We start from the raw sequence: 144,179 nt of genomic DNA on the forward strand, positions 1-144,179 counted from the left end.
AAGAGTAGCCGTGCTGGCCATTGGTGGTGGCACCTCGTGCAAATTTCTGAAGCAAAGGCACAAGTTAAGGTTCAGGCTGAAATCAACGAGTGGAACAGAAGTTGCCTTTGGAGGTTATGGGAGCGCCATTAGGATAGAATAAGAATAGAATAAGAATAGAGTAAGAATATAGTAAGAATAGAGTAAGAATAGAGTAAGAATAGAATAGAATGAGTTGGAAGGGACCTTGGAGGTCTTCTAGTCCAACCCCCTGCTTAGGCAGGAAACCCTACACTACTTCAGACAGATGGTTATCCAATCTCTTCTTTAAAACTTGCAGTGTTGGAGCATTCACAACTTCTGGAGGCAAGCTGTTCCACAGATTATTTTTCTCACTGTCAGGAAATTTCTCCTTAGTTCTAAGTTGCTTCTCTCCTTGTTTAGTTTCCACCCGTTGTTTCTTGTTCTACCCTCAGGTGCTTTGGAGAATAAGTTGACTCGTTCTTCTTTGTGGCAACCCCTGAGATATTGGAAGACTGCTATCATGTCCCCCTTCGTCATTCTTTTCATTAAATTAGCCATGCCCAGTTCCTGCAACCATTTTTCATATGTTTTAACCTCCAGTCCCCTGATCATCTTTGTCGCTCTTCTCTGCACTCTTTCTAGAGTCTCAAAATCCTTTTTGCATTGTGGCGACCGCAGCTGGATGCAAGATTCCAAGTGTGGCCTTACCAAGGCATTAAAAAAATCTATTGTAAACTATTGAAAATTATTGTGTGTGCAGCAATTCAATTCAATTCAATTTATTAGATTTGTATGCCGCCCCTCTCCGAAGACTCGGGGCGGCTCTCAACAATAATAAAAACAATATTCCAGTGAAAACAAATCTAATATTAAAAAGCACATAAAACAGATGTTCCCTGAGGCTTAAAAATCTGCAGAATGATTTGAAAACCGGGAGAGGTGTGAAAGAATTTGATACCTGTCCCTGAGCAGCTCATTCCATAAGGGGACCTGGGGACAAGGCTGTTTGGCTGGCGTGGTTTATCTCCCCGGTGATTCATACCCAACGCCAAAGCCACACCTGTCGATTCAAGGCGAAGTTGGCCCTGGCTGATGTATTCTTTTCTCGCAAAAGCTTGAATCACGGGGTGGGCAAATGTTTGTAGGCCCTGGGGCGTTGCAAGCGGAGGCTCTGTTGACTAACTCTTGAATTGCAAGAACATCAGCTAAGACTTGGGGGACGTGGTGGCTCAGTGGGTTAAGACGCTGAGTTTGTTGATCGAAAGCTCTGCAGTTTGGCGGTTCGAATCCCTAGCACCACATAATGGAGTGAGCTCCCGTTACTTGCCTCAGCTTCTGCCAACCTAGCAATTCAAAGGCACATTAAAAAAAATGCAAGTAGAAAAATAGGGACCATCTTTGGTGGGAAGGTAACAGTGTTCTGTGAATCTTCAGCGGGCCACCTGACCACAGAATATAGTAGATGCTTGGAACAAACTTCCAGCAGACGTGGTTGGTCAATCCACAGGAATTGAATTGAAACATGCCTGGGATAAACATATATCCACCCTAAGACAAAATATAGGAAATAGTATAAGGGCAGACCAGATGGACCATGAGGTCTTCTTCTGTTGTCAATCTTCTAGGTTTCTAGGTTTCTTCTGTCAAGCCACTCATACATCATATGCCGGTCAGTTTGATCTCTGGAGGGTCTTGATAAACGCACTGAGCTGTCCTTTTTCCTTCCCTCCTCCCACCACAGGTGCATTTGCCAAAGTGAAGGAGAGCCAGCGAATGAGTGACGAAGGGAAAATGGACCAGGAGGAGGCCGACGGGATCCGGAAGCGTTGTCGAGTGGTTGGCTTCGCCCTGCAGGCCGAAATGAACCACTTCCATGAGAGGCGCATCTTGGACTTCAAAAAGATGATGCAGTCCTACATCCGGGAGCAGATCGTCTTCTACCAGAGGGTCAGCCAGAAGCTGGAAGAGACGCTGAAGAGATACGACAGCCTCTAGGGATCCCGCTGGAGATTGGCGCTCAGGATGGTCCTCAAAGGCTACCGTGCTCTCAGCTGGGATGAGCAGCGGCGACTGTGTTTTCTTCTACGCCGCCGGGAAACGGAGGTCTTCTTCTCCTCAGGGTGGATCTTGGGAGGTTCTCCCCGTTGACTCGCGCTCTCCGTCCTCTTCACGATGCTAAACTTGGAGCCAGGCGGAGGTTCCTACTCAATGCCGCTTCCAGTGTGATGCGCGCCATTTCCGCATGATCGGCGGGTGGGCGGGCGCGTCCCGGTGAGATTTCGCTTCTGTGCATGTGCAGGAATAAAAATCTTGCGAGTGGATGTGCGCGCGCGCGAGATTTTGGCAATTTTGGCTTCTGCACATACGCGGAAACAAAAAACCACTGAAATCTTTCGCGCGTGCTTCCTCTCGCGATATTAGGCTTCCTGCTCATGCGCAGAAGCAAAATCTCGCCGGGATGCGTTTGCCCACCTTCCGGTTACCTGGAGCTGAGCGCGGATCGCGGTTTTTGCTACCGGTGCGCAGAGTGGCCCGTACCGGTAAGGAACTCAATACATGGAGCCCCCCAGGGGAAGGTTGTAGCCCCGTCAACGACCAAAGCTTGGGATGTTGTGTTCCCCACACCCATCCCGATTATCCAAGCGCGAGGACGCAGCCACGAATCGTTGCACAAAAGACATTTCGACGAGCGGGATATCATTTTTTTTCCCCTCAAGAAAGAGCCGAGCTTCTCGCCTTGTTGTTTACAGAGGAAGTCAAAAGGATTTGCTTTCCAAAGGAAATGTAGCTTTTCGCGCCAGCCAGCTTCCTTATTATTTTTTTCCCCTCTCAGGCTTGACTTTTCTAGGGGAAAAAAACCACGCACCGCACTCTTATTTATCCAGATCCTTTCCAACACCAGCACTTCCTGTTCCCCTCCAGAAAAAAAAAAGAACAAAACCAGGTTCAACTCAGTTTAGGTTTGGTTTCCCCCCCCCCCCCCCTCTCTAGATAGGATGAGCAGAGAGCAAACAGAATGGAGGTGAAGTGGAAGGAATGAAAAAGTCGGCACACCAAAAATGACACTTTTTTGGGGGGAAGAAGTCGCACAACCACACAATCCCACTTCTCTGAGGGTCTATTGCAGGTAGTCCTAGATTTATGACCACAACTGAGCCCCCAGATTGACCGTTTCTAAGAGAGTCACGTTATCGAGTGAGTTTTCTCCCCCCCCCCCATGTTAACAACCTTGATGTAATTATTAAGCGAATCACCACAATCTAAGTTAGCCACGTGGTCATTAAGCGAATCTGGTTTCCCCCTGGACTTTGATCACGTGACCATTGGGGCACTACAACCTTCGTCGTAAATGCGAAGCGGTTGTGCCAAACGCCCAAATTTCGATCCTGTGGATGCTGTAATGGTGGTGAGAGTGAAAACCGGTCGTAAGTCATTTCTCCCCCCCTTAACACCATTGTAACTTTTGAACAGTCACTAAATAGATCATTGTAAGTCAAGGACTACCTGCACAGGAAATAGGCATGCATTTTTAAAGCCACTCACCTCTGCACTCCCCTGAGTAAATCCAGAGTTACTCTTTTTCCCCCAATTTGGAGCAGTGCTTGAAAACTACAGTTGTGTGTTTTGATTTGTTGTCTGCAAGACGGACGTTTGGATGTCCAAGTTTGTCGATAAACTGTTTTTTTTGTTTTTTTAAAAAAGGCTTTTGTCCGTGTTAAATGGGACTCGGAGATGGATGCCGTACATGGCCTTAAATCAAGAAATGGCTCCTTGGGACTCTTGTTGTTTCTCCTCTGACCTGTTATCCATTTCTTCTTTGCTTCTCTTGGTCTCCAAAGAACTGTGGGCAATGGGGGGTGGGGGGGTTGAAATCTTTGGCAAATAAAATCTGGGGTCTTGGAGATAAAATAGAGCTTTGTTTTCATTGTCTTTTTTTGGGGGGGGGGGGTTGTCCTTGGCTAAGACCCCCCCAACAGAGCCCCAAAATGTAGGTTTGTTAGGGGAGAAATTTGTTAAGTGAGTTTTGCTCCCCGTTTCACGACTTTTCTAGTTGTCCTAGTGAATCTCTGCGGTTCTCGAATTAGTAGCCCAGTTGTTATGTGAATCTTGCTTTGCTCATTGACATGGCTCATCCGAAGGTCGCCAAAAAGGGAATCAGATGACATGACGTTTGGCGGGCCCCAGGGGAAGAGCCTTCTCTGTGGAGGCCCCGGCCCTCTGGAATCAACTCCCCCCAGAGATTAGAACGGCCCCCACCCTCCTTGTCTTTCACAAATTACTGAAGACCCACCTTTGTCGCCAGGCATGGGGGAGTTAGGATATTCCTTCCCCCTAGGCCATTACAAGTTATGTATGGTATGTTTGTGTGTATGTTTGGTTTTTATAATAAGGGTTTTTAGTTGTTTTATTAAATTGGATTGTTACATGTTGTTTTTTATCATTGTTGTTAGCCGCCCTGAGTCTGTGGAGAGGGGCGGCATACAAATCCAATAAATAATAATAATAAAAATAATGACAACCATCATAAATATGAATCGATGGCCAAGCGGAGGAATTTTGACCGAATGACCGTAGGGGTACTGCAACAGCAGTAGCATTTAGACTTATATACCGCTTCATAGTGCTTTTACAGCCCTCTCTAAGCACTTTATAGAATCAGCCTCTTGCCCGCAACAATCTGGGTCCTCATTTGACCCACCTTGGAAGGATGAAGGCTGAGTCAACCTTGAGCCGATGGTGAGATTTGAACTGCTGAACTACAGCTAGCAGTTAGCTGAAGGAGCCTGCAGGGCTGCACTCTAACCACTGACGTAGATGCTTCCATTGCCTGCTTTAAGCATCAATGACCCTCAACTTTCTAACAGTGGCGATAATTTTCGGAGACGCCACCTTTGCAGGCCATCCAAATTTCATAGGACAGTTAGCAAAGTGGGAAGGCCAAAGTCAATCCCCAGAGGTAGGTTTGGGATGGATGGCCAAGCCCCGAAAAGCATCCTGGCACCTGTGAGGCTGAGCAACCTGGCTCAGGTCAGGATAGGGCAATTTCACAAGTCTGGAGGGTTTTTCCCCCCAATTCCTTGTGAGGCCAAGCCATCCCTCCTTGGTGCCAAAGAGAAAAGAAATTTCTGTAGCTGGCTGGTTGGCTCGGAGACATTGCACGACCCAATAGGAAGCCTCTCTTGATCACCTCAACTCAAAAGTCAACTTTAAGGAAAGAAGGAAGGAAGGAAGGAAGGAAGGAAGGAAGGAAGGAAGGAAGGAAGGAAGGAATAGCAATAGCACTTAGACTTATATACCGCTTCCTAGTGCTTTAACAGCCCTCTCTAAGCAGTTTACAGAATCTGCCTCTTGCCCCCAACAATCTGGGTTGTCATTTGAGGAAGGAAGGAAGGAGAAAAGGAAGGAAGGAGGAAAGAAGAAAAGAGAAGGAAGAGAAGGAAGGAGAGAAGGAAGAAAGAAGAAAGAAAGAAAAGGAAAGAAGGAATAGCAATAGCACTTAGACTTATATACCGCTTCCTAGTGCTTTTACAACCCTCTCTAAGCAGTTTACAGAATCTGCCTCTTGCCCCCAACAATCTGGGTTGTCATTTGAGGAAGGAAGGAAGGAAGGAAGGAGGAAAGAAGAAAAGAGAAGGAAGGGAAGGAAGAAAAGAAAGAGAAGGAAGAAAGAAGAAAGGAAAGAAGAAAGGAATAGCAATAGCACTTATACTTATATACCACTTCCTAGTGCTTTTACAGCCCTCTCTAAGCAGTTTACAGAGTCAGCCTCTCGCCCCCAACAATCTGGGTCCTCATTTGACCCCCCTCGGAAGGATGGAAAGCTGAGTCAACCTTGAGCCGATGGTGAGATTTGAACTGCTGAACTACAGCCAGCAGTTGGCTGAAGGAGCCTGCAGGGCTGCACTCTAACCACTGCACCACCCTGGCTCTTGTGAGGGTTGCAAGTGCGAAAAATGGTCCTCAACCCCTTTTCTCGGGGCCGTTGAAACTTTGAACGGTTCCTAAGTGGAGCGTTGTAAGTTGAGGATTTACTGTATCCGTGTTCCTTACAGGGGCAGAGAATTCTAGGGAGGGAAGTGGACACAAAGAACATTTGAAGGCACCTCTTTCCCAGGGCGTGGAGTTGAAGGACAGGGCATCTACAAACCGTCACTGGATCTGGATCCCCTAGGGTTGCTCCGTTGCAATTTTGAATGGGTGGCTGAGCACCCAGCGTTCACCCGAGGACGGCCCACCTTCCTCGCCGCGGCAGAGAATTCTAGCGAAAAAGCTGGATGGCGCATCTGTTGAGGGACGCGTCCTTGCCAGGGTTTGGAGGTTGCAGTAGGAGAACCTGCAAAACGTCACTAGGACTGGACGGCCCAAAGCCTGGATGCGCCGGGCTTTGTTTCTCCAGGGTGGATTTTGCAGATTAAATCAGAAATCCCGGAAAGGAAACCAGCCGACCCAAATGTCCCCCCAGGGAAAGAAGGAAACAATTAGTCTTGTTGGGGGGAAACACACACCAAACACGCCTGTGACCTCCGGACGAGCGACAGGCTGGCTTATTGTTGCGTAAGGACCCTGGGACTTCCCTGGTAGTCGGAGGCCGTAACCTGGCTTCCCTGGAAAAGAGGAGGAGCCCCCCCCCCCCAAAACAAGCAAGGAAACCAATTCATGCCTGATCCAGATCTTTCTTTATTTTGCATGGAATTTATTTATTTATTCGATTTTTATGCCGCCCTTCTCCTTAGACTCAGGGTGGCTTACAACATTAGCAATAGCACTTTTTAAAAACAGAGCCAGCCTATTGCCCCCACAATCCGGGTCCTCATTTTACCCACCTTGGAAAGAAGGAAGGAAGGAAGGAAGGAATATTTATTTATTCAATTTTTTTTAATGCTGCCCTTCTCCTTAGACTCAGGGCGGCTTACAACATGTTAGCAATAGCACTTTTTAAAAACAGAGCCAGCCTATGGCCCCCACAATCCGGGTCCTCATTGGACCCACCTCGGAAGGATGGAAGGTTGAGTCAACGGTGATGAGATTTGAACCGCTGACCTACAGATTTACAGTCAGCTTCAAAGGCCTGCAGTACAGCACTCTACCTGCTGCGCCACCCCGGTTCCTTGGATTTGTGCAAATTAGCAATAGCATTTATCGTTTAATAATAATAATAATAATAATAATAATAATAATAATAAGAAGAAGAAGAAGAAGAAGAATAATAATAATAAGAATAATAATAATAATAATAATAATAAGAATAATAATAAGAATAATAAGAATAATAAGAATAATAAGAATAATAAGAATAATAAGAATAATAATAATAAGAAGAATAAGAATAATAAGAATAATAATAAGAATAATAAGAATAAGAAGAATAAGAAGAATAAGAAGAATAAGAAGAATAAGAAGAATAAGAAGAATAAGAATAAGAAGAATAAGAAGCAGCGGTATATGCATCTAACTGTTCTTCCTATTGCTATCTACATGCTGCTGCTGTTCTGCCACCTGCATTTGACAAACTCCCAACAAAGATCTCTGCAAAGATCGCAGCAAAAGCTTTGGGAGAACCGGGAATTTTGCCCCAGTCTGAGACAAGTTGGAGAAAGGTTGTCATCACCCGTCAGGGACTCTTGTTTCTTGTCAACATGCAACACCCCCCCTCCTTCCCCACCCCCCACCCCCGCCCCAAGAGTCTTCATGCTCGGGATTTCAGAGCGTGCTGTTCTGCCCAAGAATTCCTTGGCAAGCCGCTTTGCAGATAGTTCATTGAACTTTGGACCGGAAGGAGCAGATTCCTGGCTCTGCTTATCTTTGCTCGTACCCTTCTCAAGAAGACTTGATGCGAATCCTTTGGGGCTTCAGGGCAGGACGTTGGCTCCACGCACCGAAAAGGAAGCACAGACATCCAGATTTCGAGATCTAATTATAAAACCCTGCACGAAGATATAAACTATACGTTATAGCTATGCAGGGTTTCTCAGCCTGGCTGACAATCTTACAGCTGGGTGGACTTCAACTCCCAGAATTCTCCAGCCAGCAATTCCAGGAGTTGGAAATTCACGTATCTTCCAAATAATAATGATAACTACTACTAGTAGTAGTAATAATAATAATAATAATAACAATAACAATAACAACAACGACAATAACAACAACAATCAGGTTAGAATGCAATATCGTAGGCTAACTCTGCCCACTGCCAACAGTTCAATCCTGACCTGCTCAAGGTTGACTCAGCCTTCTATCCTTCCAAGGTGGGTAACATGAGGACCCAGATTGTTGGGGGAAAATAAGCCGACTCTAAACTGCTAAAAGAGGGCCATAAAGCACTTTAAAATGGTATACAAATCTAAGGGAAATTGCTATTGCCCTTCCTTCCTTCCTTCCTTCCTTCCTTCCTTCCTTCCTTCCTTCCTTCCTCCCTTCCTTCCTACCTCCCTTTCTTCTTCCCTCCCTCCCTTCCATGGTCATGCAATGCTTAGAATGCAGCATTACAGGCTGACTCTGCCCATTGTCAGCAGTTAGATTCTAACCAGATCAAGGTTGATCCGTTCTTCCATCCTTCTATCCTGGGCAAAATGTGGACCCAGATTTTTGGTGAGGGTGGAGGACCAGATTCTAACCCTGTAAACCGCTTAAGGGGGGGGGGCGTAAAGAACTGTGATGTGGTGTATAAATTCACGTTTTTCCTGACTCTGAAATGGGATGCAAGTCTCCCTTCAGGGCTTTTCCGAGGAGCCAAAAATCCCAGGCCGCAGAACTTTTGCACAGAACTGGGCACCGTTTGGGCTTTGAGCATCAAACGCAAAATAATCTTGCCCAGCTTGCTGCAGAAAGGGTGAGCTCAGAGATAAGGTATGCGGGCCCGCGGGAAGCCAGCCACAGGCCAGTACATGTGTCCACATGGGGATTTTTTTCTGCCTCTGACAAAGACGTTCTCTGCAGAAACCTCAAACAAACAACCTCTTTCTTTGCACGCGGATGGAGGCTGCTGAGACCGATTGGCATGTACTCTGGAGTTTTAAGAGGCAGCTGTCAAACGGGGGTGAGGGTTCAACCGGAGGAGGAGGAGGAGGAAGAGGACGGGGAGGAGGAGAATGAACTCGGGCCAACAGAGCTGCCGGCTGCAAGCACACCACCAGAATTCATCCTTTGATTGACAGAACGTGGGCAGCAGAAGAAAGCAAATAGCCGGGTGCAGATATGAAAAATAGATGGCGAAAAGATATTTTAACCATATTCTTTGTGGATATGGTTAATATATCCATATGCTGTATTTTTCGGAGTATAAGATGCACCTAAGTTTTTGGGGGAGCAAAATAGGGAAAAGAATCTGCTTACCTGGTATTCATCTGTCTAGCGTCCTTAGCCAGCACATTATTTTATCCCCTGGTTAAGGGCTTTAAAAAAAACTTTATTTGGAGAGTAACAATGAAAAAGCTTGCAAACCAGTAAGAGCTGGGAACATCATTAGCACCTGGCAAGAAACATTTGGAGCAAGTAGAGCAATGGAAAGAAACCCTGCAAAGACTTAGGGATTGGAAAATATTCTTCACAGAGAGTAACAATGAAAGAGCTTGCAAGCCCGTAAGAGCTGGGAACATTGTTAGCACCTGGTTAGGGCTGGAAGGAAACTAATTCGGAGCAAGTTAGAGCAATGAAAAACCCCCTGCAAAGACTTAATGCTATTGGGCTTATTATTAAGGGAGGTCTTATTTTGGGGAAAACATGGCACCTATCTCTTCCTTCCTTCCTTCCTTCCTTCCTTCCTTCCTTCCTTCCTTCCTTCCTCCCTCCCTCCCTCCTTCCTTCCTTCCTTCCTTCCTCAAGACCTAAGATCGCAAGGACAATGATGAAAAAGGTTCAAGGTTCCAGGTTGCATCCAACCTAAATCGGAGTCCGAGTCAAAATACTCCTCAAAGTTTCAATTTATTGCCGGAGCGATTCCTACCCTGGGAAACCTGAATCTGAGTTTCCCACCCAGTTGAAAGTTCACAACCCTTGTACCCCACCCACAAACTTGTCAGGTTGCCCACTCAGATTGTGCCAGCGTGGCCAGTCCTCCTTCTGCTTCCGCCCAGGTGGGTGGGCATAGGATGGCCTTGAACCTCTCAGAAGAATGCTTTGTGGCTGCATCTGTTACCCTCCTGAAAATCATCCCTCCAAAGTTCCCATCAACATCAGGCCTTCTATAGATAACAACAACAACAACAACGGCAACAGCAACAACAGATTTGGAAGGGGCCTTGGAGGTCTTCTAGTCCAACCCCTACTCAAGCAGGAGACCCTACACCATTTCTGACAGCTGGCAGTCCAATCTCTTCTTGAAAGCTTCCAGTGATAAAGCCCTCACAACAAGATAAATGTCCTTGCCTGGATTTATATAATGATAATGATAATAATAATAATAATAATAATAACAACAACAACAACAAGAACAGGCCATTAGAACAAATGCTGTCAAAGCCAGAATTGAAAAATCAACAGACGATCCAAAGTGCAGACTCTGTAAAGAAACAGATGAAACCATCGATCACATACTCAGCTGCTGCAAAAAGATCGCACAGACTGACTACAAGCATAGACATGATGCTGTGGCACAGATGATCCACTGGAACTTGTGCCGGAACTACCATTTACCAATGGCAAAGAACTGGTGGGATCATAAGCCCGAAAATGTGGTCGAAAATGAGCAAGCAAAACTACTGTGGGACTTCCGACTTCCGACTGACTGAATTCTGAAGCATAACACACCAGACATTGTGATTGTGGAGAAAAAGAAAGTATGGATCATCGACATCGCAATCCCAGGAGACAGCAGAATTGAGGAGAAGCAGCTAGAGAAATTAGTGAAATACCAAGATCTAAAAATCGAGCTGCAACGACTCTGGCATAAGCCCGTGAAAGTGGTCCCAGTGGTCCTTGGCACGCTGGGCGCAGTGCCAAAGGATCTCAGTGGACATTTGAAAACCATCGGAATTGACAAAATCTCCATCTGTCAATTGCAAAAGGCCGCTTTACTGGGATCGGCAAACATAATTCGCCGCTACATCACGCAGTCCTAGGTGCTTGGGAAGCGCCCGACTGGTGATGAAATACGAAATCCAGCATAGTGATCTCGTTTGCTGTGTTGTGCTGACATAATAATAATAATAATAATAATAATAATAATAATAATAATAATAATTTATTTTTATTTTTTATTTGTTTTATTTTTTTATTTATTTTGTCCAATACTATATACACATAGTAAAATACATGATGAAGGTTATAGAGAAGATACTCATAGTACAATATATCTAGGAAAGAATAGAAAAGAAGATAAAGTCATAGAACATATCAATGAAAGAATAGAAGAAGAGATATAGGAGATATAGGAGAGCAATAGGACAGGGGACGGAAGTCACTCTAGTGCACTTGTACTTGCCCCTTACTGACCTCTTAGGAATCTACGAGTCTACGGAGAGGGGCGGCATACAAATTTAAATAATAATAATAATAATAATAATAATAATAATAATAATAATAATAATAATAATAGGTCAACCGTAGATAATCTAAGGGTATAGTGTTATAATAATAATAATAATAATAATAATAATAATAATAATAATAACAACAACAACAACAACAACAACAACAGCAGAGTTGGAAGGGACCTTGGAGGTCTTCTAGTCCAACCCCCCTGCTTAGGCAGGAAACCCTACACTACTTCAGACAGATGGTTCTCCAACATCTGCTTAAAACCTTCCAGTGTTGGGACATAGTGTGGCAAGCCATTGATTTATCACCAACTTCTGCACTGGCTTGGCAACTCTGCTGAGCCATAGAAAGGTGAAGGAAATCTACGCATGGAGATTCTCCAAAATTTCTCCATAGCAACCCATAAGGTGTTTATATGTGTGTGTGTGTGTGAGAGAGAGAGAGAGACAAAGAGTGTTGAGTTTATTAATTATTCTCTCAGCGTCTGTCTCCAACGAGACGCCTGCAGGGGAAGATGAAGCCGTGTAGAAATTCTCCAAGGAGAATAGAAGTGGGCCTGGACTTAACCTAGACAGATGGCCAAGCTTGCAGCTCTGGTTCTCTAAATGAGACCCATGCCGGAAACCATGCACAGGAGCTGCAGCTGGTGTTTAAGATGCCTCCGTGGTACTTTTAATGGGCACCAGGTGGTGAGGAGCACTTCAGCTCAACTGCGACGGGAGATGAAACGGAGGGGTGGTGGTTTCTTTCAACACCCCGACAACACCCGAGTACAAGTGCTGGAGACCTCACCTACAAAAAGAGATGGACAAAATTGAATGGGTCCAAAGACGGGCTACAAGAATGGTGGAAAGACTTCATGAACTCAATCTGTCTAGTCTGGAGGACAGAAGGAAAAGGGGGGACATAATCAAAACATTTCAATATGTTAAAGGGTTAAATAAGATCCAGGAGGGAAATGTTTTTAATAGGAAAGTGAACACAAGAACAAGGGGGCACAATCTGAAGTTAGGTGGGCGAAAGACCAGAAGCAATGTGAGAAAATATTATTTCACTGAAACAGTAGTAGATCCTTGGAACAAACTTCCAGCAGACGTGGTAGATAAATCCACAGTAACTGAATTTAAACATGCCTGGGATAAACATATATCCATCCTAAGATAAAAATACAGGAAATAGTATAAGGGCAGACTAGATGGACCATGAGGTCTTTTTCTGCCGTCAAACTTCTATGTTTCTAAGTGCCCTAGAGTGCCTTCCATCCGCTGTCCTATTGCTCTCCTATATCTCCTATACCTTTCTTCTATTCCTATATCTCTTCTTCTATTCTTTCATTGATATGTTCTATTCCTATATCTTCTTTTCTATTCTTTCATAGATATATTTTACTATGAGTATCTCCTCTATAACCATCATCATGTATTTTACTATGTGTATATAGATATATACCCACTAAAACCCTCATTGTGCATTGGACAAAATAAATAAATAAATAAATAAAATAAACACCCTAACGCGAGACCCTTGGAGGCAAGCAAAACGCTCTTGAGGATGGGCCCGTTTCCAGAATTATGTCATCCATGATTGCCTCGCATTTTTTCACGTCAATGATGATGAAATCGTGTCGACGCAAGTTCCGCTTCCATTACCCTCTCAGGGAGCCACAGGTCTTGAGAGGGAATTGAACAAGAAGCGTTTCAATGCACAAAACCAGCCCAAAGAGGGTTTATTCAACAAACCACGATTAAACAATTGTAACCCTATCTATGAAGATTCTAAAAGAGTGAGTTCCTGGAACAGTGATGACGAACCTTCTTGTTCCTCGGGTGCCCAAAGAGTGTGCGTACGAGTTATCGCGCATGCGTGAGTGCCCACACCCAGAAGGGACCGCCTTCTGCTGCACCAATCCCAGCGACCAGTTAGGTCCCACAGAGTGGGCCTTCTCCGGGTCGCGTCAACTAAACAATGTCGTTTGGCGGGGCCCAGGGGAAGAGCCTTCTCTGTGGCGGCCCCGGCCCTCTGGAACCAACTCCCCCCGGAGATGAGAATTGCCCCCACACTCCTCGCCTTTTGTAAGCTCCTTAAAACCCACCTCTGTCATCAGGCATGGGGGAACTGAGATATTCTTTCCTCCTAGGCCTTTACAATTTATGCATGGTATGTTTGGTTTTACAATAAGGGTTTTTTAGTTGTTTTAGTATTGGATTGTTACATGCTGTTTTTTATCACTGTTGTTAGCTGCCCCGAGTCTATGGAGAGGGGCGGCATACAAATCCAATAAATAAACAAACGAACGAACGAACGAACGAACGAACGAATGAATCAATCAATGCCTGGGGAGGGCAAAAACAGCTTCCCCCGCCCCCCGGAAGCCCTCTGGAGGCCGGAAACGGTCTCTTTCCCAACTTCTGGTGGGCCCGCTAGGCTCGTGTTTCGCCCTCCCCAGGCTCCAAAGCCTTCCCTGGAGTCGAGGGAGGGTAAAAACGCCCTCCCCATCCCCCTGGAGGCTCTCTGGAAGCCAAAAATGCTCTCCCAGAACCTCTGTGTATGCCAAAAATCAGCTGGCCGGCACACACATGCATCTTAGAGCTGAGCTAGGGCAGCGACTCGCGTGGCAGCAGATATGGCCATAGGGCAGCGACACCCGTTCCATAGGTTTGCCATCACTTCTCTAGGGCGGGGAAAAAAAATCTTAAGTTCCTAACGTCCACTGTTTTCTCCAGGTGAAAAAGAGGGGGATCTGGTTCTGCCTTTCTTCTCAATCACCATCTAGCTGCTCTTCCCCAGAAGTTTTTCCCCCTCCCCTTCTCCTTCCATTCTTCTAATGTCCACATTGCCATGCCAGGCTTTAACGGAAAAACATGGAGCTAATTTAATGCAGGAAGGTCATTTGTTTTTAAAAAAGAAAAGAAATATTTTAGTGGTTTCCAATGCTATTTTCGATCCAGCCTCTCTCTCTTTTTTCCCCCCTCTGCCTGCGGTTTGCAAAATAACATTGGGAGCCATAGAATTGTCCAGTGTGTTTCTGGTTTTCTTTGAATCAGGGCAGATGGGTCTGTGTTTCTCCCCCTTTTTGGCTCGTGGGCTAAAACTGCAAACGAGTTTGCCATGTGTTTTGAAGTCCTCCTTGTTCAAATACCTGGTAAAGGGCGGTGAATCAATGTCCACCGGTTTGCAAAATTCAGAACCTGAATTATTATTTTTTTGTTTGCTCTCTATTTTTGGAAAAATGGCAAACCATCTTGTTTTCCCCAGGGCTTTGCTTCTGATAATTCATCCTCCCTGTGTTTTTCTTTAAGAAGGCTGAATGTTGAGACAGAAATGCGACTGCGGTTATTACGAGCCCTACCCAGTAAGAGCTTGTGTAAGTTAGCCAATAAATGAAATTTTAAACTAAAATAACAAAAAGGGGAGGAAAAAACCTAATTGAAAAAGCCCAGAGAATAACCATTTGCTCAATATGGGATTAAATCTATCCTTAATGTTGTCAGTAAAACTAAAAACAGGTCTTCTCATTTTTTAAATTTTATTTCTTTTTTTAAAATTGATTTAAAATATATATACATATACACATTTACAAAATGTAACAAAGGGGGAAAACAAAACAAAACACATACAAAATAATAATAATAATAATAATAATAATAATAGTTGATTAATTATTTAAATACAATAGACAATGTTAACTATAACAATAAACAAACAACATAATATATATCATTTGTATTCTCTTGTGAGGAGGAAAAACATAAACCGTCTTTTCTAATATCAAATTATTTTCTGGTGAAAAATACAATCGGCATATACTGTTATTTCTTTTGGTTATACACTGTTAAATTTTTATTTCTATTCAATTTTTAAAATAAAGCATAAAAACAAAGGTATCACACATAAACATATTTACATTTTACAATTCTGTGTCTTTGGTTTATAATCTTTATGCATTCATTCCACTCTATTTGTTTTTTTAAAAAATATCTAATTGTTTTATATTTACCTTTATATTGGTATTTGCAATTTTATAAGATTATTTCTTTTTCTTTTTTTTTCCTTTCAAGCCAATTGTAAATTTTTACAGTAAAAAATTATTTTTCTTGGCGGTTCTGCAATTCTATGCTAAGTCTTCTCATTGCTGAACAATCTTCTCATATTTAAAAGATGAACTGGTACAGACCCCAATCTTGATCCATTCCAAAATAATTTTTTGATTGGGCTTTTTTCTTTTTGCAATTTATGTAAGAGGACACTTTAGGAAAACATCTGTTTTGCAGATTGAGAGCAGTCCAGTGCATATTACAGAGAAATGCGTTGTTTCCAGGATCGCACAAAACCGTATTTTGCACTGGTTTCAAAATGCCCTCCATTCCGTTGAAATGTAATGTCAGTTATTCCCTTTTGTGCAAAAAGGAAGCTTCAGGCTGTCCTGGGGAAGAGACGCAAGAAAATTCCGATTTTCAAAGCAACGTGGAATCTACAATGAGGCCACGCCAGGAACCACAAGTGGAAAATGCATAATCACTAAAACACTTGATGACAAGTCTTTTCGTTTTCTTTTCCTGGGTATCAAGGCCTCAAACGCCTGCCAAGTTTCAAAAGGGGTTCCAGAATTTTGCTAGTTTGCAGTCCAGACCTCAACCCTACCCTCACTGTGTCTCCAAGGCTGCAAGGCAAATTTTATTAGATGAGGGACATAAACAGATGGGCAGTGTTTTTTTCAGCGCAAAAGAAAGTAAGCCACAGAAAGACGAAAACAATATCTTGTTGGAAAGGTTTATACCAGGGGTGAGATCCAGCAGGTTCTGACAGGTTCGGGAGAACCGGTAGCAGAAATTTTGAGTAGTTCAGAGAACCAGAAAAATATCACCTCTGGCTGCCCCCAGAATGGGGAGGGAATGGAGATTTTGCAGTATCCTTCCCCCTAGAGTGGAGTGGGAATGGAGATGTTGAAATATCCTTCACCTGGAGTGGGGAGGGAATGGAGATTTTGCAGTATCCTTCCCCTGGAGTGGGGAGGGAATGGAGATTTTGCAGTATCTTTCCCTTGGGGAAGAAATTGAGATTTTGCAATATCCTTCCCCTGGAGTGGGGAAGGAATGGGGATTTTGCAGTATCCTTCCCCCTGGAGTGGGAAGGAATGGAGATTTTGCAGTATCCTTCCCCTGGAGTGGGGAGGAAATGGGGATTTTGCAGTATCCTTCCCCTGGAGTGGGGAAGGAATGAAGATTTTGCAGTATCCTTCCCCTGGAGTGGAGTGGGAATAAAGATTTTGCAGTATCCTTCCCCCTGGAGTGGGGAAGGAATGAAGATTTTGCAATATCCTTCCCCTGGAGTGGGAAAGGAATGGAGATTTTGTAGTATCCTTCCCCCTGCAGTGGGGAAGGAATGGGGATTTTGCAGTATCCTTCCCCCTGGAGTGGAGTGGGAATGGAGATTTTGCAGTATCCTTCCCCCTGGAGTGGGGAAGGAATGGAAATGTTGCAATATCCTTCTCCTGGAGTGGGGAGGGAATTGAAATTTTGCAATATCCTTCCCCCTGGAATGGGGAAGGAATGGAGATATTTCAATATCCTTCCCCCAGAAATAGGGAAGGAAGTGAGAGTGGGGAAGGAATGGAGATTTTGCAGTATCCTTCCCCTGGAGTGGGGAAGGAATTGAAATTTTGCAATATCCTTCCCCCAGAAATAGGGAAGGAATTGAGAGTGGGAAGGAATGGAGATTTTGCAGTATCCTTCCCCTGGAGTGGGGAAGTAATGGAGATTTTGCAATATCCTTCCCCCAGAAATAGGGAAGGAATTGAGAGTGGGAAGGAATGGAGATTTTGCAGTATCCTTCCCCTGGAGTGGGGAAGTAATGGAGATTTTGCAGTATCCTTCCCCTGCCATGCCCACCAAACCATGTCCACCAAGTCATGCTCAGAGAACCAGTAGTAAAAAAAAAAAATGGATTTCAGCTCTGGTTGATATGTTCATAGCTTAAATATTTTCACACGCACCATCCTGAAGGACAAGAAGCCAGGCGTGGAAACTAACCAAGGAGAGAACCAAACCCAGAACTAAGGAGGAATTCCCCGACAAGTGAGAACAGTTAATCAGTGAAACGGTTTGTCTTCAGAAATTGTGGGCCGTTCCATTCCTAAGAGTGACCAACCCCACCTTCATGTAAATGAGCAGAACATTTAATGGAGGAGCAATTAGAAGTCATTTGGCCCCACCCACCAAAATATCACATGGAAAGTGACGATGGAAGAGAGAAGACTCAGTCGGTCCAGATTGGTAATTGATGTTCTTCACCAATAATGGGATTGAGCAACTTTGGTTTGAAACCGAATTGGAGAAAGGCTGAACGCGGTCTGATGTTTTTTGTTCTTGGGTCGAAGTCAACAAATATGTGGAGGGTGTGAGAGTGGGTGTGTTTGTGTTCAGTTTGAGAAAGTGACTCAATACCCTCCAGCCAGTTGGATCTTCTACAGGTTGGCACCATCTCACTTTATTATTTCAGTCTTCCTTTTATACTCCTTTTATACTTTCCTCTCCTGTCTGCTTGCCTTCGATATTTCATACTAATCTCTTCCCCCTATCTCCTTCTCTTCCTTCTACCTTCTTTCTCCCTCTCTCCCTCTTTCTTACTTCCCTCCTTTCTCTCCCCCCTTCCTTTCTACTTCCTCTTTCTCCCTCTTTATTTATTTATTTTATGTTGTCAAGTATGTAAAGATATAGCACTGTTTATATACATGATATTGGTACAAATAAGAGGGAAACATTAGGACAGGGATGGCATGGCCCTTACTGACCTCTTAGGAATCGGGAGAGGTCAACAGTGGACAGTCTAAGGGTAAAGTTTTGGGGGTTAGGTGATGATACTACAGAGTCTGGCAGTGAGTTCCAGGTATTAACTACTCGGTTGCTATAGTCGTATTTTCTAGAACCAAGTTTGGAGTGGTTTACTTTGAGTTTGTATCTGTTATGTGCTCATGTACTATTGTGGTTGAAGCTGAAGTAGTTGTTGACAGGAAGGACATTGTAGCACATGATTTTACGAGCTATGTTTAGGTAGTGCTGAAGGCAGCGTAGTTCTAAGCTTTCTAAGCCCAGGATCTGAGGTCTGGTTGCGTAGAATATTTTGTTGCGAGTAGAGGAGTGAAGGGCTCTTCTCGTAAAATATCTCTGGATGCTTTTTAACGTATTTATGTCCAAAATGTGTTGTGGGTTCCAGACAGATGAGCTGTATTCAAGGATTGGTCTGGCGAATGTCTTGTATGTTCTGCTTAGTAGTGTGATATTACCGGAGAAGAAGCTACGTAAGATCCTTAACCTTCCCTGAGTACATCTAATCTTGATCCATTTTATGGTTAGCAGATGAGCAGTTCAGAAACCATGACTTCATTCCATTACTTCAGACACACACACGTTTGAAAATTTATCACAAAATTCAAAATAAACTAAGCACTCTTTTTGTATTGCAAAGAGCACTCATCCCAAAACAACCGGGTTGTATAATTTCCCTTAAGCAGTCATTAAGTATTTAGCTAGCAGCTGTGAAGAAACTTCACACCCCTTCTTCTTCCAAGGAAGTGAGACACACACACACACACACACACACACACACACACACAAGTTGCTCTGCTTTGGTTTCAAAGGCGTGAAAAATCAACAAAGTCCAGAAAACAGCAACACACAATTCCTGAAGAACTGCGATCAGATACTCTTTCACAACGGCCAAACCCACACGCTGCTATTTATAGCAGCAGCCCTAATTACTGGAGCCCCACCCAACCACAGGTGGCCTCATTTTCTCTTGTAATAATCCTTCAGTTGTTGTCTCCTATGCATCACTCTACGCATGCGTGGATGTGTTAATTAGTTCTTGTTCAGAATCCAAGGATGATACAGATGATTGATCTCCTCCTGGGCTGTCTGCCAATCTCCCCTCTTCCCTGTCACTCATGCTTCCTTGGCCAGAGGAGGCTTCATCGGCAGATTCTACTGGGAGCAAAACAGGCCTGCGGCATGTAGATGTCTCCCCCATATCCACCTACACATTCCTTGGGGCAGGAGCTGGGCCAGAGCTAACCACAACAGATGGGTAGACGTTTAAGAAAGGAACTTCATGCCCCATCCTGCTTGTCCGTTGCTCCTGAGATGACCAAAGCAGTAACATCTCAGAATAACTCCGGGACCGCCTTCTGCCGCACAAATCCCAGCGACCGGTTAGGTCCCACAGAGTTGGCCTTCTCCGGGTCCCGTCGACTAAACAATGTCATTTGGTGGGACCCAGGAGAAGAGCCTTCTCTGTGGTGGCCCCGACCCTCTGGAACCAGCTCCCCCCAGATATCAGAGTTGCCCCCATCCTCCTTGCCTTTCGCAAGCTCCTTAAAACCCACATCTGTCGTCAGGCACGGGGGAATTGAATTTTTTCCCTTCCCCCTAGGCTTATAGAATTTATACATGGTATGCTTGTATGTATGATTGGTTCTTTAAATTGGGGTTTTAAAGATTAATTTTAATATTAGATTTGTTCACATTATCTTTTTTATTGTTGTTAGCCGCCCCGAGTCTTCGGAGAGGGGCGGCATACAAATCTAATAAATAAATAAATAAAATAAATAAATAAATAAATAAACTCTTTTCTTCCTCCAGTTTATACACAGTTAAAACCCCCTTGAGCAATTTGGGACTCTGGCAGCGAGAGGCTTACACACAAAATGTCAGGTTTTCTTCTTCGCTGGAATCCCAGGAATGTGACTTCGCTCCCTCCCAGCCGAGTTTTTACAAAAATAAAATCCACATGCTTTAACAGGGGAAACGAAGAGGAAGCCAGACAGAAAAACAAGAAACCCTGCCCTTTAAAAAAATAAAATAAAATAAAATAAAAAACCTGGATTTACAGAACTATGCAGCTTGTCTCCTCTCCCCAAATTCCCATTTCGTCTTCAATATATTTTTTTGTACTTCCATTTCATATGAGAGTCAAAAATATCTTTTTTTTTAAACAGCTACTTGTCTGAACAGAGGTCATTTGTCTCCTGGACACAATACCCCTGATTTTTTGGTTCCATAGTAGAAAACTCAACTATGGTCTCACTTAGTTCTATATTTTTGTTTTGTTTTGTTTTGTTTTGTGTTTTGTTTTGTGTTTTGTTTTGTTTTGTTTGATTTGATTTGATTTTTATGCCACCCTCTCCCTAGGGACTCTGGGTGGCTCACAACAAAAAATGAACATCCAAAATACTAAAAAACCTATAAAAACAGTTTAAACGCAATTAAAATAAAACAATGAAACCCATGCATACCATATTTGGCTGGATCTAGTTTCTAGATAATAGAATGGAAACTCTTAAAATCACACACACACACACACACACACACACACACACACACACACACACACACACAAGCTACAAACCAGGATTTGTGTTTTATACATTGCTCAAAAAAATAAAGGGAACACCTAAACAGCAGAATATAACTCCAAGTAAATCGAACTTCTGTGAAATCAAACTGTCCACTTAGGAAGAAACACGGATTGACAATCAATTTCACAGGCTGTTGTGCGAATGGAATAGTTGTGCAAATGAAATATTCAATGAGAAGATTTCATTCCTTCAGATCTAAGATGTGTTATTTGAGTGTTCCCTTTATTTATTATCCCTAGTTCTGCTTTGTGCCTTCCTATGATCTTGAACTTTAAAAACTTATTATCTTCCAGACCTGTCGGTGGGGGACTATGGGGGCTCCATGGGAATCAAGTATTATTATTATTATTATTATTATTATTATTATTATTATTATTATTATTATTATTATTAATTGGATTTGTATGCCACCCCTCTCCGCAGACTCGGGGCGGCTAACAACAGTAGTAAAACAGTACAACAAAATCCAATACTAAAAAAGCAGTTAAAAACCCATTATATAAAGACCAATCATACATACAAACATACCATGCATAGAATTGTGAAGGCCTAGAGGGAAAGTGTATCTTAGTTCCCCCATGCCTGGCGGGAGAGGTGGGTTTTAAGCAGCTTACGAAAGGCAAGGAGGGTGGGGGCAATTCTAATCTCTGGGGGGAGTTGGTTCCAGAGGGTCGGGGCCGCCACAGAGAAGGCCAAGCGACATTGTTTGGTTGACAGGACCCGGAGAAGACCCACTCTGTGGGACCTAACTGGTTGCTGGGATTCGTGCGGCAGAAGGCGGTCCTGGAGATAATCTGGCCCAGTGCCATGAAGGGCTTTATAGGTCATAACCAACACTTTGAATTGTGACCGGAAACTGATCGGCAACCAATGCAGACTGCGGAGTGTTGGAGAAACATGGGCATATTTGGGAAAGCCCGTGATTGCTCTCGCAGCTGCATTCTGCACGATCTGCACGTAGTAGTAGGTTTCAAATATTTTTTTTTACTACCAGTTCTGTGGGCGTGGCTTGGTGGGCGTGGCTTGGTGGGCGTGGCAGGGGAAGGATACTGCAAAATCCCCATTTTCTCCCGATCAGCTGTGACTCGGGAGGCAGCGAATAGATGGAGGTGGGGCCAGTCAGAGGCGGTATTTTCCGGTTCTCTGAACTACTCAAAATTTCCGCTAACGGTTCTCCAGAACTGCTCAGAACCTGCTGAAACACACCTCTGGAGTCGAGCATCTCTGGAGGGCACCAGGTTGGAGAAGAAGCAGTTGCTCTGGCTAACCGATGCAAAATAAAACAGGTGCAGCCTCTATTCTCTTTGCAAATTAGTGTGAGGGATGACACACACATGTTCTGGAGAACCTCAACTAGGGTACTGTAGGAGTGATAGATGTTTTGCATGCCCTAATGTTAATAATTGACCAAGACTTTGCATATCGGACCGTCAATGACAAATAGACATAGAAACATAGAAACATAGAAGTCTGACGGCAGAAAAAGACCTCATGGTCCATCTAGTCTGCCCTTATACTATTTTCTGTATTTTATCTTAGGATGGATATATGTTTATCCCAGGCATGTTTAAATTCAGTTACTGTGGATTTATCTACCATGTCTGCAGGAAGTTTGTTCCAAGCATCTACGACTCTTTCAGTCAAATAATATTTTCTCACGTTGCTTTTGATCTTTCCCCCAACTAACTTCAGATTGTGTCCCCTTGTTCTTGTGTTCACTTTCCTATTAAAAACACTTCCCTCCTGGACCTTGTTTAACCCTTTAACATATTTAAATGTTTCCATAATGTCCCCCCTTTTCCTTCTGTCCTCCAGACTCTACAGATTGAGTCCATGAAGTCTTTCCTGATACGTTTTATGCTTAAGACCTTCCACCATTCTTGTAGCCCGTCTTTGGACCCGTTCAATTTTGTCAATATCTTTTTGTAGGTGAGGTCTCCAGAACTGAACACAGCACTCTATATAGCAGGATCATAAACTCCCTCTTCCTGCTTGTTAGACCTCTAGCTATGCAGCCAAGCATCCTACTTGCTTTCCCTACTGCCTGACTGCACTGTTCACCCATTTTGAAACAGTCAGAAATCACTACCCCTAACAGTGTTCCCTCTATTTTTTTGGGGGGGGGGCGGAAAAGTATAGTGTCTGAGCGGCAGTCCCTTCTGGACTGGGCGGCACAGAAATAATAAATAAATAAACAAACAAACAAAACAACAAACAAACAAACAAAAAACCCACCCTGTTTTGCCTCAGAGAATTTCAAAATAAAATACTGTACTGTGTGTCTATAAAAGTGAGCTCATAATAGGGCAACTCTATCAATATCAAAATGCCACTTAAATAGTTGAGCTAGTTTCAAACTAGATTTTGATTTTCTTTCTCTCTTCCTTACTCCCATTCTTTTTCTTTCTCTTTCCCTTCCTTTCTTTTTTCTATCTGTTTCTCTCTCTCCCTCTCTTCCTCTCTCTCTCCTTCCCTCTTTTCCCTCTCGGCTTCTGGGCAGGTTTGGAAAACTCTGAGTTGATGATGATTTTTAAGTGAGCGATTGCTCACTGCTCAGCTTAGAGGGAACTATGACCCCTAAATCCTTTTCTTCTGAAGTTTTTGCTAACACAAAACTGCCAATACATCTTCTCCATCAAAACTTTGTTGGAGCAAAGGATGATGAGGGTTAATAGCTTTTTCAAATTTCAGATGTACCCAGTTAAGAGCTGCAAACATTTTTACTACCATACTGTGGGCGTGGCTTATTTTGTGGGCGTGGCTTGCTGGCCATGTGACCAGGTGGGGGTGGCTTTACGATCATGTGATCGGGGATGGCTTAAAGGTCATGTGACTGGCTTAAAGATGGCCAACGTGACGTCACTTGCGTCAGGGGTTTGGGTTTGGGTGCCTGGCCTCTCCTCGTCTCCAAGAGATACAATTTCCCTCTCTGTTTACCATTACTGAACATCCAAAATATACTATTTAATTTTATGTGTATATGCCATCTGTGTACATACATATTTCACGCAGGCACACAAAAATATACATTATCTACTATATAAACTGTACGTGTATGTACACACACACACACACAGCTCTTCTAAATTTATACACATTCAGCCTCATTTACTGCGATAGGAAAAACATACCCAGAGCCAGAAGGGAAAAAAAGAAAAAAAATTCAAAAATTTTCTAGCGGTCCTGCATACCTGACCAAAATTTTTCTACCAGTTCTGCATATCTGACCGTACCCGTAGAAGGCCAACACTACTTGTGCCTTAAAACTTTTCCAGGGTCTCCTATTTATTTATTTTATTTATTTTATTTATTTTATTTATTTTATTTATTTTATTTATTTTATTTATTTTATTTATTTTATTTATTTTATTTATTTTATTTATTTTATTTATTTTATTTATTTTATTTATTTTATTTATTTTATTTATTTTATTTATTTTATTTATTTTATTTATTTTATTTATTTTATTTATTTTATTTATTTTATTTATTTTATTTATTTTATTTATTTTATTTATTTTATTTATTTTATTTATTTTATTTATTTTATTTATTTTATTTATTTTATTTATTTTATTTATTTTATTGTTTGTTTGTTTATTTATTTATTTTGTCCAATACATAATACACATTGAAGAAAAAGATATGTAATAATATAAGTAAAGAAAAGAATAGAAGAAAAGATATAAAGGTATAGGTGAACATATTTGAAAGGAAGAAAAGATAAATGAGATAAGGAGAGACAATTGGACAGGGGACGGAAGGCACACTGGTGCACTTATGCACGCCCCTGACTGACCTCTAAGGAACCTGGAGAGGTCAATCGTGGATAGTCTAAGGGAAAAATGTTTGGGATTAGGGGTTGACACTACTGAGTCAGGTAATGAGTTCCACGCTTCGACAACTCGGTTGCTGAAGTCATATTTTTTGCAGTCTAGTTTGGAGCGGTTAATATTAAGCTTGAATCTGTTGCGTGCTCTCGTGTTGTTGCGATTGAAGCTGAAATAGTCATTGACAGGTAGAATGTTGCAGCATATGATCTTGTGGGCAATACTTAGATCGTGTTTTAGGCGATGTAGTTCTAAGCTTTCTAGACCTAGGATTGATAGTCTGCTTTTGTAGGGTCTTCTGTTACACTGTTGAACTATTGCTTATCTCTATCGACCTGACTTCTATCAAGGTCACTCTTTGCCCATTGCTAATGGTGGATCCTTTAAATCCAAGAGTCCAAAAGTGATGCATCTCAGCAGGTTAATGGGGTGGCAGATAAACAGCTAAACGTAGCCCAGGCTTATGATATCATCATTTTGCAAAAGCAGGAAGTGAACTGTGGCACCTTCAAAATGTTAAACCGAATGGTAAAAACCGGCAATTGCTCGTTCCATTCTTGAGAACGGCCTGTGCCTTAAAACTTGATACCGCCTGCAGGTATTATTTCTTTCCCAGGAGCAACCGAGAAAATGAAATTCCCAGTTATTTAAGATGCCGTTCCAACTCAAGTTTACACAACCCCCTATTGTGGAACACAAAAGCCACCACCTGCGGCCTTCGGTTCTTCCTGCTTCTTCTCCTACCTGTCATTGTGTGGGGGATCAGGTGAGGTTTGTAGAGCTTTAAGGACAAAGAGGGCGTTATTCTTCTGGGGATAGCTTGTTCCAGTAATGTGCAATGTCCTCTTTTGCACTTTCTAAGACAGGGATGGCGAACCTTTTATTCTACAGGTGCCGAAAGAGCATGGGCGTGCGCTATTGTGCATGCGCGAGTGCCCACATCCATAATTCAATACCCAAAGAGGGCAAAAACAGCTTCCCCTGCCTTCTGGAGGCCTCTGGAGGCTGGAAACGGCCTGTTTCCAGCTTCTGGTGGGCCCAGTAGGTTCCTGTTTTGCCCTCCCCGGGCTCCAAAGGCTTTCCAGGAGCCGGGAGAGGGTAAAAACGCCCTCCCTTATCCCCTTGGAGGCTCTCTGGAAGCCAAAAACGCCCTCCCAGAGCCTCTGTGAAAGCCAAATTCAGCTGGCTGGCACATACATGCACATTGGAGCTGAGTTAGGGCAATGGCATGCGTGCCAGCAGTGCCATAGGTTCACCATAACTTTTTTGAACAACTTGCTAAAACTGGGACTGCACAAAAATCACAAGACCACACCGCCAGTGATGGGCTCCTACAGGTACGACCAGGTATGCAGAACCAGTAGGGAAAAAAATGATTTTTTTGTTCTTTTTCCCCCCTTCTGGGCTCTGGGTATGTTTTTCCTATCGCAGTAAATGAGGCTGAATGTGTATAATTTTAGAGGAGCTGTGCGTGTGTGTTTGTGTGTACATACACATACAGTTTGTATAGTAGATAATATAGGAAAGTGAACACAGGAACAAGGGGGCACCATCTGAGGTGAGTTGGGGGAAAGATCAGAAGCAACGAGAGAAAATATGATTTGACTGAAAGAGTCGTAGATGCTTGGAACAAACTTCCAGCAGACGTGGTTGGTCATTCCGCAGGAACTGAATTTAAACATGCCTGGGATAAACATAGATCCATCCTAAGATAAAATACAAGAAATAGTATAAGGGCAGATGAGATGGACCATGAGATCTTTTTCTGCCATGTTTCTATAATGTATATTTTTGTGTGCCTGTGTGTAATATGTATGTACACATATGGCATATATACATAGAATTAAATAGTATATTTTGGATGTTCAATAATAGTAAATAGAGAGGGAAATTGTATCTCTTTGAGGCGAGGAGAAGCCAGGCACCCTAAGCCTAACCTTTGGCGTGAGTGACATCAAGTTGGCCATTTTTAAGCCAGTCACATGACCTTTAAGCCACCCCCTAGACACATGATCATCAAGCCACTCCCACCTGGTCACATGGCCAACAAGCCACCCCCACAAAATAAGCCACCCCCACAGTATGGTAGTAAAATTTTTGCAGCCCTTCACTGCACACAGCCCTTGGGCCCATCAGGTTCCACCAAAATGTAAATTGTTCAGCTCAACCAATAGAGGAGATGATTAAAGACCTGGAGAATCATTGTACCTGCAGTTGTGTTTCTCCTATCCAGCATCAAATATTGTTTGATTTCCTGCTTGACCCTCCAAATCTTTGTGTGGTTCTCACCCAGTCGATGGACCATGCTTTTTACAGTCCATTTGTTAAAGCCTCAAGATATTTCTCCTCTCGTGCCAAAATTATGTAGCTCTCAAATTGTTGGGAGGAGAAAACTGAGAACCCCTTGGTAAAAATTTTGAAGCCCACCCCTGATTCTATGTTATGAGAGATGGAAAGAAACATGGCAAGAGTTTCAAAAATCTGCTAATATATCCTACAACCATAAAGATTTCTGGACTCAGTGCAATCTATTTTTGGGCCTGATTATCTCAAATTGTTGACAAAAGGAAGGGCTGTGTAATTTCTGGGACAACAAGAGATAACCAGAAGATATCTGCTGTCCAGCAAGTACCATTGTATATAACCTTTGCTTAGCGGAAATGGTCTTGTTTGGACAATGTGCTGCCCCAGAGCTATGGTTCTCACTGAAATATGTCTGGACTTCAACTCCCATAATCCCAAAGCCAGCCATGGACTTCAGCTCCCAGAATCCCCCAGCCAGCTATGGACTTCAGCTCCCAGAATCCCCCAGCCATCCATGGACTTCAATTCCCAGAATCCCCCAGCCATCCATGGACTTCAATTCCCAGAATCCCCCAGCCATCCATGGACTTCAATTCCCAGAATCCCCCAGCCATCCATGGACTTCAATTCCCAGAATCCCCCAGCCAGCCATGGACTTCAATTCCCAGAATCCCCCAGCCAGCCATGGACTTCAGCCCCCAGAATCCAAAATCAAACTGAACGACAGTCACTCCTTGCAAAATTACATGTAGCTTAAGTAGGCTTGTCAAAAGCTGAGCCTTTGGATCGTGCCAGCTGTACATTTGGTATCCTGTTGAATTTGCCGCCACTGCATTTGTAAAATGGGTCCAACCTTATTTTTATTTCCCCGGCTGCAGAGGCAGCGAGTGGTGGAAAATAATGGAAAAGCTGGTTGCTGCTGGTTTCACAACTTTGTACGCTTGGCGTCAGATTCTACAAACTGAAAGATTTTGAAAGTATTGATAATCTGGCTGGACTCGTCTGTCTCCTTTCGTTACATATATTTACATTCCCTTTACCCCAGTCAGAGAAAAGAGGCTGAATTTAATTTGAAACAGAGTTCACCCGAGTACATTCCGAACTGGAACAGAAAACGTTATTTTCGTTGTCTAAAATCACAGAACTAGAAGACAGGATTTCGGGGAAATAAATAGAACAGGATATGTTGTGGTGAGCTCTAGCCCAGCTCCTGCCCCAAGGACTGTGGATGTGGGGGAGACATCCACATGCTGCAGGCCTGTTTTGCCCCCGGTGGAATCTGCTGATGAAGGCTCCTCTGACCCAGAAGACATGAGTGACAGGGAGGAGGAGAGTGGGGCAGACAGCTCAGAAGGAGATCAATGATCTAGCTCCTCCTTGGATTCAGAACAAGAGTTAATGATACAGCCACGCATGCGGAGAGCGATGCATAGGCAGCAACAACTGAGAGATTATTATCAAAGAAAATGAGGCCATATATGTCACATGTTTTTTTTTTGCTGAATTTGAAAATTAAGGGAGACTAGGAAAGATCTATTTCGGCCTTATTTTGGCCTCATCAGCTAGCCATACCCTCACTGGGACTTGAACCTGCAACCTTTGCCTTGTAAGGCAGAGAATTATCCTCTAGGCTACAGTATCCAATCCCTTCAGCTCTGCACCAGGGAAGGGTTACATATTTTTGTGTCGAATCACCCTGGTGTATTGAAGGAACATCACAGCTCCTCATTTGCCTCTCGGTCCAACCCAGGGCCATTTCCAAGGCAGTTAATTTTATTGATAGCTGACAATTCTATCTGTATGTGTCACATGTTTTTTTTGCTGAATTTGAAAATTAAATATTCACTCTCCTGGGGAATTTCGACACTTGGCTGTAAAAAATGGATGATGTGTGTTTGTGTGTGTGAGTGTGTGGTGGAAACTGGTCTCGCAAAGCCCAGATCTTGGCTCATAACCGCACCAGGAATGTGGTTTTACTGTAGAAATCTCATAAAGGGCCAGTGGGGTGGTGGACTGCAGCTGTTTGTTGATGACCATTTGACATTTACCTAGGCGAGCAGTTCTGACATTATTTAATGTGGTCCTTTCACTCTCCACCTCCCTGTGTGAAGCAGGGTGGAAAAAACAGGATTTCTCCATATCGGAAGAAAACAAAAAGGAAAGAGAAAAATGATTCTTCCTGGAACTTGTTCCAGAAAATTTGAGATGCAAAACAGGATGTTCTACATCCGGTGAAAGTTCACCAGGAAATGGAAATTCTCCCATTGGGCCACATGGAAACCAATGCCAAAAACCCTTCCCCCTCCACTTCATTTCTATACACTCTCCTCCAGTTGGGTGGCTTTGCAAAAGCATCAAGTTGCAGTTTCTGTAATGTTGGTTAGTGTAGCCCAACCACATTGGGTGGAGGGTTTGAAGAAGGATTCGACCACCTAGGACCAAAGCGATCAATCATTTGCCATTCTACCGGTGGTAGATGAAATTATATAGCTATCCAGTCTGTCACTGGCCCCCTCAGAGAAGGTTCGCAACTTGGGCGTCCTCCTCGATCCACAGCTCACATTAGAGAAACATCTTTCAGCTGTGGCGAGGGGGGCGTTTGCCCAGGTTCTCCTGGTGCACCAGTTGCGACCCTATTTGGACCGGGAGTCACTGCTCACAGTCACTCATGCCCTCATCACCTCGAGGCTCGACTACTGTAACGCTCTCTACATGGGGCCACCTTTGAAGAATGTTCGGAAACTTCAGATCGTGCAGAATGCAGCTGCGAGAGCAATCATGGGCTTCCCTAAATATGCCCATGTCACACCAACACTCCGCAGTCTGCATTGGTTGCCGATCAGTTTCCGGTCACAATTCAAAGTGTTGGTTATGACCTATAAAGCCCTTCATGGCACCGGGCCAGATTACCTCAGGGACCGCCTTCTGCCACACGAATCCCAGCGACCAGTTAGGTCCCACAGAGTGGATCTTCTCCGGGTCCCGTCAACTAAGCAATGTCGCCTGGCGGGACCCAGGGGAAGAGCCTTCTCTGTGGCGGCCCCGGCCCTCTGGAACCAACTCCCCCCAGAGATTAGAACTGCCCCCACCCTCCTTGCCTTTCGTAAGCTTCTTAAAACCCACCTCTGCTGTCAGGCATGGGGGAATTGAGATACCCTTTCCCCCTAGGCCTTTACAATTCTATGCATGGTATGTATGTATGTATGTTTGGTTTTTATATTAATGGATTTTTAATCATTTCTAATATCAGATTACTATTGTACACTGTTTTATTGTCGCTGTTAGCCACCCCGAGTCTCCGGAGAGGGGCGCCATACAAATCCAATAAATAAATAAATAAATATTTCAGATTCACTTCTGTGTCAGAAGTCACCTTTTGGATCGAGGCCAAGAAAAATAGCATGTACTGATCCAAGAGTTATTATCTAAGATATTTCCTGGAGTTATTCAGGAGTTACTCAAAGACATTATAAATCCGCCGCCGTATTCCTTTGTCTGATGGAAATAACCCTTTCTCAACCTTGCCAACTTAAAGCTGGCTGGACTTCAATTCCCAGAATTCCCCAACCAGCATGGGAATTCTTGAAGTTGAAGTCCACCCAGCTCCAAGTTGAGAAACATAGGGATGGAAATAAACACTGTGGGTTCAAAGCTGTATTCAGGCATTCGAAGACTGATTCCAGATGTTTCCAGTTGTAAAAATGCAAAGGTCAGACAAATATTTTTGCTTGGCTTTAAAAGGCATCTTCTCTCTCTCCTCCCCCCAAGAATTTTCCACATACCCACAATTTTTAAAAATAACCGGCTTTATTTATCTTTTACAAAGTTGGTCAAATTGCTCAATTTAGCATGAAGGAACATGGGAATGGGTCCACTTTGGTTATAGCACAATCCGTTCACTCACCAATTCAGCCCCCTCCTTCGTACAGGTGTCAGCTATAATTAGTGGGCAATGGTTATCCAGATGTTGCTTAAATCCTTACTGTCAAATAAACTCTACCATCTCAAGGTGGAGGAGTCCACTGTAGGAGAATTCACTCTTGTTGCTGCTCATTATCTTTCGTTGCATGTTTCCTCCAGTTAAGGGAGATACCCCATGTTCTGGATTGACACAAACTTGGGTACCCATCAACCTGTTGGGTTTGCCTGAAATATACTTGTTGTGGTTAGCTCTGGACCAGCTCCTGCCCCAAGGACTGTGGATGTGGGGGAGACATCCACATGCTGCAGGCCTGTTTTGCCCCTGGTGGAATCTGCTGATGAAGGCTCCTCTGACCAAGAAGATATGAGTGACAGGGAGGAGGAGAGTGTGGCAGACAGCTCAGAAGCAGATCAATTATCTAGCTCCTCCTTGGAGTCAGAACAAGAATTAATGATACAGCCACGCATGCGGAGAGCGATGCATAGGCAGCAACAACTGAGAGATTATTATCAAAGAAAATGAGGCTACCTGTGGTTGGGTGGGGCTGTGGTCATTAGTGAGGCTGCTATAATGAGCAGCCTGTGGGTTTGGCCATTGTGGAGGATTATCTGATCTTTGTGTTTCGTGACTGCTTTGCTGACTTTGACCTTTTGTGTGCTGATTTTCCCCCGCTTTGAAACTAAACCAGAGCAAAGTGTTTTTCACTTTGTGAAAAAAGAAGGACTGTGAATTGCCTCACACCTGCAAGCTAAGTATCACAGAACTGATAAGGGACTTGTACAAATTACCAGTTTGGTTGGAGACGAGTGCTCTTTGCTATCCCAAAAGAGGGCTTGGTTTAAGTGAATTTTCATTATAAAGAACATTGTTTTGAATTTTCAAACGTGAGTGTGTCTGAAATTTGTACCTGCGAATTTTTGGAAGGATTCTACCAGAGAGCCCGACAGAACAATGCTCAACCAACCAAATCATACATAAGCAAACATATGTTTGAAGACATTTGGTCTTTAAGGGTCCACATTAACTATGTTGTGGATGCAATCTCTGATTTTATTTCATCTACTGATTCAACTTGCATGCTTTATAGAGAAGTCATCTACTTCAGGTGTTCAGGTGACCTTCATGGATGTTGGTTCCCGTACCTGGGTCTTCTACATGTGTAATGTACTTTTTTTCACTTAGACTATTTAAAACCAAAAGCATCTCCCAAGTTGGATATTGTAATCCAGTGTTTCCCAACCTTGGCAACTTGAAGATACTTGGACTTCAACTCCCAGAATTCCCCAGCCAGCAAATGCTGGCTGGGGAATTCTGGGAGTTGAAGTCCAGGTACCTTCAAGTGGCCAAGTTTGGGAAACACTGTTGTAATCTACTGTTCCTGTTAAAAGTCTTGGTCTGAAAGTTGATAACTCAGGAAAGATCAGGGGGGAAAATAATAACTCTGGATTTCTTTCTTTTTAGGCTCGGGGGAAGTCACAACAGAGCTGTGAATCATCATAGGACAACCAATTTATAAATAAACACAGACATAATATTTGCAAAATTATGAACTTGCATTAAATAGACATCTCCTTCAAAATAAAGACTCGGCATTCAGTTAGGCCACAGCTGTTGATTCACGGAAAAACAGAAGCAGGCTTCTTGCAGAGATGGCTGGAATATTGATAGGACCCTTTCATTGTTGCTTGAAAATTATAAAAACAATGTCTTTTTTCCTTCCTTCCTTCCTTCCTTCCTTCCTTCCTTCCTTCCTTCCTTCCTTCCTTCCTTCCTTCCTTCCTTCCTTCCGTATGACTGCAACTTGTTGCCTGTATCCTAAGATTTTTATTAATATTGATTGTTCTTCATTGCTTATTTGACCCCTATGACAATTATTAAGTACCACACGATTCTTGACAAATCTATATTTTCTTTTATGTACACTGAGAGCATCTGCACTAAGACAAATTCCTTGTGTGTCCAATCACACTTGGCCAATAAAGAATTCTATTTTATTCTATTCCTTCCTTCCTTCCTTCCTTCCTTCCTTCCTTCCTTCCTTCCTTCCTTCCTTCCTTCCTTCCTTCCTTCCTTCCTTCCTTCCTTCCTTCCTTCCTTCTGACTGCAACTTGTTGCCTGTATCCTAAGATTTTTATTAATATTGATTGTTCTTCATTGCTTATTTGACCCCTATGACAATCATTAATTGTTGTACCACATGATACTTGACAAATCTATATTTTCTTTTATGTACACTGAGAGCATCTGCACTAAGACAAATTCCTTGTGTGTCCAATCATACTTGGCCAATAAAGAATTCTATTTTATTCTATTCCTTCCTTCCTTCCTTCCTTCCTTCCTTCCTTCCTTCCTTCCTTCCTTCCTTCCTTCCTTCCTTATGACTGCAACTTGTTGCCTGTATCCTAAGATTTTTATTAATATTGACTGTTCTTCATTGCTTATTTGACCCCTATGACAATCATTAAGTACCACATGATTCTTGACAAATCTATATTTTCTTTTATGTACACTGAGAGCATCTGCACTAAGACAAATTCCTTGTGTGTCCAATCATAATTGGCCAATAAAGAATTCTATTCTATTCCTTCCTTCCTTCCTTCCTTCCTTCCTTCCTTCCTTCCTTCCTTCCTTCCTTCCTTCCTTCCTTCCTTCTTTTCTGATTTGAGGATTCTTATTTCCAATTCCAGATCTGAACCATGCTTTTTCTTTAGATTTTCTAGATCTGCTAGAGAAATCTATTTCTCTCTCTTAAACCAGCCTTAGAAGCACTTTAGGCTTCATACTGGGGGAAAAAACATCTTTTGTCCTTCTGACTAACTTCTACAAACAACTTTTCAAAAACTTTCCATGTAGGAAATTCCTGCCAGGAACCAGAGCAAGTGATTCAGGATGACACAAACGTAATCTAGAACTCTGCCGTGTTTGGCTTGTTGGAACAAGACACTCAAGTGCATTTATTCTCTTGTGGGATCAACTGACATTTAATCGCCTAAACACCAAAAACATTAGTTTCTCAAAAAGATTTTTAAAAAAAATCCTGACAGTCTTTTGGGAACTTTTAAGCCATCCGCATGTTTTAACTCTCTTCTAAGAATCACCCTGTTAATTCCTAAGAATCAGGATGTGGATAAAGAACACTGAAAATCTTGCATAAAACCCATTCCATGATCTTCCAAAGGCTGGAATTTTGGACTTTTATCGCTGCTTGTCCAAGGGCATGGGGTGAGGTATCATCAATACGCCGATGATACCCAGTTATACATCTCCACCCCATGTCCAGTCAGCGAAGCAGTGGAAGTGATGTGCCGGTGCCTGGAGGCTGTTGGGGCCTGGATGGGTGTCAACAAACTCAAACTCAACCCAGACAAGAGGGAGTGGCTGTGGGTATTGCCTCCCAAGGACAATTCCATCTGTCCATCCATTACCGTGGGGGGGGGGAACTACTGACCCCCTCAGAGAGGGTTCGCAACTTGGGCGTCCTCCTCGATCCACAGCTGACATTGGAACATCATATTTCGGCTGTGGCGAGGAGGGCGTTTGCCCAGGTTCTCCTGGTGCACCAGTTGCGGCCCTATTTGGACAGGGAGTCATTGCTCACAGTCACTCATGCCCTCATCACCTCGAGGTTCGATTACTGCAACACTCTCTACATGGGGCTACCTTTGAAAAATGTTCGGAAACTTCAGATCGTGCAGAATGCAGCCGCGAGAGCCATCGTGGGGCTTCCAAGATTCGCCCACGTTTCTTCAACCCTCTGTGGCTTGCATTGGCTGCTGATCAGTTTCTGGTCACAATTCAAAGTGTTGGTCATGACCTTTATAGCCCTACATGGCAATGGACCAGATTACCTCCGGAACCACCTGCTACCGCACGAATCCCAGCGACCGATAAGGTCCCACAGAGTTGGCCTTCTCCGGGTCCCGTCGACTAAACAATGTCGTTTGGCAGACCCCAGGGGAAGAGCCTTCTCTGTGGTGGCCCCGGCCCTCTGGAACCAACTCCCCCCAGACTTTAGAACTGCCCCCACCCTCCCTGTCTTTCATAAACTACTCAAGACTCATTTATACCGCCAGACATGGGGGAGTTGAGATAGCTCTTCCCCCTAGGCCATTAGAAGTTATGCATGGTATGTTTGTGTGTATGTTTGGTTTTATAATAGGGCTTTTTAGTTGTTTTTTATTATTGGATTGTACATTTGTGTTTATTATTGTTGTTAGCCGCCCCGAGTCTACGGAGAGGGGCAGCATACAAATCCAATAAATTATTATTATTATTATTATTGTTCCCTTTTCTATTTTGCATCTTTTACTTTGCAATAGTCCCACTTTCCCATGCGTTCACGATGGCCTTTGCTACTCAACAAATCTTGTGCTAAATCTTCTCTTACCACCTTCTGGATATCATGGCTGGTTTCCTTTTGGGTCCTCAAATTTCATCTGCAGACCCCTGAGGACTGGTTGCATCCATAAGGATATAAGAATAGATCTTTTTTTTAAAAAAGCTTTAGTTCTCCTAAAGAGTTCCAGTAGTTTATGATGCCCTTCAAAGCGGCAATAGGCAACTATGGACCAGGGGTGAAATTCAATTTCCGACAGGTTCTGTGGGCGTGGCTTGGTGGGCGTGGCTTGGTGGGCGTGGCATGTGAAGGATACTCCCAATTTCCTCCCCACTCCAGAGGAAGGATACTGCAAAATCCCCATTCCCTCCCCACCCTGGGTCCAGCCAGAGGTGGTGTTTGCCAGTTCTCTGAACTACTCAAAATTTCTGCTACTGGTTCTCCAGAACCTGTTGGACGCTGTTGGATTTCTCCCTCTCTATGGGTCCTTTACAGCCTGGGACTTCAACTCCCAGATTTCCTGAGCCAATCATGGCCGATTCAGGATTTCGATTCCCAGAATTTCTGACCCAGGAATTGCTGGCTCAGGAATTCTCAGAATTGTAGTCCAGGGTGTTGTAAAGGGGCCATAGCTGTCCACCCCTGCTCCAAAGGCATCATTCCCACTGAATAAATATGTTTGAAGGCACCAAAGCTTCATAAGATATTTTGATCTCTTCTACAGATCTGCAGACAGGAGAGAAAGGATGGCGGGACGAGGTGAAGAAGACTTCAAGAAATGGAGGCAGTCTGAAGAGAGACTGATGGGCTGCTTAGTCTTTGGTTCCAGTACTTAAACCCAATATTGGCTGTTTTTCAAAGCTGGGTTAGATGTCCTACAGTACTGGAGCAATTCTGGATCCTGTTCTCTCCCAGGTCCAGGTCCTTTTGAGTTGGATCCTGGTTCTTTAGCCTCCAAGGTATTAATGGTGGTCAGAGGTATGTTTTGACTAGGATCCGTCTTACGGAAGGTTTCTTGGTCCACCACCGTTCCATTCTTGTATTTGGGCGGTGTGCCCTGGACGTTGTGTTTGCCGGTCTTGTTCCGTTTGTGGAGATAGAAGAGCAGAGGTAGGATCAAAGCCAAAAGCAGAAGAATGAGACAAATGGGGAGGATGATACTGAACATGTTGGCTTCAATGAAACCCAGCAGAGCACTTTTTTCTGTCTGAGATGTTGGTCTTTCGCTTGAGCTGGTTGTTGGGAGGACGTGGGACTTGTTGGCAGTAGAATGGGGCATTTTGGATTCATAAGGCATGGTGGTAAAAGTCTGGCCAGGGGAGGTTATGCTCTGTGGGGTAGAGCTATGGCTGTTTTCCTCAAGACCAGGCTTCTTGACCCAAGTGGCCCTATAGGGGGTTGAGGAATTGAAGCTCTCAGTGGTGTACACCACCCAGCCCAAGGCAGGGGGCACACCTTTGGCAAATAATTCAAATTGAAAGCGTTCCTCTTGGAGATTTGGCCCTGAATTTTCTGCCTCCCATATTTCTAACCCAATCAACCCTTTCTCGAGGTCATCTTGGGTAAAAGTACCAGTGGAGAAAGGCCGATCCACGTGGTCTGTGGAATATCTCACAAAGTTGCTCCCTTGAGGCGGTTGGAGAATCCTAAACTCGGGGATGCTCTCTGTTTTGTTGGCCAGATCGCGTGCGTCAAGGACGTTGGTATTAAGCTGGACAGTGGCTCCTCTTGGCCAAAGAATGTCCTGCTGGGTTTTCACTAAGGCCTTGACGGTTACATTCACAATCCCAGAAATATTGATGCCTCCTGACGTGGCGAGGAATTGAAATTCATCTTTGGAGGAGGCCAAATCTGTGAAAGTAAAGCTCACCTCTCCGTTGTCCACCTGTTGTTGCGAAAAACGTCTCACGGCCTTTTGATGGACTTCCACCTGCCCATATTCTGGATCCCTGATGAGTTCGTAGGAGGTATTTTCCTCTCTTTGGTCTAAAGACCCTAGAAGATGTTGGTGAGACAGTAAAGCCATGTTCAAGTCTTGGGGTACTTCCAAGATGGTCTGATTGGCTGCCCACGTGGCTGCTGGGAGAACCATGATTTCCAGAGAAATGGAAATTGGCTTGTGGAATCCATCTGATGCAACAAGCTTCAAAGTTCCAGTAGAACCTCTTCTACTGGCCACGAATATCAGGTGTCCTGCAATGATATCTGCTTGTGTGAACTGGGTTATAGCTACGGATGTATTATGGGCCATAGCTATAAATCCAGTTGAAGATTCAGAACTAATGTTGAATTGGATCTCCTCAGGGAAACTGTCTGGATCTATGACATTCAAATGATCCTGGGTGATCACCATGGAGGAACCTTGGAGAACTTGTAAAACTTTTTCCTGGCTGACAAGTTTTGGTGGCATCTCGTTACTGTCTTTCACTGTGATATTGAACACCCCAGAAATAACGACTTCCTTTCCTTTTTGTGGGGGCCGGGTGGGTTTCTCATTGAAGAGATTGAGCCAAGCCTCAAATCTGAAATAATCATCCAGGAATCCAGGACCGTTGTGAGAATATTCCAATCCACCTGCGGCAAGGTCAGATTGCAGAAAATAGGGGTTTCTCTTATTAACGCGACCATCTGGAAGAGTAATCTCTCCATACATGGGCAATTTGGTCACCAGAAAGACCACGTCATAGACGATTCTCATCGATTCGTGGACCTTGGCAAGAAGATTGGAAGCATCAAGTACTGAGATGTTGATGGCTGCACTTTGGGCTTCTGGGACAGTGAGGCCTGAAAAAGAAAAGAAGAAACAAGGGATTGACAATCTTGGTCCAAAACAAGGAGGCAATGTAGAAGTTGCTATGGAAGAATATTAGTACAGTGATACCTCTACTTAAGAACTTAATTCGTTCCATGACCAGGTTCTTAAGTAGAAACATTCTTAAGTAGAAGCAATTTTTCCCATAGGAATCAATGAAAAAGCAAATAATGCGTGCAAACCCATGAGGAAAGAAATAAAAACTTGGAATTTGGGTGGGAGGAGGAGGAGGAAGAGGAGGAGGACAGTTGTTGCCCAGAGCGAAGGGAACATTTCTTTTCTCTGGGTGCTGGCAGAGATTTATTCTCTCTCCAAGCGCCCAGAGAAAGGAAAATGCTTTGTTCGCTCTGGGCTGCCAAAGCCTCCTTAAGCGCCACTGAAAGGCTCCTCTGGCAGCCCAGAAAAGCCCGAGATGGCCGGGATTAAAGGGGGAATGGAAGGAAACTGGACGGGCCTTCGTGCCACTCTCAAATTTCCTGGGAAATTTTTCCGGGCTCAGGTTCTTAAGTAGAAAATGGTTCTTAAGAAGAGGCAAAAAAATCTTGAACACCCGGTTCTTATCTAGAAAAGTTCTTAAGTAGAGGCGTTCTTAAGTAGAGGTACCACTGTACTATGTACATAACAGTTGGGTTTGGCAATATATAAACAAGCTAACAATGAATGCTTACATGTATTGAAACACTATGACTTTGAGAGTTTGTGTTGGGAATTGCCACACGAGGGAGCCAGAAGCGCGATTCTCTCTCTGGTGTGTTTTTATGTCTATTTTGTGCTGATTCATTGTGACTGCTCTAGTAAGAACTGTGTGTTCGATGATAGTTTATGTATTTGTAAGCTGTACAAGTAGTATTGTTAATATATTGAGAGTTATTGAGTGATTTGACTGTGTATGACTGGACTGTTTAACTTGACTATGATATTTGCTAAAGTAAGTACTATTGTATACACTTTATCTGGTTTGTATGATTGAACCATTATTCATATCTCCTAACTATCTGCTGGATATCTGCTAGACTTCTAAGTTTCCTTTGCGTATGTGTATTGTTGGATTGTCTCGGTTTAGCTATGAAACCTTCGACAACACCGAGCAGAGAATTTTAACAGAGCGTGGATTTGTGATAAAGCCAAGATGCAGACTTAGTTAAATAAGTATTATTTACATATAAACAAAATATAAACAATCCAGAATAAGCACGAAGCAAATACAGAATAATACGCACGGAGCAATTATAAGATTAGCACAAAGCAAAACACAATATAGATAATAACTACAAAGCTTATACAAGAAGATATGCACGAAGCGTAAACACAACTCCCCCATCTCTCAGGTGAAAGTAAAAGGAAATGACCGAGCAGAATGATGAGCTTTTATAGCTTCAATGAGGAAGTGATGAAACAGCCTTGAATATTAACTCTTCAAGTACAAGTTAACCCTTTGAGTGCACATTAACTCTTTAAGTACAAGTTTGGTACAAGTGTACAATATGCAGTTTACAATGGCAATCCCTAACAACCATGTACCCTGTACTAACATGTACAGTAGTACCTCTAGATACGAGCTGCTCCACATGCGAGTATTCCAAGATACGAGCCACGAGGGGAGAGAAATTTCTGTTCCAGACCCGAGCTCAAATTCGGGATACGAGCCGAGTGTCCACTAGGTGGCACAAGAATCCTTGCTTTTGGTTATATCGGAGGGGAAAAACAAAGTCTAAAGCCATTTGTTCCAGATACGAGTTGTTCGACATACAAACTCCCTTCTGGAACGCATTAAACTCTTATCTAGAGGTACTACTGTATCCTTGATAACTCAGGGGTCACTCTGCATACTCCTTATCAAAAAAGAGAGAATGGACAAGGGAAGGAGAAATAGAAAAAGGGAAGAGGATGAAGGAAGGAAGGGAGATTAAGTACAGTTCAAGCAAGTAGCATTAGAAGGTTCCAGAGGTCCACATTCTGAAACTACTTTCTTGGGCTTTACTTAATCTGCCTTTCTTCTTACCTGGCCATGAGAACATTCCACAGGTTCAACTTATCTGAAATAGTATAGATTCTCTCCTGTTTGAGTAGGGCGCTGGGCTAGAAGACCTTAAAGTTCGCTTCCAGCTCTGTTCTATCTGTTGTGGTCAGCTCTGGCCCAGCTCCTGCGCCAAGGACTGTGGATGTGGGGGAGACATCCACATGCTGCAGGCCTGTTTTTGCCCCCAGTGGAATCTGCTGATGAAGGCTCCTCTGACCCAGAAGACATGAGTGACAGAGAGGAGGAGAGTGGGGCAGACAGCTCAGAAGGAGATGAATTATCTAGCTCCTCCTTGGATTCAGAACAAGAGTTAATGATACAGCCACGCATGCGGAGAGCGATGCATAGGCAACAACAACTGAGAGATTATTCTCAAAGAAAATGAGGCCACCTGTGGTTGGGTGGGGCTGCGATCATTAGTGAGGCTGCTATAAAGAGCAGCTTATGGGTTTGGCCATTGTGGAGGATTATCTGATCGTTGTGTTTCGTGACTGCTTTACTGACTTTGACCTTTTGTGTGCTGATTTTTCCCTGCTTTGAAACTAAACCAGGGCAAAGTGTGTTTCACTTTGTGAAAGAAGAAGGACTGTGAATTGCCTCACAGCTGCAAGCTAAGTGTCACAGAACTGATAAGGGACTTGTATAAATTATCAGTTTGTTTGGAGAAGAGTGCTCTTTGCTATACCAAAAGAGGGCTTAGTTTAAGTGAATTTTCATGATAAAGAACATTGTTTTGAATTTTCAAACGTGTGTGTGTCTGAAATTTGTACCTGTGAATTTTTGGGAGGATTCTACCAGAGAGCCCGACAGAACATCTATCCTATCCTACTTTTTGAAGTTTTGATAGCTCTCCCAGGGGGGCACATGACTGGCCCTGTTCCAAAGTTCCGCCCCTCCTGAGGTCATGTGACTCGCCAGGCTCCATCACAGCAATAAGTTGAGGATTTCTTTAACCCGCATTTTTTTCCCCAAAGAACAAAAGAACATTCCTTTCCCTTTCTCCAATTCTTTTGTTCCTGTCTTCATTTCTCAGAAAACAGCATTGCTAGAAATGGATCCGCCTGGTTCTTTCTGGTCCAGGCCTGTTTCATAACCTCCTTTAAAAAGCTTCTACATTTTTAGAGGCACGAATATTTTTGTATCGTTCTCTCCCAATGCTTTGACTACACCCACGTTATCCTAAACTCTGAATTTTGTATGCATGCCTTTCCTACTTCATTTTTGTTACCCACCCAGAAATGGAGATCTCGGTTACAAAAACAACGAAGGGGAAAAAAAAAAATTAAGAAGCACAGAGTTGGTTGGATAACTGTGCTCTGATTCATGGATCAGCCCAGCCATTGCAAAATAACTCCACTCCCTTCAACATCGAAACAGAATATCCTACGAAAATAGACTAACAATCCTGGGCCTAGAAAGCCTAGAATTATGACGCCTAAAACACGATCTGAGTATTGCCCACAAGATAATATGCTGCAATGTCTTACCAGTCAATGACTACTTCAGCTTCAACCGCAACAACACAAGAGCACGCAACAGATTCAAACTTAATACGAACAGCTCCAAACTTGACTGTAAAAAATATGATTTCAACAATCGAGTTATCGAAGCGTGGAACTCATTACCGGACTCAATTGTGTGAACCCCTAACCCCCAACACTTCTCCCTTAGACTCTCCACGATTGACCTCTCCAGGTTCCTAAGAGGCCAGTAAGGCGCATGCATGTGCACTGATGTGCCTTTCGTCCCTTGTCCAATTGTCTGTCCTTTCTTTCACCTATCTTATATATTCTCTTCCTTTCATATATCCTCTCCTCTAAGTTCACTTTCACCCTCTTTTATATTATCACATGTCTATTTTCTTCCTATGTATTTATGTATTGGACAAATGAATAAATAAAAATAAATCTTTCCAGGATCCTCACAGCCATAGATCTGATTCTGATCATGTCTTCACGTCTCTGCTTCCTACCTTTATTTTTCCATAGCAGAGAGAAGCCCTCGGGACAGGCGGCCTCGAACGATATCTCCACGCCAAGAACAAACAGGTCTGTGGTCCCCGACGGAGAAGAAATTTGGAAGTGGAAATTATCCTCATAGATCCAGAAAGGTTCTCGTGGCATTTCGTGGTGGTATACGATCACGCCAGCATTCACCTGTTTGCAAAAGACAAGAAGGACATTCATTAAGGTGAACAATCCAACAACTAAGAACATTACTTTGATTGGACACCTCTCTTCTCTCACTCTTTGGGTTCTAGGCATGTCTACTTAGGTCCTCACAAAAACAACCTTCTCCTGTTGGGTTTCTCTGGATATGGTGGACAGCCAGTGAAGGGCCACAATTTTTTTTAATACCACACTGTGGGTGTGGTTTATTTTGTGGGTGGGGCTTGATGGTCATGTGACTGGGTGGGAGTGGCCTGTCAACCATGTGACTGGGTAGGAGGGGCTTGCCGGCTATGTGACCAGGTGGGAGTGGCTTGATGATCATGTGACTGAGGGGGTAGCTTAATGGTCATGTGACTGGCTTAAAGGTGGCCAAGTTGATGTCATCACATCAAGGGTTTGGATTAGGTTGTATTTGTATTATTTGTTGTGAGCCGCTCCGAGTCCTCGGAGAGGGGTGGCATACAAGTCTAATAAATTATTATTATTATTATTATTATTATTATTATTATTATTATTACTAATTATTACATTAATTAGGGTGCCTGGCCTCTCCTCGCCTCAATGAGATACAAGATACTTCCTATTACTGAACATCCAAAATATATACTATTTAATTCTATATGTATATATGACTTATGTGTACATACATATTACACACAGGCACTCAAAAATATACATTATCTACTATATGTAAAGTCCATTTTTGCTACCACCACTGGGTCCCGTTTCCCCCCTCCCTGCCCGGTGTGGGCAGCAGCCTATGACGTTGGACATCAACTCCTATAAAACCAAGCCAGGATTGAAAGGGGGTCTTTCTGGCTGGAGGCTGATGGGAGGTGAAGTTTATAGAACATCTCATTGGAGAAAGTTGATATGTAGGTTTTTTACTACACTCCATTCAAATTCTCTTCTCCTGCGTCCTTTCTCATTCTATTTTCCCCACAGCCACCAGTTAAGCTGTTTCATGTCCTGATGGTATTGTTTTTTCCAATGGGGGAGAGAGGACACCAGACCCCTATTATGATGTACAACTTAATTTTAGTGGCACTCAGGTTATAGCCAACTGACTTTGCTCCCCTGAAAAAAGTGCATACTGTATTGAATTTTGTGTTTCTTTTCTTCTCCTATTTTTTTTTTTTTGGTCCTTGCTCAAAATAACTTTTGGGGAAGAATATTGCAGGATCCAGTTTGCACAAAAGGAAACAGCTTCGTACCATATCTGGTCATCACTCAAACCAGGAAGAGATGGAAATGCTATTCTGCCACCCAAAAGATTACAACTTGTAACCCTCCCCCTAGAGTTGATGATCAGTGCACATTATTAAAATCTTTTATTGGTAAACTACAACACACACACACACACAAAAAGGTCCCAAATATTTAACCTCGGCTTGGGTGAAATTTCTCAGCTCTTCTCCGTTGCTTTTCTGGCTATTCAACAGCTTGCCAAACTCTGGAGGTCGTTGTATGATGTACAATAAAGACTTTTCGGCTTCTCCTCGATTGGTCACTGCTTTCAGGTTCTGACTTCTGATTGGCTCAGAAGAACCTAGAAAAGTAAAAGATGGGGAGAACCGCCCCTTTAGGATGCCACACAATGCAAAGTTTGCACATTTATGAGACCGCTGGAGACAGGTGCTCCAGGGAGGATTTTATAACAAAGCTGATGACATCATCAGTCAGAACTTGGGACGAGACCAGGAGCCTCCAACCTTGGCTGAAGAATTCTGGGAGTTGAAGTCCACAAGTCTTAAAGTTGCCAAGGTTGGAGACCTCTGGACTAGACTAGCCTTTAGCAAGGTATAATGTTGTCTCTGAAACAGAAGACGTCAGTAGATATCTTACCTGGGCACACCATCAGATTTTGTTTATTTTCCAGAGTGATGATAAATTTATTTTGGACTTTCACAGCAAAAAAGTGTCCTGGAGACATGTTCTCACCGTCCGATAGATCAAAGGAAAACCCTCCTTCCGGAGGTCCTGGACATGAAAAACCAAAAAAGAAGCTTAGAACACAAGGACACGTGGTGTGATCATTCATACCGTCACTTCTTGACCTCTGCTACGTTTGGATATTGGATATTGCGGGTGAGATCTTTAGAAAAGAATGTGCATTTTTACTTGTGGTAAGGCTAATTCTGCTCGTGCTGTTCTATTGGGATACTTTATTTATTTATTTATTAATTAGACTTCTTTGCTGCCCTTCCCAACCGACTCATACTCCAACATAGAAACATAGAAGACTGACGGCAGAAAAAGACCTCATGGTCCATCTAGTCTGCCCTTATACTATTTCCTGTATGTTATCTTACAATGGATACATGTTTATCCCAGGCATGTTTCAATTCAGTTACTGTGGATTTACCAACCATGTCTGCTGGAAGTTTGTTCCAAGGATCTACTACTCTTTCAGTGAAATAATATTTTCTCACGTTGCTTTTGATCTTTCCCCCAACTAACTTCAGATTGTGTCCCCTTGTTCTTGTGTTCACTTTCCTACTAAAAACACTTCCCCCCTGGACCTTATTTAACCCTTTCACATATTTAAAGGTTTCAATCATGTCCCCCCTTTCTCTTCTGTCCTCCAGACTATACAGATGGAGTTCATGAAGTCTTTCCTGATACGTTTTATGCTTAAGACCTTCCACCATTCTTGTAGCCCGTCTTTGGACCCGTTCAATTTTGTCAATATCTTTTTGTAGGTGAGATCTCCAGAACTGAACACAGTATTCCAAATGTGGTCTCACCAGCGCTCTATATAAGGGGATCACAATCTCCCTCTTCCTGCTTGTTATACCTCTAGCTATGTAGCCAAGCATCCTACTTGCTTTTCGTACCGCCCGACCACACTGCTCACCCATTTTGAGACTGTCAGAAATCACTACCGCTAAATCCTTCTCTTCTGAAGTTTTTGCTAACACAGAACTGCCAATGCAATACTCAGATTGAGGATTCCTTTTCCCCAAGTGCATTATTTTACATTTGGAAACATTAAACTGCAGTTTCCATTACTTTGACCATTTATCTAGTGAAGCTAAATCATTTACCATATTACAGACCCCTCCAGGAATATCAACCCTATTGCACACTTTAGAGTCATCAGCAAATAGGCAAACCTTCCCTACCAAACCTTCCTCTATGTCACTCACAAACATATTAAAAAGAATAGGACCCAGAACAGACCCTAGGACCCAGAACAGACCCTGTTCTCTTCCATTCTGGTACGGACCTTTATGGATGTACAGAACAAGATGGCTGTTTATTTGGGCCTGGGTGAACCGCTGGATTGGGTTGTTAGGGGATGATTTCAACACCACCTTCCCGTTGACAGGGGTCCTGATGGAATAGACGACTTCTTCTTGAGTGCTGTCTTCATCTTCGCTTTGGAGAATCTCTGGGGTGATCTCGGCAGTGCCTCCTTCTTCCATCTGGCGGGCAAGATGGAGAATAAAACATTACAGTCAGTCACCAGCGCAACTTTGAGCCTGAATATGGTACGGACGAGGTTAAAAATGCTTCGGTTGAAGAGAACTCAGGAACCCCCACCCCTGACCCTAAAAACTCATTTTAGCCTTTGTTTGTTTCAATTTGTTTTGGACGCTGGCCTTAAGCAAGAATCACAGCAGGAACAAATCCCAAGTGGCTACCAAGTCCTTGAAAGCAAAACAATATTATTAATAATCAAAAAAGAATCCCGGAAAAAAAAATCTGCCCCCTGAATGATCCTGTTGAGCATCTGTTCAACCAATGAGATCATTAGAGAATGAGGTTATCGCCTTTGGTCATTTTGGATTCCAGTCTGTCTTAATCACACATCTTCCCCCTCAATTTTGTTCTCTTTCTCAAAATAAAACTGAACAGCAGCAGCAGCAAAAAATAGAGCTATAAAAATGAACTAAAAACAACATAAAATAAGACTAAACAACTGCAGCAACAGACCAATCCTTGAATACAGCTCATCTGTCTGGAACCCACGCCGCATTTCGGACATAAACACCCTAGAAAACGTCCCGAGATACTTTACTAGAAGAGCCCTCCACTCCTCCACTCGCAACAGAATACCCTATGCAACTAGACTCACAATCCCAGGTTTGGAAAGCGTAGAACTACGTCACCATCAGCACGATCTAAACATAGCCCATAAAATCATCTGCTACAACGTCCTTCCTGTCAATGACGACTTCAGCTTCAACCACAACAACACACGAGCACACAACAGATACAAACTCAAAGTAAACCGCTCTAAACCCGACTGCAGGAAATACGACTTTAGTAACCGAGTAGTTGATGCAGGGAACTCACTACCACACTCTGTAGTATCATCACTTAACCCCCAAAACTTTACTCTTAGACTGTCCACTGTTGACCACTCCCAGTTCCTAAGAGGTCGGGATTGGGCATGCATAAGTGCACTAGAGCGCCTTCTGTCCCCTGTCCTAATGTTTCTCTCTTACAAGTATCATGTTTATAAATATTATTATTATTATTATTTATTTATTTATTTATTTATTTATTTATTTATTTATTAGATTTGTATGCCGCCCCTCTCCGTAGATTATATCTTTCTATACCACCAATATGTACTTGGCAAAACAAACAAATAAAATGGAATATATAAAATAAAATGAAACACCCTTCCATGTGGAAATTGTCCTCCTTCCTCTGGCATAAGGTCCATCTTTTGTGCTGACCTAATGGACATGTTCTACAGGAGATGGCTTTTGACCCCACGAGAAGCAGAACTCCATTTCTCCTGGCAATGGTCCTCTGGAATTTTGCAGGCCCTATTTGGCAATTGTAAAAATTCTTTGGGGGATTAATTTTGGAATCTGTTTAGAGCAGAACTGACTCAAAGGGACTTGGCAGCCATGAAGATCTGGGGACTCTTTGGCTTGCAATTGTTATTCTTTGCTTGGATTGACACAAAGCTCCTTGCTAAGTCATCACAACACTAGGCAGTCAGTTCTTTATTAATCCCAGAAGAAAGGATGAAAACTAGAGGATTAAAATAGGAAGAAATTCCTAAGGTAGGATTGAACGAGCTGCAACACGTGGATTCTGTTTCACGAGAGACCTTGGATGGTCTTCTGTCAGAGATAATCTAGAGCAGAGTTTTCCAATCTTTAGGGATGTAAATAATAATTCCCAGAACTCCTGCTTAGCAAGCAAAGCTACAGTGATCCAAAACTGCCTGCCTTTAAGTGGCCATAACTTCTCTTGGACATAACTTCAAGTTGGAAATTGTTGCGTAGACTTCTACTGCCATCTTGCGACCAACTTCTTACACTGCCAGGCAAAAAAAATGAAATGGTTTTTGGACACTCCCTTCCAGGGGATGTTAGTTCACTTAACAACTGCTTTGGTTACCGGTGGATATTCTGGTCCCAACTGTGGTTGTACTTTGAGGATTACCTGTAAGGAAGACCTTACATGACTGAAAGAGATGCAGACTTAGCGAAATAATAATAATAATAATAATAATAATAATAATAATAATAATAATATAATAATAATTTAATAATAATAATTTAATAATAATAAGAAATAATAATAATAATTTAATAATAATAATAATAATAATAATAATAATAACAACAAAAACAACAACAACAACAACAACAGGCCATTAGAACAAATGCTGTCAAAGCCAGAATTGAAAAATCAACAGACGATCCAAAGTGCAGACTCTGTAAAGAAACAGATGAAACAATCGATCACATACTCAGCTGCTGCAAAAAGATCGCACAGACTGACTACAAGCACAGACATGATGCTGTGGCACAGATGATCCACTGGAACTTGTGCCGGAACTACCATCTACCAGTGGCAAAGAACTGGTGGGATCATAAGCCCGAAAAAGTGGTCGAAAATGAGGAAGCAACACTACTGTGGGACTTCTGACTTCAGACTGACCGAATTCTGAAGCATAACAAACCAGACATTGTGATCGTGGAGAAAAAGAAAGTATGGATCATCGACATCGCAATCCCGGGAGACAGCAGAATTGAGGAGAAGCAGCTAGAGAAATTAGTGAAATACGAAGATCTAAAAATCGAGGTGCAACGACTCTGGCATAAGCCAGTGAAAGTGGTCCCAGTGGTCCTTGGCACGCTGGGCACAGGGCCAAAGGATCTCAGCGGGCATTTGAAAACCCTCGGAATTGACACAATCTCCACCTGTCAATTGCAAAAGGCCGCTTTACTGGGATCGGCAAACATGATTCGCCGCTACATCACGCAGTCCTAGGTGCTTGGGAAGCACCCGACTGGTGATGAAATACGAAATCCAGCTAGTGATCTCGTTTGCTGTGTTGTACTGACATAATAATAATAATAATAATAATAATAATAATAATAATAATAATAGTAATAATAGTAATAATAGTAATAATAGTAATAATAATAATAATAATAATAATGCATTCAAAAACAATAAACACTGTCAAAATAACAATCTGTCAGTTGCAAAATCCTACCGTACTTGGATTTGCGTGAATCATACAAAATGCATCACACAGTCCTAGACGCTTGGGAAGTGTTTGAGTTGTAATATTGTGATACGAAATCCAGCATATCAATCTCGTTTGCTGTGTATTACTGTTTTTTGTGATGATGATAACAACAACAACAACAACAATAATAATTAGATTCGTATGCCACCCACTCTCGAGATAATAATACCTCTTGGATCTCAAAGAGCTGGAGTGAAAGTGAAAAGTCACAATAAATATATATTTTAGGCTACTCCTGTTGGCTAGGTCAAGAGTTGTAGGTTTCTGCATCAGCATCCGAAGCTTCTACTTAATAGTTAATATATCTGTTGACAACCCATTGGGGTAACCTCAAAATTCTATCCACTGCTAAAGTAAATACCTGCAGTTCTTTGTTGACCATTAGCACTGGGGCCTCATCATTGACCGGAGAGATGCTAATGTAGATGGTCTTGGGTTGATTCTGTTGATTAACTTCAGAAACATTGGCAATGATTGTGAATCTATCAGTCAAGGATTCACTTCCATCATGTACATATTGGATGAGCTGATTCTCCACCTAAATGCAAAAAAGGACATTATGATAAGGGTTAGGGTTGTACCTGTTTCACATTTATTTCGAAAGCACTGTGGAGAAATTTAGATTTCAATTAAACTGGAATGGTTTAATTCTGAAAGTTGGGTCAACCAAGATGCTTGGGCAAACAATTGTCCAATTGTCTCTCCTTATCTCATATATCATATATCTTTTCTTCCTTTCATATATCTTCTCTATTTTTATATCTTTTCTTCTATCCTCTTCTTTATATATAATACAGTATTGTCCTTGAATACTTTGTTCCATACAAATTTGAATGTGCACAATAGCAGGTGAAATTGATTGTCAATCAGTGTTACTTCCTAAGTGGACAGTTTGATTTCACAGAAGTTTGATTTATTTAAAGTTATATGGCGTTGCTTAAGTGTTCCCTTTATTTATTTATTTTTGAGCAGTGGATTTCCAGAGGCCTGGAATGAATGAAACACATACATTTATTTATTTCAAATAAAAAAAACTTGAAGAAAAGGTGTTGCTTCCTACCTCCTCCCAGGAGAAAACACTTAAGTTGCCCTCCTCAGGTCCTTCTATATTCTGGAAGCTGCCATGCTCTGGCATCTCAACCACCACAAATTCTACATCGAACGACGAGGTGTAAGTGCTGGGGATGTTCAGAATGTCCATGGAAAGCACTTGGCTGTGGCCTTCGGTCACAGTGAAATTGTGGACCTCCAGAGGCAATGAAAGTGGAAGAATCTCCAGGTCCACCACTACCCCATTCAGAGCATCCACACCATCAGCGGTGACGTCAACTGTGAACTGATCCTTCTGATATTCGGGGCTGTGATGGAGAAAGAGGATTCTACCTTCGTTTACATCTTCCTGAGTGAACTCAAGGAGGTGATCCATGCCCAGAGCATGCTTTTGAGACAAGGCCCCCAGAAATCCTGAGATGGGAAAGGTGACAATGGTATAGATGATGTTTTGGGGTTCAATTTCATCATGCTCAACCTGCAGATTGGATGAAGAAAGGGGGGAAACATTGAGATTTCTTTGTTTCACACTGATCAAATTGGATGCCACCCCAAGTTTTCGGAGAAGAGTGGCATACAAATCTAATAAATAATAATAATAATAATAATAATAATAATAATAATAATAATAATAATAACAACAACAACAACAACCACAACAACAACAACACAGATGATCCACTGGAACTTGTGCCGGAACTACCATTTACCAGTGGCAAAGAACTGGTGGGATCATAAGCCCGAAAAAGTGGTCGAAAATGAGCAAGCAAAATTACTGTGGGACTTCCGACTTCAGACAGACCGAATTCTGAAGCGCAACACACCAGACATTCTGATTGTGGAGAAAAAGAAAGCATGGATCATCGACATCGCAATCCCAGGAGACAGCAGAATTGAGGAGAAGCAGCTAGAGAAATTAGTGAAATACGAAGATCTAAAAATCGAGCTGCAACGACTCTGGCATAAGCCAGTGAAAGTGGTCCCAGTGGTCCTTGGCACGCTGGGCGCAGGGCCAAAGGATCTCAGCGGACATTTGAAAACCATCAGAATTGACAAAATCTCCATCTGTCAATTGCAAAAGGCCGTTTTACTGGGATCGGCAAATATAATTCGCCGCTACATCACTCAGTCCTAGGTGCTTGGGAAGCGCCCGACTGGTGATGAAATACGAAATCCATCTTAGTGATCTCGTTTGCTGTGTTGTACTGACATAATAATAATAATAATAATAATAATAATAATAATAATAATAATAATAATAATGATGGGTGGCTTAATTTCTTTCTTTTTTTAAAAAAAAGTTTTCTTTATCAAGTTTTACAAAGTAATAAATAAAAGGTGTACATACCACAGTATCTTTCTTTCTTTCTTTTACAGATCTTATCAATTTCATCATGTGTCTTATATTTCCATTTTTACATTTTATATATTGACATTTCTATATCAATCAGTTTATATTTACCTTTGCAAATTGTTCATTACATTCATAGAATTTTTTTTTTAGTCTGGAGGGAAGGCCAAGGAAATATAGAAACAGCAAGAAAAAATAGACCGCATAGAGCTTACCAGCAAGTAGTCATTTTTAATTGAGATGACTTCTCCTTGGAGGACAGGTATCTTCTCGTTGTGGACAAGATTGAGTGGGTCAGGATGGGAATCTGCTAATATGGTAACCTTTAGGGTCCCCTCCACAGACAACTGATTTGCTTCAACAGAAAAATGGATAGCATCCTGGGACTTTCTGCTCCCGTTGTGATGGTAAATAATATCTCCTGCCAGAAGGTCCTTTTTGGTAAAGGATGATACTTCCTGTCCATCTCGTAGCAACATTCCTGATATGGGTGGGGCCAAGATACGGAAAATGAAGTCTTGGTCATTCCTGATGTCCATGTTGGTTTCCAGCTTGAGGACAGAGGAGTCAATGGCCTTTTGGCTACCTTGGTGAAGGACCAAGCCAGTATGGTTGAACTTGAGGTAAGGCTCTGAAGCTTGCACTTCCAGAAGTGTTGTGATCTGGTGAAGACCATCAGAAACCTGGAATTGAATCCCGCCTCGGTCAGCTCCCGAGTGGACAAAGAGGATTTTTTTATTTCGCAAGTCATCTTGAGTGAAGCGATAGAGCTGGCTATTTCTATCGTCTGCGGCAATGATGCTACCGAAAAGAATGTCTTTCCTTACCAACACTAGCTGAATGTCCGAGAAACCCGAATCTTCGTCAGTAAAGGCTATGTCTTCTGTGGTCATCAGGCGCTGACCTTTACGCACCACATTGAAGACCTTGTTGACCACCTGAACTGGGATGTGGTCATTGACGGGCTGAATGGAGACCCTGAAGACCCCTCTCACATCCTCAGTGGATGAATCAAAGCTTCCTTCTTCTTGCTTGATGGCTACAAACGGGATGTCGTCTTCAAGAGTCTCAGAATCATCATGCTGATAAACCAGTTGGCCTTCTAGGATGTCTTCATTTGTGAATGTTGTTATCGTCTCCTTCCTGGTTGACCCAGGGGTGCTCCAGATAAGCTTCCCATGGGTAGGGCCATCTATCACCTCGTACACGTAGTTGATGCTGTTGGCACTCTTGACAAACAAGTAGTCCTTGGTAATGGTGGCTTGGCCTCCTTCTAAAACGGACAAAAGGGCATTGGTCAAGACAGGAGTATCTGGATCTCCCCCTATTTCTATTTTGTAAGAATATACAGGGGAATAATAGGGTGTAGCCATGACCCGGAATTGGAAGACATCTTCTGTTTCCTTGGAGTCTCTAACAGTTGCGATGTAACTCAGTTGCCCCCTCTGTAAATCCTCCTGGTTGAAACTCAAGCCCTCCCCCAGCCTGGTTCCCCTGAGTTCAAGATTTCCCTTTTTGGGTGGCTGAAGGATCACATAATGGAAAGTCACTTGCTCAGAATCTGGTTCTTCCAAAACTGCCTCCAGTTCAGCAGATGTGATGTTCTTCTCTCTTTGGTTTTTCATCTGGAGGGGGACCTTCGTTTTCATCCTGATGGCAGCTTTTTGAATTCTGATGAGGAAGGTGTTGTTTTTCAACATATGCCTGCCTACCATGATGGTGAGCTGCAGCTTCTCCGTCGTGTCTTCTACTCGATGTTCATCGTCTGTGCTAGCATACTGGACGCGTCCTTGGTCAATATCGTTCTGGTAAAAATATTCTGTTTTTGTCCACTCTCCGTTCATCTCTCTTTGCTTCTGGATCTCACCATACTGGAGAGGAGAAACCAAGTGATACAACGCAGCTACTTCTTGCTGGACGACATTAAGATGCACAGAAAGATTGGCACTGGTTATGGGAATGTTGTCCCCTTGTAGGACAAAGAGTCCTGTGTTGTTGCGGATCTGGATATCTGGCTTCACTGCATTTATCCTCAAGGTAGCCACTGGGCTCATCACCATGCCGTCGTTCACTTGGATGCGAAGGGTGGACACAGGGCTATCTTGATGGACGTAAGTCACCTGGCCTGCTTCCAGGTCTCTACAGGAAAACTCTTCGATGGGGATTCCAATATTGGAGTCGTACTCCAGATATCCTCCTTCCATTGTCTTTCCGTCAAGCACTTGGAATCGCAAGCCGTCACAGGGTGTATCGTCATCACGGGCATGAAAGATGGTTGGGTTAAGACGTTTCTGCGAGCGTTCCAGGATGACCATGGAATTTCCATGTGGAAAAACCACTTCGGGAGCATCATTGACTGGGATGATCTTAATGAGGAGCAGATAGATTTGGCCTTGCCCCAAACACTCTGGAATATCTCCTCTGGTAGTCACGGTGACCTCCAAAAGCAGCTGATCCATGGGCTCCTCAGAACCATCATGAACATACTTGACCTTCCGATTCACAATGTCCAAGAGAGTGAATTTGCCTCCGCTCCTGACTTTGGAGAGGTTTAATTCCAGTTGACCATGTCTTGGGCCTGTAGCGACACTGAAGAGGACTTGAGATTGCCTGATGTTTGCACTTTTGAGGTCAATGGTCGGCTGAGTGTGCAACAACTGCAAAAAAGCTGTGCCTCCTTCAGTAACTGTCAAGGGATTGACATGCAATAGTTTGGTGAAGTTGTTGAAGACCGGGGGCAAGTTAGGATCTGGGCGGCAGGGCTCCATAACAGAGCCCTGCCAACTGTCTAGAGGAGAGCTCGTGGTGGCCTCATCCTGTTCATAGACGTTGTCATAATCTGAGTACTGATCTGACTTTCCACAGCCAGTACCTATGTCTTTAGTCACAAGAGCGTCTCTTAGGCTCATCTTTTTCTCATCAATACTCAAGTCCTCTATACAACCCACAAACGAGTTATTGAAGAAACTGTTTTCAGATATAAAGTCCAGACCACGTTTTTTCATGCTGCTGGCAGCCTTCTCATTTAAACCACCGAGAAAAAGAGGTCCTTGAAAATCGAAGTGGGCATGGCTCCATTTGCTAGCGGTCTGTGAGGCATAGTAGTCAACCAGGATCTCAAACTTTCGATTGTCCACGTAGACCTTGACGTAGTGATCCCGCTCATCACTGAGGAAGACGTTGTTGTGAAGAAGTACCAGGCCATTTCCTTTCTCCACCACCCCTCTTAAGTGTCCGTCAAAGATTTCCAGGTAGAAGAAATCCTTTTCCATCCCTGATTGGTAAAACAGAGGGGTGTGTTTGACACTTGTGGTGATGACAAACTCTATGGTCCCTTCGTTCCTTGCATCCCAACCAGGAAATGCGATGTAAGCGTTTGATCCTAGGAATCCCAGAGAAATCCCAGGACCAGCCGAGAATTCTTTACTGCACCCCTCACGAATGCCATGGGTTGCTTTGACGCCATTGCCGGTTGCTAATGCCAAGAGGATATCACGACCATTAAATGTCAGATTAAGGAGACAGCCTCGGAATGACCATCTCACGCCACCAAGGTACGTCAATTCCAGGTCTCCTGTACCCACGTAGAGCCCATAATCAATGTCCAATTCTTGAAGAGGCTCTGGAATTTCTGTGGAGGCATTGTAGACCCCATCCACAATCAAGGTCATCTTGCCATCCTTCACCAGAAGATCAACCTCATGAGTCTGAAATTTATGGAGCTGAAGGTCCTCCAGGATCATGACAGACAGATCTCCCGAGCCCAGGTCCATTTTGGCCTGCACAAAGAGAAGACAAAAGGCGTCAGAAACACATTGGACAGCCAGATTCCATCTTTTGAAGGATCAGGGAGAACTTTGCTTCTGCTAGCTGCCTTGAGGGGGGAAATGACATTTCTGCAGAGGGCGAAAGCCAAGAAGGAACCATCTATTTTTTAAAAAAACACCTCCTTTCTGCATTAAATTTACCCCATTCCTTTTCAGGCAAACAAGGCACCAACAATGTTCTCAAATCCACTCCACCCCACGCCCAGAAGTAAAGCTCTCTTGTTCCTTCAGCTTAATTCTTAATTAATCACAGGCTTCTCTGAGTCTGTAATTGCATGTTTGTTCCCAAAGGCTTCTATCCCCCACCCTTTCCCTTCTTCTTTTAGCTCTAAGCAATGGGAAATAGCATTAGGTATAGGGCAGTGATGGCGAACCTATGGCACGGGTGCCACAGGTGGCACGCGGAGCCATATCTGCTGGTACATGAGCCGTTGCCCTAGCTCAACTCCAACGTGGAGGTTTGTGCAAGCCAGCTTATTTTTGGCTCTCACAGAGGCTCAGGGAGGACATTTTTTGGCTTCTAGAGAGCTTCCAGGGGGATGTGGAGGCCGTTTTTAACCTCCACCAGCTCCAGGGAAGCCTTTGGAGTCTGGGGAGGGTGAAACATGAGCCTACGGGGCCCACCAGAAGTTGGGAAACAGTCCATTTCTGGCCTTCAGAGGTCTTCCAGAGGGGTGGGGGAAGCTGTTTTTGTCCTTCCCAGGCATAGGATTTTATTAATTAATTTATTTGATTTATATGCTGCCTGTCTAACCGAAGCCATCATGTGGAGTTAGAGACTTTGGCCTGCCACAGTAGAATAGTGTTAGAGGAACTGGGGGTGGAGGTTTAGTTGCATGAGAGGGAAAATTACTAGTCACAACAAATTCCCTTCTTAGAGCCCAAGGTCATCTTTGGTTCTGCATCAACGGAAGTAAAGAGGAGGTCGGTGGGATGTGGGATGAACGTTAACCTGGGCGGGGAACTGGAAGGAAGTTAGTATCGGGATGACAATGGCGTGACCAACACGGCTCTGATAATAAATCGACCCACGGATGAGAGAAATGAGAGAGATGCTATTTGGGGCGCTGACACCACCCAAGGACTTGGGGCAGCTTACAGCATATAAAAGAGAAAAACAATATATATGGTATAGGGTCCCTTGCCTTGAGCAGAGGGTCGGACCCCACCTGTTCTTCTACGTTCCGTGTTCTAAATACAGTGTTCCCTCGATTTTCGCGGGTCCGAACTTCGCGAAAAGTCTATACCACGGTTTTTCAAAAATATTAATTAAAAAAATACTTTGCGGTGTTTTCCCCTATACCACGGTTTTTCCCGCCTGATGGCGTCATATGTCATCGCCAAACTTTCGTCCACCTTTAATAAATATTTTTAAAATAAACTTTAATCAATAAACATGGTGAGTAATAATCTAAATGGTTGTTAAGGGAATGAGAAATTGCAGTTTAGGGGTTTAAATTGTTAAGGGAAAGCTTGGGATACTGTCCATAGCCAAAAATGGTGTATTTACTTCCGCATCTCAACTTTGTGGAAATTTGACTTTCGCGGGCCGTCTTGGAACGCATCGCCCGCGAAAGTCAAAAGTCAAAGGCCAGTAAGGGGCGTACATAAGTGCCCTGGTGTGCCTTTCGTCCCCTGTCCAATGGTCTTTCCTTTCTTTCACCTATCTTATATATTCTCTTCCTTTCATATATCCTCTCCTCTAAGTTCACTTTCACCCTCTTTTATATTATCACATGTCTATCTTTCTTCCTATGTATTTGTGTATTGGACAAATGAATAAATAAAATAAATAAAATAAAGTCAAGGGAACCCTGTATTCCCTTCACCTCCTCCCTCCCCAAGCCAAGGAAACTTTTTGCTCACCTGTAGGACACCCTCATAGAGCTCTAGGAGAAGGTAGTCCTTTTGTCCAGCGGCCAAGAAGAGAACAGCGCTGTTATGTCTGGTGACAAACTCCATGTGAAGATGGATGGAGCTGTAGCTGTGAGGCCCAGGGATCTCCACATAGTCGTCTCCAAAGAAGGACACTGAAAAAGAAGCAACGTTGAGAGAGATGTTCCTCACTCCAACAATTTATCAAAGGGAAGAGAAAAACAGATGGTTTGGACAATTAATTTTTTGGGGGGTAAGTCCAGGGAGAATATTTCCTGCAAATGCAATGGGGGAACTGATTTTATTTTATTTTTTGGTTGGCTGGAGGAAAATTAGGAAAACCGCCAGGAGGTAAACCTTGCAGTACCAGTCACAGACACTAGATGGGGAGATAGGTCCATGTCAACTATGAAGACCAGTTTCTTGAATGCTCAGCGCTTTCAACTCCAAATATAAATTAGCTATTGGTGAAACCTATTTATTAGTTGATTGGATTTACAGTCTATGAAACCCAGCTCTTGATTGATTGGTAGATTGGTTGATCAGGTTATTTATTTTATTTATTTTATTTATTTTATTTATTTTATTTATTTTATTTATTTTATTTATTTTATTTATTTTATCTATTTTATCTATTTTATCTATTTTATTTATTTATTTATTCAATTTTTATGCCGCCCTTCTCCTTAGACTCAGGGCGGCTTACAACATGTTAGCCATAGCACTTTTTTAACAGAGCCAGCCTATTGCCCCCAACAATCTGGGTCCTCATTTGACCCACCTCGGAAGGATGGAAGGCTGAATCAACCTTGAGCCGGTGATGAGATTTGAACCGCTGACCCTCAGATCCACAAGTCAGCTTCAGTGGCCTGCAGTACAGCACTCTACCTGCTGCGCCACCCCGGCTCAATATTGGTGAAACCTATTTATTAGTTGATTGGATTTGCAGTCTATGAAACCCAGCTCTTGATTGATTGGTGGATTGGTGGATTGGTTGATAGGTTTACTTATTTATTTATTTTATTTATTTTATTTATTTTATTTATTTTATTTATTTTATTTATTTTATTTATTTTATTTATTTTATTTATTTTATTTATTTTATTTATTTTATTTATTTTATTTATTTTATTTATTTTATTTATTTTATTTATTTTATTTATTTTATTTATTTTATTTATTTTATTTATTTTATTTATTTTTTTGATTGATTGATTGATTGATTGATTTGATTTGATTTCTATGCTGCCCTCCTCCTGAGGCTCAGAGTGGCTCACAACAAGGCAAATACAAAACATACAAGAAATCTAAGATTAAAATATACTCTGAAAACCTCAGCGATTGGTTAGGTCCCACAGTGTCGGCCTTCTCCAGGTCCCGTCAACTAGACAATGTCGTCTGGCGGGACCTAGGTGAAGAGCCTTCTCTGTGGGTTGGCAATATATTGGCTGCAGGTGTTGCAGACTGCCACAAGATGGAGCTAAGGTCCATAGTTTATTTCTCAGAGTCACCTTCTCTGATTCTCTTTGTCTAGGCTACTCACTGTTAATGGCTATTCACTGGTAGGTTAGCTCTACAATCTCTCTGTATTGTAGTTATGTATATCAGCTAAAATGTGTTTAGGCTTGATATCTTTGTTTGCTGATTATGACAAAGACAAATGGTAAGATAGACGATGTACTTAGTAATATTTGGATTGTTATTCTGACTTATTAAGCGTATGACTTTAGACTGTTTATCTGAATATGCTATCTCTCAAAGTAAACTTTAATTCAAGGTAGTATATCTAGGTGTGGCTGAGTAGTTATTCACAACTAATCTCTATCTAAACATTTCTGTGTGTGCAAGGTAAACAAGGATTACTCTGCTCATACATTAACAGAGTTGAAGTCCACACACCTTAAAGTTGCTTAGGTTGAGAAACATTGTCCCAGGCAATTGACTATCCAACCTTGGCTTGAAAGTTTGAGCCTTGGAACCTCCACAAATGCAGGAGAAATGGTTTTCTAGCCCCTCCGCAATTAACTACACCCTGTCCACTAATGCCCAGCTATTGTCTCTGAAGAAGAGAAGAGCTTTATGCTTCCTCTGTCTGCAAGATTTCCAACAGATCAGGGAGAACAGAATCACAGGGAGAAGGGACAGACTACAAAAAGAAAAAATCATTTCAAGAGTGGCTGTGCTAACTGTACAGCTTCTTGGTCAGATTCCAGGCAGAAGGAGGACAAAGGACCAATCCCTTCTCTTTCTATTTAAGGATTCACAGAAGAAATTAATTCTATTTACATCCGATGCTGCAGATTTACTCAAACATGCATTTTAGTGCCAATATTGTGACATGGAACGCAATTAGCTTTTTGGAAGCCACACTTTTCTCAGTTGTGTACTCTAATTGCCCAACATTAAAGAATGTGCAGATTTTGGATGACGGGGGAATTCTGGGAGTTGAAGTCTATTTATCTTAAAGCTGCCAAGGTTAAGGAAAGACTAGCCTAGATTCCATCCACCTTTGGCCCCTTCAAAAAATTCAAGGCTTGTTTGCAAGATACTACTTGGGCAAAGTTCCTCCTCCATCTCCTCCTCCTCCTCCTCCCCTTCCTCCTCCTTCAAATTTTCACTCCCTTCTATCACTGATTAGGTTACCTACAAGGTGTATCTGGAAAGTAAGATAACAAGGCACGTAGCTGTCATGGGGCTTGTTTGTGGTGGAAGTTGGTATGACTATTGTGTAGCGGGAAGCCAGCAGAAGATAACAAGCAGTGCCAGTGGTCAGTAGATCATCCACTGGCATTGTGGTTAAGGTTGGAGATGAGCGTCCTCATTCTGTTTCCCACCAAGTGCAAAGTGAGCACTGTAATGCGCTACCTGAATGCTAAGGGCACGAATGCTTCTGCGATGAGGGCCCAAAGTCAACAAGACCCTGCCTGTTCTGCCGGGCTCTCTGGTAGGAGCCTCCCGAAAATTCAAGGGTACAAATTTCAGACACACACACACGTTTGAAAATTCAAAACAAAGTTCTTTATCACAAAATTCAAAAGAAACAAAGCACCCTTTGTATCTGGACCGGGAGTCACTGCTCACAGTCACTCATGCCCTCATCACCTCGAGGTTCGACTACTGTAATGCTCTCTACATGGGGCTACCTTTGAAGAGTGTTCGGAAACTTCAGATCGTGCAGAATGCAGCTGCGAGAGCAATCATGGGTTTCCCCAGGTATGCCCATGTTACACCAACACTCCGCAGTCTGCATTGGTTGCCGATCAGTTTCCGGTCACAATTCAAAGTGTTGGTTATGACCTATAAAGCCCTTCATGGCACCGGACCAGAATATCTCTGGGACCGCCTTCTGCCGCATGAATCCCAGCGAGCGATTAGGTCCCACAGAGTTGGTCTTCTCCGGGTCCCGTCAACTAAACAATGTCGTCTGGCAGGTCCCAGGGGAAGAGCCTTCTCTGTGGCGGCCCTGACCCTCTGGAACCAGCTCCCCCCGGAGATTAGAACTGCCCCCACCCTCCTTGCCTTCCATAAACTCCTTAAAACTCACCTCTGCCATCTGGCATGGGGGAATTGAGGCATTCCCCCTCCCTCCCCCGGGCCTATATAATTTATGTATGGTGTGACTGTGTGTATGAATGGTTTAATAATGTTTTTTTTAAAAATGTTTTTTAAATTTATTAGATTTGTTAGGAATTGTCTTATTGTATGCTGTGAGCCGCCCCGAGTCTACGGAGAGGGGCGGCATACAAATCTAATAAAATAAATAAATAAATTGCAAAGAGCATTCATCCCAAAACAACCTTGTAGGCTGTACAATTCCCTTAATCAGTCCTTAAGTACTTAGCTAAGCAGCTGTGAAGAAACGTCACAGCCCTCCTTCTTCCAACGAAGTGAGACACACACACTTTGCTCTGCTTTGGTTTCAAAGGCGTGAAAAATCAACAAACAAAGTTCGGAAAACAGCAAGGCAGGATCCTGAAGAACTGCGATCAGATAATCTTCCACAACGGCCAAACCAACACGCTGCTATTTGTAGCAGCATCTCTAATTATTGGAGCCCCACCCAAACACAGGTGGCCTCTCTTATCTCCTGTAATATGTCCTCAATTGGTCTCTTCTACGCATAACTCTACGCCTGCGTGGGTCCAAGACTTCCGCATCCGAATCGACTGAAGATAATGGAGATTGGCTTCCTGGGCTGTGTGCCAAGCCCCCCTCTTCCAAGTCACCCCCACCGTCTTCTTTGTCCGAGGAAACTGCACTACCTGACTCTGTCGGCAATAAAACAGGCCTATGCCGTGTTGATGTTTCCCCTGCATCCACCTCCACATTCCTTGGGGCAGGAGCTGGGCCAGAGCCAGCCACAACACTGCCTATCCTTTTGTAATGAAATTGGGGAAAAAGTGTCTCCCAGCATATTAACGGGAAAATTATAGTATGTGTTACATGTTGGTTTTCTATGTTTAATAATTTCCAGAGATGCTGATTTCTGAAAACAATTCTATTGGGCCCCCAGTAATTGCTTCTGTGAGTATTTTGTCATTTTGGTCTCATTCCAGGTTTTAACTAAGGCATATCTTCATTTCTGAGAATTGTATCTTTCATTTTAGGAAAAATAGACTCCCACATTTATTCTTCGCCTGTCCTCTTTACAATCCCAGGAACAAATAGAATTTGAGAAGAACATTACATTTAAAAAGCCATTTTTAAAATGTATAAGAGACAGCGAAAGCAAATGATTTCTCCTTTAATAAATGCTCATTGTCTACATTCAACCACTCTGGTATAAAGCTGACAAGCTCATTTATTGATTTCCAGCATGTATTAGAGGAAGCACTGCAAACAGTATGAAATGGATGCGGGGAAATTTGAAGCCATTATGTCTATATGTACTGACTTCATATCAGATCAAATGCAAACTGCATATATCAAACGCCCGATAAAAATTACAACTCACTAGGAATCCAGCCAAGGGCTGTCGTTTGCAGTTCATGCTTTTTTTCAAGGTGGCTGGCAAGCCAAGATCCATTTTTCTCATTCATCTTCATAGCCACAGTCAACATAATGATAATGACCCTTATTCTGGCCATGGGTCAGTGTTGTGGTTAGCTCTGGCCCAGCTCCTGCCCCAAGGACTATGGATGTGAGGGAGACATCCACATGCTGCAGGCCTGTTTTGCCCCTGGTGGAATCTGATGATGAAGGCTCCTCTGACCAAGAAGACATGAGTGACAGGGAGGAGCAGACTCAGGGCGGCTAACAACAGCAATAAAACATTATATAACAAAATCCAATACTCAAAACAATTAAAAACCCATTCTATAAAAACCAATCATACATACATAAATATTGTAAAGGCCTAGGGGGAAGTGTATCTCAGTTCCCCCATGCCTGGCGGCAGAGGTGGGTTTTAAGCAGCTATCGAAAGGCAAGGAGGGTGGGGGCAACTCTAATCTCTGGGGGGAGTTGGTTCCAGAGGGCCGGGGCCGCCACACAGAAGGCTCTTCCTCTGGGTCCCACCAAGCGACATTGTTTGGTTGATGGGACCTCGAGAAGACCCACTCTGTGGGACCTAACTGGTCGCTGGGATTCGTGCGGCATGTCTTGTTACATATTTCATGACCTGATCAATTATCTTGTTGTGCCTTTATGATCAGCTCAAAATTCGGTGTCTCATATACCCAATCAGACCTCAAATTGTTTGCACTCGCTTTCCAGATTCCAAGAATATTGTCCAACCTTGGAGAGAATAGAATTTGGCTCGTAGGTCACTTTTTCCTGAAAATGAGCCTCAACAGTGATCGCAGGGAGTGATAACTAGTCTTTTTAGGGCTGTTGTGTGGTCCTTTTTCTCCCCCGTCTCCAAATTACTAGCTCCCAAAGTTACAACTAGTTCTTATTCCCAGCTTCAAACCTCCGTTAGATCTTTCTGCTTCATTGGAGCATGTGATGAGTATTGGCAGGGCAATCAGACAGAAGAAACCATGCAATGTTTTCCAAGCTCCCAATTTGCACGAACGATAGTGACAATGCCGTAGCTTTCCCTTGCAATCTTTCCTTAACGTCGGCAGTTTGAAGTTGGTTGGACTTCAATTCCCAGAAATCCTTAGCCATCACAGGTGAATGGAGTACAACGGTGGGTCGTTCCCGGTTTGGACCGATTCTTAGACCGGTAAGCGGTGGGAGGCTTTGCCCACCTACCTGGGATGCTTCTGTGAATGTGAGCGCACCCACGAACTGGTGGCCATCAAATTTGGAACCCACCACTGTCTGGAGAGTCCTGGATGATGAAGTCCATCAATCTTTTGCAGAATACAGCTGTGCAAGAAGTCATGCACATATATCTCCAGCAGTCAGTGGACTGTATTGGCTGCCAATTGATTTCTGGACATAAAGTGTTGGTTATGACCTATAAAGCCCTACATGGCATCGGACCAGATTACTTGTGGGACCGCTTCCTGCCGTTTGAATTTCAGTGACTGGTCAGGTCCCACCAAATCGGCCTTCTGCAGGTCCCGTCAACCAGACAATGTCAGTTGGTGAGGCCAAGGGGAAAAGGCTTCTCCCTGTCTTTTCCGGCCCTGTTTCCTCTCAGGAAATTCCTACGGAGGCCCCACAGAGGCTTCTCTCTGCCTTTTCCGGACCTGTTTCCTCCTAGGAGATTCCTAGAGAGGCCCCACAGAGGCTTCTCCCCACCTTTTCCAGTCCTGTTTCCTCCCAGGGGATTCCTAGAGAGGCCCCACAGAGGCTTCCCCCCAACTTTTCCGGCCCTGTTTCCTCCCAGAGGATTCCTAGAGAGGCCCCACGGAGGCTTCTCCCTGCCTTTTCTGGTTACAGTTTCGGAGGCTTGGATTTGTAAGTAGAAAATGGTTCTTGAGAAGAGTCAAAAAAATCTTGAACACCCAGTTCCTATCTAGAAAAGTTCGCAAGTAGAGGCGTTCTTAGATAGAGGTAGGTAGAGTTTAGAAATTCCATTTCCCCCTATTGCATAAATTCATTTTCTGTAGCATCTCTTGACTTGCAAACAGGTCAACAACAATATCCCCCATAGATAGATATGGTTCATGACCCTTCAACATGGACCCCAAAGAGTTGGACAGTCTATAAGTCGAAATAATAAATAAATGAACATCGGCCCTTCTTTGCTTTTCAAAACTTCCCTCTATTGTATTTCGAGAACAGAGATTATTTGCCTCTCAAACTCCGGGAAAGATGGAGAGGTGGACGAAGAAGAGAAAGGAATCTTGCAAGAGACTGAGAAAACTCGTCCAGGATTCTTGTGTGTTTGATTGCCATTGTGTGTTGTTTTGTCTCCAAACAATGAACAGCCAGTGCCAGCGTGGGCTTCATTCGTACTGTTAGAAGCAGCTCATCCAAAAGAGGCAGAGGGAGCAAAGAGGAACTCCCGAGACTAGGAACAAAGAAATTAAATCCTTTGAAATAGTTTTTAAGCCGCTCCACTCAAATCAATGGCTCCCCACCCACAATAAATGCAGATCAGAACAGCAGAAAGGAAACTGAGGCAAAGAGAGAGAGAAAGAGACTTACTTGAAAGGCAACAGAGAGGATGCGTTGGCTAACTTTTATGTTATTAATTGTTAATTAATTTGATTAATGAATTATGCATGAATTGCCTAATGGACCCTAGCAGGCATCTAGTCATTTCCTACCCTAAATCTTAGTCACTGCTTCCTGTAGCGCAAGACTGGGGAGGCGGTATTATCTAACCGCTTTGGACTAAAATTCCAAAATTTATTTTTTTAAGAAAGAAAAAATATTATTATTTTTTTTAAAAAAGGATCTCTTCTTGCTGTTTCCAAATCCAACATAGCTACCCATAAGATGGGCTGCATAAATATTATTTCTGCCATCCCAACCGATACAAGAATGGATGGAGAGCAATGCCATAAGTTAAATTAAGACAGCCACATGGACCATGTTGCTAGTCAGTAATGAATCCACTAGGACCAAAGGATGGAATCCAGTTGGGATCTTTGAATCTGCTGGAAGAGTTGGTGGAATTATTACAAGGGGTCACAGATGGAGTAAAATCTTCAACTCAGTTTGATGGGTTGGTCCATCCATGAGCTTTCCTGTAGAAAAGCACAGGATGTTTTTCTACAGGAAAAACAGTTGGGATGGCACAGTGGTTAGAGTGCAGGACTGTAGGCTACTTCAGATAACTGCTAGCTGTGGTTCAGCAGTTCAAATCTCACCACCGACTCAAGGTTGACTCAACCTTCCCTCCTTCCGAGGTGGGTCAAATGGGGACCCAGATGTGTGGAGCAGCTGCCAAAAAAGCCAACACAGTTCTAGGCTACATTAACAGAGGGAGAGAATCAAGATCACGTGAAGTGTTAATTACCACTTTATCAGGCCTTGGTAAGTCATGATGTAAAAAGGATGTTGAGACTCTAGAAAGAGTGCAGAGAAGAGCAACAAAGATGATTAGGGGACTGGAGGCTAAAACCTAGGAAGAACAGTTGCAGGAACTGGGCATGGCTACTTTAATGAAAAGAAGGACCAGGGGAGACATGATAGCAGTCTTCCAACATCTCAGGGGTTGCCACAAAGAAGAAGGAGTCAACCTATTCTCCAAAGCACCTGAAGACAGAACAAGGAGCAATGGGTGGAAGAGAGAAGCAACTTAGAACTAAGGAGAAATTTCCTGACAGAACAATTAACTAGTGGAACTCCTTGCCTCCAGAAGTTGTGGATGCTCCAACACTGGAAGTTTTGAAGAAGATGTTGGATAACCATCTGTCTGAAATAGTGTAGGATCTCCTGCCCAAGCAGGCGGTTGGACTAGAAGACCTCCAAGATCTCTTCCAACTTGTTATTAGAAACATAGAAACATAGAAGATTGATGGCAGAAAAAGAAGATATTGTTATTGTATTATTATATTGTGCAGATTGTTGGGGACAAGAGGCTGATTCTGTAAACTGCTTAGGGAGGGCTGTAAAAGCACTAGCAAGTTGTATATAAGTCTAAATGCTGTTGCTCTTCCTTCCTTGCTTCCTTGCTTCCTTGCTTCCTTGCTTCCTGGCTTCCTGGCTTCCTGGCTTCCTTGCTTCCCTCCTTGCTTGCTTGCTTGCTTGCTTCCTTGCTTGCTTGCTTGCTTGCTTCCTTCCTTGCTTGCTTGCTTGCTTCCTTCCTTGCTTGCTTCCTTCCTTCCTTGCTTGCTTCCTTCCTTGTTTCCTTGCTTCCTTCCTTCCTTCCTTCCTTGCTTCCTTGCTTGCTTGCTTCCTTCCTTCCTTGCTTGCTTGCTTGCTTCCTTCCTTGCTTGCTTGCTTGCTTGCTTCCTTGCTTGCTTGCTTGCTTGCTTGCTTCCTTCCTTGCTTGCTTGCTTGCTTGCTTGCTTCCTTGCTTGCTTGCTTCCTTGCTTGCTTGCTTGCTTCCTTCCTTCCTTGCTTGCTTCCTTGCTTGCTTGCTTGCTTGCTTGCTTGCTTGCTTCCTTGCTTGCTTCCTTCCTTGCTTCCTTGCTTCCTTGCTTCCTTGCTTCCTTGCTTCCTTGCTTCCTTGCTTCCTTGCTTCCTTGCTTCCTTGCTTCCTTGCTTCCTTGCTTCCTTGCTTCCTTGCTTCCTTGCTTCCTTGCTTCCTTGCTTCCTTGCTTCCTTGCTTCCTTGCTTCCTTGCTTCCTTGCTTCCTTGCTTCCTTGCTTCCTTGCTTCCTTGCTTCCTTGCTTGCTTGCTTCCTTGCTTCCTTGCTTCCTTGCTTCCTTGCTTCCTTCCTTCCTTCCTTCCTTGCTTCCTTCCTTCCTTCCTTCCTTGCTTGCTTGCTTGCTTCCTTCCTTCCTTGCTTGCTTGCTTGCTTGCTTGCTTCCTTGCTTCCTTCCTTCCTTGCTTCCTTCCTTCCTTCCTTGCTTCCTTGCTTGCTTCCTTGCTTGCTTGCTTGCTTGCTTGCTTGCTTGCTTGCTTCCTTGCTTCCTTGCTTCCTTGCTTGCTTGCTTGCTTCCTTCCTTCCTTGCTTCCTTCCTTCCTTCCTTCCTTGCTTGCTTGCTTGCTTCCTTCCTTCCTTCCCGCTTCCCGCTTAGGGAGGGCTGTAAAAGCACTAGGAAGTGGTATATAAGTCTAAATGCAATGCTATTACTATTTTAACAGGGCAGTTCCAGCTGGTAAACAGAAGAATGACCAGGCTTTTGAGGAAGGACCAGGGGATGAGTTTAGGTTTTTGTCTGTGTTTGGGAGTGTGAGAGAAAACCGAGAGGGCAGGTGTGCCAGAGGAATTCAGCGGCGTGTGCAAGATTTTATTAAAAGAATTCCTCAATTACCTATGAGCGCACAACGGAGCATTTCTCACCCTGAAAGGGGCCATCTGTCCTCGTCCGTTTCTGGCTGCAGCCGCACCGTTTTCTTAAGGGAGAAAAACACGTTGGGGAATCGACCTCCTTGCTGTGCTGAACAGCCGGGGCCTTGTCTGCTTGTGTTTGTGGAACGGGTTGGGAGCTAAACCACCGCACGGTTTCCTGAGGGCGAAGGCCAAACTGAAGGCTGCTTTCAGAGAAGATGGCATTCCACCATGGCCAATGAGACAGCTTCCTTCTCCTCTGCTCTCCTCTCCTCTTCTACCCTACCCTACCCTCCTTCTCTTCTTCTCTCCCCTATCCTATCCTCCTTCTCTTCTCTTCTCTTCTCCTCTCCTCTCCCCTCTCCTCTCCTCTTCTTCTCTCCCCTATCCTATCCTCCTTCTCTTCTCCTCTCCTCTCTCATCTCCTCTCCTCTTCTCTTCTTCTCTCCCCTACCCTATCCTCCTTCTCTTCTCTTCTCTTCTGTTCTCTTCTCTTCTCTTCTCTTCTCCTCTCCTCTCCCCTCTCCTCTTCTTCTCTCCCCTATCCTATCCTCCTTCTCTTCTCTTCTCTTCTCTTCTCTTCTCCTCTCCTCTCCTCTCCCCTCTCCTCTTCTTCTCTCCCCTATCCTATCCTCCTTCTCTTCTCTTCTCCTCTCCTCTCCTCTCTCATCTCCTCTCCTCTTCTCTTCTTCTCTCCCCTACCCTATCCTCCTTCTCTTCTCTTCTCTTCTCCTCTCCTCTCCCCTCTCCTCTCCTCTTCTTCTCTCCCCTATCCTATCCTCCTTCTCTTCTCCTCTCCTCTCTCATCTCCTCTCCTCTTCTCTTCTTCTCTCCCCTACCCTATCCTCCTTCTCTTCTCTTCTCTTCTGTTCTCTTCTCTTCTCTTCTCTTCTCCTCTCCTCTCCCCTCTCCTCTTCTTCTCTCCCCTATCCTATCCTCCTTCTCTTCTCTTCTCTTCTCTTCTCTTCTCCTCTCCTCTCCTCTCCCCTCTCCTCTTCTTCTCTCCCCTATCCTATCCTCCTTCTCTTCTCTTCTCCTCTCCTCTCCTCTCTCATCTCCTCTCCTCTTCTCTTCTTCTCTCCCCTACCCTATCCTCCTTCTCTTCTCTTCTCTTCTCCTCTCCTCTCCTCTCCTCTCTCATCTCCTCTCCTCTTCTTCTCTCCCCTATCCTATCCTCCTTCTCTTCTCCTTCTCTTCTCTTCTCCTCTCCTACCCTAACCTCCTTCTCTTCTCTTCTCTCCTGTTCTCTTCTCTTCCCTTCTATTTCCCTTCTCTTTCCCCTTCCCCTCCCCTCCTCTCACTCCCCCTGCCAGTTGCACTAGGGAAAAAAAGGATGACAGCAGGAATAGGACCCACTTCAGAACAGGTGACTCAAGGTTTCTTCCAAATTTCTCTCCCCCCCCCGTTTTTTTACTTTGGGGAAGAAAAGAACGCCTCCCTCCGTTATATGCAGACAAAGGAGCATCCTGATTGCTGGATTGTGGATCTCAGTGTTTTTCCAAGCCAAGATGGAATTCTCAAAGGGAAACGGGATGGAGGGAAAGAGAGGAACAACTGCATTCCTGAGCACATCTGGCTTGACGGAGTCCATGATTTCTGGGACTTGTATGCTTGTTTGTACGATTCTTACCGGGCAAGTAAAATAAAAGAAGGAGAAGCAGAAATATTTTGGAGGAATCCTAACCAATCATTCATGGTTTTCATAGGTCCTATGGACTTGGGAGGGCTTTGCATTTCCAGGGGAGAGGGGCGATCTAGTGTTGGCCCCCCAACCAGCTTTGTTTCGTGGCTGTTCTTTTAAGAGGAAGCTATTGGTTCCAGTCCCTCCCACACACCCTCTTCCATGCATGAATGGAAGCAAGAGTTTGGGATCCAAGGAGGACCTTAGAAGATAGAAAAAAACCTTGGTCTACTCCAAGCCAGCTGTGCATGAGGTCAAATTTTTCCAAGAGGCAGGCCCAGATGGATGGAAGACGCCTGATCCTTCCCATTTATTTTTTTGCAGCAGTAGGATGTGACACTGGAGAGCAGAGAACGAAAAGCAGTGGGTGAACGCGGAGAAATTGTCTTGCATTTTTCTCTCCAAGATCCATCCCGTCCATCAGATGAGTTTCGGAAACGGGTCAACGGTAGAGCGCCGAGGAGACTGGGAAAAATCCTCCCTCAGCCCTTCAAGGTTGAGATCCCTCCAAGGATCTGTAGCCTTCTTGGCTTCTGACCCTTCCAGTCCAAACAAGACCACCTTGAAGGACCTCTTCCCAGAATCTTATTCATGATCTTATTCTCTTCATTCTCTACATCAATGATCTCTGTGAAAGCAACTGTGTTCTTTTTGCCGACAATGTGAAACTTTTCAACACCACTGATAACACACTCACCCTCCAAAAAGACCTGGACTTTGTCTCAGACTGGTCTAACACCTGGCAACTTCAAATATCAACCAACAAATGCTCTACCCTCCACATTGGCAAAAAGAATCCTAACTGCACATACGAACTGAATAAACAATCTCTCACTGTTAACCCACATTCTGTAAAAGACCTTGGAATACTAATATCAAATGACCTAAGTGCTAAAGCCCACTGCAACAATATCGCCAAAAAAGCCTCTAGAGTTGTTAACCTGATCCTACGTAGCTTCTGCTCAGGCAATCTCACTCTACTCACTAGAGCCTACAAAACTTTTGCCAGACCCATCCTAGACTACTGCTGATCTGTCTGGAACCCATACCACATCTCAGACATTAACACCTTTGAAAATGTCCAAAGATATTTCACCAGAAGAGCCCTTCAGAATATCCTACGAAAATAGACTTACAATCCTGGGCCTAGAAAGCCTAGAACTATGGCGCCTAAAACATGATTTGAGTATTGCCCACAAGATCATATGCTGCAACGTCCTACCAGTCAATGACTACTTCAGCTTCAACCGCAACAACACAAGAGCACGCAACAAATTCAAACTCAATATGAACCGCGCCAAACTTGACTGTAAAAAATATGATTTCAACAATCGAGTTATCGAAGAATGGAACTCATTACCGGACTCAATTGTGTCAACCCCTAACCCCCAACATTTCTCCCTTAGACTCTCCACGATTGACCTCTCCAGGTTCCTAAGAGGCCAGTAAGGGGCGTACATAAGTGCACTAGTGTGCCTTTCGTCCCCTGTCCAATTGTCTTTCCTTTCTTCCAACTATCCTATATATTCTCTTCCTTTCATATATCCTCTCCTCTAAGTTCACTTTCACCCTCTTTTATATTATCACATGTCTATCTTTCTTCCTATGTATTTGTGTATTGGACAAATGAATAAATAAATGAATAAATAAATGAGTGATATTCCTAGGGATGATCTGTCATCAGTGATGGTTGGAGGATTTCTCTTGGAGCTGGAGACCTTCAAGATTCATCTGTTTGGAAGCTCTGCCCACAAATCTGGGTGGAGAATTCTGAAAGACCATTTGTGGGCAATCTGAAGTCTAGAAACCAGAAAGGGTGGTGTCGGTGGTACCCACCTTCAGTGGAGACAGAAGAGGCTCTGAGACCCTCCTTTAAATTACATTTTTCCCCCAGATCTCCGGTTCCGCTTCAATACGTCTTCTTTAGACTCAGGAACGGATTCCCTCCCATTTTCTACACATATGCAAAAAGACTCAATTATGTATAAACCCCACCAGGGACCACTCGGAGTCTCCTACAGCTGCAACATTTTTTAAAAAGGGGTCTTTTCATTCCCTGATTTTAGCTCGGCTGCAGAAAAAGTATGAAGTTAAGAAAGGAGAAGCTTGTTTAAAATGTGTAATATTAAGGGGGGTGTTAACTGCCCCCCCTGACTAATATAAACAATCTTTACTGGGCCTTTTTCTCCAAAGTGCAAATTAACCATGAACGTTTGCTGGCTTCAGCAGAGTTTTTCAAACTTCTGGAAGAGAAAGGTGGCATCAAAAATCTCCATCCCTTAAGCCTTTTCCCCCACTTCATTTTGCAAAGGTTATGGATATCAATAGAGAGGTTAGCTAGACAGCTATCTTTATTTAGATAAAGATATAGATAGCTTTATCTATATCTTTATCGATATAGGTAGCAGAGGTGGATTCTTCCCAGTTCGGTCTGGTTTACATAGAAACATAGAAGACTGACGGCAGAAAAAGACCTCATGGTCCATCTAGTCTGCCCTTATACTATTTCCTGTATTTCATCTTAGGATGGATCTATGTTTATATTCAGTTCCTGTGGATTTACCAACCACGTCTGCTGGAAGTTTGTTCCAAGGATCTACTACTCTTTCAGTGAAATAATATTTTCTCACGTTGCTTTTGATCTTTCCCCCAACTAACTTCAGATTGTGTCCCCTTGTCCTTGTGTTCACTTTCCTATTAAAAACACTTCCCTCCTGAACCTTATTTAACCCTTTAACATATTTAAATATTTCGATCCTGTCCCCCCTTTTCCTTCTGTCCTCCAGACTCTACAGATGGAGTTCATTCAGTCTTTCCTGATACGTTTTATGCTTAAGACCTTCCACCATTCTTGTAGCCCGTCTTTGGACCCGTTCAATTTTGTCAATATCTTTTTGTAGGTGAGGTCTCCAGAACTGAACACAGTATTCCAAATGTGGTCTCACCAGCGCTCTATATAAGGGGATCACAACCTCCCTCTTCCTGCTTGTTATACCTCTAGCTATGCAACCAAGCATCCTACTTGCTTTTCCTACCTCCCGACCACACTGCTCATTCATTTTGAGACTGTCAGAAATCCCTACCCCTAAATCCTTCTCTTCTGAAGTTTTTGCTAACACAGAACTGCCAATACAATACTCAGACTGACGATTCCTTTTCCCCAAGTGCATTATTTTACATTTGGAAACATTAAACTTTGCCTGAACCAGTAGCAACCTGTTGGTGATGTCATGATTACGTCACATAACCAGTTTGACCAGTGCTGGTCCATGGGTACTGCCATCTTTTCATTTAATTTAAACTAAAACTAAAATTTTTATTTTTTTCTCTTTTCCACATGTACAGAAGCTAAGTTTCCAGTCCTGCGCGTGCATCGCTATCTTGTTTTTGGCTTTTTTTGGGGGGGGATTTTTTTTTAAAAAAAATCGGCACTACGCATGTTTGTGGCATGAGAGGAAGCCAACTGGCATCAAGGTAAGTAAGAACCCCCCCCTGATAGGTAGGTGGATAAATCGGTTAATAATAATAATAATAATAATAATAATAATAATAATAATAACAACAATAATAATAATTATTATTATTATCATTATCATTATCATTATCATTATCATTATCATTATCATTATCATTATCATTATCATTATCATTATCATTATCATTATCATTATCATTATCATTATCATTATTTAGATTTGTATGCCGCCCCTCTCCGTAGACTCGAGGTGGCTCACAACACAATAAAACAGTTAATAACAAATCTAATAATTTAAAATTTTAAAATATTTTAAAAACCCCATTATTAAGCAGACATACGTACAAACATACCATACATAAATTATATAGGCCCGGGGGAGATATCTCAATTCCCCCATGCCTGATGGCAAAGGTGGGCTTTAAGGAGTTTATGAAAGGCAAGGAGGGTGGGGGCAGTTCTAATCTCTGGGGGGAGCTGGTTCCAGAGAGTCGGGGCCGCCATAGAGAAGGCTCTTCCCCTGGGGCCCGCCAGACGACATTGTTTAGTTGACGGGACCTGGAGAAGGCCCAGTCTGTAGGACCTAATCAGTCGCTGGGATTCGTGCGGCAGAAGGCGGTCTCGGAGATATTCTGGTCCGACGCCATGAAGGGCTTTATAGGTCATAACCAACACAATAGATTGATTGATTGATCGATTTAGATTGTGATGACTCAGATATGGATATATAGATCTGGATACATCTATAGCTATATTTAGCTATATATATAGCTATATAAATCACAGGAGTCCAGGAGCGAACAGAAGCAAGCCTTTAATTGCAGACTTTGATCAAAGAGCCAACTCAAGTCCAACATCCAAATCTAAGAAGGCTACTTACGTTTTCATACATCCATTTTTATACGTTACAGAAAACATGTTTGTCTCCCAGTATTCTGGAACCTCCCATTCCATCATGACACTATTCATACATGTTTAGTTGGTTCTATTTGTATGCCGCCCAACTCCCTAAGGACTCTGCATAGACTGTACAATTGTGTACACTGTACGTTTAGACACAACCAACCCCAGACAGTGTTTCCAACCTGTCCTGCTGGATAACAAGGCTGGCATTCAGGATTATGAAGAAGCTTACTGAAGAAGGGTGGGAATCCCATGGCAGGACATAGACCGGATGGAGTCCTGCCCCACTAAAAGGTTGGTAAACTTTTGGCCAACCAATTTGTCTCCCTGCACAAATGTCCCAGATGATTTAGAATAGAATAGAATTCTTTTTTAAAAAATTTTTATTAAGACAAGACAAGATACCAATAGAATAGAATAGAATAGAATGGAATGGAATGGAATGGAATGGAATAGAATAGAATAGAATAGAATAGAATAGAATGGAAGAGAAGAGATTTCTTTATTGGCCAAGTGTGATTGGACACACAAGCAATTTGGTGCATCTGCTCTCAGTGTACATAAAATAAAAAGATGCATTTGTCAAGAATCATGTGGTACAACACTTAATGATTGTTCCAGGGGTCAAATAAGCAATGAAGAAACAATCGTTATTAATAAAAATCTTAGGATACAAGCAACAAGTTACAGTCATACAGTCCTGGTATTTGCTCCAAGGGGAAAAAAAACCCTTTCCTCTCTCTCTCTCTCACACACACAAAACACCGGTTTTTTCTTCCCCTCTGTTGCAGGAATGAACAATTCCCTTCTTTTGCTCAGTGTGTAAATCAAACTGTTGCAATAATAATTATAACAAAATCCACTCCATGTGTGTTTCTGACTAGCAATAACAGGGTTTTTTTTGCTGTGTGTTTTTTTTTTCTTGCTCAGAGCAAAATTTTGATTTGGCAGTTTGGATTAGAGAGACAAAGACCCCCATTTATTGGAGAAAGAGACCTCGAGAGGCTTGGTTGGAAAAGCCAAGACTCCCCTCCCTTCCCCGAGACGGGTGGGCTCTAAAGCTGATCTTATGTTAAATGTGTTGGAAAGAGACTTCGTGGAAGCAGACCAGCCGATCCTGTGCAAAGGTCTCTTCAACATCTTGCGGAAGAATGCAGTGTCTTTCAGCAATCTCTGAGAGCATCTGCACCAAAGACAAATTCCTTGTGTGTCCAATCACACTTGGCCAATAAAGAATTCTATTCTTATTTTTTTATTTTTTTATTTTTTATTTTTTATTTATTTATTTATTTATTTATTTATTTATTTATTTTGTCCAATACACAATGAGAGTTTTAGTGGGTATATATCTATATACACATAGTAAAATACATGATGAAGGTTATAGAGGAGATACTCATAGTAAAATATATCTAAGAAATAATAGAAAAGAAGATATAGGAATAGAACATATCAATGAAAGAATAGAAGAAGAGATATAGGAATAGAAGAAAGGTATAGGAGATATAGGAGAGCAATAGGACAGGGGACGGAAGGCACTCTAGTGCACTTGTACTCGCCCCTTACTGACCTCTTAGGAATCTGGAGAGGTCAACCGTAGATAATCTAAGGGTAAAGTGTTGGGGGTTTGGGGATGACACTATGGAGTCCGGTAATGAGTTCCACGCTTCGACAACTCGGTTACTGAAGTCATATTTTTCACAGTCAAGTTTGGAGCGGTTAATATTAAGTTTAAATCTGTTGTGTGCTCTTGTGTTGTTGTGGCTGAGCTGAAGTAGTCACCGACAGGCAGGACGTTGCAGCATATGATCTTGTGGGCAATACTTAGATCATGTTTAAGGCATCTTTTCTATTCTATTCTATTCTATTCCACCATCCCAAACAAAATGAGCTCCAAAATCTTATCCAGAGAAAAACTCAAAATCTCTGCAGAAGTTTGGGGCTACAACCGATAAGCTCTCTTTTAGTGACAGAAGAAAACTTGTGTGCGGTCAAAAGGCAGATCCTGGCTTGGGCTGACGTCTGTCAAGAGCAGACCGCCTTCAAGCCAGGAAGAGATCTCCAGCATGCTGTCGAGTGGAACAAATGAGGATAAGTTTCGTCCTGTCAACGTCCTGCCTTGGAAACCGCTCCCCAAACATTTGGAAGCGACGGCTGAAGCTACACAAGGAGAGGGAAGCGAAGTCAGAGAAGGGAGAAGACGGCGTTTTTCTGAGTCTAAATGAAGGCTTTGTAGTGCGACTCAGCTGCGCTCACGATCTAAGCGCTGCCAGAGTGAATTTGGCTTGGAAAGACGATCGAGGCCCCACAGGATGTGGTTTCCAACTTCACCCGCTGCTCTTGGGCCCCCCCTCCTCTCTCCCGCTTTCTATTTTATGGTGTGGACATCCGGACTCCACCCCGACTCCTAGATTTCTCCATCCTGCGAGGAAGCTTCTGCAAAAAGGCATCTATCTCCAATGTGGACAGCAGATGAGGAATTATTTCTCCACTCACTTATTTCCTCCACTCGAAACAGAATACCCTACGAAACTAGACTTACAATCCTGGGTCTTGAAAGCTTAGAATTAAGACGCCTTAAACATGATCTAAGTATTGCCCACAAGATCATACGCTGCAATGTCCTGCCTGTCAAAGACTACTTCAGCGTCAACCACAGCAACACAAGAGCACACAACAGATTCAAGCTCAATATTAACCGCTCCAAACTTGACTGTAAAAAATACGACTTTAGTAATCGGGCTGTCGAAGCGTGGAACTCATTACCGGATTCTGTAGTATCATCCCCTAACCCCCAACACTTTACCCTTAGACTATCCACGGTTGATCTCTCCAGATTCCTAAGAGGTCAGTAAGGGGCGTACATAAGCGCACTAGAGTGCCTTCCATCCCCTGTCCTATAGTCTCTCCTATATCTCATATTTCCTCTCTACTATATCCTCTATAACCTTCATTGTGTATTATTGTGTAATGGAATGAATGAATGAATGAATGAATGAATGAATAAATAAATAAATAAATAAATAAGGTCTGCAGCCTCTCTGGCCTAAACCAATTTGGGGAGGGACCAACCAAGGTTGGTGGGCTTTCATTTGATTAGCAATAGCATTTAGACTTATGGGCAAAGTTAGGGAAGGAAGGAAGGAAGGAAGGAAAGAAGGAAGATAGCATTAGCATTTATACTTATATACCGCTTCAGAGTGCTTTTACAGCCCTCTCTAAGCGGTAAGCATATTTCCCCCAACAATCTGGGTCCTCATTTTACCCACCTTGGAAGGATGGAAGGTTGAGTCAACCTTGAGTCGGTGGTGAGATTTGATCTGTCAAACTGCTGGCAGCCGGTGATCAGCAGAAGTAGCTTGCAGTGCTGCACTCTAACCACTGCACCACCGAGGCTTTTATTAAAGATGTCCACATGGGGTAGGTTAGGTTGGGACTGTCCCAAAGGCAACTTCATGGCTGAAGAAGACAGGTTTGAAGCTGGGTGTCTCCAATCCTCCAAACCAATGTACCACTGAGGCTCATTTGATGAATTGGAGTGCCCGCTTTCACGGAACAGTGGGGAAAAAATGATCCTTCAATTGATTTTGCAAATTTTACAAATTAATCAATAGATTCTGTCAGACCGAGACTAGTTCTAAGTGGCTACTTTGTTGTTTCCTGCCTATAATACAGGAATCTCTCGAGACTGGTAGTTTTCACCTGGGAAAGACTAGATAAGGCTGGGGGGGGGGGTGGTCAGACCTTGCCCTGCTGTGTTTATTTAAGGAGTCTAAATAGTGATGAAATCCAAATATTTTTGTTACCGGTTCAGCGGGTGTGACTTGGTGGGCGTGGCTTGGTAGGTGTGGCTGGGGAAGGATATTGCAAAATCTCCATTCCCACCCCACTCTGGGGATAACCAGAAGTGGTATTTGCTGGTTCTCCAAACTACCGTGTTTTCCCGAAAATAAGACACTGTCTTATATTAATTTTTGCTCCAAAAGTTGTGCTACGTCTTATTTTCGGGGGGTGCCTTGTGTTTCTCAAATAAGGCAAATTCACAGGCAGAAAAGCTGACACCCCCAAAGAAAGTGTACCATACTGTACACTGATTACGGTACGGTACCTGTCAGTATGGCACCCACACACACAAACGACGGCACTTATATGGTACAACAGTATACTCCCGCTATTGCAGTTTCCGGCCACCAGAGGAACTACAGTCTACGCACTGTAGCGGAGACTGTAATGGCGGTGAGACAGCAGCAGACTGTGTCTGCTGTACTGGACGGTACAAAGTGATGGAAGGGGCCAGCAGGGGACGCCACCTTATTACGGTACCGCTATGAACAGCTTTGAATGGTACCGTATGTTTTCCCACCGTACCATATGTAAACTTGACTACGCCTTATTTTCGGGGGGTGCCTTATATTAGCAAATTCTGCAAAACCTCTGACATGGGTAGTGATTTCTGACAGTCTCAAAATGGGTGAGCAGTGTGGTCGGGCGGTAGGAAAAGCAAGCAGGATGCTTGGCTGCATAGCTAGAGGTATAACAAGCAGGAAGAGGGAGGTTGTGATCCCCTTATATAGAGCGCTGGTGAGACCACATTTGGAATAATACTGTGTTCAGTTCTGGAGACCTCACCTACAAAAAGATATTGACAAAATTGAACGGGTCCAAAGACGGGCTACAAGAATGGTGGAAGGTCTTAAGTATAAAACGTATCAGGAAAGACTTCATGAACTCCATCTGCATAGTCTGGAGGACAGAAGGAAAAGGGGGGACATGATCAAAACATTTAAATACGTTAAAGGGTTAAATAAGGTCCAGGAGGGAAGTGTTTTTAATAGGAAAGTGAACACAAGAACAAGGGGACACAATCTGAAGTTAGTTGGGGGAAAGATCAAAGGCAACATGAGAAAATATTATTTTACTGAAAGAGTAGCAGATCCTTGGAACAAACTTCCAGCCGACGTGGTTGGTAAATCCACAGGAACTGAATGTAAACATGCCTGGGATAAACATATATCCATTGTAAGATAAAATACAGGAAATAGTATAAGGGCAGACTAGATGGACCATGGGGTCTTTTTCTGCCGTCAGTCTTCTATGTTTCTATGTTTCTATGCCTTACTTTCGGGGTATGTCTTATTTTCGGGGAAACAGGGTAGTCAAAATTTCCACCACTGGTTTTCCTGCTGGATTTCACCTTGAGTCCAAACCAAATCCTTACTTGATCCCTCCTCTTGACTGGGTCGACTGCTCTCCAACAGATTCAGCGGCACCATATTCAATTGGGAAGAAAGCAATCGATAGAGAAATGCAGGCATCAATAAGAGGTTGATGTACTTGGGGCTGTTGCTTCCTCTTATGATATTCAATCAATGAGCATTAATACTCCAAGTATTAATTAAGTACCGTTGGTACTTAATTTCTGGAGAGGCAGCTTACAAGAGCTTTCCTTACCAAGAACAGCCAAGCTTTGCCATATCTGAAAAAAAGTGACAAATCTTATTATGCTTGACTCTCAAGGAAAGCTGCTGCCGGTAATTAGTAGAAGAGATGAATAAATGAGAGCTTAAAATTAGATTGCTTTTGTGCTGCCTGTTATGTCCAAACGTTGGCCAGAATGTTCAATCAAATTTCAGTTGAGTTCTAGGACAAGTAATTGTCTGTGCAGGAATGGAATTTTCTTTTTTTTAAATGCTTTTTTTTAAATGAAAGTTTTTGTATTTTTAAAACAATACACAATCTTATTTACAGGTGAATCAGCATCTTGCATATACATTTTTATCTATATGTCTTTCACTATTTTTGTATATCTTGATGTTTTATTCCGACGTTTGTTCTGAATTCCTTTTTTTAGTCCATAAATACCATTTTATTTATTGGATTTATTTATTTATTGGATTTGTATGCCGCCCCTCTCCGCAGACTCACATAGTAGTCCAAATCTTTTTGATTGTTTAGTTCCATAGTCAGTCTGTCCATCTCTGCGCATTCGTATATATTCCTAATTATCTCTTTGTCCTCTGGTAGCTGTGGATTCTTCCATTTCCGCGCAAATACAATCCTTGCCGCTGTTATCATGTGCAGAATTAAATATTTTACATTTTTGGTATAGGACCCTTTCATAATACCTAGTAAAAAAGTTGAAGTGTATATTCTATTGTTATTTGTTGCAACCAATGACTCAATTTTTCCCCGTATTTTTTCATCTCTGGAATGGAATTTTCATGTGTCAAGATGGCGATGTGATGGGTCCCACCTACAATGTGTGAAGATGAGGTGGAGCTAGGATTGCCTGCCACTGCCATCTTGCCTTTATTGATTGATTGATTGATTGATTGATTGATTGTGTTGGAAGGGATCCCGTGGGTCTTCTAGTCCAACCTCCTGCTGGTGCAGGAGACTCTATACCAGTGATGGCGAACCTATTTCATGGGTGCCACAGGTGGCATGAGGAGCCATATCTGCTGGCACGAAAGCCGTTGCCCTAGCTCAGCTTCAACATGTGTGCCGGCCAGCTGATTTTTGGCTCACACAGATGCTCTGGATGGGCATTTTTGGCTTCCAAATAGTCTCTGGGAGGGGTGGAGGGCATTTTTACCTTCCCCCCAGCTCCAGGGAAGCCTTTGGGGCCCGGGGAGGGCAAAACATGAGCCTACTAGGCTCATCAGAAGTTGGGAAACAGGCCATTTCCAGCTCTCAGAGGGCCTTCGGGGGGGTGGAGGAAGCTATTTCTGCCCTCCCCAGGCTTTGAATTATGGGTGTCGGCACTCACACATGTGCAATAGCCTGCCTGCACACTCATTCAGCACCCAAGGGGGAGAAGGTTCACCATCACTGCCCTGTACCATCCCAGACATATGGCACTTCAATCTCTTCTTGAAGGTCTCCAGTGTTGGGGCTACCTTTGAAAAGTGTTCGGAAACTTCAGATTGTGCAGAATGCGGCCGCGAGAGCCATCGTGGGGCTCCCTAGATTCGCCCACGTTTCTGCAACACTCCGTGGCCTGCACTGGCTGCCGATCGGTTTCCGGTCACAATTCAAAGTCTTGGTCATGACCTTTAAAGCCCTACATGGCATTGGACCAGAGTACCTACGGAACCGCCTGTTACTGCACAAATTCCAGTGGCCGATAAGGTCCCACAGAGTTGGCCTTCTCCGGGTCCCGTCAACTAAACAATGTCATTTGGCGAGACCCAGGGGAAGAGCCTTCTCTGTGGCGGCCCCAGCCCTCTGGAATCAACTTTCCCCGGAGATTAGAACTGCCCCCACCCTCCTTGTCTTTCGTAAATTACTCAAGACTCACTTACACCGCCAGGCATGGGGGAGTTGAGACACCTTTCCCCCCAGGCTTTTTTATACTTTGTTTTATGTTTGGTATGAATGTGCTGTTTGGTTTTTAAATATATGATAGGGTTTTATATGCTTCTTTTAATATTAGATTTGTTTTGCTATAATATTGTTTTTATTGTTGGAGCCGCCTTGAGTCTTCGGAGAGGGGTGGCATACGAATCTAATAAATAATAATAATAATAATAATAATAATAATAATAATAATAGTAAAAATAATAATAATAGCTTCCCTTGGGAGTGGGGGACTTTGCCCACTTAAAAAAAAAAAGAATATGGAGAAACGGTATCAGCTCCTCCCCACACCCAATTCCTTGCAAGATGTTGGCTCCAAATGGTCACCTCAGCAATGTAGGATTTGGGCCATGGAAAGCCATCCAAAAAGGAAGCATGAGGGTGAAAATTCTCCTCTGGGAATATGAAGCTTCCTGTTCTGGAGGAATGATGCTACAAAGGAAGCCAGGAGACCTCCAGAGGGCTCAGCTTTGAAGAATGCTTCTCTGTGGCTGACTCATAAACTGTTTCCCCCCCAGGGAAAAGGCTACGGAGCAGATAGCGTTGAACAGCTGCCCAGAAAAATAAGGAGAAACTTGTAAATAGGAAAAAAAGAGAAGGAACAAAGCATCTGAGTCTCTGGGCACACTAGGGATGGGCCAACCTTCTCTAAGGGAGATGGTGTTGTACATCATGAAGGACGGCAAATATACATCTCCGCAGTCTGCATTGGTTGCCAATCAATTTCCGGTCACAATTCAAAGTGTTGGTTATGACCTATAAAGCCCTTCATGGCATCGGACCAGACTATCTCCGGGACCGCCTTCTGCTGCACGAATCCCAGCGACCGATTAGGTCGCACAGAGTGGGCCTTCTCTGGGTCCCGTCAACTAAATAATGTCGTTTGGTGGGCCCCAGGAGAAGAGCCTTCTCTGTGGCGGCCCCGACCCTCTGGAACCAGCTCCCCCCAGAGATTAGAACTGCCCCTACCCTCCTTGCCTTTCGTAAACTCCTCAAAACCCACCTCTGTCGTCAGGCATGGGGGAACTGAGATATCTCCCCCGGGCCTATACAATTTATGTATGGTATGTTTGTACGTATGTCTGCTTAATAATGGGTTTTTAAAAATATTTTAAATTGTAAATTATTAGATTTGTCATGAACTGTTTTATTGTGTTGTGAGCCGCCCCAAGTCTACGGAGAGGGGCGGCATACAAATCTAATAAATAAATAAATGAATGAATGAATGAATGAATGAATGAATAAATAATAATAATGTTGCAAGATCCAATCTGGGTAGGTCACTGGGACCAGGGGTTTACTCTTCTGAGTCTTTGGACTCGTAGTTGGAGTCTGTCCAACTTCTGGAAGTTCCATGAGATCTAAAGGCCACCACTGGAACATAGCTCTAACACTGAAGGATCTCAGGATCTCACCACCTTTGCTGAGCCTGGAGCTGCGTTGCTAACAAACCCAGAGGGCGGATTTGTGTGGGCTGAAAACATCAATTGCTGGCAGATCCCGTTGTTGAGTTTCTCCTAGGAATCTGCTCCGTCTCTCTCTTCATCCAATGCAGATGCCGGCAGGCCTCCAACTTGCTTCTTGAACCTCCCCTTGGAAGGTTCCTGGGGGACCTCTTGGCCTTGAGACAACTGTGGGAAGACCCAGAAGGGCCTCTGATGGAGGACCAGAAAACTCCATTTGGCATGGAAGGGGAAAAAAAAGAGGAAAAGAAAGAAAGGAAAAACATGACTCATGGCTATTAATAGTGAAACATTGGCAGGTGTGGAAAGCCAACTTATTATTAAGTCTCTACTGTGCAATCCAGAACTCAGCTGGTCTCCCCGTTGTAAAGTTTGCACTCGAGGTATGTCCAGTGCCGTTATTTACATAGAAACATAGAAGACTGACGGCAGAAAAAGACCTCATGGTCCATCTAGTCTGCCCTTATACTATTTTTTTGTACTTTATCTTAGGATGGATATATGTTTATCCCGGCATGTTTAAATTCAGTTCCTGTGGATTGACCAACCATGTCTGCTGGAAGTTTGTTCCAAGGATCTACGACTCTTTCAGCAAAATAATATTTTCTCACGTTGCTTTTGATCTTTCTCCCAACTAATTTCTTCCTTCCCGTGTCATCTCTCCTTGTTTCTGGTGGAATTTCTTATCCTGTAATGTCATTGAGAAAGACATTTATGGATTGTACTCGAGGCTGGTCTTTCTCTGGTGGGTGTTGAGTGCTGTTGGGTCAGGGACTCTTCATACCCACCTACCCAGTTTTGACAGCTATTTCTGTAAGCCACAGAAGGCCAAGTTAGCAACGGTCAATTGTGGAGTAAATTTTGAAAGGATGTACAGCTCCTTGAGTGTTCCTTACAACTTTGTAGGGGTTTATAGTTCCAGAAAGTGTCTTACATTTATTGAATAACATTTCATGTCCTTGCAAGTTGCAGCATCAAAAATGCATAGACTCATAGGGTTGGAAAGGGCACTGGAGGTCCATATACTATATATAGGAGACCTTATATCATCCTGGGTAATTGGTTGTTCAATATTTTCTTGACAACCTTCAGCAATGGACAACCACAACACTGGGAGGCAAGCTGTTCCATTAACAAATTGTCCTCAGTGTTAAGAAATTTCCTCTTTAGTTCTAGATTGGTTCTCCATCTGATGAGCTTCCACCAAATGCTTCTTGTCCTGCCCTTCAGGCTTTGGAGAATAGGTTGTCCACTCTTCTCTGTGACAGCCTTTCCAATAATGGAGGACTGCTCTCAAGCCACCCCAGTCCTTCTCTTCGATCCACTAGTCATCCCCTGTTCCTTTAGTCTAGTCTGTCAATGCCTGTAGTTGTACCCCGTACTGTGATTTTTAGCATTGATGTAACATCATCTGTGAACCCAACAATTCATCCCTGTAAGCCATGGCTTTGCGTGTTGTACTGTGCCAACTCAGCCACCACTGGTTTATTCAATAAACCAAGATCAAGCCATGTCTTGGTATAATATCCAGGAGGTTGATGCATGAGAACTTTTCTGAGCCAAAGTTTCAACCCTCTCTTTGTAACATTCAACAGTTCCCCTCTTGGCCAGCCCTTTTTGGAATTGCCCAGGATAGAGCTCCTGTGGGCAAAGCTGGCGCCCACCCTTACCACGCACTCATTATGGTCTACCCCTAAAAATAATGCAGGACTGCAGCCCTTACTGTTCTGAACAGAGAGCTGCTTTAAATTAGGAACACAGGAAGCTGCTTTGGTCCCCTCGAGCTGACTCAGTCGATGGAGATCAGGCCTGGTTGCCAGATCTATTTGAAGATGCTAACAATGGCCCTATTTGGAGATGTCGAGAACATAAGGAGAGACCAGCAGGATCAGGCCAAGGGCTACGTTAGTCTAGCATTTTGTTTCTTAGCAGCAGACTTTTGGAGATGTGTGGGGGCTCACAAGCTGAAGTTGGAGAGGTCCTTCTGGCTTGGGATTTGTCTGTGCCCTTTAGCTTGAGGGGACAAATAGCTCTGATGATCCCCCATTCTACATGAGTTTATCCAATCTCACACTGATGCAATCTGGGTTAGTGAGAGCACCACAACTTATGGCAAAAAAAAATTCCACAGATCCTTCTCCTCCTCCTCTTCCCCTTCTCCTCCTCCTTCTTCTCCTCCTCCTCTTCTACCCCCTCCTCTTCCTCTTCTCCTTCTCCCTCTGCTCCTCCTTCTCTTCTTCCCCTCCTTCCCCTCCTCCTCCTCTTCCCATCCTCCTCCTCCTCTTCTGCCCCTTCTCTTCTTTTTCTCCTCCTCCTCCTCCTCTTCTCCTTCTCCCTCTCCTCCTCTCCCCCTCCTCCTCTTCTTCCCCTCCTTCCCCTCCTCCTCCTCTTCCCCTTCTCCTTCTCCCTGTCCTCCTCTTCCCGTCCTCCTCCTCCTCTTCTGCCCCTTCTCTTCTTTTTCTCCTCCTCCTCTTCCTCTTCTCCTTCTCCCTCTCCTCCTCTCCCCCTCCTCCTCTTCTTCCCCTCCTTCCCCTCCTCCTCCTCTTCCTTTTCTCCTTCTCCCTGTCCTCCTCCTCCTCTTCCCCCTCCTCTTCCTCTCCTCCTCCTCCTCCCTCTCCTCCTCCTCTTTTTCCCCTCCTTCTCCTCCTTCCCTTTTCTGCATCTACACATAAGAAAGACATTTGGTTGGGTTTTAATTGATGACTCCACTTCAAATATGGCAACCAGAACTGCCATTCCAGATGTGGCTGTACTGTAGATCTGATGGTCTAGGGCAGGGGTAGGCAAAGTTGGCTCTTCTATGACATGTGGACTTCAACTCCCAGAATTCCTGAGCTAGCAAGATTGGCTCAGGGATTCTGGGAGTTGAAGTCCACAAGTCATCAAAGAGCCAACTTTACCTACCCCTGGTCTCTGGTCTAGCCACATAGAAACAATCAAATCTGGGCCTTGGCCCTAGACACTCTCTGCCATTCCATGAAGTGCCAGCTCCTTCTCAAAGATTGTGGGAGATACATCGCTCTCATCGCAAACGAGGAAATAGATGGCTGCAAATTACTAACGAGAAGCCCAGGCCTCCATGGAATTGCGGGACAGCAGAAACATGAAAGTGTTTTCCTTAAAGTGACAAAAATCCCACAGGTCCTCATTTGAAGTTAAATTCTCTTGGATGACCTTTGGGGTAGGTTTCTGTTGTATCCTGTAATGGCTACCTTGTAACTCTGTAAATAGTTTGTTCCTCTTTCAGCGCTGTCTGAGCCCAAGCAGGAAGTCGCTCCTGATTGGCTCAGACGCGGCCGGCTCTGGCTTTGGCGGGAACCGCAAATATATAAAAGGAGCGGTTTCTCCAGCCAGAGTCAGTCGGTACTCGCTGAGTTGTCACTTTACCTTGCTGAGCTGTCACTTGTTCTCTGAGCTGAATAAAAGTACCGATTGCTCCAAACCCTGTCTCTGGGTCTACTTCACTGGCGACGAACGGACGGAAGAAACTTCGCGTGCAACATGGACAAAATCCAGATCGGCCAGGCTCCGGAACTCTTCGATCCCGAGAAATCGACATGGGACGAGTACATGGCCACCTTCGAGATCTTCCTCGAGGCGGCGGGAATGCAGGACGCCGAAGCCGATCGCAGACGGGCTATTTTCCTTAACTACTGCGGCGCAGAAATTCGCAGACTTGCCCAAACTCTCACCGAACCGGAACAAGCAAGAGCCACAGCGTGGGACGTCCTACAACAAAAACTGGCGAGCCACTTCAAGCCAACCAAACCAGCCATGGTTTTTCGGCATCAATTCCACATGATGGTTCAGAGGGAAACCGAGTCGATCAGCCAGTTTACAACGCGGCTGCGAACGGTACTTGCTCAATGCAAGTTTAAAGACCCGGAAGCTCGCCTCACCGACGCCTTGGTTTTCGGCATGAAAAGCAACACGGTGAGAAATAAACTCCTCATCGAAGAAGAGCCGACTCTACAAACCGTGATTAAACTGGCGCAAACCGCAGAAGCAGCCGACGCAGCGGCGAGAGAATTGAAAGAGCACGGAAGGCGAGAAATCATTGCCAAAATCGACTCCGCGTCTCCCAGCGCCGTGGAAACAGACAACCTCAGCCAACAAATTCCCAGCGGAGACAACTGCCTCCTGGTGCAAGACCAGCCGAGACACCTGAGAGCTACTCACCCAGCACCCTGCGCGGGCTGCCGGGGAAATCACCAGCGCCATCGATGCCCCTTCCGAGACGCTACATGCCGCCGTTGCAACCGGAGAGGCCACATCGCCATCGCATGCAGAGCAACGGCGCCAGAGGAAACATTTGCCACGCCGCAATACCAGCGACCTCCAAACCAGACCCCCCAATCGCGAGAAAGGAGACCATTCCGCAACGCGGGTCAAAGGAACTACTCAACCGCTAACCGCGACTACTATAGAGGTAACTCTCAATTTTCCGTGAATAACACGGCAACCAAAAAGGGGGCTAAAATTGTTATATCACTGTTACTCAATAACCAACCTTGCTCAATGGAGCTGGATACGGGCTCTAGATATACCATCATGCCCTGGGAAAAATTTAAACTGTATATGCCTAATGTATCTAAGGCTGACCTAAATCAAACCTCTTTGGTGATTAGAGACTTTCAGGGGGGAGTAATCTCGGTCTTGGGAACAGCAAATGTACCTATCGCATTCAAGAATGTTAAATGTACCCTTCCCATGCTTATTGTAACAGGGGCCAAGCACTCTCTTCTGGGTTTGGCATGGATGGAACCACTGGGGATCGAGATTTCGGGTGTGTGTAATGTAAACTGTTATGATATGCCTAACTTTGTGAAAGAGTTCCCCGAAGTGTTCAGCCCCACATTGGGATTGTACAAGGGCCCCCCTATATCTTTCTCTATTGACCCCAAGGTCCCACCGATCAGACTAAAACCTCGCAGGGTCCCCCTGCCGCTCCTCCCCAAACTAGACATACAGCTGGACAAACTCATTAGCCAAGGTATTTTGGTCCCTGTAGAACAGGGGCCATGGGAAACTCCCATAGTTACCCCTCTGAAGCCAGATGGCTCTTTAAGAGTTTGCGCTGATTACAAGTCGACCCTGAACAAGGCACTCCAACACCACCCCTACCCCATCCCGGTTGTGCAACAACTGCTACACTCCCTGGGGGAGGGGAAAAGGTTCGCCAAGATCGACCTGGCGCAAGCTTACCAGCAACTTCCGGTCGATGAACAAACAGCAAACGCCCAAACAATTGTAACGCACAGGGGGGCTTTCAAATGCATGAGGTTACAGTTTGGGGTAAGCATAGCCCCAGGAATATTCCAGAGCATTATGGAACGTCTATTGTCAGGGGTAAATGGGGCCATTCCATACTTTGATGACATCTTAATTGCAGGGGAAAACCAGGAACAAGTAAACAAAAGAATAAGGGAAGTACTTAAGAGGTTGCAGAACAAAGGTTTAAGAATCAAGCCTGATAAATGTGTCTGGGGAACCAACAGTATAGAATTCCTAGGATATAAAATAGATAAGGAAGGTATCCACCCCACAACAGAGAAGCTGAGAGCAATTAGAGAAGCCCCAGAGCCACGAGATAAGAATGAGTTGCAGGCATTTTTGGGCCTCCTTAATTTTTATTCCGTTTTTTTAAAGCAGAAGGCAACAGTAGCAGAGCCTCTCCATCGTTTACTCCAGAAGGAAGCCCGCTGGACATGGGGGAAAACTGAACGTGAAGCTTTTTCTCAAATAAAAAATTTATTAACTTCTAAAAGTGTAGTAGTCCAATATAGTGCTTCACTACCCATTAGACTCACGTGCGACGCTTCGCCGTACGGCATAGGAGGAGTCCTAGCTCACGTTCTACCTAATAAGACAGAGGCCCCAATAGCATTTTTTTCAAGAACCATGACCAGCACAGAGAGGAATTATAGCCAGTTAGACAAGGAGGCTCTAGCATTAGTGGCAGGGGTAAAGAAGTTTCACAATTACATTTTTGGAAGAAGCTTTGAGCTAGTCACTGACCACAAACCCCTACTAGGCCTGCTAGCCCCCAACAAGCCCACTCCACCTTTTATGTCTCCAAGACTAATCAGATGGGCTCTTTTCTTCTCAGGGTATCAGTATGAGCTCACCCACAAGGGGGGGAAGGAAATCAATCATGCAGACGGCCTCAGCAGATGCCCCATAGCAGACTTAGTGGAAGACCCTGTTCCTTCCACAGATGTGTTAATGATAGAACTCGAGGAAAACCCACTAACCACAGCAAAAGAGGTAGCTGCACACACGCAGCAAGATCAAATCCTTAAACAAGTGGTGAACTGTGTTCTAAAGGGATGGCAAAATGATGTTGTGAAACCTGAATTGTGTGATTTTAAAAACAAAAGACTTGAGTTATCGTATGTAAAAGGTTGTTTGCTGTGGGGGGATAGAGTGATCATCCCCAAAAGCCTAAGGGGAAAAGTACTCAAAATGTTACATGTGGGTCATCCTGGGATTGTCAGGATGAAGAGCCTGGCAAGGGGGCATTTATGGTGGCCAGGGCTGGATGCTGATATTGAAAGTTGGGTTTCAAAGTGTGATCCGTGCCAAGAGTCACGGCCCAGTCCCCCCAAAACAACTCCGGCTGAGTGGGAACAGCCTGCTGGTCCTTGGTCTAGAATCCACATTGATTTTGCTGGCCCAGTGGGGTCTCAGTATTTTTTAATAGTGGTTGATGCCTTCTCCAAATGGTTGGAAATAATAGCAATGAACAACATAACCACAAGTGCCACTATCAAGGTATTAAGCAGACTGTTTGCATCCCATGGTTGCCCAGATCTCTTAGTGTCTGACAATGGGCCACAGCTAACAGCCAGGCAATTCGAATTGTTCCTAGATGGCCTAGGGGTCAGGCATGCCCTCATCTCGCCTTATTCGCCCTGGGCTAACGGATTGGCAGAACGTTACGTACGGGTGGCAAAGGAGGCATTGCGCAGGTCAGGCCCTGGGGATGTGCAACAGAACTTGGACCAATTCTTACTCACCCAACACATTACCCCTAACTCGCACACACATGTAAGCCCTGCAGAGTTATTGATGGGAAGGAAGTTGAGGTCACCACTAGACAGGTTAAACCCAAGGTTCTGTGTTAATAATAACCAAATGTGTACAAAACCTGAAAGAGAAATGTATTTGGGACAAAATGTATATGTAAAAAGTTTTGATGGAAATGTAAACTGGATGAAGGGAATTATTGTTAAGCAAAATGCACCTAAGACCTATGTTGTTAAACTAGAGGATGGTCGTTTGTGGAAACGACACATAGACCACATTCGGAAGCGAACAGAAAATCAATTGCCACAAACCGCTGACATGGACTCTCCCCCTTCAACAGACTTTAGCACATTGCCCGAAATAAGAGACACGCAAAGAGACTTATCGGGCCAGGGGGAACCATCCAGCGACGCCGAACCATCCTCGTCCTCCGAAGCCTTCGTTGGGCCCGCCAGGCCAAGTCCGCCACACCGGGAGAACAGCGGCGAGCCATCCTCCACAGTCGGTGGCGAAGGAGAAATTGAACTGCGCAGGTCAGCGCGAGCTCCTCAGAGGCCCCACCGATTGGACGACTTTGTCACATGGCTTTCTTGATGGATGTGTCCAACTATGAGGGGAGGGGTGTTGTATCCTGTAATGGCTACCTTGTAACTCTGTAAATAGTTTGTTCCTCTTTCAGCGCTGTCTGAGCCCAAGCAGGAAGTCGCTCCTGATTGGCTCAGACGCGGCCGGCTCTGGCTTTGGCGGGAACCGCAAATATATAAAAGGAGCGGTTTCTCCAGGCAGAGTCAGTCGGTACTCGCTGAGTTGTCACTTTACCTTGCTGAGCTGTCACTTGTTCTCTGAGCTGAATAAAAGTACCGATTGCTCCAAACCCTGTCTCTGGGTCTACTTCAGTTTCAGCCCAGCTAAAAAAGCTTTAGCTCAATTATCTTCTGAGCTGAGTGCTTTCAACTTGGTGAATCTATGAATGAAATCAGCACATGGCTTTAATAGCCTTAAAAAACAAGTGTGCCTCTTTTACTTGTCTTTTTTTTTTTAAAAAAATCTAGTGTACAGAGATGCTGTGGGAAGGCATTGCTCAAAGACACAGGAGAAAAATGCTATTGCTATTCCTTCCTTCCTTTGTTCCTTCCTTCCTTCCTTTGTTCCTTCCTTCCTTTGTTCCTTCCTTCCTTCCTTCCTTTGTTCCTTCCTTTCTTCCTTTGTTCCTTCCTTCCTTCCTTCCTTCCTTCTTTGTGGTTAGAGTGCAGTATTGCAGAATAAACTTGCCCACAGTTTTGAGTTCGATCCTGACCAGCTCTAGGTTGATTCAGCCTTCCATTCTTCTGGTCAAATGAGGACCCAGATTGTTGGGGACAAAAGGCTGACTCTGTAAACCACTTTGAGAGGGCTGTAAAAGCACTAGGAAGCGGTATATAAGTCTAAATGCTATTGCTATTACCTAGTTGGGTTGTGAAACATCTCAAGGACTGGGTTCCCCCTGAACCCTGACAAAAGTGTGGTTGTTACCCCCAATGTCACAGGAAACACCACCCCTCTTGGTATCTTTCCTTGAGATCCAATGGGTTGGGAGCTGCCCCGAGTCTGCGGAGAGGGGCGGCATATAAATCCAATAAATCTAATCTAAATCTAATCTAAAGCTGGAAGGCCGTAGAGAGAAAACATCTGCACACCCTTCCCCCTCCACTAATTGCTCTACTAAACCCATTTAGACCGTCAAAACTCTCTTCTGAAAAGAGGCGGACCGAGGTTTTTCCTTTCCTTCCACCCCACCTGAAAAACCCGAGAACTTCTTTCCTCCTGTGGCTTTGTACGGGGAAAACCTGCCAAGTTTTCAGGACCCAAATATACAACCCAGATTTATTTCTTTCCATCTGAGAACAAGGTACGGAGGGCGCAAAGGATGGCTCTCCCCACGCCTAACCCCAAGATAGTTTTAGAAGCGGTGAAGGTTGTGGAAACAAAGGCAGAATCGGAGCCTCTCCAATTCTGCCGTCCCACCTTCCTCTCTTTCTCTCTCTCTTGGACATAGAAACATAGAAACATAGAAGACTGAAGGCAGAAAAAGACCTCATGGTCCATCTCGTCTGCCCTTATACTATTTCCTGTATTTTATCTTACAATGGATCTATGTTTATCCCAGGCATGTTTAAATTCAGTTACTGTGGATTTACCAACCACGTCTGCTGGAAGTTTGTTCCAAGGATCTACCACTCTTTCAGTGAAATAATATTTTCTCACGTTGCTTTTGATCTTTCCCCCAACTAACTTCAGATTGTGTCCCCTTGTTCTTGGGTTCACTTTCCTATTAAAAACACTTCCCTCCTGGACCTTATTTAACCCTTTAACATATTTAAATGTTTTGATCATGTCCCCCCTTTTCCTTCTGTCCTCCAGACTATACAGATTGAGTTCATGAAGTCTTTCCTGATACGTTTTATGCTTAAGACCTTCCACCATTCTTGTAGCCCGTCTTTGGACCCCTTCAATTTTGTCCATATCTTTTTGTAGGTGAGGTCTCCAGAACTGAACACAGTATTCCAAATGTGGTCTCACCAGCATTCTATACAGCGGGATCATAATCTCCCTCTTCCTGCTTGTGATACCTCTAGCTATGCAGCCAAGCATCCTACTTGCTTTTCCTACCGCCCGACCACACTGCTCACCCATTTTGAGACTGTCAGAAATCACGACCCCTAAATCCTTCTCTTCTGAACTTTTTGCTAACACAGAACTGCCAATGCAATACTCAGATTGAGGATTCCTTTTCTCCAAGTGCATTATTTTACAACAGGGACTTCTTCTCATCCAGCCCCCGCTTGGGTTCTCAGAGGAAATGACACCAGCATCCCTCAAATTCTGTGGGACAGGATGCATTAAAAAAAAGAGACCACCGACATCCTCGTTTTTTTTTAGAAATGCAAGCGGAGAAGAGAAGGGGCAAGTTCCTTGGGGAGCTCCCTTGCTCCCAATGGCTGAGGTTTTTTCCAAAGTCTGTTGGCAAGGAAAGACCTGTTTTTAATTAATACACTCAATTTTTTGGCAGCCAGCTACCTTTTGCTGATGTAGCACGCATCGACTGCAATCTCTCCCCCAAGGCCTCCCCATGTTTCTCGTGCAGGGCCAAATAATAATTTAGAAAGAAACAAGGCATCGGGGGGGCTATTGTTTAAGGGGAGTGGGTGGCTGGATAAGGGAATCCTGAACAGAGTTTGTTTTTGTGTCGTTAATTCTCACAGATTTGGTCCACTAGAATTGAGGAAATCATAGTCTTGTTGGATTTTGTCTGTGGAAGTTCTCCAGTTATTCAGGTTCTGGTTGTCCCAAAGATTCTTTCTCGAAAGGCAACTGGACTTTCTTTGAAGGTATTTCCCTTGTGAAGAACTGAAGAAGCTGCTTGGATGAGAAGTGAAACATCTTCAGGGAAAACAAGTCCAGTTACCGTATTTTTCGGAGTATAAGAAGCACCGTTTTCCTTCCTAAAAGATGCCGATAATTTGGGTGCATCCTATACTCTAAATTCAGCTTTTTTCCCCAGCCCTAACTCGCTGCTAACGATCTTCCCAGCTCTTACCTCGCAGGCTCTTTCATTGTGTCTCTCTGCAAAGAATGTTTCCCAAGCCCTAAGTCTTTTCAGGTTTTTTTTTCATTGCTCTAACATGCTCCAAATAAGTTTCTTTCCAGCCCTAACCTGGTGCTAACAATATTCCCAGCTCTTATCCTCTTGCAATTTTTTTCATTGTTACTCTCTGCAAAGAATATTTTCTAAGCCCTAAGTCTTTGCAGGATTTTTTCCATTGCTCTACTTGTTCTGAATGTTTCTTTCCAGGTGCTATTGATGTTCCCAGCTCTTACTGGCTTGCAAGCTCTTTCATTGTTACTCTCTCCAAATAAAGTTTTTTTTAAAGCCCTTATCCAGGGGATAAAATAATGTGCTGGCTAAGGACGCTAGACAGATGAACACCAGGTAAGCAGATTCTTTCCCCTATTTTCCTCCCCCAAAACTTATACTTTGGTGCATCATATACTCAGTAAAATACAGTACCTTGCGAAAAAATAGTTGGAATATTTGGTTTCAAGAAGCTGCAAGACTCATATGCCATCTTCCTGTCCTCATTGAGTTCAAGACTCAATCTTCTTTGAACGTGGGAATTAAAAGTGAGAAGACAATGGATATATCTTATTGGGCACTTAACTGATGCAATGAAAGGATTCTCCTTCCTAATTCATCTTAACGGGATCTTGTAAGATTTGAAGAAGATATAATTAAAAATAAATAATTGGACTGTGCAGAAACAGATAGATTAACACTGAAGATAAAAGAAAAAGAAGCCACAGAATACTTTTGAACTTGGGACTTGTTTTATCAACAGTTGGACAACAGAAGTGGAAATTAGGAACTTAAGATGTAAACAAATCAACCCAGACAGTACACTGTTTGTTAAGCACATGTTGTAAGTAAAAGAGAAAACCCAGAAAAGCAACAATGCTCCCCCCAAAAACCAACAAAAGACTTCCACCACATGGTGTGCCAACTGAAGGACTTTTTTGGAATTGCTGATCTCCTGTCCAAAACCGCTTTCGAAGCCTAATTTAAACAGATTTAAATGTCAATTATGGAATAATGTGTGTATTATTGTTCCCCCAGTGAGGTATTAGATCATATCGTGGTTGACCAAGAATGAAAATGGTCCCCTTGCAGTTTGTGGTTAGTTTTTTCGAAGCCTCCTTCTACAGAACTCATCTGGATTGTACCAGCAAGGAAACTCCATTCAATTCAGGCATAAAGTGAAATAACTTTTTAATATAACCTTTTAATAACTTTTAGGATTTTTAAGATTCTTAATTATATTAATTGGAGCAATTGTATTACTATGTTTTCTATATATGTTGTGAACTGCCCCGAATCCTTGGTGCACTGGTGTGCCTTTCGTCCCCTGTCCAATTGTCTTTCCTCTCTTTCACCTATCATATATATTCTCTTCCTTTCATATATCCTCTCCTCTAAGTTCACTTTTACCCTTATATATATTACCACATGTCTATTTTCTTCCTATGTATTTGTGTATTGGACAAATGAATGAATGAATGAATGAATGAATGAATGAATGAATGAATGAATAAATAAATAAATAAATAAATAAACAAACAAACAAACAAACACAAATCCAATTAATAGAAACATAGAAGACTGACGGCAGAAAAAGACCTCATGGTCCATCTAGTTTGCCCTTATACTATTTCCTGTATTTTGTCTTACAATGGATATATGTTTATCCCAGGCATGTTTAAATTCAGTTCCTGTGGATTTACCAACCACGTCTGCTGGAAGTTTGTTCCAAGGATCTACTACTCTTTCAGTAAAATAATATTTTCTCATGTTGCCTTTAACCATTTCCACAACTAACTTCAGATTGTGTCCCCTTGTTCTTGTGTTCACTTTCCTATTAAAAACACTTCCTTCCTGGACCTTATTTAACCCTTTAACATATTTAAATATTTCGATCTTTTTCCTTCTGTCCTCCAGACTGTACAGATTGAGTTCATGAAGTCTTTCCTGATACATTTTATGCTTAAGACCTTCCACCATTCTTGTAGCCCATCTTTGGACCCCTTCAATTTTGTCAATATCTTTTTGTAGGTGAGGTCTCCAGAACTGAGCACAGTATTCCAAATGTGGTCTCACCAGCGCTCTCTACAGCGGGATCATAATCTCCCTCTTCCTGCTTGTTATACCTCTAGCTATGCAGCCAAGCATCCTACCTGCTTTTCCTACTGCCCGACCACACGGTTCACCCATAATAATAAAAACTGAAACAGAATAACAGAGTTGAATTCTTTCAGAAAATCTAGGCAAGTGCATTTCTGAAAGGCTGACTCATCAATCATTCCTTGGGTGTCTTCATTGCCCCCCCCCCCTAAAGCATCTCTCTATTTTTGGGCACTCATGCCCAGCCCCACCCTACTCCACCGTGTTTCTCGATCTAGTTGCAGTTTGCAGCCATTCAGAGAGAGAGAGAGAGAGGAAAAAAATCTCTCTCTCCCCCTCTCTCTTTCTGGGCTGTTGTTTCTCAGCTTTTGCCAATCCTGCCCAGCAGCCAATAGTACTGTAATATCTCGGGGGTGGTTTCCAGCCGTACTGCACAAGCTGTCCCGAAAAATTATATATATTAGAACGAGCGGATCATGCCTTAGAAGGGAGGAGGAGTGGAAAATATGTATTCATCAGCTGAGAATAAATATTCACCCTTTCCCTTAGTCGGAAAGGAATGAGGGAGGAAAAAAAAGAAGGAGGCAGAGGGGAGAGAAACAGAAGATGACTCGGATTCATTTGGAGAAACAGTTGTGAGGACTGGGGAAATCTCCAGGGTGCCCTAAAACGAAAGAAGAAAACCATAGATCTCCCTTGGCTCTAGTTTCCTGCCTTTGTCTGCAAGAAATACAACGCCCCCCATTCCCATGCCTGTTTATCCCCCACAGTCTCCATCAAATTACTGCCCTCGGTGCCAAACTGGCATGTGATTTATTGGGGTTTGACGTAGGTGAGGTTCGTCCATCATGCCAAGATATATTGGTTCATCTATATCTGTGGAATAAACCACAACAGGCCCAGGAGGTCTTCAGGGTGCAGTGATTAAAAAAGTCGAGATGACGGCTGGAGGGGTGGCATTGAATGGAAACCTCTGGGTTGCCTAGAAAAATCTAGTGGTGGAATTCACTTACAACGTTTTGAACTTTTTTGGGGACCATATCTATCTATCTATCTATCTATCTATCTATCTATCTATCATCTATCTATCTATCTATCTATCTATCTATCTATCTATCTATCTATCTATCTCATTCCCTCCCTCCCTCCCTCCAACCCCCACCCACCCACCCACGTCTGCTGGAAGTTTGTTCCAAGGATCTACTAGTGAAATAATATTTTCTCAGGTTGCTTTTGATCTTTCCCCCAACTAGCTTCAGATTGTGTCCCCTTGTTCTTGTGTTCACTTTCCTATTAAAAACACTTCCCTCCTGGACCTTATTTAACCCTTTAACCTACGACAAGATATTGACAAAATTGAACGGGTCCAAAGACGGGCTACAAGAATGGTGGAAGGTCTTAAGCATAAAACGTAATGAACTCAATCTGTAGAGTCTGGAGGACAGAAGGAAAAGGGGGGACATGATCGAAACATTTAAATATGTTAAAGGGTCAAATAAGGTTCAGGAGGGAAGTGTTTTTAATAGGAAAGTGAACCCAAGAACAAGGGGACACAATCTGAAGTTAGTTGGGGGAAAGATCAAAAGCAACGTGAGAAAATATTATTTCACTGAAAGAGTAGTAGATGCTTGGAACAAACTTCCAGCAGACGTGGTTGGTCAATTCACAGTAACTGAATTTAAACATGCCTGGGATAAACATATATCCATCCTAAGATAAAATACAGGAAATAGTATAAGGGCAGACTAGATGGACCATGAGGTCTTTTTATGCCGTCAGTCTTCTATGTTTCTATGTTTCTATGTAAGGGTGGTCTTTCTCGTCATTTTTCTGTCACAAATTCAAGAGCCTGCTTTAAAAAAACATCACAATTAACTAAAGTTAAACCCAAACCATGGAGTAGAAGTTTGGACATATTAAAACTTCCATTTTTACACATTTTCCATATTTAAAAAAAATCCCTTTGAGGGTGATGGCATTTTTTTTTTAAGAATAAAAGGCTTGCAGATCTGAGTTTTCAAAGTGTTGAAGAGAGAAGGAGAATAGGTTAATATCTCTGTTGAGAGTAGATGATAAAATTATGAACGCTTAGAGATAGTTCCCACCCCTACCGCCCGTTTAAACTTTCCTTTCTCTCTTTTTAATATTGCAGGTATGGTGTACTGATAATTAAAATGATTTTTAGGGCTTTACCAGTTATGAGGCATCATACTGATCTAGAACTTACTGGGTGCAGTTTTCTGATTAAACCTGGCTTGAGGCAATACAGCTTGGGTCCAACTGGTCTAAATAAGAACAGGTATATATTCAAATGCGGGAGAAATGCTCGCCCCTAAACCACGATTAATATCTGTGAAGTTCTATTAAAAAGGGATTAAAAGAAATTAAAATCTTCATCCTGTGCTTGAGTCCCAGTAATTTCAAGACATTTAGAGCTAAGATGTAAGTCTGCATTTTCTGCCCTATTTTGCTTGGACAAATTATCTATCGGCAAAATGTGGAACTTGGATCTATCAAGGATCTAACTTTCCTTGGGCTTGCAAGAAGTCCCATTTATTTATTTATTTATTTATTTATTTGTTTGTTTGTTTGTTTGTTTATTTATTTACTTACTTACTTACTTACTTACTTACTTACTTACTTACTTACTTACTTACTTATTTTGTCCAATACTCAATGAGGGTTTTAGTGGGTGTATATCTATATACACATAGTAAAATACATGATGAAGGTTATAGAGGAGATACTCATAGTAAAATATATGTAAGAAAGAATAGAAAAGAAGGTATAGGAATAGAACATATCAATGAAAGAATAGAAGAGATATAGGAATAGAAGAAAGGTATAGGAGATATGGGAGAGCAATAGGACAGGGGACAGAAGGCACTCTAGTGCACTTGTACTCGCCCCTTACTGACCTCTTAGGAATCTGGATAGGTCAACTGTAGATAATCTAAGGGTAAAGTGTTGGGGGTTTGGGGATGACACTATGGAGTCCGGTAATGAGTTCCACGCTTCGACAACTCGGTTACTGAAGTCGTATTTTTTACAGTCAAGTTTGGAGCGGTTAATATTAAGTTTAAATCTGTTGTGTGCTCTTGTGTTGTTGTGGTTGAAGCTGAAGTAGTCGCCGACAGGCAGGACGTTGCAGCATATGATCTTGTGGGCAATACTTAGATCTTGTTTAAGGCGTCTTAGTTCTAAATTTTCTAGGCCCAGGATTGAAAGTCTAGTCTCATAGGGTGTTCTATTTGGTGAGTTTTCAGTTTAAGCATAAATTATGTGTGTGTAAATTGAGCAACCAGGCCTTGTAACTTGAAGACCCTGTATTACATCCTATTTTAAAAAAAAATATCTGTGCATACTAATTCGGTCAAACCATTAATCAATATATAAATCAAAACATGTCATTTTTAAAAGTCTGTATTCCTATGTTGCATCATGCTATTAATTGCTCAACCGTGTTTGAATAAAACACATCTGGTTAGGTTCACAGATAAGGTGAAGCTATAAATCAAAGTTAAAACTCAAATAGCCAGATTTATACTGTAAGCTAAGCCAGAAACAAGAAAACGACATAGTGGTTTACTGTAATATGTGTTTGTTCAGCCAATTTATAGCAAAAACGTAGCTATATAACTTCTAACAATATTGCCAGGACTTGAGAATAATTGGTTTTAAGCTTGTTTGTAATTCTCCTATGGAGGCTCAGATATGATTTAGTTCTAACGAGTTGGCTTTGTCATTAAAAGGCAGTCAAATTCTTAGGTGATCCATGTGCCCTCGTAGACTTTGAATAATAGTGATGAAACAATGGCTTTTTAGATGTTTTCTTCCATTTTTCCAACTCTATTTGTAGGGAAAGTTGAAAGCTGACAGGTGTGAAATAGTGTAGCCTGTTGAAAGGCATAGCTGGATGCAGATAAACAGGTAAATACCGGTAGATATAGATAGGTAAAGATAGATAGATAGATAGATAGATAGATAGATAGATAGATAGATAATGGATGGATGGAGGGATGGAGGGAGGGATGAGTAGTTAGTTAGTTAGACAGGTTGATATACAGAGATGTGTGGGTAGGTAAGTAAATAGATAGGTAGATGCACACACACAAAGAGAGAGAGACAGATAGCTAGACAGCTGGACAGGAGAGACAGACAGAGAGAGAAATGGGTGGATGGATAGATAGATAGATGATAGATAGATGATAGATAAATAGATAGATAGATGATAGATAGATGGATGGATGGATGGATAGATGGATGCCTTACAAGGCAAAGGTTGCAGGTTCAAGTCCCAGTGGGTATGGCTAGCTGATGAGGCCAAAATAAGGCCGAAATAGATCTATCCTAGTCTCCCTTAATTTTCAAATTCAGCTTAAACATGTGACATATATATATATATATATATATATATATATATATATATATATATATATATATATAGAGAGAGAGAGAGAGAGAGAGAGAGAGAGAGATATTATAGATAGATAGATAGATAGATAGATAGATAGACAGATAGACAAAAAGATAGATAGGTAGACAGACAGACAGACAGACAGACAGACAGACAGATAGATAGATAGATGATAGATAGATAGATAAATAGACAAAATGATAGATAGACAGACAGATAGATAGATAGATAGATAGATAGATGATAGATAGATACATAGATAGATAAATAGATGATAGATAGATAGATAGATAGATAGATAGATGATAGATAGATAGATAGATAGATTATAGATAGATGGATGGATGGATGGATGGATGGACGGATGGACAGACGGACAGACGGACTGATGGATTATATCTATATCTATATATCCAGATGTGGGTTGCCACAGAGTGTGTGTGCACAAACTAGAGATCTGAAGTTACGTGCGCAGCTCCAGTTAGCTGTCCCCTACCGTTCTGGGTGGGAACCCTATATTGTATATATCTTAACAGGGCCCTTCCCCACTCTACAAATCAAGGTAACACTGCTACAGCTTTACATTTAAAACCTGTAAATAAGATTTTCTTGCGTCCGTTGGTGTAAGGCAGGCAGGCAGCTCCAAAGCCGGCCTACGAACACGGCTGCACTATTTCTAAACAGTGTCCAACTTTGGAGATGTTGCAGCTCAGCTCGTAACTCACTCTGAATTTTACGTTGTGTATTCTCTCGTTCTTCGCCTCCCTCCCTTCCTCCTTACAAAGCTTATGTGTTACTCAGCTGCTTTCCAGGAAGGAGAGACAATTTTGCAGCAAGAGTTCACCAAACCTGAAGCATCCTGCGACCGTTTGAACAACTTTGCTATTGAGTGGGGAAGGATTTATTTATTTATTATTTATTTATTATTTAGATTTGTATGCCGCCCCTCTCCGCAGACTCGGGGCGGCTCACAGCAGGATACAACAATTCATGACAAATCTAAATATAATTTAAAATATTTTAAAAAACCCATTTACTAAACAAACATACATACAAACATACCATGCATAAATTGTACATGCCCGGGGGAGGTGATTCAGTTCCCCCATGCCTGTCGACAAAGGTGGGTTTTAAGGAGTTTACGAAAGGCAGGGAGAGTAGGGGAGTTGGTTCCAGAGGGCTGGGGCCACCACAGAGAAGGCTCTTCCCCTGGGGCCCGCCAACCGACATTGTTTAGTTGCCGGGACCCGGAGAAGGCCCACTCTGTGGGACCTAATCGGTCGTTGGGATTCGTGCGGCAGAAGGCGGTCTCGGATGTGTTTGGGAGGAAAGAAAATAAACGTTGTACTCATTTGTTTGACCCCGTGGAAGAGTAAAATTCGTCCAGCTTTGGGGGAAAAAAGGACCGAGTTCTCCTGGAGAATCTACATCATCCTTCCTTATCTGCGATCAAATCACATTTCCTGCTCACTTTAAACTAGGCTATAAAAATAAAACAGATTCCAACCCTTGGATCAAACCCATTTTAACCTTGCTGGGGAGCGTGGCCTTGTGAATTTACATTGGGTTGCTAAAAATGAGAGTGAGATCAACACATCCTTCTTAGATTCCCACGATATCGGTGGTTCTTTCCTCTTCTGACTCAACTCTTTTTCATCCCCTGGTTCCCATCGGCTGGAAGCTCCTTTTCCCATCTGTTTTACAACAGCAGTGAGGCGCTGAAGAGGGGGGGCAGACGGGATAGGGGGAGGAGGAGTAAATTACTCAGAGAGATCCAAGTAGCACAGAAAACTCAGCCCGATGCCCTGCCAAGGGTGTGTTGCAAGGGACTGTCCTGACTTTTGAGGTCAAGAAGCCCGTAGAAACAGGGAAGCAAGTTTATAAAGTCCTTCTAGAAATGCCCATTTGCTAAACGATCCCAAAGCCTTCACCACCAGTGATTGACAATGTCGACGACTACTTCAGCTTCAACCACAACAACACAAGAGCACACAACAGATTTAAACTTAATATTAACCGCTCCAAACTTGACTGTAAAAAATATGACTTCAGTAACCGAGTTGTTGAAGCATGGAACTCATTACCGGACTCCATAGTGTCATCCCCAAACCCCCAACACTTTACCCTTAGATTATCCATGGTTGACCTCTCCAGATTCCTAAGAGGTCAGTAAGGGGCGAGTACAAGTGCACTAGAGTGCCTTCCGTCCACTGTCCTATTGCTCTCCTATATCTCCTACACCTTTCTTCTCTTCCTATGTCTCTTCTTCTATTCTTTCATTGATATGTTCTATTACTATACCTTCTTTTCTATTCTTTCTTAGATATATTTTACTATGAGTATCTCCTCTATATCATGTATTTTACTATGTGTGTATATATAGATATATATACCCACTAAATCCCTCATTGTGTATTGGACAAAATAAATAAATAAAATAAATAAACAATGTCTTTGTGATCCGCTGGACCTATTTTAGGCAACCAAGATTTTTTTAAAAAGCAAAGTGCAGAGAAGAGCAAGAACTAAGTACGAGGGTCGTCCAGAAAGTAATGCACCACATTTTTTTCCTTCAACAATTATTTATTGAAAACAATGAAACTTACACACAAGAAAGAAGGATGTTTCTTCTACACTCCCTAATTTTTCCACGTAATCTCCGCCCCGTTCTATGGCTTTCCTCCAGCGAGGAACCACTCCTTGTTCTGGTCACATAGCCATTTCTGCACTGCAATGGCCTCCCCCTCTGTGCCCAGCGACTAACTGTCAACTGCAGATTCTCTATAAACTGTACACAAACGTTTGTGAATGTTCCCAACAGTTTTTTTCTCTGCAGTGAGAAATTCAATGACGACACGCCGCTTATAATGTACATCACTTACAGACACCATTTCGAAACACTGCCGCAGCTATGCTATCTGTCTGAAGAAACACAAAATTTACACATGCACTCCTGACCATTCGAATAATGTAAACCTAAAGCTTCACATTCATACCATTACTGTAGGCTGAGAAACAAAATGTGGTGCATTACTTTCTGGGCATATGTCTAGTCTAACAAAAAGAAAGATTAGGAGAAACATCTTCCAATTCTTGAAGAGCTGTCACAGGGAAGAGAGGGTCAAATTTGGTTCCCAAAGCACATGTGGGCAGGACAAGCTGCAACATGTGGAATCTCATCAAAAGAGGATCCAATTTGGGAATAAGGTGAAATTTTGGTTTGGACTAGAAGACCTCCACCCGAAAATTTGGCTCATTTCTCAGACAAATCCTGGCCAAAGAACCTGGCAATTGGATACAGAATTAACAGAATGAAGAGAGGAGTTAATCTGGTAGAATTCTGATTGGCAAGTGACAGCAAGGACCCACCAGTTCCTGGATAGATCCTGGCTCCTTTGGGTGAGCAACTAATTGGCCCAAGAACTAGGGAAAATATCAGGAATCTTGAGAATTCAGATATTGTGCTACGAATTCTTGTCTAAACTCATGGGCTGCAGCAGGAATTCCAAACTTATGTTAGGAATGGCAAACAACAGCATCAAAGACAAATAATTACATTTTACCATTCCTTTCAGCTTTAGTCACGCCCGAGGATTCAATTCGATGTGCTAATAGTGTGTATCAGCAGGGCCTGAGTAGAATGCTTTCTTTGAGTTAGCTGGAAGTTGTCTTCTTCTCAAACGCCAGGGAGAATGTTGACTCAACTTCCCTGGTGTTTTGCTGGACCTGAGTCTGGTGATCCAGATACTTTGCTTCTTTTTGGAAACTCATGTGCTCATAGGAACATAAGAACATAAGAAGAGCCATGCTGAATCAGGCCAAAGCCCATCGAGTCCAGCATTCTGTGTCACACAGTGGCCCACCAATTGTCCAGGGGGATCTTGAGCAGAAAGAGAAGGCAAGACCCTCCCTTTCCCTCGACCCCCAACAAATGGGACCCAAGGGAACCCTGCCTGCCTCGACCAACATAGGGGCAGCACATGGATATCCATTTCAATAACCACTGATACACTTGGCATCCATGAATCTGTCTAATCCTGCCTTGAAGCTATCAAGGCTGACAGCTGTCACGACCTCTTCTGGAAGGAAATCCCATCAACCAAGGACCCTCTGATTGAAGAAATATTTCCCTTTATTTGTCCTCACTTTCTTACCTCTGAGCTTTAGGGAGGGCCCCATCGTCCTAGTATTGTGTGATAGAGAAAAGAGTTTTTCTCTATCCACCTTTTCTATCCCCTGTATGATTTTATACACTTTGATCAAGTCACCTCGAGGTTCGATTACTGCAACGCTCTCTACATGGGGCTACCTTTGAAAAGCGTTCGGAAACTTCAGATCGTGCAGAACGCAGCCACGAGAGCCGTCGTGGGGCTTCCAAGATTCGCCCACGTTTCCGGTCACAATTCAAAGTGTTGGTCATGACCTTTAAAGCCCTACATTGCATTGGACCAGATTACCTCCGGAACCGCCTGCTACCGCACGAATCCCAGCGACCGATAAGGTCCCACAGAGTTGGCCTTCTCTAGGTCCTATCAACTAAACAATGTCGTTTGGCGGGCCCCAGGGGAAGAGCCTTCTCTGTGGTGGCCCTGGCCCTCTGGAACCGACTCCCCTCGGAGATTAGAACTGCCCCCACCCTCCCTGTCTTTCGTAAACTACTCAAGAGTTACCTATGCTGCCAGGCATGGGGGAGTTAAGATATTCCTTCCCCCTAGGCCATTACAAGTTATGCATGGTACGTTTGTGTGTATGTTTGGTTTTATAATAAGGGTTTTTAGTTGTTTTATTAATTGGATTGTTACATGTTGTTTTTTATCATTGTTGTTAGCCGCCCCGAGTCTACGGAGAGGGGCGGCATACAAATCCAATAAAATAAAATAAATAAATAAATAAACGCCGTCTTGCAAGGCTGAAGTGACCAAGGCGTTGCAACCTGGTTTCATAAGAGAGGGAAACTTTGCAGCCAGAGCTACAAAATCAAGCCAATGAAATAATCAAGGGTTATGTCTGGTTCAAGTTGATTGGGTTAAAACAATTTGGAAAAGAAAGTGTCTTATTTCTAGTGGATGGGGGGAAACAATCACTTTGGTGAATGAAGAAAAAGCTTTCAAGGTTTCTTTTGAGGGGAAGAGAATTCAGGGGTTAGGGTTAGGGTGGGATGATTGCAGAAAGAAGGGGAAAAAATTGAGAAATTGAACACCTTTAATAGAGCATTAGAAATCCAATAAATTATTATTATTATTATTATTATTATTATTATTATTATTATTATTAGAACTGAACCAGCAATGGACTGTTTTCTCAATGCAAAAGTTTGGCAGCAGATGGTATAAGAAATATGGTGTCAGAACAGATGTGTGAGATTCTGGAATTAATGACTAGCCCAATCGGTCAAAGAATTGTACAGAAACGCAGACATTAAGAGAGTAATTTAAAATATTTCATAAAGCTATTTGGCTGATTAATCTGAAGTAATATAATTAATTATATTTATCATCCTACAGTTATTACCTTGAAAACGTTTCTCCCATTAATGATCTACTGATTTTCCAATAATAAATACATAAACAGTCCTTTTGTTTTTCTGACGATCTCTCCAAGATAATGAATCTATTAATTCCACATTAGCTTTCAAGAGAAAATAAATTACCCTTAATCAGGCTCATTAAACTGATGAGCAAACAAGCTATTTGAATCCATGTATATGTAATTTAATTCTATTCTTTTAAATGCCAGAAAATACCAAATCCGATAGCTCAATCAATTAAGCAATTAGCCAGTGACAAAATCTTTCAAGGCATTAAATATACAAATATCTAAGCGCAATATTTATGGCCCACTATGTGTCTCCGAGAACTGCAATGAAGATTAGCTTATCTGTCCAACCCAATATGTCTTAGCAGTACCTGACTCAAATATTGACTATTAATTCACAAAGCAGTCATTCTTGATAGTCATCAAATCAATTTTCCCAGGGCACAAAAACGAAAAAGAAAAAAAATTCAACTACTTGGGGAAAAGGAATCTTCAATCTGAGAATTGTATTAGCAATTCTGTGTTAGCAAAAAATTCAGAAGAGAAGGATTTAGGAGTGGTGATTTCTGACAGTCTCAAAACGGGTGAACAGTGCGGTCAGGCGGTAGGGAAAGCAAGTAGAATGCTTGGCTGCATAGCTAGAGGTATAGCAAGCAGGAAGAGGGAGATTTGGATCCCCTTATATAGAGCACGGGTGAGACCCCATTTGGAATAATACTGTGTCCAGTTCTGGAGACCTCACCTACAAAAAGATATGGATAAAATTGAACGTGTCCAAAGACGGGCTACAAGAATGGTGGAAGGTCTTAAGCATAAAACTTATCAGGAAAGACTTAATGGACTCAATCTGTAGAGTCTGGAGGACAGAAGGAAAAGGGGGGACATGATCGAAACATTTAAATATGTATATGGTTCCGAAGGAAGTGTTTTTAATAGGAAATTGGACACAAGAACAAGGGGACACAATCTGACGTTAGTTTATTTATTTATTTATTAATCAGATTTGTATGCCGCCCCTCTCCGCAGACTCGGGGGGCTCACAGCAATAATAATACAATGTAAACAAATCTAATATTTAAGTTAATTTAAAAAACCCCAATTTAGAAACCAATCATACATACTAGCATACCATGCATAAATTTTATAAGCCTAGCGGGAGGGAAAATGTCAATTCCCCCATGCCTGACGACAGAGGTGGGTTTTAAGGAGCTTACGAAAGGCTAGGAGGGTGGGGGCAACTCTGATATCTGGGGGGAGTTGGTTCCAAAGGGTCGGGGCCGCCACAGAGAAAGATCAAAAGCAACATGAGAAAACATTATTTGACTGAAAGAGTAGTAGATGCTTAGAACAAATTTCCAGCAGACCTGGTGGGTCAATCCACAGTCACTGAATTTAAACATGCCTGGGATAAACATAGATGCATCCTAAGATAAAATATAGGAAATAGTATAAGAGCAGACTGGATGGACCATGAGGTCTTTTTCTGCCGTCAATCTTCTATGTTTCTATGTTTCTACTTCTGTCTCTGGGTAATTTTTTCCACCTCTTAGCTACAAAGTGCAGTTCAACTTGTGGCCATAAACTGAAATACCGTCTTGTCGTCATCATTTTTAAAAAATTCAAATCCATGCATTTTAGAGAAAGCATGATCAATGGATGATGCCAAAACAAGCGTGAACAATAATGGAAAAAATTATTCATGACAGGTACCGACAAAAGCGACGCAATAATTTCCTATGTAGGGGTGTGATGTTTGGAAAAATGAATCCGGGTTTCAGCAAATTCAAGGCCAGTGGAAGAGTTCTTTATTCTGCAGATCTGATCGTCCTTTCATAGATGGGGAAGAGGAAATAAAGGAACGAAGTGGGAGATAGGAATTAAGGAGAATTTCTAAACTAGGAGACCAACTTAGAATTAAGAATTCCAACCAGAATGCCGCCAGGCCTGGCGGGATTCGATCTCAGCCCCCTGGCTGACAAAATATTGGTATGGCTGTTGTTTGAATGGGCACGACTGATTTTTAATATAATTGGGGATTTTAAATTGTTTAGTTTTAATTAATTGGATTTAGCTATTGTATTCTGTTGTTTTTGTATGTTGTAAGTCCTTGGAGAAGGGCGGCATATAAATCCAATCAATCAATCAATCAACCAACCAATCAATCAATCAATCAACAGACTCAAGCTCAACCCGGATAAGACGGAGTGGCTGTGGGTTTTGCCTCCCAAGGACAATTCCATCTGTCCGTCCATTACCCTGGGGGGGGGAATTATTGACCCCCTCAGAGAGGGTCCGCAACTTGGGCGTCCTCCTCGATCCACAGCTCACATTAGAAAAACATCTCTCAGCTGTGGCGAGGGGGGCGTTTGCCCAGGTTCGCCTGGTGCACCAGTTGCGGCCCTATCTGGACCGGGACTCACTGCTCACAGCCACTCATGCCCTCATCACCTCGAGGTTCGACTACTGTAATGCTCTCTACATGGGGCTACCTTTGAAAAGTGTTCGGAAACTTCAGATCGTGCAGAATGCAGCTGCGAGAGCAGTCATGGGCTTACCTAGGTATGCCCATGTTTCTCCATCACTCCGCAGTCTGCATTGGCTGCCGATCAATTTCCGGTCACAATTCAAAGTGTTGGTTATGACCTTTAAAGCCCTTCATGGCACTGGACCAGAATATCTCCGGGACCGCCTACTGCCGCACGAATCCCAGCGACCGATTAGGTCCCACAGAGTGGGCCTTCTCCGGGTCCCGTCAACTAAACAATGTCGGTTGGCGGGCCCCAGGGGAAGAGCCTTCTCTGTGGCGGCACCGGCCCTATGGAACCAACTCCCCCCGGAGATTAGGATTGCCCCTACTCTTCCTGCCTTCCGTAAACTCCTTAAAACCCACCTTTGTCGTCAGGCATGGGGGAATTGAAACATCTCCCCCTGGGCATGTTTAATTTATATATGGTATGCGTGTGTGTATGTCTGTTAGTATATGGGGTCTTTTAAATCTTTAAACATTTTAAAAACTGTTGGATTATTTATGATTTGTTGTTACATGTTGTGAGCCGCCCCGAGTCTTCGGAGAGGGGCGGCATACAAATCGAATAAATAATAATAATAATAATAATCATTTATTTATTTATTGGATTTCTATGCTTCCCCTCTCCGAAGACTCGGGGCGGCTTGTGACATATAAAAAACCCAGTGTTTTACAATAAAATTAATCCAATTAATATAAAATTATATGACTATTATTATTACATTGTTCATTATTGTTGTGAGCTGCTCCGAGTCTTTGGAGAGGGGCGGCATACAAATCTAATTAATAATAATTTATTTATTTATTTATTAGATTTGTATGCCGCCCCTCTCCGAAGATTCGGGGCGGCTAACAACAATATAAAAAGACAATGTAAACAAATCTAATATTAAAAGACAATCTAAAAAACCCCAATTTAAAGAACCACTCATACATACTAGCATACAATAATAATAATAATAATAATAATAATAATAATAATAACAACAACAACAACAATAATAATAATAGTAATAATAATAATTTATTAGATTTGTATATTATTATTATTGTTGTTGTTGTCTAAAATCCCTTAGTTCTAAGTTGCTTCTCTCCTTGTTTAGTTTCCACCCATTGCTTCTTGTTCTACCCTCAGGTACTTTGGAGAATATCTTGACTCCCTCTTCTTTGTGGCAGCCCCTGAGATATTGGAAGACTGCTATCATGTCACCCTCCTGGGCCTTCTTTTCATTAAACTAGCCATGCCCAGTCCTTGTAACCGTTCTTCATATGTTTTAGCCTCCAGTCCCCTAATCATCTTTGTCGAAGGAGAAGGAGGAGTGGGAGTAAGAGAAGAATAGAAGATGGAAGGGACCTTGAAGGTCTTCTATCAAATCCCCTGCTAAATAATAATGAATTCTTAAATACCCCCAACCACTTCTTAAAATAAAATAAAGAATAGAATAGAATAAAGTAGAGTAGAACAGAACAGAATACTTTATTGTCACTAATTGGCATACATTAAAAAGAAATTACATTGCATACAGCTCTCAAAGGGTCTCCACCTTTAATATAAACATAAACATGACAAGAAGCTAAGAGACCCTCTTTTCCTGATCACTGGGAACACTCTTGGGTCTAGCTATGCCCAGTTGGGAAGAGCCAGTGGGAAGCTGAGGGACCTCTAGGATGGCCAGAAGAATCCAGCCTTACACGGGATCCAAATGGACAAGCCTTTCTCCTTAAAGATTTGGAGGGCTGCTCCTAGCTAGGATAAGGATGAAATAGAAAAGACCGTGGAGCAAACAAGGGAGAACAGCCAAAGGTTTGTAGGGCCAAGTTATAGAAACCACCCAGTGGCTAAAATGTGGTCAACACCCTTCGGAAATTGGTTGGCATTCTACACCCTTGTTTATCCTGCAGAATGAAAGTATCTATTCATTCTGCAGGATCGGTTCCCTACCTAGATGGCACCACCTGATTTCAGTTTGAAAAAAAACCCAGACGGATTCCAAAGAGACGGATTCATTTGCAGGATTTTCTCTATTTCTAGGATATGGGCTGGGCAACTCCCTGGTTGATGCAGCCAAAGTGGCGTCACTCCATAAACGGGGGAATATTTCAGGAGGCTCCAGGGAGCCCAACGTCTGCAGACATACACAAGATATTTATGGAAAAATGTGTTTGACTTCAATCCCTCTTGTTCTAAACCATCGTCATCTTGGATGGCCTCTTGCCATCTCATGTCCCTGATACCATCAATGGTAGACACAAAGTAAACCTATAGGGGGATTATTTCTAAGGTTATGGATGGAGAACTTAAGGACTTCTAAATATTACACTATTGCGATTTCCATGTAGTCACTATAGGGTCGGTGACGAGGGAGGCTGGAGTTTGGGATCAGACAATGTGGACATTTTCAGCTTGATCATCTGATATACAAAAGTTATTTTTCAGCAAATACTCCTAGCTGCATAATTTTGGAATTGTGCATTGGGGCTTGGGTAATTAAAACATATCCCTTTCTCAGTCTTGGACTCTAAAAGAGTGACCTTTAGTGAGCAACATCCATAACATTTGTTTCCTTCTTAAACCAACCAACCAACCAACCAACCATTGTATTGGATTATTATTGTACGCTGTTTTATTGTTGCTGTTAGCCATCCCGAGTCTCTGGAGAGGGGCGGCATACAAATCCAATAAATCAAATCAAATCAAATCAAATCAGCCAGCCAGCCAATCAATCAATCAATCAATCAATCAATCAATCAATCAATCAAACAAACAATCAATCAATCAATCAAACAATCAATCAAACAATCTGTTGAATGGGATGTATGCATGCTAATAGGCTTTTTAGTTTCTTTTTTAAATGTAATTCTTAATTTTAATTTTATTTAGTATCTCGATGTATATTGCTTTTATATATAGTGAGCCACCCCAAGTCTTTGGAGAGGGGAGGCATATAAATTCAATCAATCAATCAATCAATCAATCAATCAATCAATCAATCAATCAATCTTTCCTAATTTTAAAAACCATGAGGTTTCTTCTCTCTGATCAAGCCATTTGTATTCAAAAGTCTGATTCTCCTAAATCAGGTTTTTCTAAAAGTTTAGGGTTTCCCTAAAAGGAACCTATTCTTCCTAAAAGTTCAACTCATTCTCCACATCTTCAGCGTTTTCTTTCCTCTTGTCTTGGTTGATACTAGTACATGGTCCTAGTTGGTTAAGGCCAAAAGAAGACTTTGAGGCCCAATAATATCCGAAGTCTTTTATTGGCATTAACCAACGAGCATCATGTAAATCCATGTTTCTTTCACTCTAACCAGCTTGATGATGATGATGATAATAATAATAATAATAATAATAATAATAATAATAATTTATTGGATTTGTATGCCGCCCCTCTCCGCAGACTCGGGGCGGCTAACAACAATAATAAACACAACATGTACAATCCAATAATAAAAAACAACTAAAAACCCCTATTATAAAACCAAACATACACACAAACATACCATGCATAACTTGTAATGGCCTAGGGGGAAGAGCTATCTCAAATCCCCCATGCCTGGCGGTATAAATGAGTCTTGAGTAGTTTACGAAAGACAGGGAGGGTGGGGGCAGTTCTAATCTCCGGGGGGAGTTGGTTCCAGAGGGCCGGGGCCGCCACAGAGAAGGCTCTTCCCCTGGGGCCTGCCAAACGACACTGTTTAGTCGACGGGACCCGGAGAAGGCCAACTCTGTCGGACCTTATCGGTCGCTGGGATTCGTGCGGTAGCAGGCGGTTCTGGAGGTAATCTGGTCCAATGCCATGTAGGGCTTTAAAGGTTATGACCAACACTTTGAATTGTGACCGGAAACTGATCGGCAGCCAATGCAAGCCACGGAGTGTTGAAGAAACGTGGGCGAATCTGATAACTTCCCTTTCCTACATGGAAAACCTGATTTGATGTCTAGGCAACCAATTTGTGAAGGCAAAGTGCATTAGAAACTTCCTTCTCACCAACAACTAAAGGATGTATGTATGGCATGTCAATTTTGGGAACCTAGGCCAACCCAGCGAAATAAAAATAGATGCATTTATTTCTCCTAGCATATTCCAATTGGAAAGATAAATAAAATAAGGGCAAAATACTTCTGCTATATAAGGGCAAGGAGCACAGGGCCTCGTAAATGGGCAACAGTGATGAATCGGTGTTTCACGAGGTCTGCAGTGAACATACAGCTTCCTTTTAACTTCGCAGCCTTTATTGGGTCCGCAACGCTTTCAGTTTACTCTTGATAATAATGAAATCTAAGGTCAAGTAACTGCTGACTAGCTCCACGGTGGAAAAACAGTTTCTCAGCATGGGAGAGCAATCAGCGGTTCAAATTTTTAGAGTCCTAGGACTCCTTGTATGTCAAAAAATACTTCAGATCGTGCAGAATGCAGCTGCGAGAGCAGTCATGGGCTTCCCCAGGTATGCCCATGTTACACCAACACTCCGCAGTCTGCATTGGTTGCCGATCAGTTTCCGGTCACAATTCAAAGTGTTGGTTATGACCTATAAAGCCCTTCATGGCATCGGACCAGAATATCTCCGAGACCGCCTTCTGCTGCACGAATCCCAGCGACCGGTTAGGTCCCACAGAGTTGGCCTTCTCCGGGTCCCGTCAACTAAACAATGTCAGTTGGTGGACCCCAGGGGAAGAGCCTTCTCTGTGGTGGCCCCAACTCTCTGGAACCAACTCCCCCCAGTGATTAGAACTGCCCCCACCCTCCTTGCCTTTCATAAACTCCTCAAAACCCACCTTTGCCGTCAGGCATGGGGGAACTGAGATATCTCCCCCGGGCCTATACAATTTATGTATGGTATGTTTGTATGTATGTCTGCTTATAATGGGGTTTTTAAAATATTTTAAATTGTAAATTATTAGATTTGTTATGAACTGTTTTATTCTGTTGTGAGCCGCCCCGAGTCTACGGAGAGGGACGGCATACAAATCTAATAAATACAAATACAAATACAATTGTTCATCAGCTAATATTCAACTATTGATTGAAGCAACTAGGGAGATGGTATGTTCAGACTCTACTCTGTTGGCATCCAGTAATTGGCACTCAATATCTCCATGGCTCTTACCCTCTAGGAAGTGATGTCCTCCACAAGGAAAAACAGGGCTGAGGACTTTGCTGTGCCCCCTGTACAAAAACCAGAAGATACGGAGGGCATCTCAAATCCCATAACTTTCTAGGTAGAACCATGACCTTCAGACCGTGTTCATTTCTAACCTCCCATAAAAAGATAAAATGAGGTTAAGTCCTCCCACTTTTCCACTAATGAGACTCATTTCATAGTTGAGCATGCACCCAACTTGTGTTCCGGCTGTCCCAAGGATATCCCAATCCACATCTCATGTAGTTGAGATGTCCACCTCAATTTGGTGCTCCTGTAGCTCTCAATGGATCTCTGATTTCATCTACTCAACAGAGTCTGCCTTAAAGGAGACCACTCTTTCTGCTACTTGAAAATAGGAATTTAAGTACAATCTGGAAGATGTTTTTATCCCCCTAAAGATCACCAAACATCGTGCTTGAAAATTCCAAAAATTCCAGCTGGGAGGATTAAATAAAACCCCCCAAACCCATATATTTCTTAAAATTTCTGAATCACTCCTTGCTCCCATCCCTTTCCTTGTGAGGCTATCCGAGAAGTGTCCACCTCTCTCTTGTCCCATAATGATGCAAACCTTCTACCCTCCAGTGTATTAATTTGACATGTGAATTCTGCAACTACTTTCCTTGGGCTAAAGCTCCATCCATCATTGCTTTTCATCCCCTCTGGAAAGCAAGAACCCAAATCCAGAAGAAGGAACAATAAGGAAAAAGGGAGAAGGATGACTTACCTCCTGTTGATGGATCGGCGTAGATAGGAAGAAGACACAGCAGAAGTTGGAAGATTGGCAAGGAAGCCCAGGTCCCCCGAGGAGGTCTAGATGCCATGATATTGCCTACAACTGTAGCCAGTGCCTTTAGATCATTCCTCTCAACCCCGGAGAAGGATCAAGTGGGTGAGTCAGGCGTTTGGAAACAGAGGCTGTCTGTTTCCAATTGAGTTTTCAGCTACCACTATATTTAATAAACTTTCTGCTGGGACAGGGAGGGACAAATCCGAATTTCCCCAGCAGTCACAAGCAGGCTGGGCTAAAAGCAGGCAACGCTCATATTACAGATTAACTCCCCTCTTAAAGGGAACGTCAATTCCTCCCCATCTCTTTCTCTCTCCTCTCAAAGGCACATAACACTTTTCTTTCTCTCTCTTTTTCTCTCTCCCCGATTCATTTGGGCCTCCAAGGGAGGGGTGTTGGCCACATTCTCGTTTTCATGGGGGACGGGGAAGGAGGATGCTATCCGATGCAGAAGAAGAAGAATCGGACTTAAAACTCGAAGCGCAATTTGTAATCTGGATCTGGTGGATTTGCTCTTGAAAAATCACGGACCGATTGTGGTGTTTGTCCAGTTCCTCTTTCACTGCTTGAGGAGTGTGGAATATGATTGTGGAATGAGTGTCGAGTATGATTGTGGTATGAATGAGTGTGGTTGCATGGTTTTAAGATGACTTTTAATTAGTGATGGGCGAACCGAACCCGCACAATTCGGGTCCGTACCGAATTTTGCGGTGTTCGGTATGCTGAACATGAACACGAAATTTTTCCAAAGTTTGGGGTCGTGTTCGGCATTCAGAGCTTTGACGTCACTGGCAGGTTGCTAAGGATGCCAAGGTGATCCCTTCCTGGATTCCATGGAATCCAGGAAGTGATCACCTTGGCGTCCTTAGCAACCTGCCGGTGACGTCAAAGCTCCGCCCCCGGAATCTCTTCATGGGAGGGTTTCCCCTGCTCCTTCAAAGGGAGGTCTTCATGTAAAAATAAACATGATTATTTTTACGAAAAAGGACACCGCAGCGGCGCTGCAAGCAAAGGGCGGTCCTTTCACGTAAAAATAATTTTGCGTAAAATTCAGCCGAACTTGCTGAACCCGAACACCGCTGGGTTCGCCCATCACTACTTTTAATATTGAACTGTTTTGTATTTCTTTTTATATGTAGTAAGACGCCCGGAATCTCTGAAGATTCAGAGAAATTGACCAACCAACAAACAACAAATTATCAAAGAAACACACACACACACACAATAAATATCTCTTCAGCCTGTGGGAGAGATAGATACGGTAGATATCCTCCTTCTACTCTTCTTGAAAGCTTCTTGTAATGGAGCACCCAGCACATAAATGGCGATCTTCATTTCTAAGGACTATATTTAACACAGATATATGGAGCCATTCACCAGATCTTCCTGTAAAATCCAGCTTGAGAAGGTGGATATGGCTCTTGGGCCATATCCAGCCCATATCCAGTCCGACCCTCATGAGGTCAATCGGAAATTAGAAATCAAATTTAAATAAATGCATGCCATGTAAGTGCATTGCTTTTATTTTGAGAATGGCTGCTATATTTCCTCCCACCCCCAATATATGAGGGTTATCGGGAAAGTAAGGTTACAAGGCACGTAAATCCCACGGAGCACGCTTGCAGGGGAAGTTGGCATTACTATTGTGTAGCGGGAAGCCAGCGGGAGAGAATGAGCAGGGTCAGAGGTCAGTAGATCATCGACTGGCGTTGAGTTAGAGATGAGCATCCTCATTCCATTTCCCTCCAAGTGTGAAGTGATCCTGCTGTATAGAGCGCTGGTGAGACCAAATTTGGAATACATTGATACCTTGTCTTACAAACTTAATTGGTTCCGGGATGAGGTTCTTAAGGTGAAAAGTTTGTAAGATGAAACAATGTTTCCCATAGGAATCAATGAAAAAGCAATTAATGTGTGCAAGCCCAAAATTCACCCCTTTTGCCGGCCGAAGCGCCCGTTTTTACACTGCTGGGATTCCCCTGAGGCTCCCCTCCATGGGAAACCCCACCTCCAGACTTCCGTTGCCAGTGAAGCGCCCGTTTTTGTGCTGCTGGGATTCCCCTGCTGGGATTCCCCTGCAGCATCACAAAAATACAGAAGGTGGGGTTTCCCATGGAGGGGAGCCTCAGGGGAATCCCAGCAGCAAAAAAACGGGCGCTTTGCTGGCAACGGAAGTCCGGAGGTGGGACATCCCAGTGGCGGCGGTGGGTTTGTAAGGTGAAAATAGTTTGTAAGAAGAGGCAAAAAACCCTTAAACCCCGGGTTTGTATCTTGAAAAGTTTGTATGACGAGGCATTTGTAAGACGAGGTATCGCTGTACTGTGTTCAGTTCTGGAGACCTCACCTACAAAAAGATATGGATAAAATTGAACGGGTCCAAAGCCGGGCTACAAGAATGGTGGAAAGTCTTAAGCATGAAACTTACCAAGAAAGACTTCACAAACTCCATCTGTATAGTCTGGAGGACAGAAGGGAAAAGGGGGACATGATCGAAACATTTAAATATGTTAAAGGGTTAAATAAGGTCCAGGAGGGAAGTGTTTTTAATAGGAAAGTGAACACAAGAACAAGGGGACACAATCCGAGGTTAGCTGGGGAAAGATCAAGAGCAACATGAGAAAATATTATTTGACTGAAAGAGTAGTAGATGCTTGGAACAAACTCCCAGCAGACGAAGATGCTTCTTGTTTCATGCTCTGGAGTGAAATTTCTAACGGGGTCTGCATTGTACAATGGCTGCTTTTCCAGTTGGCTTCCCTTCAATCCAGCAGGCTTCCTGCCAGAGAGCCCCAATTTTCACAAGTTTTGCTTCTTTCACAAATACCCACAATTCACACTCGGCAGCCAGGGCCTTTGATCCAGCCTGGGGACCTGCTTGGAGATTTGTTTGCTCTTACTTGAAAGATTGACCTCTTTTTTTTTTCTCTTTTTTTAAAATGAATCAACAACTGTAGTGGCTCCTGTTTGGCCAAGAACTATGAAACGGAATTAATGGGTTGTTTACACTTGTTTCCGAGATCATTAATAAAGATCTTACGTAAATGTAGCGCTTGCTTGGCTCTGGGAGACTTTTATGAGCCTCTCCCTCTGGGTTTTACTCAATTCATTGCTTAATTGAATTAAGATTCTGGAATATCGTCTTTGGCCAAGCTTGAGTGATTTGGCCTGATTGGATTTAACAACAGATTCCTTTTTGTTTCCCTGTTTAAGCGCCGCGTGGCAGACCAGATGATTCCATCATAAGAACATAAGAAGAGCCATGCTGAATTGGGCCAAAGGCCATCGAGTCCAGCATTCTGTGTCCCACAATGGCCCACCAATTGTCCATGGGGATCTTGAGCAGAAAGAGAAGGCAAAACTCTCCCTTTCCCTTGACCCCCAACAACTGGTACTCAAGGGAACCCTGCCTGCCTCAACCAACATGGAGGCGGCACATGGACATCTGTTTCAATAAGGGAGGGAAGGAAGGAACATAAGAACATAAGAAGAGCCATGCTGAATCGGGCCAAAGCCCATTGAGTCCAGCATCCAATTGTCCAGGGGGATCTTGAGCAGAAAGAGAAGGCAAAACCCTCCCTTTCTCCTGACCCCCAACAAATGGTAGTCAAGGGAACCCTGCCTGCCTCAACCAACATAGAGGCGGCACATGGACATCTGTTTCAATAACCACCTATGATACACTTGGCATCCATGAATCTGTCTAATCCTGCCTTGAAGCTATCAAGGCTGACAGCTGTCACGACCTCTTCTGGAAGTGAATTCCATCAACTAAGGACCCTCTGGTGAGGAAATATTTCCCTTGATTTGTCCTCACTTTCTTACCTATGGGCTTTAGGGAGGGCCCCCTCATCCTAGTATTGTGGCATAGAGAAAAGAATTTTTCTCTATCTACCTTTTCTATCCCATGCATGATTTTATACACTTCAATCAAGTCAGCTCTTCAACACCGTCTTTCGAGGATGAAGAGACCAAGGCGTTGCAGCCTGGTTTCATAAGGGAGGGGCTCCATTTCCTTTCCCTTATTTATTTATTTTATTTATTTATTAGATTTGTATGCCGCCCCTCTCCGAAGACTCGGGGCAGCTCACAACAGCATATAAAAAACAGTATAACAATGGGACAAATCTAATAATAAAATATATAAAAACCCCAACAATTAAAAACCATACAGCACACACACATACCAAACGTGAAATATAATAAGACTGGGGGAGATGTCTTAGTTCCCCCATGCCTGGCGATATAGGTGGGTCTTGAGTAACTTGCGAAAGACAAGAAGGGTGGGGGCCGTTCTAATCTCTGGGGGGAGTTGATTCCAGAGGGCCGGGGCTGCCACAGAGAAGGCTCTTCCCCTGGGGCCCGCCAAACGACATTGTTTAGTCGACGGGACCCGGAGAAGGCCAACTCTGTGGGACCTTATCGGTCACTGGGATTCGTGCGGTAGCAGGCGGTTCCGGAGGTAGTCTGGTCCAAAGCCATGTAGGGCTTTAAAGGTCATGACCCACACTTTGAATTGTGACCGGAAACTGATCGGCAGCTGATGCAAGTGAAATATGATATTGAGATTCTAGAAAGAGTGCAGAGAAGAGCAACCAGGATGATTAGGGGACTGGAGGCTAAAACATACAATGTATGGGCATGGCTAGTCTAGAGAAGAGAAGAAGAAGGGACGACAACAACAACAACAACAACAACAACAACAACAACAACAACAACAGAGTTGGAAGGGACCTTGGAGATCTTATAATCCAACCCCCTTCTTAGGCTGGAAACTCTACACTACTTCAGACAAATGGTTAACCAACATCCTCTTAAAAACCTCCAGTGACAGTCTCGTCTCCTACACAACTATTTCATGCTCCAGACCCAAAGGGTCTCTTTTCACCCCACTGCCAACCGCCTGGACAAACATTCCCTTCATGCTGGGCCCAGTGCTCTGCCCACTCTGACTGTCCTATTTATAGGCGGGCGACGGGCAACACCCCACAACAATGCAACGTATAGATTGTTGCTCCTGCCAACTGCTGTTTACACCCTTCTGTTGCCTTCCAAGAGCTTGGATAGAAAATCTCCCACGCTGAGCAAAAGTCAGATTTCCAAGCCGCCCTATTGCAAGAGAAATGGGTATAATTCATGATGCTCTGACTATTGTAGCATCTCCCCAGAGTTGGGAGTAAGTCTTGGTGGAGAAACCATTGCGTGGTGGAGTCGACATTCGACAAAATCTGTTGGGATGACTCTTTCCAGTTTGGCTGGCTGGGTGGTTGCTCCTTCTACCACGGTTGGGGGGAGGAAGGGAATCAGGAAGAAAGGGCAAGGAAAGAGGGAGGGAGGGAGGGAAGTAAAGGAAGGGAAGGGAAAGAAGGGAAGGGAAGGAGGATTGGGGGAAGGAAGGGGGAAAGGAAGGAAGGAAGTAAAGGAAGAATGGAAAGGAAAGAGGAAAGGAAAGGAAAAATAGAAGGAAAGGGAAGGGAAGGTAGAAGGAAAGGAAAGGAAAGAAAAAAGAAAGGAAAGAAAAAAGGAAGAATGGAAAAGAAAAGGAAAGGGAAGGGAAGGTAGAAGGAAAAGAAAGGAAAAAGGAAAGGAAAGGGAAGAGAAAGGAAATGTAGAAAGAAAGGAAAAGAAAGGGGAGTGAAGGTAGAAGAAAAGGAAAGGAAAAAGGAAAGAGAAGGGAAGGGAAGAGAAGGAAGGAAGGAAGGAAGGAAGGAAGGAAGGAAGGAAAGAAAGAAAGAAAGAAGGATACAGACAGCAAAAAGTACTCCACCTTCAAAACCATCCTCTTGATTCCTGCTACAACCTGATTCTAACACCCATTTAGATCTGGCCCGTTTCCACCCGCCTCGTAAGGAGACTTTAATGAGCTGCAACCCATAATCTTCTGGATCTCATTCCAAGAGAGGGCAGTCCGTCAGCTCTGCCCGTTCCCTCTATCGTGTCATCGCAAACTGTCGGTGCGGCTTCCATCATTGGAGGACCTCCTTCACCCTCCTATCAGATGATCGGCCGAACCCTTGAGCGTGTTGGTGTCAAACGCCAGAAGAGACGCTTGGGGAGAGTCAAGGGCGAAAGCTCCCCAAGGCCTCCAGGGGAATAGGTGGAACCAGTTGTCATTTTCATCACAACAGCAGCAGCAGGACAGGAGCCAAACAGGAGCATGGAAAAACAAAAGGGGGGGGGGCAAAGTTGCTGGCACATTTTTTTGGAGGGGGGGGGGTGTACCCTAAATTTAGAAGGTTTTGATTGGGGCATTGGAGCAGCCCATTTTATTGTTTTCAACACTGCAAAAGACACTGCTGAATCCAAGGGTCTCCTCCCTAAATGGCCCCTCCCCCCTCCCTTCCTCCTCTTCCTCCTCTCCATAAGTCTCTTTTAGCACTGATGATGCTATCTACTTGGGTCTTGAAACGTCTGCAAAACGACCCCCCCCCACCAAGTTCAGAGCATATTTTATTTGTATTAATAAAATAATATGTATTTTATCATGGCATTCTGGGAATATTCAGGCCTCCTGAGTGGAGCAGTCACATCTGGCTTGACATGCGTGGGCTGCCTTTTTCTTCTTTTCATTCATTATTTTATTTTATTTTATTTTATTTTATTTTATTTTATTTTATTTTATTTTATTTTATTTTATTTTATTTTATTTTATTTTAATTTTATTTTATTTTATTTTATTTTTATTTTATTCATTCATTCATTTTATTTATTTTATTATTTTATTTTATTATTTTATTTTATTTTATTTTACTTTACTTTACTTTACTTTACTTTACTTTACTTTACTTTATTTTATTTTATTTATTTATTTATTTATTTATTTATTTAATAATTAGGATAATGTCTTTTGCACCTAAATGGCGTCAAACCTGATGACCAAATTTGCAAAGGCGTCGGATGTCAGCCATTGCACCCCAATCCATCCAAGGAGCTGGTTTTTTTTAAAAATCCTGGACACCTCAGCTCCCTCCTAAAAAAAATTCCCACCAAATTGCCATGGCTCTCAATGCTTGTTATTTTTGGATGGCGCATCACCCACCCAAGTTGTTAAAAAAAAGAATAAAGGAAGAGCTGTGATCACTTCTGCAAATCTCTCCCCAAGACAGGGATAACGATGAATTTCCTATCTGCCGCAGCTATCAACCCTTCTAGGCAGTTTACGATAAGGCCATAAAACCAAGGTGAAAACGATGAATATGAGAAATGAATGGAAGCCATCTCCGGTTAAAACAAACTCTGCCCAGAATGTCATGTTTTAAGAGCCTTTTGAAGAGCCAATATATCGCTCCCCCAAAGTTCCCCAAAGCAGCATGGAGAGCCTGCCCTTTAAAAATACTCCTTGTGGGTCACCTGCAGAACTTGAGCCCCCAAAATGGTCCAACAGCAGCTCGGGGAGGGGTGGGGGCAGAGCGAGATGGGGGGTACCAGCATTTGATGAACAAACAAGCAAATAAATAATTTTATGGGGGACCCCTCATTATTTTTCTGAAATGATTTCTTCTAACTTTAATCTATGTTTCCCTGTTTTTCTTTGCCTCTCTCTCTCTGTCTTTCTCTGTCTCTTTCTCTCTCTCTCTCTTTCCCCCTCTTCCCTCTCTCTCTGTCTTTCTCTGTCTATCTCTTTGTCTCTCTCTCTCTCTCCCCATTGCTCTGTCTCTCCCCCCTCTGTCTTTCTTTCTCTTCCCCTCTTCTCTATTTATCTCTCTTTCTCTTCCTTCCTTCCTTCATCTCTCTCCCTCTCCCTCCCTCTCTCTCTCTTTCTCTCTCTATCTCTTTGTCTCTCTCTCTCGCTCTCTTTCCCATGCATAACTTGTAATGGCCTAGGGGGAAGGAATATCTCAACTCCCCCATGCCTGGCGGTATAAATGAGTCTTGAGTAGTTTACGAAAGACAGGGAGGGTGGGGGCAATTCTAATCTCCGGGGGGAGTTGGTTCCAGAGGGCTGGGGTCGCCACAGAGAAGGCTATTCCCCTGGGGCCCGCCAAATGACATTGTTTAGTCGAAGGGACCCGGAGAAGGCCAACTCTGTGGGACCTTATTGGTCGGTGGGATTCGTGCGGTAGCAGGCGGTTCCGGAGGTAATATATATATATACTAATATACCTATTTTTTGAACTGAATACATTGCACAACGAACTGTAAACTTGAATTGTAATGGATATAGGCCAAGATCTGTAAAAGACTCTGAGATTCATTCTTTTTTTTATTATTTTGTGAAAACCACTAAATATACTCAAAAATAATTGCGGCTGTTCAGGGACTGGGTTTGCCCCAAGATTAGGTCACCAAGGGCTCCTGTTCATTGCAAGGAGAAAACCCAGCCAGGAGCCTCCGATGGAGGCCAGTTTTGGCCGTATTCTGCCAGGACCATAGCAAAATGATCATAAGCAAGTGATTAGCCTTCTTGGCCTGCATCCCTGTTGCCGTAGCAACCGGGCAGCCAATGTGCAGAGGAGGAACTGTTGATGTTCCACAAGGCAGCTGGTGGGCGGGTGGATCCATGGGAAGCGGATGGGAAGATGCTCCAGGAGTGAAATTTCTTTTTTCAATCGACCGCCTGCTTCACCTCCCAGATCAGCTGCAGCAGAGGGACAGGGTTGAGGCGAAAAACGGTGATTTTGAATTGGTTGGTGTAAGAACCACCCGGGGTTCATTCTTCATTCATGACAAGAACCATCTGGCTTCTTCCGTAGCGTAGGCCTGGAGGTCTGTTGGGTTTCCCAGGGATCTCCCTGAGCCAGCCCTGGTCAGCTTTCAAGCTGGTTGGGTTTTTGGAGATCTAGTCAAGGTTGGGTAGGTCAAGATGGCTTGAAAGGGGGGTCTTTGGTCACTGGGTTGTCAAGATAAAAAGAAATGTCCACTTTTTATATTTGGCACTGTCTTTATTTTTCCTTCCTTCCTTCCTTCCTTCCTTCCTTCCTTCCTTCCTTCCTTCCTTCTTTCATCCCTCCCTCCCATTCTCCCACCCTTTCCCTTCATTTCTTCAATCCCTCATTCCTTCCTTCCCTCCCTCTTTCCCCCCTCTCCTCCCCTCTCCCTCTCTCTCTCCCCCTTCCTTCCTTCCATCATTCCTTCCTTCCTTCCTTTTTTCCCTCCCTCCCATCCTTTTCGTTCATTCGTTCACTCGTTCATTCCCTCATTCCTTCCTCCCTCCCTTCTCCTCTCCCTATCACCTTCCTTCTTTCCTTCCTCCCTCCCATCTTTTTTCTTTATTCCTTCATTCCTTCATTATTTCATTCCTCCCTCCCCCTCCCTCCCTCTCCATCTCTTTCCCTCCATCCAACTATCCATCTGTCTCCTTCCTTCCTCTCTTCCTCCCACTGTTTTTCTTCCTTCCTTTGTTCCCTTCCCTTCCGTATTCAACACTGATGAACCTTTTTCTTTGTATCTAAATTTCTCATCCATTTATCTGAGCTTATCTTCAATGTACTTGAACTTCCCTAGTCTAAACAATCACTTGATATCATGGTGCCCGGTTTATATCTGTACCTGTATAATGAAAGATTTGCATCTCGTAACGAACTGGAGCAATTCCTTGGAGGGGAGGGGAGTCAAAGGCATTTGGGCTGGGGGAGGATTTGATCACGAAGCATTCTGGGTGTCTCCGTTGATCCTTCCCGCCTTGATCCCAGCTCCTGGGCTTCCGGATCTGCATGTACTCAAGTCATTTCAATTTCATTTCATGCACAGGGACCTCAGTGGTGCATCACTCCTCAAGGGGTCCAGCATTGTGGTTCCAATGGCAGCCTCTCCACCGAAGAGACCCGACGAGAAAGCTACGTACTACGTCAAGCCTGGCTCCTCTCCAAACCCAGCCAGAGCATCAGGAAGCCAGAAAAAGTATGGCTTAATCAGCGCCAAATATAAAGGTGAGTTGGGTGCCAGGGGGGGAAGAAACGAGGCCCAGGTCCAAGCGTGGTCCCTAGGATCAGGAAAGAGGGGGGGGGGTCTCTTAGCTTCTTGTCATGTTTATGTTTATATTAGAGGTGGGGACCCATTGAAAGGGTCTGCAACGTAATTTCATTTTAATGTAGGCCAATTAGTGTACAAAATGACAATATTCTATTCTATTCTATTCCATTCCATATTTCTATTCCATTCCATTCTATTCCTGTTTCCATATTCTATTCTATTCTATTCCATATTTCTATTCCATTCTATTCTATTCCTGTTTCCATATTCTATTCTATTCTATTCCATTCCATATTCTTATTCTATTCCATTCTACTCTACTCTACTCTACTCTGTTCTATTCGAGTCTAGTCTAGTCTAGTCTTTATTTTATTTCAAGAAGTGGTTGGGGATATTTAAGAATCCACTCTTATTTAGCAGGGGATTAGACTAGAAGACCTCCAAGGCCCCTTCCAACTCTGTTGTTGTTGTTGTTGTTGTTGCTTCTTGTTCTCTGCTTGTGATCCCACTATCATCTGGTGGTTTTGATCCCATTTTAGGTCCAGGACCTGGGAAGTATACCCGATGTCCATGTACTGGTATTAAGAACCATGACAGTACTAAGTATGTTGAGCCAGCTTACACCATGCGTGTCAAGTCCACCCCAAAAAGTAAGCAGATTAAAGGGTTCTGGATCCTGGAGAAACCTATAAAGGATTCTTACTGATTCATGCCAATCATGAATGCATGTGTTCTAATCACCACACCAAGCAAACTTTACCTGTATTGTGCAATTTGTATTCCTCAGACCTACCACGTTTTCAGGCTCAAAATGAACCAAACATAGGAGATTTGTGCAGTGGAAGGGCTGCAATTATTTTTACTATCACACTGTGGTCATGGCTTATTTTGTGGGTGTGGCTTGCCAGCCATGTGACCATGTGGGCGTGGCTTGCCGATCCTGTGACCAGGGGTGGCTTAAAGGCCATGTGACTGGCTTAAAGGTGGCCAACTTGACTGTCACTCATGTCAAAGGTTAGGATGCCTGGCTTCTCCTCAAAGAAATACAATTTCCCTCTCTACTTACTATTACTGAACATCCAAATTATACTATTTAATTCTATGTATATAGGCCATAGATGTACATACATATTAAACACAGGCACAGAAAAATATACATTGTTGTGCCCAGCTCCTGCCCCAAGGACTGTGGATGTGGGGGAGACATCCACATGCTGCAGGCCTGCTTTGCCCCTGGTGAAATTTGCTGATGAAGGCTCCTCTGACCAAGAAGACATGAGTGACAGGGAGGAGGAGAGTGGGGCAGACAGCTCAGAAGGAGATCAATTATCTAGCTCCTCCTTGGATTCAGAACAAGAGTTAATGATACAGCCACGCATGCGGAGAGCGATGCATAGGCAGCAACAACTGAGAGATTATTATCAAAGAAAATGAGGCCACCTGTGGTTGGGTGGGGCTGTGGTCATTAGTGAGGCTGCTATAAAGAGCAGCCTGTGGGTTTGGCCATTGTGGAGGATTATCTGATCCTTGTGTTTCGTGACTGCTTTACTAACTTTGACCTTTTGTGTGCTGATTTTTCCCCGCTTTGAAACTAAACCAGAGCAAAGTGTGAAGGACTGTGAATTACCTCACAGCTGCAAGCTAAGTATCACAGAACTGATAAGGGACTTGTACAAATTACCAGTTTGTTTGGAGATCAGTGCTCTTTGCTACACCAAAAGAGGGCTTAGGTTAAGGGAATTTTCATTATAAAGAACATTGTTTTGAATTTTCAAACGTGAGTGTGTCTGAAATTTGTACCTGTGAATTTTTGGAAGGATTCTACCAGAGAGCCCGACAGAACAATACTCAACCACCCAAATCATACATAAGCAAACGTATGTTTGAAGACATTTGGTCTTTAAGGGTCCACATTAACTATGTTGTGGATGCAATCTCTGATTTTATTTCATCTACTGATTCAACTTGCATGCTTTATAGAGAAGTCATCTACTTCAGGTGTTCAGGTGACCTTCATGGATGTTGGCTCCCCTACCTGGGTCTTCTACATGTGTAATGTACTTTTTTTCACTACTATATAAAGTGTATGTACACACAGACACGTACATCTCTTCTAAAATTATACACATTCAACCTCATTTACTGCAATAGGAAAAACATACCCTAGCCTAGAAGGGAAGAAAAGAAAAAAAAAATTCAAAATTTTTCTACTGGTTTTGACTACTTGACCAAACTTTTTCTACCGGTTCTGCGTACCTGCCTGTACCTGTAGGAACCCATCACTGGGTTTGTGATCAAAACTCTTCTTTTCTTTTCTTTTTAAAGTTTTCATTTGAACAGGAGCGATGGCCCATGATAAAAGCTAAATTCTTTTATTTATTTATTTATTTATTTATTATTTATTTATTCTTTGTCCAATATACAATACATATGGAAGAGAATAGACATTAAGTAATATATATAACGATAGAAAGTAAAAGGAAGAGAAGTAGATGGGAGGGAGAGAATATATATGATATAAGAGATAAGGAGAGAATATATATGATATATGAGATAAGGGAAGACAATTGGACAGGGGACGATAGGCACATCAATGCACTTATATACGCCCCTTACTGGCCTCTTAGGAACCTGGAGAGGTCAATCGTGGAGAGTCTAAGGGAGAAGTGTTGGGGGTTGGGAGTTGACACTATTGAGTCCGGTAATGAGTTCCACGCTTCGACAACTCGATTGTTAAAGTCATATTTTTTACAGTCAAGTTTGGAGCGGTTAATATTAAGTTTGAATCTGTTGCGTGCTCTTGTGTTGTTGCGGTTGAAGCTGAAGTAGTCGTTGACTGGAAGGACGTTGCAGCATATGATCTTGTGGGCAATACTTAAATCGTGTTTTAGGCGCCGCAGTTCTAAGCTTTCAATCTCATCTTCATAGCAAAAAATCAAAACAGGACTTTGGGGAGTTTAAAAGACCAAGTCCAGAAGCAAACAAACAATCCTATGTATTTCCAACAGAATCTTCAATTAATCCTGAACGGAATCGGCTCAACGACACAATTTGCCATTCTAAATGATCCTTCTCAACGCTTTAGCGAAAATGAGGTCTTAAGGACAAGGCAGAAGACTCCGTTGGGGCTTCTTTAGAAGACATTTTCAATGTAATGAGGTTATGATTGAAGTGGCCTGATTCATGAGCAACACTGGCTGGGAAGCTGGAGGGAAAAAAAACTCGGAGTTCATCCGAATCTTGGCAACTGTTGTGGTTAGCTCTGGCCCAGCTCCTGCCCCAAGGACTGTGGATGTGGGGGAGACATCCACATGCTGCAGGCCTGTTTTGCCCCTGGTGGAATCTGATGATGAAGGCTCCTCTGACCAAGAAGACATGAGTGACAGGGAGGAGGAGAGTGGGGCAGACAGCTCAGAAGGAGATCAATTATCTAGCTCCTCCTTGGATTCAGAACAAGAGTTAATGATACAGCCACGCATGCGGAGAGCGATGCATAGGCAGCAAAAACTGAGAGATTATTATCAAAGAAAATGAGGCCACCTGTGGTTGGGTGGGGCCGTGGTCATTAGTGAGGCTGCTACAAAGAGCAGCCTGTGGGTTTGGCCATTGTGGAGGATTATCTGATCGTTGTGTTTCGTGACTGCTTTACTGACTTTGACCTTTTGTGTGCTGATTTTTCCCCGCTTTGAAACTAAACCAGAGCAAAGTGTGTTTCACTTTGTGAAAGAAGAAGGACTGTGAATTGCCTCACAGCTGCAAGCTAAGTATCACAGAACTGATAAGGGACTTGTACAAATTACCAGTTTGTTTGGAGATGAGGGCTCTTTGCTATACCAAAAGAGGGCTTAGTGTGAATTTTCATTATCAAGAACATTGTTTTGAATTTTCAAACGTGTGTGTGTGTCTGAAATTTGTACCTGTGAATTTTTGGGAGGAGTCTACCAGAGAGCCTGACAGAACAGCAACAATAAGACTTACGTACGGCAACTCTTAAGTTAAGGATGATCGGTCTATGGCTTCTCTACCTGTTGAACTTTAGTGGTCATCAATAATTCTTAGCTTGTTTAATGCTAAGAGTTGATAGGAGGCGCAGTCCATCAACAACTGACAAACTAATCAGAATATCAAACCCGGGATATATACAGTGATCCCTCGAGTTTCGCGATCTCGTTCTTCGCGAAACGCTATATCGCGATTAAAAAAAAAATTAATTAAAAAAAACCCCACTTCCGCGTTTGGCTTCGTGAGTCAGCTGGGAAGCGGCGCGGCTGTTTTAAAAGGTCGCAGCCGGCCTGGGGGGCTTCCCAGCACCCCCCCAAGCCCCCAACCCAGGTTCGGGGGGGTGCTGGGAAGCCCCCCAGGCCGGCTGCGACCTTTTAAAACAGCCGCGCCGCTTCCCAGCTGAGTCCTGAAGCCAAACGCGGAAGTTCGCCTTTGGCGTTTGGCTTCAGGACTCAGCTGGGAAGCGGCGCGGCTGTTTTAAAAGGTCGCAGCCGGCCTGGGGGGCTTCCCAGCACCCCCCGAACCCCTAACCTGGGTCTTCCCGGCCGCCCACGCAAAGGGGAAACCCTGGCTCCTCGCTGATGCCCGCCGCTCGCCCGCCCGCCAGCAAGAGGGGGAAGACCCAGGGAAGGTTCCTTCGGCCGCCCAGCAGCTGATCTGCTCGGTAGCGCAGCAGCAGCGAGGAGCCAAATCGGGGTTTCCCCTTTGCGTGGGCGGCGGGGAACGCAAACTCCACCATCTACGCATGCGCGGCCATAGAAAAAAAAAGGGCACGCATGCGCAGATGCTGTTTTTATTTCCGCAACCCTACATCGCGAAAAATCGATTATCGCGAGGGGTCTTGGAACGGAACCCTCGCGATAATAGAGGGATCACTGTATATAAATACAGGTGAATGTAGTGATGGGCTGCTGTCCCCATGGGACGATGATGGCACGCAGTGTATGGAGTAAGTTTATGCACTATTTATTGAATACTTAACCATTTTTAAATTGTCCTTCCTTTTCCAGTATGTTAGTATGATCCTTAATTACTTTTAAAATAGGAAATAATTAAATAATATATTTTTACCCATAAATGTTTAATCATTTTAATCATGATTTAGAACGGAACTTTTTTTAGCAATTAAAGAAAATTGAGCTACTTGCCTAATCTGTTATCCTACTGAACCTTCGGTACAAAACCTTAAAACATTACTGTGCTCCTCAACAAATAGCACTGTCTATCATGTGTCCTTCTTGTGGCTATTCAAATAATGGGACTTAATCAACTGAAAAAAAAGTCCAAGCACCTATTCGAAAACTTATCTTGGTCGGCAAGCCACTCCCACCCAGTCACATGACCTTTAAGCCACCCCTGGTCACATGATTGTCAAGCCACTCCCACATGGTCACATGGCCATCAAGCCACACCCACACAATAAGCCACACTCACAGTAAGAACCCATCCTAGATCTGAATGAATGAAATATTCTCATTGAATACTTTGTTCTGTACAAAGTTGAATGTGCACAACAGCAGGTGACATTGATTGTCAATCACTGTTGCTTCCTAAGTGGACGGTTTGATTTCACGGACGTTTGATTTACTTGGAGTTATATTGTGTTGTTTAAGTGTTCCCTTTATTATTATTTTTTGAGCAGTGTATATATGAGTGTTTGTGCGGAAAGCAGCCCATATTCATTCCATCAAAATGTTGAGTTGGACTTGGACACGAAGATGGTGTAACATCGAAGTGATGTGCTCCGTATCTTTTGACGACTTAGCAACGGCTGTTTTCCCAAAGTCGTTGCAAAAATAAAGTCCAGCTGAGAGTTTATTACAGCAGTCTCTCTAAAGGGCTAGAAAAACGCTCGATCCTCCTTGCTGGAAGATAAAAAGGTTGGAGGGCTACCTGCTGAGTGTTTAGTGGACGGAGTGGTTTGTTTTCCTGAGCAGATGATTCATAATGGCCTGTTTTGATTCACCCGTTTCCCGAATCAGCAATTTTAGGACCATCGCTCAGCTAGAAGTTGAGCAGCCGTATTTTTTGGAGTATAAAACACCACTCTTTTCCTTCCGAAAAAGAGGCTGAAAATTTGAGTGCAGTACGGCAAGCTATTGCTGATCACCGGCTGCCAGCAGTTTGGTAGATCGAATCTCACCACCGGCTCATGGTTGACTCAGCCTTCCATCCTTCCGAGGTCAATAAAATGAGGACCCAGATTGTTGGGGCAAATATATGGTGACTCTGTAAACCACGTAGGGCTGTAAAGCACTGTGAAGCGGTCTATAAGTCTAGAATAGAATAGAATAGAATTTTTATTGGCCAAGTGTGATTGGACACACAAGGAATTTGTCTTGGTGCAGATGCTCTCAGCATACTTAAAATAAAATATACATTTGTCAAGAATCATGTGGTACAACACTTAATGATTGTCATAGGGGTCAAATAAGCAGTGAAGAAGCAATATTAATAAAATATTAGGATATAAGCAACAAGTTACAGTCATACAGTCAACATGGGAGGAAAAGGGTGAAAGGAATGATGAGAAAAACTAGTAGAATAGAAGTGCAGATTTAGTAGAAAGTCTGACAGTGTTGAGGGAATTATTTGTTTAGCAGAGTGATGGCGTTCGGAAAAAACCTGTTCTTGTGTCTAGTTGTCTTGGTGTGCAGTGCTCTGTAGCGACGTTTTGAGGGCAGGAGTTGAAACAGTTTGTGTCCAGGATGCGAGGGGTCAGTAAATATTTTCCCCGCCCCTTTTTTGACTCGTGCAGTATACAGGTCTTCAATGGAAGGCAGGTTGGCAGCAATTGTTTTTTCTGCAGTTCTGATTCTCCTCTGAAGTCTGTGTCGGTCCTGTTGTGTTGCAACACCAAACCAGACAGTTACAGAGGTGCAGATGATAGACTCAATGATTCCTCTGTAGAACTGTATCAGCAGCTCCTTGGGCAGTTTGAGCTTCCTGAGCTGGCGCAGAAAGAACATTCTTTGTTGTGCTTTTTTTATGATGTTTTTGATGTTAGGTGACCATTTTAGGTCTTGAGATATGATAGAACCTAGAAATTTGAAGGTCTCTACTATTGATACTGTGTTGTCTAATATTGTGAGAGGTGGAAGGGTTTCTTTTAAAGTCTACCACCATTTCTACGGTTTTGAGTGTGTCCAGTTCTAGATTGTTCTGGTCACACCACAATGATAGTTGTTCAACTTCCCATCTCTATGCGGATTCATCATTGTCTCGAATGAGTCCGATCACTGTTGTATCATCTGCAAACTTCAGTTTGTCAATTGCTATTGAGGACCTGTATACTGCACGAGTCAAAAAGAGGGCGGGTAAAATATTGACTGACCCCTCACATCCTGGACACAAATTGTTTCAACTCCTACCCTCAAAACATCGCTACAGAGCACTGCACACCAAGACAACTAGACACAAGAACAGTTTTTTCCCAAAGGCCATCACTCTACTAAACAAATAATTCCCTCAACACTGTCAGACTTTCTACTAAATCTGCACTTCTATTCTACTAGTTTTTCTCATCATTCCTTTCACCCATTTCCTCCCATGTTGACTGTATGACTGTAACTTGTTGCTTATATCCTAAGATTTTTATTAATACTGCTTCTTCATTGCTTATTTGACCCCTATGACAATCATTAAGTGTTGTACCACATGATTCTTGACAAATGTATATTTTATTTTATGTACGTTGAGAGCATATGCACCAAGACAAATTCCTTGTGTGTCCAATCACACTTGGCCAATAAAAATTCTATTCTATTGCTATTGCTATACTCCAAATGTAGCTTTTACTAAGCTTTTTTCCAGCCTTTACGACAGGGGTGGGCAATTAATTTTGCTATGGGGCTGCATGAGAAATTGGGATGGTTTTAGATAGGTAAGTCTAAATGTTATTGCTATGGCTATTCCCACCTCAAGCATTTTGGCAGCTAGATAAACGGATGGTCCTTAGAACCCCATGGTTATAATCCAGAAACCCAGGTTTGGCTTCATAAGACAATTCTTCTTTCTTTTGCAAGCAATCATGGTTCTGGAAAGCCCCGGACCTTGCTACTATGTGGACCCTAGCATTTCCCGCATAGGGATATGGAGGCCAGTGTCATTCTTCATGCAACATCGAGGAAAGAGCACAAGTAAGTTGTAGGGGCTTCCGTTGGAACGACTGTGGGTGGGATGGAGCGATGGGCGTGCAAAGCTTCCTGAGAATGAAATAAAGATTTCTCCAGTCAAAGGGAAGCAGCTTTAGATACCATGGATGGGATGAAAAGGTACTTAAAATTCGTGATAGGGTATTTTCTAAGAATTCTGAAAAAGCTCGAAAACACCAAGCTTTAACCACATTAGCCATATGCAGTATTGTTAGTGCAGTCAGGCGGTAGGGAAAGCAAGTAGGATGCTTGGCTGCATAGCTAGAGGTATAACAAGCAGGAAGAGGGAGATTATGATCCCGCTATATAGAGCGCTGGCGAGACCACGTTTGGAATAATATTGTGTCCAGTTCTGGAGACCTCACTTACAAAAAGATATTGACAAAATCGAAGGGGTCCAAAGACGGGCTACCAGAATGGTGGAAGGTCTTAAGCATCAAACGTATCAGGAAAGACTTCATGAACTCCATCTGTATAGTCTGGAGGACAGAAGGGAAAGGGGGGACATGATTGAAACATTTAAATATGTTAAAGGGTTAAATAAGGTCCAGGAGGGAAGTGTTTTTAATAGGAAAGTGAACACAAGGACAAGGGGACACAATCTGAAGTTAGTTGGGGGAAAGATCAAAAGCAACATGAGAAAATATTATTTGACTGAAAGAGTAGTAGATCCGTGGAACAAACTTCCAGCAGACGTGGTAGATAAATCCACAGTAACTGAATTTAAACATGCCTGGGATAAACATAGATCCATCCTAAGATAAAATACAGGAAATAGTATAAGGGCAGACTAGATGGACCATGAGGTCTTTTTCTGCCGTCAGACTTCTATGTTTCTATGTTTCTATGTTATGTATGTTGAGACTGGTCTTTATTCTATTCTGTCCTGTCCTGTCCTGTCCTACCCTACCCTACCCTACCTTACCCTATTCTATTCTATCCTATCCTTCTATTCTATTCTATTCCATTCTATTAATTCTACTCTGCTCTGCTCTACTCTACTCCACTCCACTCCATTCCATCCCACCCCACTTCATCCCATCCTTATTCCTACCCTATTCCTCAACCTATCCTACCCCACCCCACCCAACCCTACTCCGTTCCGTTCCGTAGCTTAAGCAGGGGTTGGGCTAGAAGACCTTCACGGAAACTCCCCACTCTGTTATTCTCTTAGTCTCATGGCCACTAATAACATCCTCTGGCTTCCTAGATATCGTGTCAACACCTTCTCCAAATGAGTATTGCGTGGATAAATTGCACCCCATCGATGAACCGAATGCTCCCTCGTACACCCTGGGTGCGAGAACGCCCTACTGGCTGAACAACCCAACTCCGGCTCCCAACAAATACTTATTGCCTGCGACTATGGGCCAGAAGGTGCTCAATAAAAAGGCAGCTCCCTGCCTGTCAATCACTTCGGTTGCTCCTGGACGGAATTATATGCTAAGGAAAGGGCCCGGCCCAGCCGCCTACACTATTCCAGAACCGGACGTTTACTTGAGACATCAACCATCCTATACCATATCTCAAAGGTTCATTCCTTCCTGTAAGGAACTTACGCCGGGCCCTCTGGACTATAACTCAGAAGAGGTCACTATCCACAAGCCCAGAGCCCCCTGCTTCAGTCTGGGCGTTCGCCACTCCGAATATTCCCATGGCACTCCACCGGTTTGCCTCATCCAAGAATGAGTGTGGACCACCATTGGAAGACAGGGGATCTTCTGCAAAGTTCAGCGTCCAGAGGTTTCCTTCTCTGAGAGCTTTATCCACTAGGTTGAAACCAGTTGGTGGTCAGTGTGAGGAGCGAGTGGGCTTTAAGAAGTTGTGGATGGATGGTGGATCAGTTGGGGCCGTTGTGGGTCATTTGTCAGTCCCTGGAACCAAAGTTCTCCTTTGGAAAACCCTGGCCGAGTCCTTCCTGACTTCTTCCTTGCCTTCTGCAATCTCCCGATAATGTTTCCCCCCGCCAAAGAATGCATTTTTATCTATTGTTTACTCTTCCCCATGGATTTATGTTTGGAAAAGGTTTTCTGAAGAAGAGGGAGACAAATTGTCCTTTTTCTGTGGTTATTTAAAGCACAATAAAATAATTTATAGACAATATGTCCACAATGCCCTTTCTTTGATGCAGAAGTTCTCCTGGGCTGTCCAGTTTTGGGGAAGTAATTTGTTTATCTACAGTAATCCAAAGATTTAATTGAATTATTTCTCCTTGAAGCCCTGCCATAAATACAGATGGAATTCAGTTGAGTAGGAATCTCAACATGGGGTTATCTGCAGGTCCAAAAGTTGAACTACCAAATGAAGCTGGAATACATTTATTTATTTATTTTATTTTGTCAAGTGGGTATTGGTAATATACATAAATATAACATTGTTTATATACATGAGATGGGTATTGATAAGAGGGAACATTAGGACAGGGATGGGAGGCACATTGGTGCACTTATGCACTCCACTTATTGAGCTCTTAGGAATCGGATGAGGTCAACAGTGGACAGTCTAAGGGCAAATTTTTCAGGGTTTGGTGACGAAACTACAGAGTCAGGTAGTTTTATTTATTTATTTATTTATTAATAGAGTTGAAAGGGACCGTTAGGTCATCGAGTCCAACCCCCTGCCTGAGCAGGAAACCCTACAGCACCCCAGCCAAATGGAAGTCCAATCTCCTCTTGAAGGTGTCCAGAGTTGGGGAGTTCACCACCTCCCCTGGCAGGCAGTTCCATTGGTTGATCGCTCTGACCGTCAGGAAGTTCTTCCTTATTTCCAGGTTGAATCTCTCCTTGGTCAGCTTCCAACCATTGTTCCTCGTCCGGCCCTCTGGTGCCCTGGGGAATAAAGAGACCACCTCCTCACCGTGGCAACCCCTCAAGTATCTGTAAACTGCTATCATGTCCCCTCTAGACCTTCTTTTTTCTAGGCTGTCCATGCCCAGTTCGCTCAATCTCTCTTCGTAAGTCTTGGTTTCGAGTCCCCTAATCATTTTGGTTGCTCTTTTTTGCACCTTCTCCAGAGTTTCGATGTCTTTTTTGTAGTGAGGTGACCAGAATTGGATGCAGTACCCCAGGTGGGGTCTGACCAGGGCATAGTAGAGTGGTATTAGTACTTCCCTGGTCTTGGAGCATATATAGTGAATTCCAGGTATTAACCACTTGGTTGCAAAAGTCATCTTTTCTACAGTCAAGTTTGGAGCGGTTCACTTTATTTTATTTATTTATTTTGTCCAATACAAATTGAAAGTTAAAGAGAATAAAAACATGTAGTAGTAAATATCAGGGAAGGGATAGAAGAAGAGATATGAGAATAGAATACATCAATGAAGAGTAGAGGAAAGGATATATGAATGGGAGAAAAGACATATAAAATATAGGAGAGACAATTGGACAGGGGACAGAAGGCACACTAGTGCACTTATGCTCGCCCCTTACTGACCTCTAAGGAATCTGGAGAGATCAACCGTGGAAAGTCTAAGGGAAAAATGTTGGGGTGGGGGGGTGGGGATTGAGACTACGGAGTCTGGTAATGAGTTCCACGCTTCAACAACTCGATTGCTAAAGTCATATTTTTTACAGTCAAGTTTGGAGCAGTTGATATTAAGTTTGAACCTGTTGCGTGCTCTTGTGTTATTGCGGTTGAAGCTGAAGTAGTCATTGACAGGCGGGATGTTGCAGCATATGATCTTGTGGGCAATACTTAGATCATGCTTAAGGCGTCGTAGTTCTAAGCTTTCAAGACCCAGGATTGTAAGTCTAGTTTCGTAGGGTATTCGGTTTCGAGTGGTGGAGTGAAGGGCTCTTCTGGTGAAGTATCGTTGGACATTTTCTAGGCTGTTGATGTCCAAAATTCGGTGTGGGTTCCAGACAGATGAGCTGTATTCAAGGATGGGTCTGGCGGAAGTTTTGTAAGCTCTGGTGAGTAGTGTGAGATTGCCGGAGCAGAAGCTAAGTAGGATCAGGTTGACAATTTTAGAAGCCTTTTTGGCGATATTGTTTCAGTGGGCTTTGGCACTTAGGTCATTTGATATAAGTATTGCAAGGTCTTTTACTGGTTCACTTTGAGTTTGTATCTGTTGTGTCCTCGTGTATTGTTATGGTTTCCCAGGATTCCACCCCATTGGCCAAGTTGCCTTGGCCTCCTGGGAACTGTAGTTCAACTGTAGTTCAAACAACTCAACACCAAGGAATATACAATGTGAAGTTTAGTCGTCGGATTACAAACCTTCCCCAGAAGATGGCACCCTTGACTCATGATTTTAGACTAAATCTGGACCATCTCGACTGAATCCCTACCTTTTGTAGGCGATAGCAACTCAACATGACCAGCAAACAAGGAGAAAGCAGAGTCTCTGGAAATGAACTCCCCAAGGTAAAGGGATGGGCCAGTATTTATTCTGTGTTTGCTCAAAAATGCAAATCCAGAAAGAAAGGACTGCACACCACTCAGTGTTCCAAGACAACTTTGTTCTTTAGTTATTCCATGCAAACCCCTCTGGTATCATCTGTTCATCATCACCTTCATGGGTGAAATTAATCATAGCTAAGCTATCTTGATTTAATTCAGAATTGGGACGGGTGGATTCACCAACCCTCTCCAGGTGACTATTGGAATAGGATCCAGAATTGTGTTCTGAAAGAATAGAATAGAATAGAATTCTTTATTGGGCAAATGTGATTGGACACACAAGGCATTTGTCTTTGTCTACTCTCAGTGTGCATAAAAGAAAAAGAGACTTTTGTCAAGAATCATGTATACAGGAATACAGGAAATAGTTTAAGGGCAGACTAGATGCCGTCAATCTTCTATGTTTCTATGAATCATGAGGTACAACACTTAATGATCATCATAGGGGTCAAATAAGCAATGAAGGAACAATATGAATGAAAATCTTAAGGCTACAAGCAACAAGTTCCAGTCATACAGTCATAAGTGAGAGGAAATGGGTGATAGGAATGGTGAGAAAAAACTAGTAGTAATAGTAATTCTCTGTGGTGGCCCTGACCCTCTGGAACCAGCTCCCCCCAGAGATTAGAACTGCCCCCACCCTCCTCACCTTTCGTAAACTCCTTAAAACCCAGCTGTGCCGTCAGGCATGGGGGAATTGAAACATCTCCCCCAGGCCTATACAGTTATGTATGGTATGCTTGTGTGTATGTTTGCTTTTAATAATGGGGTTTTTAGTGTTTCTTTTAAATTATTAGATTTGTTATATATTGTTTATTATTGCTATGAGCCGCCCCGAGTCTACGGAGAGGGGCAGCATACAAATCTAATAAATAAATAATGGTATTATTATTACTAATGCTGACCTGGTTCTGGATCTTTTTAGATCCCTGTGTTGATGTGACAATAATGTTAATAATAATTGAGATTAGACTTTCTGTGTTCCCATTACTGAAAAGTCTCATTGTCCTTGAAAGGAAGAAAGACCTTCCAACTTTTTCCTTCCCTTTGTTCACGTAAGTCAACACAGCATTTCGTGGAAGACTTTCACAAAATATATTTTTCTTCTGCCTCCTTGAACTCTGCAACCGTTACGTTCCTTCTCCAAGCTCCCAGCTTCTTTCCTTCTGATACCCAAGACTCTAGAAATGCAAGGTCTCTCTTCCATAAAGCATATTTTCAACCCTGTGTGAAAAGCTTTGTCGTGCCACACCTCGAGCTTGTACAGGAGAACATTTAGAATATTCAAAATCCTGCACACATTAGGGAAGGTGCGACAGCCAGTTTGCAAGTACAAAAGACGCATTTAAGTGTGCCAGATAAAGTGTTACACTTAGGTAATAAGTGTCTTTAGGTGAAATTTATTAGGTACGTATTTACCATCATGGGTCTTGATTGCTGAGAAATGATAAAAAACGAATTAATAAATAAGCCACCCAGAGTTCCTAGTGAGTTGGGTGGCATAAAAATCGAATGAATGAATGAATGGATGAATAAACAAACTGAAAATCACAAACTGGGATTAATTGCACAATATATGTACACATGCATATTCATATTTGTCTCCTTGTTTGTGTTTTGTCGAGCTCTCTGATAGAATCCTCCCAAAATTGCACAGATGCAATTTCAGACACGCACACGTTTGAAAATTCAAAACAATGTTCTTTATAATGAAAAGTCACTTAAACTAAGCCCTCTTTTGGTATAGCAAAGAGCACTGGTCTCCAAACAAACTGGTAAGTTGTACAAGTCCCTTATCAGTTCTGTGATACTTAGCTTGCAGCTGTGAGGCAATTCACAGTCCTTCTTCTTTCACAAAGTGAAACATACTTTGCTCTGGTTTAGTTTCAAAGCAGGGAAAAATCAGCACACAAAAGGTCAAAGTCAGTAAAGCAGTCATGAAACATGATCAGATAATCCTCCACAATGGCCAAACCCACAGACTGCTCTTTATAGCAGCCTCACTAATGACCACAGCCCCACCCAACCACAGGTGGCCTCATTTTCTTTGATAATAATCTCTCAGTTGTTGCTGCCTATGCATCGCTCTCTGCATGCATGGCTGTATCATTAACTCTTGTTCCGAATCCAAGGAGGAGCTAGATAATTGATCTCCTTCTGAGCTGTCTGCCACACTCTCCTCCTCCCTGTCACTCATGTCTTCTTGGTCAGAGGAGCCTTCATCATCAGATTCCACCGGGGGCAAAACAGGCCTGCAGCATGTGGATGTCTCCCCCACATCCACAGTCCTTGGGGCGGGAGCTGGGCCAGAGCTCACCACAAGAGTCTGTCTATCACCTATTGATTGATCTTAAATAAATCTCACATCCCAGAGAAAAATGAATTGCGCATTATCAAATGGTGAAGAAGACAATGTCATTGAAGAAGAAGACGACAAATGAAGGGTGAATTTTCAGTGGATTACAAGCCCTTACTCTGTATAGTATTGTGCTGGACTTTGATGAAAAATACACTTTGCTCCTAAATGAAGCAATAACATAATTACAAGAGAGAGAAAAATAACCCTTACTTAATATACAGACCAGATGTTGTTGGATTGTGTTTCCTTTGGAGGACTTTGTAGTTTTATCCCCAACAATTACGCAACTCATGAGGATGTCAGCCTTGTTCAAAAACCACAAGTTGTTAGAGGAGTCATAATTTTCTTCTGATATGGATCGGGTGGCTATTGACCATCCGGTGAAGAACAAGAAGGAAGAAGAAGAAAGGGAAGTTAGGAGGTTTTGGAAGCCGTTTGGAATTCATTGGTCCAAATACAATGTGCCAAATCTCCACTCTTAATGTCAATGTTGCTTCCTCCTCTCATATGGTTGATTGTTGGCCTTAGAAACATAGACACATAGAAGATTGGCGGCAGAAAAAGACTTCATGGTCCATCTAGTCTGCCCTTATTCTATTTCCTGTATTTTATTTTAGGATGGATCTATGTTTATCCCAGGCATGTTTAAATTCAGTGACTGTGGATTTACCAATCATGTCTGCTGGAAGTTTGTTCCAAGCATTTACTACTCTTTCAGTCAAATAATATTGGATCCTTGAAAGGAAACATGGGTATATTACCCTTCATATATTAACAGCAATAAGAATATCTCGTTTGTCAGGATTAGTCCTGTTCTGATATTATAGATTAGATTAGATTAGATTTATTGGATTTATATGCCGCCCCTCTCCGCAAACTCGGGGCGGCTCACAACAATGGTAAAAACAATACATAATAACAAATCCAATACCCACCAATCCAATTACAATTTTAAGCTAAAAAATTCATAAAAAACAACCCCAGAAAATTAAAAAACAAGCACACAATCAATCTAACACCAAAACAACATGGGCAAGGGGGAGATGTTTCAATTCCCCCATGGCTGATGGCAGAGGTGGGTTTTAAGGAGTTTGCGAAAGGCAAGGAGGGTGGGGGCAATCCTAATCTCAGGGGGGAGCTGGTTCCAGAGGGTCGGAGCCACCACAGAGAAGGCTCTTCCCCTGGGTCCCGCCAGACAACATTTTTTAGTCGACGGGACCCGAAGAAGGCCAATTCTGCACGATCTGAAGTTTCCGAACACTTTTCAAAGGTAGCCCCATGTAGAGAGCGTTACAGTAGTCGAACCTCGAGGTGATGAGGGCATGAGTGACTGTGAGCAATGACTCCCGGTCCAAATAGGGCCGCAACTCGCGCACCAGATTATATTCCATTTACAGTTGAAAGGCTGTAATTATGCAAAGTAGAAAGACTGCATAGTCACGATGATTAAGCTACAACCTGATTGGTTTAGAATTGTATGAACAGCAATGCACCTTTGCATAGGTATGGTCTGTGGTCAATGGTTAGTTTGTGGTCAGCTGTTGGTGGGTAGTGGTCTTTGGTGTGTAGTTAGTGGTGGTGGTGTATAGTAAGATAGTATTGTGTTCTGTACATAGAAAATAGAGAATATAGGTTCGATACAAAGAAGAATAAAACTTCTTAAAAAAAAAATTCCTGCTACATTGGCTTTGTTCTTCAAAGTCTCCAGTTCCTGGTAATTTTTCTAGGTCTAACCAGTAAGTTTCTGAGTGCAGCTCTGACATCTCTCACAATATTGGAAGCAAGGTGATGTACCAGCCGACAAGGTGATCATTGGGAAAAAATTAGAATGTGCAGAACTAGACAAACAAACATTTGACTTAAATCAAAAAGAAGATACACAATACTTCGAGGTTTGGAATATGTTTTACAAATGGTTGAAATGAAAGAGAACAAAGGCGATGTAGAAATGTATATATTTGATGATTGCAAAGGAAAATCTATTTCTTAAATTGAAAACTGTATGCATAAGTGAGGATATGTAAGGAATATGAATAATATATATAAAGACATGTATATTAACTAACAGCTAAATAGATAGCTAGACAAAAGCTGTAAAGGAAATAGTTTAACTTAACTATATATAAATGGAAAATCAACGTCAGGCAATTTACCATAGAACTGTTACAAAGGTTGTTGTGTGTATTTGTTAGGTGTGTTGTTTTGTATTGGCTATATGTTTGCATTTCAATGTTTCTTTTTAACATTTATACTCAATAATTTATTTTAAAGGAAAAGGTTTGGATCAACAGTTGATTTAGTAGTAATTATAAGAGCCCTTGCTGAGGTGTGGGAACTTTGGTGGGTATAATGACATACTTGTTGTCAGCCTTTGCTTAATTGCCAACATCATCAGATACTAAACAGGCTTGTACAAACTGGGCCTTGAAACTACACATCTGGATCGGCAGGGAAGCTGTTCCTGCCAAAAACCTCAGGAGCCAGGAGGGAAAAAGAATTGAAATACCATCAGCAATTAAAAGCTAGACTTTCGAAAGGAATCGCAATGATAAATAGGGCTATCATTTGAGAAGGAAAAACTAGTTGCTGTTCCTGGATTTCCTGGAATTTGACTTTTGTCTCACAGAGACTTTAATAATAATAATAATAATAATAATAATAATAATAATAATAATAATAATAATAATAAAAATCAACAGACAATCCAAAGTGCAGACTCTGTAAAGAAACAGATGAAACAATCGATCACATACTCAGCTGCTGCAAAAAGATCACACAGACTGACTACAAGCATAGACATGATGCTGTGGCACAGATGATCCACTGGAACTTGTGCCGGAACTACCATTTACCAGTGGCAAAGAACTGGTGGGATCATAAGCCTGAAAAAGTGGTCGAAAATGAGCAAGCAAAACTACTGTGGGACTTCCGACTTCAGACAGACCGAATTCTGAAGCATAACACACCAGACATTGTGATTGTGGAGAAAAAGAAAGCATGGATCATCGACATCGCAATCCCAGGAGACAGCAGAATTGAGGAGAAGCAGCTAGAGGAATTAGTGAAATACAAAGATCTAAAAATCGAGCTGCAACGACTCTGGCATAAGCCCGTGAAAGTGGTCCCAGTGGTCCTTGGCATGCTGGGCACAGGGCCAAAGGATCTCAGCGGACATTTGAAAACCCTCGGAATTGACACAATCTCCATCTGTCAATTGCAAAAGGTTGTTTTGCTGGGATTGGCAAACATAATTCGCCGCTACATCACGCAGTCCTAGGTGCTTGGGAAGCGCCCGACTGGTGATGAAATATGAAATCCATAGTGATCTCGTTTGCTGTGTTGTACTGATATAATAATAATAATAATAATAATAATAATAATAATAATAATAATAATGGGGGATGTGGCCATCAAGTCTGGTATCTCCTGCATATGAGCTTCTGTTGGGTTTGTGACCGTTCCTGCGAAGGAGAACCACACAGGCCACCAAGTCTGGTGGGTGGGATTGTGATTGTGTATTCAATCAAGGCTTCCTGCAATGTGTAGTCCAACATATCTGGATAGCTTCAATGGATGCATCTGTGTTGGATTAGTTGAATAATTGGCTTTGGTCCACCCGGATTCTTCTAATGCAGCTTTCCTCAGCCCTGGCAATTTTATGTTGGGTGGGCTTCTACTCCCAGAAACCTCAATCCCTTCCCCTTCCCTTTCTCCTTCCTTCTTGCCTTCCTTCCTCCCTCCCTCCCTCTCTCCCTCCCTCCCATTCCCATTCCCTCACCTTCCCTTTCTCCTTTCTCCTTCCTCCCTCCCTCCCTTCCATCCATCCTTCCTTCCTTCCTTCCTTCCTTCCTCTCTCCCTCTCTCCCTCCCTCCCATTCACTCCCTTCCCTTTCCCTTTCTCCTTCCTTCCTCCCTCCCTCCCTTCCATCCATCCTTCCTTCCTTCCTTCCTTCTTTCCTCTCTCCCTCTCTCCCTCCCATTCCCATTCCCTCCCCTCCCCTTCCCTTTCTCCTCTCTCCCTCCCTCCCTTCCTTCCCCTCTCCCTCCCTCCCATTCCCATTCCCTCCCCTTCCCTTTCTCCTTCCTTCCTCCCTCCCTCCCTCTTATTATTTATTTATTATTATTTATTAGATTTGTATGCCGCCCCTCTCCGCAGACTCGGGGTGGCTCACAACAGTGATAAAAACAATACATAATGACAAATCTAATAATTAGAATCTAAAATAACAATAGGACATTTAAAAAGTCTAAAAAGCAAGGATCCCCAATATAAAAAACATACATACAGTCATATCATGCACAAAAACTACATAGGCAGGGGGAGATGTCTCAGTTCCCCCACGCTTGACGACAGAGGTGGGTTTTAAGGAGTTTACGAAAGGCAAGGAGGGTAGGGGCAGTTCTAATCTCTGGAGGGAGCTGATTCCAGAGGGTCGGAGCCACCACAGAGAAGGCTCTTCCCCTGGGTCCCGCCAGATGACATTGTTTATTCCCATTTCCCTTTCCCTCCTTCCCTCCCTCCCTCCTTCCCTTTCTCCCTCCCTCCAGCCTTCCTTCCTTCCCTCCCTCCCCTCCTTCCCTCCTTTCATTTCCTCCCCTTCCCCCTCTTCTTCTTCCTCCTCCTCCTCTTCCGTTCATTACACACCACCCCTTTGGCAACTGTGGAGCTGAAAATTCTTGGAAGAATCCTGAAAACCTTCTTCATGTTTCAAAACCGCTTAACTATTTTTAGGCACCAGACAAGACAAGGCAGAACCGTGGATAACACCAGCAGTTGGGATTCATCACCCGAAATTTATCTGCATCTTCTGACACAGAGGAGCAGCCAATTATCGGGTGGTGGCAGGACGTGGGCATATGTTTCTCAGTATAGAAATAATAATAATAATAATAATAATAATAATAATAATAATAATAATAATAATAATAATTTATTAGATTTGTATGCCACCCCTCTCCGCAGACTCAAGGCGGCTCACAACAATAATAATAACAGTGTGCAAGGACTGGGTGATGTTAGCAATAATAATAATAATAATAATAATAATAATAATAATAATAATAATTTATTAGATTTGTATGCCGCCCCTCTCCACAGACTCAAGGCGGCTCACAACAATAATAATAACAATGTGCAATGTAACAAATCTAATATTTAAAAGAAAGCATCTAAAAACCCATCATTTAAAAACCATACATCACAAGCATACCATACATAAAACTATATAAGCCTGGGGGAGATGTCTCAATTCCCCCATGCCTGGCGATACAGGTGGGTCTTAAGCAATTTATGAAAAACAAGGAGGGTGGGGGCAGTTCTGATCTCTGGGGGGAGTTGATTCCAGAGGGCTGGGGCCGCCACAGAGAAGACTCTTCCCTTGGGGCCCGCCAGACGACATTGTTTAGTCGACGGGACCCGGAGAAGGCCAACTCTGTGGGACCTGATCGGCCGCTGGGATTCGTGCAGCAGAAGACAGTCCCGGAGGTATCTTGGTCCAATGCCAAAGTGAGGACAGATCTCGTAGTAGACGTTCGGTTTACAATCTCAGTTTTCCAGCTTCTTGAACAGCCCGTCTTCCAACAACAATTGAAAGTAGAAAGCTAAGATTTCTGAGAATCTCAAAAAAAAACCCAACCCATCCTCTCCATCTCCATCTCTCTCTCTCTTTTTCCCACAGCCCAATTCTCCACCTCATTGTTTCCTTCTCGGTCCCGTCCAAGCTTCGTTGGTGAGTTTTCCCTCTCCTCAGAGGGAGCCCATTTGTCTTCGAGCAGATTAGAAAGTTGTCACTCCGTTGACAGAGCTATTCATCATGACGGTGGGGGAAATGAGTTAGAGCAGGGAGGGGTCCAGCCGGGGAGGGTGGGTGATGGGATCCAGGCCTCCTCTGAATGGCTTGTTGGGAAAGGTTACAGAAGGCAGCTCACTCTCTGCATGGCCAATTCCTCTGTTCCGACCAATTTGAGGGCTCACAGGGTAGAAAGTTCACCCCCTTGTAACTGCAAACTCTGCTTTGAAGGGAAACTTGGTTCAGGGGCAACTAAGATGTTAGGCAAATCCACTGATTGACGCTCCATTTTGCTTGTTGTTTTCTTTTTTAATGCTATCATCCCAGACAGAAATAGTTAGCTTC

General features: G+C 43.2%; 3 protein-coding genes across 3 annotated transcripts in view; 2 read left to right on the forward strand and 1 right to left on the reverse strand.

The window, feature by feature from the left end:
- The window catches only part of SNX33 (sorting nexin 33), a 13,652-nt gene extending 9,736 nt beyond the window's left edge, over positions 1–3,916 (forward strand). Inside the window, exon 2 of the mRNA XM_070763443.1 lies at positions 1,745–3,916. Coding sequence (XP_070619544.1) covers positions 1,745–1,998 — 254 coding nt within the window. The 3' untranslated portion in view covers positions 1,999–3,916. The remainder of the gene's footprint in view (positions 1–1,744) is intronic.
- Positions 3,917–32,296: 28,380 nt separating this feature from the next.
- CSPG4 (chondroitin sulfate proteoglycan 4) lies at positions 32,297–113,254 on the reverse strand. Its single transcript, XM_070762200.1, has 10 exons — positions 113,158–113,254; positions 56,891–57,054; positions 51,413–54,976; positions 49,857–50,324; positions 49,158–49,334; positions 45,515–45,713; positions 44,131–44,265; positions 43,671–43,834; positions 42,087–42,270; positions 32,297–38,066 (listed from the first exon to the last, which is right to left on the reverse strand). The coding sequence occupies exons 1-10, from the start codon at positions 113,252–113,254 to the stop codon at positions 36,115–36,117; spliced, it is 7,104 nt and encodes a 2,367-aa protein (XP_070618301.1). The 3' UTR covers positions 32,297–36,114.
- A 9,702-nt stretch (positions 113,255–122,956) lies between these two features.
- On the forward strand, positions 122,957–132,974 carry CIMAP1C (ciliary microtubule associated protein 1C). Its single transcript, XM_070762749.1, has 4 exons — positions 122,957–123,086; positions 123,669–123,779; positions 131,157–131,270; positions 132,496–132,974. The coding sequence occupies exons 1-4, from the start codon at positions 122,957–122,959 to the stop codon at positions 132,972–132,974; spliced, it is 834 nt and encodes a 277-aa protein (XP_070618850.1).
- The last annotated feature ends 11,205 nt before the right edge of the window (positions 132,975–144,179 follow it).

This window comes from Erythrolamprus reginae, chromosome 10, assembly GCF_031021105.1.
Source record: "Erythrolamprus reginae isolate rEryReg1 chromosome 10, rEryReg1.hap1, whole genome shotgun sequence".
Classification (NCBI taxonomy): domain Eukaryota; kingdom Metazoa; phylum Chordata; class Lepidosauria; order Squamata; family Dipsadidae; genus Erythrolamprus; species Erythrolamprus reginae.

Bases quoted from the DNA above. Each gene is read 5' to 3' on its own strand.
- CSPG4 (XM_070762200.1), bottom strand. From the start codon at position 113,254: ATGGCATCTAGACCTCCTCGGGGGACCTGGGCTTCCTTGCCAATCTTC. The intron at 57,055-113,157 runs GTAAGTCATCCT...CTTCTTTTTCAG, and splicing joins CGCCGATCCATCAACAGGAG to TGTCCTTCTTTGGAGACGAC. The intron at 50,325-51,412 runs GTAAGCTCTATG...TCCAATCTGCAG, and splicing joins TTAAAAATGACTACTTGCTG to GTTGAGCATGATGAAATTGA.
- CIMAP1C (XM_070762749.1), top strand. From the start codon at position 122,957: ATGGCAGCCTCTCCACCGAAGAGACCCGACGAGAAAGCTACGTACTAC. The intron at 123,087-123,668 runs GTGAGTTGGGTG...ATCCCATTTTAG, and splicing joins AATCAGCGCCAAATATAAAG to GTCCAGGACCTGGGAAGTAT. The intron at 131,271-132,495 runs GTAAGTTGTAGG...CTGGCTTCCTAG, and splicing joins ACATCGAGGAAAGAGCACAA to ATATCGTGTCAACACCTTCT.